Here is a 140,284-nt window from a genome sequence, read left to right on the forward strand (position 1 = left end):
CTTAACGTTACCTGTACCTTACTGTTATTATTGTAATTTTAGATTTTACTATATAACCCACTGGGAACAAAAGCAATGCCACTAATTATTGTGGGGGGAAAAAATCAACTTTTATATCAACATTTTGAAGTAATTGTTTTTAAGTATTTTGAGTGTGTTTCAAACATCTGGTGTACAAGATTACAAAGAGACACTTTTTCAACATTAACATAAAAACATATATGTGATTATACATAGATCACATCTGCGCTGAGAATACTATTTGAACTTTAATGCATTTATAAAAAGATGAATACTGATATGAACTGTCATTACCAATGACAAGTATTTTTTTTTTAATGGAGGACTTGTTTTTATTATGAAATAGCTTTCTTATTTACTGTTTTATTTACTGTTTTCTGAAAAATATGAAGTTTCTCAAAAAGGAGAATACAAGATGCTGTTTTCAAGTTTCTGCAATCCTTTTATTTTTTACAGCAAATGATTAAAAAAGAATAATAAATTACAAAAATATAATGATCTAATGCTCATTTTAGTTTTGTTTTTTTACATCATTACACCTTTCATTTTAATACTATAAATTACTTCATAGTCTGGTGAAAGACATAGTGACACTGTGTGATGAATATGTTTTTTATATCATGGCTAAAATACAGTAAAATAGATTATAGTTGTCCTGATTTTGCTCAAACGGTGTCACGAAACTGTGTGTTGTACTTCGGCTCTTCTAAAATGCTGGGCAAGGCAGCAAGAATTGATCAGAAATACAGTCTCGGTGGCACAGCACTGCCATCTGCTGATGCGCAAAGATTTTAAAAAAGATTGAAGCACCTTCTCTTCACGAGTCTTTATTATCTCATCTGCCTCAGTTAAGTCTCTTTTCCCGCTAATGGTCTTGTCTGTCTACTGTAAAGCTCATCGTAACAATGTCCTCGATCCCAGCCTGCAGCTCATCGTGCTCCTGCACGGCGGAGACTCCTTTAGGGGTCCCGGTCAGGATGAGATCCCCTTCCTCCAAGGTGATGAAGTCGCTGATGTAGCTGATGAGATATGGGACGGAGAAGATCATCTGAGAGGTGCAGCCGCTCTGTCGAAGCTGATTATTTACTTTCAGCCACAGGCTGACCTTCGCCGGGTCAGGGATGCGCTCTTTGGGGATGAACTCGCTGACAGGACAGGAGGTGTTGAAAGCCTTGGCCATGGTCCAGGGCAGACCTTTGGACTTGCACTCGTCCTGGATGTCTCGGGCTGTCATGTCCAAGCACAGAGCATAACCCGCAACATGCTCCATAGCGGCGGACTGCGGGATGGCCGTGCCCCCTTTCCCGATCACCACCCCCAGCTCCACTTCATGGTGCAGATTAGTGGTGTAAAGGGGCACCAAGATAGGCGAGCCCTCTCTCACATATGCAGTAGGAGGCTTCAGGAACAAGACAGGCTCCTTAGGAATCGCGTTTTTCAGCTCTTTGGCGTGATCCGCATAGTTTCTCCCAACGCAAATGATCTTCCTCCCCCATTCCCAGAACCGGGAAATATTCCGTGCTGTCATCGTGGAGAACCGTGAGCTGTTTCGGCTGCCTTGATGCAGTCAGCACGAGTGTAACTAAACTTTGACCGACACCGTTTTGACCGCTCCGGAACATCAACCTACGGCAAGCCTGAAGGGACATGCGCAGAGCACAAACGTCGAATCAATGCTATCTTATTTGAGATAATTACTGGGACTAAAATGTAAAACAAAACCACTTACTAACTTTATTAAACTACTCTTGTGCAGAATTACGTAAACAAGTTAGACAGTCACGTGTAACTTGTTTACGTAAATAAATACGTCTATAGATCATTCCCGATCTATATACCCGAGACTTGATTGGCGGAGCCTTGGAGGGCAAAGGTCAAAGGGAGCGGAGGCGGAACTGAACCAAAACCAAACTTTTCTGGTTTGCACAAACGTGATAAGACTTTAGCTACTGTTGTTATGTTATTCAAGTCACTAGTAGGGAGTGCCTGCACTCTATTAGGAGCTGCGACAGCCTTAAAATTCGGTACGTCCACACGGTTTTCTCTCATTTTCAGCCCGCGAAGGTTTAGCGTAGTTTTCGCTTGCTTCGCTGCCGTTAGGTGGGTAGATGGCGTTTGTTCGTTTGTTTATGTTTTGTCGTCTTAAAATGGGGGGAGCTGTCACATGAGCACAGCCGGCCTGTCTGAGCGCATACCTGTTTCCTCTTATATAACCTCCTCTATGACAGTCATATCGGTGTAATTAATTAGCGTGCCCACAAAAAATCCAACACCGAAGCGTGTTAACGTGTGGCGTTCACTTGTCCAGCGGGGCGGTGAGGTGTGTTAAGTTTCTCGCGTTTGTGGCATTAAACGAATGTAAGGCAAGGAGTATGTGAATATATTACAGAGGTACAGGGGACTAGAAGTTAAACTGTCCCGATTTCTGTCTGATGTGGCTCGGTGTTAAATATCGGCTTTTATCCCCTCATGAAGCTCCGGTGGAAGTCAAGGCCCAGGCAGCCGCCCTCCTTCACAGTGTGGTCAGGAAATCTAATCTGGTGGAGCAAGCAAACATGAAGATTGAACTGCTCCCTGCGCTGTCTGACAACTACATGTACCTACTGATCGATGTGGACTCCAGAGAAGCAGCTGTTGTAGACCCCGTGGAGCCAATAAAGGTCTGTTCAGTCACTGTATCATATCAAGTAATGTTATATAAACCAGTTGACAACACTTTAACACCAATGCAGAAAGTCTACCTACAAGTGATTGTGTTAATCTTTACACACTATTCAAGTCAAAATTGTGTCCTTTTACAAATATTTGATAGCAACATAGTTTTCTTTTTGTTTTGTCTTTTATTTATTTTTTATTTTGAGCCTGAAAGTATTAATATTATCATTATTATTGTTGTTGTTGTTGTTACTATTATCATTATTATTATAATTATTACATGATATGGTATCTGAGGAAGTGTCTAGTTACAGGACAGTTTGCAGTTCGTTCAAGGTGCAATTGTACCTGCTGCCAGTTCACCTGAGGTTAGTGTGTGTGTGAGGAATAACCAAGTTAAATTAAGTATTTACTACACAGAGTACTGTAGTAGTTGCTTCATTTAAATGAGAGAAAGTGTGTGAAATAGTTTAGACACTTTTTTTGTTTAGTTTTTGTGTTTCTGACTGACTTTATGACTATACCTAAAATGATCCAAAATCTTATACTGTTGTACAGGTGCTACAATCTTTTGTAAACTGAGGCTGTTTGTGATGAAATGTGATTTTTAGATCTACCAGTGTGGGTCAAATAAAAAAAATGTGGTTTTAGGGAATCTTGTGTGCAAGTCATGCCTATGTGGGTTTTTTCCTTCTTTACTTTTTATTGGACAGACGTGACAGACGTCAAGGGGGACCTTGACACTGTCACGTAGACTGTCTGCGTCCTCACTATATTTGCCCAGGTTCCCACAGAGACCGGTACCAGCTGGTCTGTGAGATGGAGTGATCTCCAAACAGTGCACAAGAGGTTACATAGATGTCAGTGAGTGCCTTTAGGGATGGTGCCTTGACACAGACATGAGATTTGAAATGACTCAGCATGATGGTGCAATGGTTAGAAGTATTAGAATTGTTGCCTTTCAGCAAGATTATAAAGATACCTGAACTGGCATTTAGGTGAGTGTGGGAAACACTTGCGCAAGTTCCACACATGCAAGGTGTCCTACCACTGCCCTGAATAAACACATTAGTTTGCAATGAACAAGTTATTGAATTATTATAGATATTGTTATAGGCTGCAGTTACAAGCAGTTTTTTTGTGACATATCAAGGGGCAGTGTTTAACAGTTGTAATAGTTTTGCATTGTTATATAATAAATCCCAAAAGTTGAGGTCATTAACATTTTCACTTTGAGTAGAATATAATTAAATCATCATTTTTCTCCTGCTTTCAAGTATTAGATTTTTTTTTTTTTTCACTAAAAATGAATCTTGTAAATCTCAAAAAAACACTATCTGGTCTCTGAAACATTAATTAAGCATTAATCATCCAATTTTTTTAGATATGCTATTTATGCATATTCTATTTATATAATCTGTAGTTCAAAATGTTGTATAAACATTTATACCAGTTCTTAGCATGGGTCAAAACTGACCCCAACCATATTCTGAAGGCTTGAAATGCGAACAGTTTATAAGGGTTAAAATAGTCATTCATCAATGAGAATACATATAGTGTTCAGCATCATAACTCTGAGAGAATCCACTCTGCGTTTTGCTGGTGATATTGTGGACTTAAGAAAAATATATTATTGTTGTTGTTATTATTATTATTATTATTGTTGTTGTTGTTGTTGGGTGTAGGTCAAAACATAACCCTAGACTATTGAAAACACTACGTAATTCTATCCAAGCGTGATAGATTTCTTCTTATTTATGTATTTATTTATTTTACTATTTTTATTTCATTATTTTTGTATGGGAGGTGCCTACTTTCAGGACAGTTTGCAGAAAGGTGCAGAGTACCTTATATCAGTTTGAGGTTAGTGTGTATGTGAGAAAAGGTTAAGTATGTACTGGATAGAATACTGTAACTGTTGCAGGAAAATGCATCCAATCTTTTTATTCAGAGAATACTGAGAATGAAATTTGATATGGTGTGCATTTTTATCTGCCCGACCTTTGTTTGGGCTTTATAATGATATGTAGTGAAGGACAGACACAACTTTCCAACTACGCAGTAGTCCTTAGTTTGGAAGAAGACCAATCTCCTTTCAACTATATACAGAATCTGCATAGTTTGAAAGTCTACTATCAAGTCAAAGGTATTTATAATATTAGAAAATATCAAGTATTTGGTCATTGCTACATTTAAAACTAGCGTGTGAGTAAGAAATACCAATTTGATGTTTTCAGCAAGTTTTCAGCAAGTCCAAAATCCAAGAACCCTGACTGGCCCTAATAAATTAGTAGTAGGGCCCAAATCTGTGAATTCTCCATAGAAAAAGCTGTAACTAACAGCTTTTTCTCTCCTATTCTTCATTAAGACCTTTAATAACTAATTGTTGTTGGATACTTATTGATAAATTAAGTAGTTATATTGGCATGGCTCCACTCAGCATTTTTTTTTGTGTGTGTGCTTTGAACAGGTTGTTGAAGCTGTCCGAAAGCATGGTGTAAAACTCACCACAGTTCTAACCACCCATCACCACTGGTAAGCTGCTGCTTATTTTATAACATTGATGAATTTATTTATTTTTTTCCAAGATTATTTCTCCATAATAAGTAAGCTAAAAAAAATACTTATTGTACCTGTTAAGGCAAAAGATACATTTTATATTCATCACCATTACCATTAATATAACCACGTTCACATCCAACGTGCTGTGTGAACAAAGTATTAGGTCCACTCTGATCATGGAAGGCTGTGACTGCAAAGTAACCTACCTACTGTACTGTACTCACTCAAAATTTGTAAAGTCTTTTTTAGGACAAGGTATGCTTATATATTTCTCCACCAGTTTCTCACGCAGGGCTGCAGTAGGAGTCAAGTGATTTTGTTTGCTTTGATTTACTTTCTTTTAATTTTCTCATGCTGATGTGCATCTTACTACCTGGTCACATGCTGCATTTAGCAGCAGCATTCTCCAGTCTAACAAAGTGCTTCTAGGAAAAGCTTGTGGCAGACATTGTGTTTAGCTTGATGCTGGCTGACAACACAGACCACAAACTACCTGCATCATTATACTAGCATTACTATAGTAATGGTGCAAATAGCCTGCAAGAGAAGGAATGATGGCCTAAAAGGTGTTGCTGTGCAAACATGATCCCAAAACATCAGATGCTGAAGTCAGAAGATGCTCCTACTACTTAAGACGTCATCACCCCACCCATTTCCTGTCATTATGTTTCCCAGAAATCGGCAAATTGTCTTGATTGTTTTGCTGTGAATACCATTTACTGGTATTAAACGCTACTGCCCACTAAATGCACGCTTTATAAATAAACATTTCCTTTGGCTTCTTATGCTAAGAACCTGCTAAACCTGTATTGGACAAAAGAGTAATACCAACACACTAATTTTCTGTTTTAGGGATCATGCCGGTGGAAATGAGAAGATGTTGAAACTAATGCCAGGTCTGAAGGTCTATGGAGGGGATGACAGAGTTGATGCCATTACAAAGAAAGTTTCTCATTCCAACGCTTTCAAAGTGAGACGAGCAAACTCTCTGCTCTGTGGTCCAACTATAAGCTTCAAATGAATGATTGCTCACTTATGTTTTTCTCTCCTCAGGTTGGCTCACTCCATGTTAAATGCCTTTCTACTCCTTGTCACACGACTGGTCACATTTGTTACTACGTGACCAAAGAAAACAGCACTGAACCACCAGCTGTCTTTACAGGTGTGGTTACTTAAGTTAAACATTTATATGAGATAAACTGCGAGTGTAAATAAAGACATGTTTTGTGTGAACTTAAAGGCCCTAAGAACTCCTGTTTTTCCCATGTAGGGGATACTCTGTTTGTGGCTGGCTGTGGGAAATTTTTTGAGGGTACAGCAGAACAGATGCACAAAGCCTTGATAGAAATTCTGGGTCGCCTTCCTCCTGAAACGGTAACTGCAAACGTAGGCGTTAATTTTACAGATTTTTAGGATGGAAAAGGAAAGACTTAAATTCTTCAGTAGTTGATGAGTTAACTTTGCTGTATGTTTAAGGTGTGTGACTAACTTTAGCGTGTTTGTGTTTAAGCGTGTCTATTGTGGTCATGAGTACACCGTCAACAATCTGAAATTTGCACGTCATGTGGAACCGCACAATGAAGTAATTCAGAAGAAGTTGGCCTGGGCAAAGGTACGTGATTCATACAGTAACCACTTCAAATCAGTTATCCTTAATTAATTAAAACAACTTTGCAATTTTTGTGTATTTATCTGTCTGTAGGAGAAGTGCAGCAACGGAGAACCAACTATTCCGTCCACTCTGGCAGATGAATTCACATTTAACCCCTTTATGAGAGTAAAGTATGTATAACTTCATTAAAAACAGCCTTGTGAAAAAGAGTTTTCACAGGACTTAATGTAGTCTTGTAAAAAACTAAGTACAGCAATACTACTTCTATAGGAATTTAGAGAATAAGCAGTAGCCAGATGCTGCTAATGAATTGGACTTAATTAACTGATTATCAGCGAGTGTGGACTTGTAGAAAAGCTGACATTTGGGCAGCTTGCTGGTCTGGCGCATTTAGGGGTCTGTTAATATAACTAAGGTAATACAAGTCTTCCCAGGAGTAGATGTCCCGGCACAATCATCTAACAGTCAGACTGTAATGCTCAGAGAAAGTGAAAAAAAGAGAGCTCCATCTTAAACTTGACAGGCATAATTTAGCATGTTAAATGTAAAAGTTTGTGACATTACAATTAGAAAAATGCTGAACAAGTAGGGCTGGTTTGGAAGGGTTGACAGGAGAAAGCCTCTTCTCTCTACAAAGAACATGGCAGCATGACTTAAACTTTGTAAAGTTGGATCAAACCACAATTGCCTTTGGACAGACGACACAGGAGTGGAGATGTTTGGCCATAATGTACAGCGCTAACACAGCATATTTGAGGTGTTATTGGGGTGATGATTTGGGCTTGTTTTGATCCACACGACCTTGGACATGTTGTCCAAAAGAATTTTAGAATCAAATGTGAGGTTATCTGTCCAGAACTTAAACCTTGGCCCAAATTGGATCATGCAACAGGATGACGCACAGGAGCAAATCTATACCAGCATTGCTGAAACCAAAAAGAGTGGAGGTGTTGCAATGGCGCAGACAAAGTCCAGACCTTAATCCTGATTAAAATGCTGTGGTGGGACCTTAAGAGTGCTGTGCAAAAACAAATGCCCACAACTATCAATGAACTGAAGCAACTTCATGTAGAGGAGAGTATGTCGAAGTTCCTCTGCAATGATGTGAGAGACTGCGAGTCATACAGGAAATCATTACTTATTGCTGCTAGAGCTGGTCTACAAGCTACTGAACCTGGGGTGCACTTACTTAGTACAGGGCCCTGTGAAATTTCTCTTTTTCACATCACTGTAGTAGTAATTACAGATGATTATAATTTGTTTTGAGGTACCTACAGTGAGAGTGCTGCCTGACTACATTTGTTTCTCCCCCCCCCCCAATGTGTAATTTAGAGAGCCGTCCGTTCAAGAGCATGTGAAGCAGACAGACCCTATCGAGACCATGAGAAGTCTTCGGAAGGAAAAAGATAATTTCCGAGTGCCCAAGGAGTGAAAGTGCACCAGAGTTGGCATTTCAACTGATTACAACACTGCAAGCTGTCAATTATATACTCAAAGAAATACCTGCAACTAATCTGTAAACCGACTGAAAAACAGCACATCCATTGCATTGACTTTAACTCAAGGTCCATTTTTTTCTATCACAGTGTTCAGCATAACATATTAGACTATAAATCTATAAATAAATCATTCTTTTAGATATATTTGAGTTTTTTGGGTTGGCAGTTTTAAGGAATAAATGGCCATTATTTGAATGTTTTAAAATGAGAAAAATGTAGTTATTCTGTAAATGTATCAGAAAAGTTATTTAGTCTTATGCTTTAATATATTGATGTTCAAACTACTGTTTCACTCAGCGTTTAAACATTTAACAAGACGAGGACCACATGAGTAACAAATGTTGGCGTATGTGGACACTTTCCGTGAGTTGGTTTAATAATAGGTAATCATTTCTTCGCCTACAAAACTTTGTATCAATGTTTCTTCATGTCATTTATTTTCACGCTTGCTTAAAAGATGCTAGTTTGGTTGTTTATGTGCAAAATACAGCATAGCTGCCTTTACATATAAGTAATCAAAGTGATCTGTGAGCTCAGCCTTGTCTACCTCTTGTGTCAGCATTGTTAGAAACCCCAAATCATATTTTGCTCGTAAAGTAAAATCTTTCAAGGACTATTGCATGAAGCAATTTGGAAAAAGCAATAAAGCACATTTGTTTCAGTAGGTTTACACAAAAGTTTGTGTCAATAAATTGTGTCATAAGCAAAATATATTCCTGATGCAGAATAAGGCCATTAAAACTGTTATATTCTCATATACATCTCATATTATTGGATTATTACAGTAGTAGAAGTTTGCCTTTGGCGAACGCTTTCATCGGTGTTATCTAACTTTTCCAGTTACATTTTGGGAGATGCTTTGGGTTATAATTGCTAAATCTTGTCTATTAGCAAACCATGGAATTAAGCTTCTCTCATGTCTAAATATGATGAAAGTATTAAGAAGCAGGTCCGGTAGCATTTTTTTAAAATAATTATTATTTTGTTTCATTTAGTAGGTGATTGATGTGGACACATTATTATTATTATTATTATTATTATTATTATTATTATTATTATTAGGACTGTGTGCACACAGTCCTAATAATGCAATTGAGGGGAAAAAAACATATGTGTAAGCACATTATGGATATGTAGCCATACTTAATCTGTGGGCTACTCAGAAACAATAGTTGTGGGCCTTTCAAAGAAGCCCGGAAAAGGGAACCACAGTTTATAAAATGTGTTTTTTCACCCACAAACTGTATATCTATTTTTTTCTAAATCCATACAGGACATATCTTTTACCCATTGCACATACGAGGGGGGAGAAGAGTCTTTCCACTTAAGTAAAATAGCTCATCTGGCCAGCAGTAATGAAAAGTTTAATGTTGGGGTTGGGCAACTTCAGGTTCTGGCCCGCACCAAACATAGCACAGAGTGACTCTGGTTTAATTTGATGCTGCATGACTTCAGACATTATATAGAAAGCAGAGGTCCAAAAGTTGGCCAACGAAGGACAGGATCAGTGCATATGAAGTAATCTACCAGGGGCACCCCCACACCTTCTACAGGTTGGGTCTGCCTCTGGCACCAACTTAGCCCTTAAATTCAATCTTAAATTGAATGAGTGTGTGTCGAGCACACAATGATATAATGTGAACTTGGCCAAGGATAGAGTCCCACAGTTCTTTTGTCAAATGAGAGTTAAGGTCCTGTTCCCATTTAGATTTGATGGCAGCTACTGAAGAACATTTTAAATTGGAAATTGAATTGTACAAGGCTGATATTATGCCCCTAGAGGCTGGATTGACTATTAAAAAACCATACTTTATCCATTGTTTAGTAATTTGAACTATATAAATGCACCACATTCATGTTTGCTTCTATATAAAAACTCTTTGCAAAATAATGATTAGCCATCCTAAAAGGCGTCAGATAATGTCTGAAAATGCCTATTCATGCTTTACTAATAGTTAATTACTATTATAAAATAATTATAGTCTTTAACAATGTAAAAATGTGAATAATTATTTGAAATTTTAGATGTTAATAATTTAACTGGTTTTTATTTTTAACCAAGGCTTGTACATTTCCAGGGGCAGAGAAGCATGAATCAAGAAAAAACACATTGATAAATAAGCCCCTACGACACACACACACACACGTATATATTTGTAACAAATTTAAAGGCGTTTGACTGTTTCCAGCTCGATTAAAAGGTCTTAGTTTTGACCCTTTGATTCCACGATGTCGCGATAACTTCTTCGTCTGACAGAAATGTGAGTTAATAATTTGAAGATGGGCACCGTCCAGCTGCAATAAACGACCTGATCGGATACACTTAAAGAGAGGTAGCTCTTCTCTGATTTTTTTAAAACTATTTTTAGATTTTAGAGTCATGTGACATCATCAGGAAGTACTCGGCTACATGACACTGTAGTTTACGGGCTGGCGCAGCTTACACCGGCCAGCATGCTTATATCGACTACCTGTTTATGCTTGACGAAGTATTTAACATCTCGTGCAGAAGACAGGTGCGTTCAAGTAAATGATTCATACGTTGACTAATCAAACCTCTTCTTGAAGCGTCGCTCACTGTGGTGCGCATGCGTGTGCGGGTACCATGAAGGTAAAGGTGATCTCCATCCTGGAAGACAACTACATGTACCTGGTGATAGAGGAGCAGAGCAAACAGGCGATAGCTGTGGACCCGGCTGTGCCACACCGGGTGAGAGACATTGTTGTGCCTGTGATTTAAAAATGGCGTCATACTTCAGAAAAGACTCCAACTTATTTTTTTGATCATCTATGTATCTAACAAAACAAGGAAACAGTTTAAAAATTGATTCAGTGAAAAATCGAAAACTGGTTTGTTAAAAATAAGGACATTTTAAAAAGCAATAAGCAATATTCATAGATACTGTAGAGAAAGTGCACTACAGATACCATACTTGCTTTGAGAGTGTTTATGGAGAGGTCAGAGGTATACAGAGGTCAAAAGGAATTGCACTGTCTCCAGAGAAGGCATGATAGGGTGCAAAGAGACACACTCTGGAAGTCAGTATGAGGAAGTGAGGAGTGACAGAGAAGTAGGGTGATGCAGGACCTGTATGAGGACAGCGAGATGGTGGTGAGGTGTGTTTGCTATGATGAGGCAGGAGTCAGGCAGGAGTCTCTGTGGGGACTATCATGTTTGCAGCAGACACTGTGATTTGTAGTGAGAGTGAAGCAAAACAGAATACATGTGTGTGAATGAGAGGGCGACAGGTGTGCCTCTGCAAGGGGCAAAAGAAGGGAAGGTGGATCAGTTTAATTATGAGCCAACAAAAGAAGAAGAATTTTAAGGGCTGCAATAAATGTTTGCTTTCCTCATCATTTAATGCACCTTGTACATTCTCCTACTATTACACTTTTCTGAAGCTAAAACAATCATAGGACAAAGAAGCTGCACCTGAGGACTGTTTGGCTGTTTTGCTTTAAAAGTGACTGGATGATTTTTTTCCCCCCACAGCTGCTAGAAATAGTGAAACGAGAAGGCGTCTCCTTGATAGCTGTTCTCACCACACACCATCACTGGTAAGAGGAGCGTTTCGTGTCAGGTAACAACACTGCAAAGCATCTCAGTCAAATTGAGGCTAATGGAGTAATTTGGTGCCTCTGCTTACTAGGGACCACGCTCGTGGGAATGAGGCTCTGGTGAAGGAGGTCCCTGGCCTGAGGGTGTACGGGGGAGACGATCGAATCGGGGGTCTGACGGATAAAGTGACAAATGCACAGGAACTGAAGGTGTCCACAAAGCACCTACAGGAGCTCGATGAAGATGCCGTTTAGCTGCGTTTTGAAATTTTACAAACCTGTTGTCTTTTTCAGTTCTGATTTTTTTTTGCCTCGTTGTCCTTTTCTTCATCTGCAGTTTAGCTCCATCAATGTGAGGTGCCTGTTTACTCCCTGCCATACCTCTGGTCACATGTGCTACTTTGTTTGGGAGGATGAGTGCACTGACGCCCCTGCTGTGTTCACAGGTCTTTTTCTGTACACATAAAGAATCAGTGCACCGGTTGAAATCCAAGACACTAGTAGATTTCGCCATACTGCTTCTGACTGTACAGTAAAGGCAAAAAAAATGACTCACTTCATGTTGCAACTGTTGTGTCTTCAGGCAAATAATCTTAATAACTGATTTCTGAGTGGCTAGAGATATGAATACTATAAGTTGTCCATGTTGTGTGCGATGACAAAAACTGACCACTGCCTCCTGTGACATCCCCTTGTCCTTTCTTTGGGTTGCTAGGGGATACGTTGTTTATTGGTGGATGTGGACGGTTCCTTGAGGGTACAGCAGAGCAGATGTACCACAACCTCACCCAGGTGCTTGGTTCCCTACCTCAAGACACGGTTAGTGGAAACAAGAAATACTAACTGTTTGCGTATGCATGTGTGTACGACCTCTACAGGGTTAACAACAGCTAGCATGACCTCAGATAAGTCTAAATCACTATAGTGAATCATCACTCCACAACAATCAGTGAATTGAGGGCAGGACTGGCTCTCTTTTCACCCTTCATAGTACAAACTGTCTTAAAAATGGCACAAAGCCCAGAATGAGTAAAGATACTGAAGCTGTGCTGTGAGCTAATCCCTACTTTAAATGAGGCTTTGTTCATCTTTTAGAAGGTGTTTTGTGGGCACGAGTACACCATAAAGAACTTGAAGTTTGCCATGCTGGTGGAGCCAGAAAATGAAAAGGTTAAGGAGATGCTGAGCTGGGCCAGGGTGAGCATGATACAGGAAGCTGCTACAAGAATAAGGCTTGCAGTTTTCTCTGGTGTTAGCCTGTCTCCTGATACGCAAATATATACAGATTACATAGTAGGTGATCCACAACTATTTCCAGTGTGTTAAAGGCATTTCAGTTAGATCATTGTTGTTGTTGTTTTTAAATATCTTGGACAACAATGGTGGTCTGTTGCACAGATAAGTAATCCTTTACAGGCTTTTGCTGCACAGAGAATAGTCCAAGCCTTAATCTTTAAATACATTTAAATATGTTTATACCAGGTTTCTTAAAGTGTTTGCTGTCTCTGCAGGCAAGAGATGATGATGACAAACCCACAGTGCCATCTACACTGATGGAAGAATTCGAATACAACCCTTTTCTTCGTGTCTCGTGAGTCTGGATGTTTATGTATAGCATATATAGAGTGATGGGTCAGGTGAAACACAATTACTTTAAAATCAAGTTAGTCACTATAAGCAACCTTTAATTCCTGTTCCAGAAACAAAAACTCCCTTTGTGGGAAACCCTTTGGGTCATTTCCAGCTCTGTGCTTTACCAGCTTTGCATCATTCACAGTTTAAAATAACCCTTGTTTATGTTATAATGGCTCTTGGAACTGCCTCCTACTAACTAAGTAACTAACTTTCTTGTGATTGGCTACCCCTCACAAACAGATTAGATACATTTTCTAGTCACGATTCATCTTTGTTTATATTTTGCTCAGAAAATGGGAAATGGGTGGAGGGATTCATTGAAACAGCTACAAACATATACATCAAATAAAAGTATATAAGACAAAAACATATTCTGTACAATCCTAACAAGCTTTAAAGTTAATATTTGATATGACCACCTTTATTCTTTAATACAGCCTGAACTCTCTTAGAGAAGCTTTCTCATCATTTCTTTAAGTAGTCTTCAGGAAAAGTCTTCCAGACTTCTTGAATTAGCTTCAAAGCTCTTTTTTTGGATCATGGCTGCTTTTTGTTCTGTTTTCTGTCCAGATGATCCCACACTGCTTCAAAAATGTTGCAGTCCAGCCTCTGGGGAGGCCAGTCCATGACTAATAGTGTTTCACTGTTTGTTTTTCTATCCAAGTGTGCTTTTACTGCATTGACAGTGTCGTTTCCACATTGCACTGATCTTCAGTGCAGTTCTTGTGTAATTTGGCATACCTCAGCTTTGCCTCCCTGTCCTTAAAAATTGCTTCTTAACAGCCACCCTTCCACTTCCTGCGGCTGAACAGATTTTCCTATTTGTTAATGGCATGACTTTCAGATGGTGTTCATCTGCTATCAATATATATATATATTTTTAGGCGTGCCACTTCTTCTTTTGTCTTCCACTTGTCCAGTTTCCTCTCTTTCTTCTTGTTTTTTTTTAAGGACACTGTACACCAAGCTTTCAGCGAATAGTTTTTTAAGCTACTATTTTGTGTCAGTCAAACTGTATTATCTTTGGTATTTTTCATAGATGTAACTGTAACAAATTATGTGTTTTTGTTACAGGCTGCTAGAAACAAAGTGCCTAAAGATACTGTTTAAAATAGGTTCTTTGCTAATTTGTCACAACACCGGTTCATCACTTGAGTTGGATTCGTTGTTTATGCTCGAATGATTCATAGGTCAGTGTTAAGTGGCTGAGTAAATAATAACAATAAAAAAACATTCCTTTGAAAATGATTCACACTATTTTGCTCAAGACCACTTTAAAACGTTACAAGATAGTTTGATTCCTTGGAAGCAAAAGGGTGACTCAAGACTTGCACAACACTTCACGTACGACTGAAAAACAGGAAACGCTCAGTAACCGTGTGTTATTCTCTATGCTCGAATCAGTTTGTGGTCAACTGTTTTTAAAACCTGGACTGAACTAGAGGGAAGCTCTTAGTTTTCTCAAATATTTTTATTTTGTACTATAGTGTAGTGTAGTGGTGCATCAGTTGTGTTTCTTCCTTTTCAAATCTTTTTTTACTGCAGGGAGGAAGCAGTGCAGAAGTTCACGGGGAAGACTGACCCCATAGAGGTGCTGAGGGTCCTGCGAAAAGAGAAGGACAAATTCAAGAAGCCCAAGGAGAGACTTCCTCCTCACGCCATGCTGGCTCTGGAATGGGGGCTCCTCAGACCTTGAAGTCCACATTCACAGGCATCAGCAGTAGTATGTAAATCAGTTAACCAGAGCTAACAGAATGAGGATGAGGGTGAAAAACTGAATGCAGCGAGACACAAGACCTGTAGAGTGCATTGTTTTGTTGCTTTAAAACAAAGTCTGAACAATACACCCCTGAGTGCTGGTTAACCATCAAGTGGAATCCCCTCTTTGCATTTAAAATGCAGTACAAAGCTGCTGTCATTAAATATTCCTCAGAAACAAATTAATTTAGAGGCCGGTCTCCCAGTCTCTTACACACCAACTGCACCAGTTAACGTCTGTTAATACCAATTTTCAGTAAAACTGTCGAGATTACATTTTGTGTATTTATTGATTCAAATAACTGGTTTTGGAAGAAATGTAACCTTCAGTTCATTATTATTTGTATGCATGTGAAACTTTCATTGCTTTGATATTTACTTTTTTTTTTATAGACATTTTTCTGTCTGGTAACATTGCTACAGTTCTCTCATTTAACTTTTTTGGTCAGTTTAGAGATGATGTATATGTGTATATATATATTTCCCAGTGTCTTTGTCCTCTTAATTCTGGAAGTGAAAGCTTCAGATCTAATTTACCTTAATTTAAGTGAATTTGTTTGTCATTTAGACTCTACCTTGTGCTCACTATTTTGGGACAGGTATCGAATATGTTAAAGTGTATTACAAGGGTAGAAAAATACATGCAGTGAACATCACTATGAATGTAAATTGATGATTTTCATCCCAAAGATTACATGCACAAAATACAAGAGCCTAAAAGCTGTATATGGGAGTCAAAAGATTATTTAATAAAACATCGGTCTCAATCCATATTCAGGACACAGTGTTCTTTTTTCAGTAACTTATAAAACACACAGCTATAATTAATGTTTATTTTCAAAATGTGTACACACATGTAACGATCAAATCAATGAATACATTTTGCTTACATTTTAACAGGTTTTCACATATTTACTAAGAATACATGAGCTTGTTGGCTGTGTCAACTTTATACCAAAGTTTTCAGCAGCACAAAGGTGGCCCAGTGGCTAAATCACTGCGATGACTTTTGCTGAACCTGTTCAAAGCAGGTTAAATGGCACATTTTCATCTTTAAATGCAATACAGATTCTCTGCTGGTGGAATACCTTACATATGTGCACGTTATTAAGCCGTATCTTAGTAACATCACAAATGAAGCTCAGCTGTAAAGCATCATCTCTGATTAGAATTGGATGACACTCATAGGGATCATTTTGTGTGCAAGAGTCGTCGTGTGATGTGTGAAATGCTCATTTTTTAATGTGAGTGTACATAGAACCTGAAGCAGAAATGCCAGTTTAACAGAGAAACTTGATAACCACCTCCATTATCGCCGACTCTGGTTTTAGGTTTTGTCAAGGCAGCTAAGGAAGAGACAGCCTGACTGTGTTGGTCTTCCTTCATTGTATACCCCTCTGCCATAAAGCTTTTAGGTGAGGAAAGTGTTTTACAAAGAGGTATTAGCAAACAAATATTATATATTTGGACGATCTGTAGACACAGCCTGTCCAAAATTTGTGCAAAATAAAACTCTGCAGAAACACTCTGCTGGACAACAAAAAACATGTATCACCACTTCATAGCGAGACCATTGGTCATTTTTTCCACAGTGTGGTATTGTGTGTGTAACAGCTCTTTGGCTCTTTCATCTCCTACACTGTTGAGCCAGGACTGGTACAATTCAGCTACGCGAGCGTCATCTTCTGGCAACAGGGGGCGCTCTGCTTTGTAGAGATCCTCAACTTTCTGGAGCAACTCCTTTTGGTTTTGGCCAGTCGAGGGCTTCACCTGCCCGCCGCCATTCAGGCATCCTGAACAAGAGGTAAAGACAAACATAGATAAACATTAAATAACAAACGGCAAGCTGATGTGACTATTGTGGAGTTTGTTTGTTGGTTATTCCCCTGACGATGTAATGCATGCATGTTGTACTATTCACTTCACAGATGTGACTAAATGCTGCATCTTATAATTTCATGTCCATTTGTATGTAGCAATGCCATTTTTAAAACATTCGGACCAGCTTATCGCTTAGCGTGGCTAATTTGCATGTAAAAATGATAGTGCTGAGGTAACAATTCAGTCCCTTATGTGGGTAACCTCCTATTCTAATAGGTCAAAAGTTCAATGGCTCACATGAAAAAAAAAAAAAAAAAAAAAAAAAAAAAAAAGGTATCTGGAAAGTTGAACATCTGCATTTTTCACCTCACCTGATGGGCAGGCCATAACTTCAACAAAGTGGTAAGGCGATTTTCCCCTCTTGAGTTTTTGCACCAGGTTCTGAATGTTGCGGAAGCCGTAGGCTGAGGCAAAGCACAGCAGGACAACGCCATCTTTCTCTAGACTTACCTCCTGGAAGTCTTTATTCCTGTGGCAAAGAGTGATTGTGTCGGGTTCTTGCATCATATAAATCAACAGAAACTGAACATTCCCCTGACATGGTGGAGTGGCATAATCAGTCTCATGAGTAGTGTTACTTTGAGATGATCTAGCTACTGTGAATGTGCATCACGAGCACAGAATGTGTCCTCATTTATATTTGGTTTCGAGCTTGGCTGTTCCAGGACACATCACACCACCGTGAAGCGCTTCTGCTGCTTTAAGAAGAGGCGACATGCTCACCTGAGGGTCTTGTAGGTAAGATTCTTCACCTCCTCTCCGAAAAGGTGCTTGGCAGCATGTGTAAAAACGTGATGCAGGTAACCTCCTGATCCACTCCCAGCATGACTCAGGAACTCATCTCCACAGAAACTGCTGAACCTGTGATAAAAAAAATAAATGAATAGGGAATGAGTCTAGCTATGCAGGTGGAATTGTATAATTACTTTATGTGAGTGAATTAACAAATGTAAAAAAAATGCAAAATGAAAAAGAACGTACATTGTATCTGGGGCAGCAGACTCCAGATCATTAAGGGACACATTTTCCTCCTCCAGCATTTTCAGAACCTCCCCTTTAATAGATAGGAAAAATAAGACCGACGATAATGCGAGTCCATACGCACAAAGACCACTATAGGAGTAATCACTGTACCAGACGTGATGACACAATCCACTTCACGGGTCTCAGCGTTGGGCATGTAGAAGTCTGACCGTGAAGCCTCAAGTTTCTTGTCAAAGCAAGGCATTACTGCCACATGGTAGATCTGCTGTGGACTCAGCTTCTAAAAATACATGGAACACACATTTCAGCAGCCTCTCTTTTTGAGACTTTTGAACTGTGTATATTTACACCACTCCTCAACAAATACAAAGCTCACCTGTCGTTCAGCAAAATAGCTTTTGACCAAAGATCCCATCATCTGCTGGGGGGAGCGAGTGGTACTAATAAATGGAAGAATATACTCCCCGTGAGTCTTCTCTGCATAACAGATCCACCCTGAACCAAAGAGAGACACTTGCCTAAGACAGTCCAGGCTGGGTTGAAGAATAAAGTTGGTCAGACTAATTATTGACTTTCAAGCTTGTTAGAACTGTACAAACTCTGTGTACCCATTATCTACTCTATTTCAGTTTCATTTTGCACATTTCAATAAATCACTCCATCTATTTCCACCATTTTTCTAGCAAAATATAAAGAAATGAAGGGTGGCCCAAGACTTCTACACAGTATTATGTCAGTTATGTGGCCCATCACTGTTAACTAACCCAACTGCATACTGGATTACTAGATATTATTTGACACTGGAGGACTGACTTCTGTTAATTTAACCTTTGATCAAATCAATAAATATACCAAGTACCTAATAAAATTTTAAACATTCTATCTTTCTTTGTGAGAGTGGAACATTTTTTTTTTTTTTTTTTTTTTTTTTTACACACAAGGACAGTAAACGATTAAAGACAAACAAGGATGACGTGAAAAAGGCAGGACCCTCCAACATCACTAATTTTACTTTGTGCTCCTGAGTGTTTCTGGTGGAATACCTGGACAGGCTGACGTTAGCATGGGCAGGGCCTTACTATCCTGTTCCTTCCTTTGGAAACGCTCCACAAACTCTCTCTGACTTTCCAGCAGACTAAAGGTCCGACTGAAGCTGGTATCAAACACATGATGAACTCCTGCAACAACAGTAACAACAACAATTTTCAGAGGTGACTATGTCAACCTAAATAAGCCCATTGTTTGAATGCATATTTACACTCACCAAGGTCTTTGAAGAACGAGGTAAGCCTCCTGCCTGCCTCACTACTGCTCAGGTTATAATGTGCTGCCAGGGAGGCTCTGGCCTGTGGTGACACTGACACCACCACAATCTTTTGCTCTGTCTCATTGGCCTGAAGTTGAAATGATTCACAGGTGAAAATGATGCCAGGCTAAATTATTAGTCTCATGTAAGTAGCATTCAGACGACGTAACTCTACCTTGTTCCTACGGAGCACTTTGAAGAGCTCTTCATGGCTTTGCTGTGTGATGAGGACACTCTCAGCTGAGGTGATACAGCCACTGCAGGCCAAACAGTCGTTCAGTGTGATCTTTGCTTTCTCCAACTTCTGCTTCCCACCATCCTAAAAACACATTTGATGAACTCAAAATATGGGGCGGTGCAATACCTGAAATTCAACAACTCAAACTCAAGCCTTTAAACCCACCTTGTTGACTTGTACATAACTGCCATCATCTTCTATCTGTATTTTGGCCACAGATTTACCTTGTTTCTTCTCTACTTTGACAGGCTTAACACACTCCTGCAGAAAAAAGTCAACAAGAAAAAAGAAATTAGCAATTTTTTAAATGCTAAATCCACATACAATGTTCTTTTAATTCTTTTATTGTTCTCAATTTTGGGGTTTGCCACGGTGGATCATCTTCCACCACCTGGCCCTAGTATCCCCTCCTGTCACACCAACTCTCTGCATGTCCTTTTTCACTACATCCATGAATCTCACTAAGGTCTACCTCTTTTCCCCATTCCTGCTTTCTCTGGTTCCACAAAGACACAGTGCAACACCTTCAGACCTTCTCTATCAACACTCTCAAAGCAAACATTGCTCCTTCTCGGAGCAACATACTGAAACACATACTGCTGCTCACTGATTGGTCACCTTCACCTTAGGTCTTCTTAACCTAACTTCCACACCTTTTTTCTCATATCTTCATGGTGTGGCTCATCAGCTTAATCTGGTTAAAAGGTTCACTAGGCATTTCATTCCTCCATAGGTATGTCATCTCGATCAACCGCCTTTCCATTCATGTACAATAGAAAACAATTTATGACAACGCCCAGAGGCACCAAAGAAAACTAAAACAACACAGGAAAAAGTATATGATAGGACATAAAACACAAAACCATTGCTAGCGAGCGCGATAAGCTCTTTTTAAAAGACTTGTTTCCAGCAGTTCGTCATACTTGCGTCATGATCGCTATAACTAGCAGTAAGCTAACTGCGCAACATCCGTCTCGTCACTTTAAAGTTCACGGATTTTACAAACTGAGACAAAATTACTCCAATTTATAAATATCGTAATATGGCGAACTTTGTTCGAAAACTACTCTATGTCAACTCACAACAGATAAGAACAGTTACGGTTAGATATGCTAGCGACTTGGGTAGGTTTTCTTCAATTAGTATTATTTTTTTATACATACACGTGAAGCTAATCACTCGTTAGCGATGTCCCACAAAAATACATATGATATTGTAAGATGTTACACGAGTGTTACAAAACCTGCCTGAGAAGGAGTTATAAAATCATCGAGGTCTGTCAGCTGCAGCACACCGCTGAAATGAGAAGCCATATTTACTGCCGTAAAGTTTACTCGTATGTCGCGAATAGCAGGGAGAAACACAGACACAAACCTTAGAAATGTCAACTGTATACCTATGTCAATAAATACATAAATTATATTGTTTTACGAAGCCAAAACACTGATACCCACAATTATCTTTTTTCTACGAATGTTTTCTTTAAAGCGTAAAACCACTTGACCCTTAAATGACCCCCCCCCCACTGCAAGGTCATTTAAGGGTAAAAGATCACCAGTACATTTGCCAAAGTCTTATTTTTGTACTGCTTAGTGTTGCCACTCATGACTCATAAAGGTCTCTGTGTAAATATGAAATGACTGTAACATAAGGCAACGAAGCATTGAAACAGGCGATGTGAAGCAGGGACAAGAGTTTGTTCCTTCTCCATTTAAATCAATACAAATGTAAGTTCATAAAATTAGACCTCTTGAAGAAGTCTCCCTTGCATTAAGTGCAATGCCATGGGCCATTATCAAGGTTCGATGTGAGCAACTACAGCCAGCATGAACCTAGACTACACACTTGTTACATGGATGTGGAAATTTATTTCTGCCACAGTAAAAAAAAAAAAAAGTAAGGCAGAGCTGGGTCGAAATCTTGAGTTATTATCTCAAACTTTCAAGTTACATATTTCCACTTACTAAGTATCTTAAAATTTCGAGTTATTTATGAAATTTCAAATTTTTCAATATATCTAAAGTTTGTCTTACAAATAGCAAAAAACAGTTTTCTTCAGCAGTGGGAGCAGTGCTGAAAATTTTTGTTTCCTGTCCATATGTTATGTATCATACATTTTCAAGATACTCAGTAAACTGACATTCTAACATAATAATCTGAAATTTTGAGAGGATGATTTAAAATGTCGATTTAGCTCTGGCATTAAAGAAGAAGAAGAAGAAGAAGAAGAAGATAAGTATTACAACTTAGAAGTGATTTAAAGTTACCTTTCACTCAGCAGTTAGCTCTAACCATACCAGGAAAAATACCAACTGGAGCATAACAGAAACCGTTGTTTTCCTCACTCCTTTAAGTTTAACTCATTTGGGATTAACTCGTTTAAGAGTGTGGGTGCAAAGGAGCACTCCTCACATGTATTATTGCCACCGGTTTGTGGGATTTCCCAGTGGTTTGTAAAGACATACATGTATACAGCGAGCGCCATTTATAGTTTGTTTTCTTCTAGAAATGTCTCTATATATTATTTACCCGTCACACGTCATTTCAACTGCGCATATATGAAGGAAAAATAGAAATAGAAATATTGTATATTCTTTCCTAATAAATCTTATATTAAATGTACTGAGCTGAATGAGAGCTGCCTGTATTATGTGTATGTAAACATGCATTTTCAACATAATGAATTTTCGCCTTTCTGTCCGCGAGAAGACATACGCACGCGCTCTTTGTTGTTATGACTACGGGGTCGTAAATCCGCCATGTTTTCCTCCCTTTTGCAGCGTTGCGACAGAGACGGAGGATTGAAACGACATGAGTGTGGAAAATAATCATACGGCAGAAAGTGAGCGGGAGCAAACGAAGAACGGCAATGAGACGATCACCATTCAAACCACGCTGGGAGACGAAGGTGAGTCCTCATAGCAGCTAAAGCAGATCTGAACTGTTTATTGATTATTGTGTTTGGGCCTAACTTCCTTCATCTTCAAATGTTGCTAACTGCCGTTAGCAAGATTAGCTTGTTTGCGACCTCGCCTCAGCGTTGTCCACGTTAGAAGTCCAGCCAGTATTTGGGAAAACTTTACAGCAGACAGGTGATGGCTTACTGCAAAAACAGGTGAGGTTGCCGCACATCGTAAGGGCTTGTTTCTGTGCTTTTTAGATGAAGATGTACACAAGTGCGGACGCTGTCAGTCCGAGTTTTCCACATTGGAGGCTTTCATCCAGCACAAGTTACACCACTGCAAACGTGTGGAGGCACGGGACGCCAGCAGCCTCGATGGCAGCCCAGAGGTATAAGATGTGATGTGTGTTTTCGGGGAACACTCTAAAATCGGAGGGTTTTTACTGAGTCACATCAGGTTGAATGCTGTAAAATTTTCACAGGTTGCTGCGGTCAATGGAATTTCTTCTTCAGAGGCGAAAACGGCTGAAGGAGCATCTTCAGCAGAGGCAGTGAAGACTACCGACGGTGAGTCAAGCAGCAAAATCTATTCCCCTGTTAGCCGTTTAGCTAATGCAATGATAGACCTCATAATACAAATTTTAAAAATGGATCCTTTGTAAATATAAATAAACAGAATTTAATGATTTTCAAACCTCTTAAACCCATATTTTATGAAAAAGCATTAATGATGCCTTTCCAGATGCCCAAGCTTGTAATTACATAAATATTAGTGCACACTCATAACATCAGAGATGCAGGCTTTTGACCTTAGCGCAGACGACAATCCCATGGTCTCTCTGTCTTTAATCCAGAGGACACTGCATCCATCTTTTCCAAAAAGAATTTCAGATTTTGACTTTATTTGACCGCAGATCTGTTTTTCACTTTGCCTCAAATCCATTTTAAATGAGCTTTGGCCCCGAGAAGCCGTGATACAGTAATTTTGATGAGATAATCGTGCCTGGTATCAGTTTAAACATTTAATGTTTTTTTTGTGTTCTATTGTGAATAAATTAAGGGTTTATGAGATTTAGAAATGGATTCTGTTTATATTTACAGTTTACACAATGACCCATCTTTTTGAATTTGGCTTGTATTTACCTGCATTTCCCACATTGTATTTTTCTCAATGTGTGTTTAATCCCAGCATTAATCTAAATCCTAAGAGGCTGAGATGAGACAATGTTCAGTATGTTAGTGACAAGTCTCTTCAGCTCAAGTTAACATTGTTTTAAGCTTTTTATTAGATTTCAGATTGAATTATTACTTTGGCTTTTTTTTCTTTTTCCTCCTCACAGATGTAAGCGACACTCAGTTAGGTCGAGGGCGCAGGAAGAAAACTGCTTCCCTTAAAGTGTCTGACCAGTCAGATGAAACAGAAGGAGTCGTATCTGACAGTGGTGACAGTGACAAGCTCATGTATAAAGTCAACACAGAGGGACGTTACATTTGCCACCTTTGTAAAAAAACATTTAAAACTGTGAGTTTGCATTTATTTTAATTGGAAAATGTAAACACAATGGTTATTAGGAGTTTATGTTGCTAATTTGGCCTGTGTGATTTATTCATTTTTTCTTCTTCTCAGACTAATATCTTGAGAACGCACATGAAAACTCACAGTGACCAGAAAAACTTCTCATGTGACCTATGTGGGACGTCGTTTCGAACAAAAGGTTCCCTGATTCGTCACAACCGTCGCCACACCGGTACGACGAGAAAACCGACGTCACACGAGACCTATTTATTTAATCCGACGTCATCTCGTGAAAATGACCTAACTACATTTTAAATGACATCTTTTCTCTTGCAGATGAGCGGCCGTATCGATGTACCCTGTGTGGCCAGGCCTTCAGAGAATCCGGTGCTCTCACCAGACACCTCAAAGCTCTCACACCATGCACAGAAAAGATCCGCTTTGTTCAGTACAAGGAAATCCTGGTCAGCAAGGATGGAGTGCAGAAAGGTTGGATTTAGCTCCTGTCTTTGTGTATTTGTTCTTAAGAAACTAGCTAAAAACTAACAAGTCGTCTTTATGGATGTATAGTCAGTTTAATTTATAGTGTATTATGCCTCAGTTTGAAGATTTGCTGATTCTTTGCGATTTGTTCAGGAATCGACGCTGATCAAGCTGCAGTGGCTGCCCAGCAAGAGGTTGTAGTTGTGGAGGAGCAGCAGCCGGTGGAGCAGGAAATGGTGGAGGCTGAGACCGCTGTGGTCAGTGTGGTAGAGTCTGGTTCCCAAGAGGTTCTCCATCAGGTCCACTTTACAATGGAGGTTGATGGAACTACACAGGAGCAACAGGTTAGGATGAAGATTCAAACACTATTTTTAAACTCTTGCTAAAATGCACACATAAGACATACTGAATCCTCTCCTTTAAAGTTATTTGGTGCATTTTTGCACGAGATTCTTTTGAGGCAGTTTAAAGTAGAGTTACACAGAATTTTTTTTTTTTTTCTTCAAATCTGCAAAGAGATGATTGCCAGCATTCATAATTTCTGGAACTTTTCTTTGATGTAGTTTTCTATTTGTTCAAATGTAACATTTCTCACAGTGCTCCAGCTTACTACAGAGAGCTTTCCTGTAAAAATGAAATCAGTTTATCCCACTTATATCTAACATGCTTTTCAATATCTGCACCCCTCTGTAATTACACTGCAGATACACTAGTTGGCAGTGGTGGTACTATTGAGGTTTTGCAGATGTGTGACTGGTAACCATGTGACATTAACTGGGATGTAACAAGCAAGGTGAAAATGTAGGATTAAGTGAATAAGGCCTGAGTCACACAGGTCAGTGACCATCTGGCAACCGCAGGTCATGAGGGGAAAAATAAGTTCACTGACCGGTTGCATGTGGTGGCTGCAGCTTGATGACAATTGCTGGGAAAATCATTGCTAAAGCCCCAGTCACACAAGCCTAGAGACCAGTCAGTGACACTGGTTTTCTCATAGCGACTCATCTCTCCCTGGGGAAAACATTGTGTATTCCTCGATCAGTTGGCAGAAACCTCTTTGTGATTATTTGGTTGCTAGCATATCGCTGCCATCGCCTTTAGTTTGCATGTAAGAGACAGACTTGTCTACAAAATGCTCACCAGCTACTCTCCGGGCTGCAGTGACTGGTGAGAGGCAACAGTCAGCTGCAGGATAGTCTAATGAAATTAGCACAGATTGTGTTATGACTCATGCTCTCTAGTTTAAAGCCTGTCATTCTTTCCTTGTCTGTGCTGTCGGTCTCTCTCATGTCAGGTGGTGGTGGAGCAGTCTCAGGCAGAAGCTCTGGCGGCTGCTGCAGCAGCAGGTGACAATCTCATCTGTCAGGCCATCATCAACTCTGGCATTGCACTGGGGACAGAGGAGACTGTAGTTGAAGAGACAGAGACCCCACATGCAACTGAGGAGATAAATAAAGTTGTTTCGGAGCACCCTGAAGCCGACGGAGGCGTCATTGAGATCCAAGTTAAAGAGGAGTTTGTGGAGATGGAGGAGGTAAGTACTGGGAGTGTGAATTGACACAGCATATACATTCACCAGACCAGGAAATGGTACGCTTCGTTATTTTGTTAAAAGTCAAGGTTTTTCATCACGAGACACTGTTGTATTTTCTTTCTGGTGCATTTTAAGTTTTCTGTGGTTTTTGTTTTGTAGGAAACGGGTGACAGTGGTGATCGGACATCATCAAAACTGCACACTTGTCCACACTGTAACCGCTCCTTCAAGGGATTGAATTATTTCCGCTTTCATGTTAAGGGCCATTTAGGTAAGTCTCTACCCAGCACTGCGACTTCATCAATTAATGGTTGTATGGAGGCTGTGTCAGAGTAAACTGGTATGAAACCACTTGACTACAGGAATCACATTCTTCATGGGCGTGTGGATGTTAAACAGCAAGGACTGAAGGTTGCTGACTCTAGCACTGCTAACGTTAGCTAAAAATACGACTTCATTATTAAAGATTGTTTGTCACTTTCCAGTGGCTCTTAAATATATGCTGAATATTCTTGCTACATTTAACCACACCCATTATACTGGTGCCAGGATTTTGTTTAAAAAAATATAGATAAATAAGTAATTTATTTATGTTTTAATTATTAGGCCTTTATTTTCACAGGGCAGTAGAGTAGATGGGGAAAGTGAGGAGAGCAAAATGTTGCGAATGACTTGGAGTCCACTCTGTCATTCACACATCTTTTGGTTGCTTGCTCAACTTTGTTAGCTATACTTTCGTAATTTTATTTAACCTGTAATTTTTTTTATTAGGGTTAATGAGATTTTTTAGTCACCAGAGACCTCCCTCGTCCTTGTCATGTTTTTTTGTTTGTTTGTTTGTTTTTTTGTTTTGAAATTAACTCTCATCGTGTGACTCGGTCTTACCAACTTCCAACATAGTTGTTCCTGTTGCCAAATACAGAGAAATACAGAAAGTCGCCGCTGATTTCTCTATCGTTATTTACACTCTACAAAGTCATGCCAAGTGTGCTGGATTCAGTCTTTTGTTGTCTCAGTTCTGACCTTCTTGCTTTATAGGTGCCACTTGTGGTAAAAGATGTTTTGTTCTTGTGTTTCCCTTCCTCTTTATGCAGGTTATAAGCCCTTCAAGTGTACACTGTGCCATAAAGAGTTTCTAACTGGTTACCTGCTGAAGAAACACATGGAAGTCCATGTCAACGAGAGGAGATACAAGTGCGGCGAGTGTGGCAAGCTCTACAAAACCATCGGCCATGTACGGGAACACATGAGGGCACACTCAGATGACAGACCTTACCACTGTACCAGATGCAACAAGGCATACAAAACCAAGGTAATTCATTAAAAAAAATTCTTGAACTAATGGCATGGGGGGTTTCACTCCAGTCTAACAGATTTTCTTCTCTTTCTCAGAATGCCTTGCAAGTGCACCAGCGGACTCATGGTGATGTAAGACCGTATGTGTGTCAGTTTTGCTCGAGGGGCTTCAGAGAGAAAGGCTCTCTGGTACGACACATCCGCCATCACACCGGCGAGAAGCCTTTCAAGTGCCCAAAGTGTGCACGGGGCTTTGCTGAGCACGGGACTCTCAATCGGCACATGCGCGCTAAAGGTCAGGACGACACACAAAGCCTAACTGACTTATGTACTGGCAGCACAGATGCAAACAGCCCAGTTAACACAACCTGTATTTATACCAGGCGGCTGCCATAAGGATGACGCCTGTGAGCAGCAGGTTGTTTTAACAGAAGGACAGACAACACTGGACAGTCCCGATGCAACAGCCATCATCTCAGACGATCCTAACGCTGTGTTGGTGGAGTTCTCCTCAGTGGTGGCAGACACACAAGAGTATATAATCAAGGTTAGCACTACAGGTTAACAGAAAACATAGTCTTTGCATAACAGTTATTAGATGGGCAGAAAAAAACAAAGCTGTTAAACAGTTGCTGTGAGGGGGGGTTCAAAGTTTGGAGCATGTTGCCAAATCTGTCCAGAGTTCAGTCACAGCAGGTGCTATTCTCTCTTTTTAGATCAGCGACTAAAGTGCAAGCTGAAGTGTGTAATTTCACTCTTCAAGTTGTACTAAATGATTATATCTGCAGGGAACTGATTGGGTCGCTGATTACAGCCAAACAATTTCCTTTGCCAAGTTTAGGGCCTAGATTACGAGATTTCCGAACCACAGCAAAATGTTGTATGTGATATTTCATTAGTTTTAAAGAGAAGTGTTACTGCAGAATGACTGGAATGGGGTTGAAATACTTGAAGAGCAATTTTGTATTCAGTGGAAAGTCAGAACTAAGGCAGTTTTGTAAAGGTCTGAATTTCAAAAGGAAAACTCCTTTTATCTTTTTAAACAAAAAATCAAAAGTTTTTTTTAAACCAAATTAGTACTTTGAGCATTTTCCATTCATACCAGAGAAATTTAGTTTGAAAACCAGCAAAAACAAATATGGCTTTTGTCGAGCACTGTTTGAAGCATTTTTTTTTTCTGTACAAGCTGCCTTAAGGCTGTGAAGCATTTGTAAGAATTCATGAACGCATATATTTGGCCTATGATTTTGTGGACTTGGGGACCTCCTGTTCTTGTGTCCATATGTGGGAAGATTGAAATAGGGAGAGCAGGAACTGGAAGTACATAATAAAATGTGCAACAGATATGACTTTGTCAGGAATTGTAATGTAGGTGGATTTCAAAGCAGCCAGTAGATTAAAAGCAACTGTGTGCACTCTAAATCAGGGCCAATTAGACTTGTACTCTGGAGAAGGACGTTGTGTGGTCCTGTTAGATACCTTAAGTCCATTTGCAGTCCACTCAAAGGATTTGTTTGCATGCATCCACAGTGTCTAAATAAACACAAAAATCCTGATTATTAATTTGCTTTGTTGTTTTCCATCATTCAGACACAAACGGAGGAGGAAGTGCAGCAAGAAGTGACGGTCATTGAAGACAGCCAAAATGAGGTTGGTTCACAAGGATTATATGAACGTGTGTTGGAGCATTTTGCAGAATATGTGAATCTCATTATTTGCTAAAATTCAAGTTGAACCCATATAGTGTTTTAAAAAAACAAAATGAAACAAAAAAGCCATCAAACTCTGTCCCTCCCAGATGGGAAACCACATCGTGAAGGTGGTGCAGAGACTCGTCAGCCAATCGCAGAGTGCGGGTGGCGCAAGCAGCCACCAGATCATTGTGCGAAATGTGGCCGAGAACGAGGAAGGCCTGTCCATCTCTGACTGCGGCGATACCATCACCATCGCCACGCCCGAGAGCCTCACCGAGCAGGTGGCCATGACGCTGGCCTCCGCCATCAGTGATGGCAGACTGCTGGCCAGGGCAGGTACAGCGGAGGGAACTGTTACTATGGTTACCACGGAGGAAACATTGGAAGAAGGAGTACAAGTGGTGCAGCAGCAAGAGGAATATGTCATCACCTCCCCAGACGAGGTGGAGTTTCAAACAGTCGTTGTATGATCAAAGCGGATGCTAACTACAGACTGTTGTGGCTTTGATTATGACTTTGTAGCCAGTAACTGTACAGTTTATTTGCACTTCAAGTGAAAAAAACCCAAACTAAGGCCAAAGTGTTTTTGATTCATGCGGTACACAAGTGTGCCACAGGACTACTGCTTCATCACACAGCTCATTTTTGTTGGTCGATCTACTAACATTATTCTCTTCATTAAATGTTTTGTCTAATTTGGGAACTTTTGGATCTTAAAATGATAGGCATGCACAAATGCATGTTTGTTTTTTGATGAAATAAATGAAACATGCCATTTGTCGTTGCCTAGTTTTTGGCAGTTTTTGTACGGCAAATAAAAATAGCTGTTTTTTACATAAAATGACATCATTTAATTTCAGTTTTTCCTTCCTTCATGTCTCGGTCAGGTGTGAAAAACACTGTGGCTGTTCTGAGCTGGTCAGTCACAATGAATCTCTAAGTTTGATAGATGTAAAAATATCAGATTAGCTAGAGTTTGCATCAAATAAATGCTATTTTCTTACATAGTTCAGTTTTTTGGGGGTTTTTTTCCAGTCATGTTTTCTCTGAGTGGAAAAACTCCTGATGCTTCTACTTTGTGTCTTTGCTGCTTGACTAAAATAATGTGTTGTTGGTCATTTTACTTTATGGTCTTAAATTAGTTCTTATTTCTTTGTTGTAGAAGTGTATATGTGGCTGTAGAGCAGGGGTCGGCAACCCTAGGCACGCATTCCGCGGCAGGCACGCGAAGGGTTAACCGACGGTGATATTCCGTTTTTATGGGCCGATGGTTTATTTTATTTATTTTGTAACGGTATAAACAATGAAAGATGGTGGATTGGCCAGATGCTGGCCGGTGTATAAAAATAACTCAGTAGTTTGGTGGTGGCTATGGCGGAGCTTCCTCAGATTCAGTAACATTAGCAAGTGGTAGAGGCCAGCAGGTGGATGAAGGAAAGGGGAGGCAAGAGGAGAGCCCCTAGGCGGCCGCCGGTCCGAGTGTGAACTGAACTTCAGGTAAGAAGTTATGACCTGCAGTCTATCTGGGTCAGATATAAACCAAGTTTAAGTGGAGTTTATTTTCGTTATGCTGACTTTTTACAGTCAGTTACAACAACTGGTACTGCAGCTGGGTGGGTGCTATGATGTTACTGATAGTGAACTTTATTTTATTCATAAGGTTAGTAGAGTTGCCAATCGTCCTGTAAAAAGACGGAATGTCCCGTATTCAGAGAAAATATTACGCGTTTCGTATTGAGGTGAAAAGGAACACAGTTTGCCCCGTGACTGACTCTTCTCTCATTCTCTCCCCCTCCTGTTGCTACTTCAATCATGAAACTGATCAATGATCAGCTGATTGGCTTTTCTCTCTTGTTTGTTTATCGCTCACTTTGCGCCAGAAAGAGGAAACCAGTGGATGTCGCGCTAAACAACAGCAGCATGTTTAAGCTTGATCAGCTGTTGTTAGAATTGATTTAATATTAATTTCCAGTATCAGCTGATGTTTGCTGGAGCCACAGCTGTAAAAGCTGCTGGTCATGATGTCTGTTTGGATATGTGTTGAGAGGGAAACATGAAAATGAAACCAGGAGATGTCCTTACTGAATCATCAGAGCTGAACAGGTGATGGAGAAACAGGTTTACCCTTTAGGTGACATTAATGAGTTGAAGGGAAGTTATAAGGGAAGGAAGAAATACACGGATATATCCGTAGACTCCAGACACAATGCATTTTTGCGACTTTCAGGTGTATGGACCAATGTTTTATTTTCTGATCAAACCAGAAATCTTTAATGAGCAGCTAGACTTCTCTCGCATTAACTGGCTGAGTTAATGCCAGTTAATGCAACATTGAAGCAGCTGGAATCCATAGCTGTGTGTGTTCATGGAGCTTGCATTTTTACCTGCTGGGCATCACTACCTGACAAGTTTAACTGTCTTCAGAACATTGCAGAGGCCTTATTGACAGTACTTGGCTCTACATATCTGTGTGAGCAGATTTTCTCTCACATGAGTGTCTGAATGCTGGACACTCAGAGACCTGTGTCTCTGAGTGGGAGACCAGAGATCAGAGTGTATTAACAGACATGCCATATTGGCTCAGTTTATTTTTCTTATCATTGTTGTGAGGAGACCATAAATAGCATTTGTATTTTCTGTTGTACAGTTCATTTGCTGTTATGGATAAAAAGTCGTTTTTTGTTTCAAAATAGCTGATAACTATTTGCTGATAGCTGCGAACAAATATAATTCTATAAAGTGGTTCTATATAGTGTGTAACGATTAATATAGAGCGCTATTAAATTTATTGCTAATGCAATCATATGGCACACTGACTTCTGAGGAAATTTTAGATGGCACTCGTCATCAGAAAGGTTGCCTACCACTGCTGTAGAGTGAACACCACCTGCCGTCTTGGGAATCCTACCTGTTTTGAAAGCATACACACCTGGCAGGTAAAGCACAGCATCCACTGCTGTGGCTCCTTTGTAGGAACATGAAAGCACTGCTGTTCTGTCATAATTCCTACAGAGACAAACTGGATCTATTGATCCATTAGCCCTGTGGTCTTGTGGCAAATTCACTGTGGATGATTGGCTTAGCCAAAAAAAAAAAAACCCTCCACAAAACCACTGTTGTATTTGATGTGTGTATAACCTTGAGCCTATCTGTAGGCTCCATCTCTGTAACCAGTGCTCCAGTAGCAAGGTTAGCACAGATGCTATAATCAGAGACGTGTCCCTGGCTCATACTCTACAGTTTCTGGGTCATCCCTCAGCCCTCTGAGAGGGCCTCATGCACATGAGCTACAGAGGGAGACAGAGAGAGGCTGGGAGTGAGAGAGAGAAAGGTATTTATAGAAAAATGGGGCTTCGCTGTACCTTTTCTCGCAAAGAACCATTTCAGGACCAAGTGTGCATGTCCCAGTTTCCTGATCGTCAGCCACAGGGTTTGGACTGAGGCTGCTTCACCCAGGATGGAGAACCTGACTTTCAGACACTCTCCCTTCTCCTCCAGCCTCCACCACCACTGCCTCAGATTGCTACTTCTCTGAGAACAGGGGGAGGCACTGGCCTACGTAATCTCCAAATGTGACCTCTCAGGTACACTTGATTTACTTACGTGGGTAGAAGCCTTTGGAGGTAGTGAGCTCAGGTGAGGAGCAGCGTGAGGGTGTCCTGGGACACTCTTTGGCTGCATCGGCCCCCAAGCTGGGGGTGAAGATAGGCTGGCTGGAACGTGCCCTGCCGCAAGCCGGGCAAGGATGAGGCGTTTCCTGAGCAGAAAGGGCCGCTTCTCCCTGCGCCAGAGCAAGTCGGGAACTCGGAGTGCCTCCAAAGATTTCTGTAAGTCTATTTCTCAGAATGATAATTATTTTTATGCTATTCCCGAGGTGTTTCATCTAGTGGAAGTCAGATAAAGAGGGAAGCTTTAAAAGGACCTGGAGCTCAGATGTGTATCTGTGTCACAAGCCGGAGAGAAGAGGACAAGAAAGTCTCGATAGTGCCGCTTATGTTCTTGCAGGGAGAGAAGATTACGATTCACATCTCAGTAGTAGCGATTTTCCAGTCTGTTTTAAAGCCTTAATCAGCTACTGTTTGTTTCTGAGATCAAACTCTGTGGGTTTTTGAGTCTGTATATATGTATTGTATTCACCGCCCTGAATATTCATCCCTGTGCTCTGGTAAGATCTGTTTTTTTATGTCTTGTTTTGAAGTAGAGTCTGACATTTTCAGATTACTTTACAAAGGCTTGCAGAGAATTTGAGCTTTTTAATTAGTCTTTTTTCTTTCTTTCTTTCTTTTCTTTTCTGTGTCTTTACAAGACGAATCATTTGCAAGAAGAAAAACAATTCTTTGGTGCTGGTTGTTGCGATTGGTAAATATTTTTTAATGTGTTTTCCTTTCCGGTTTTCTGCCTTGGGATCATGATGTCATAATTTATATTTTTCATGGAGTAGCGGCACTGGCTTGACTTGTTTGATCAAATAACTTGCATCTAAGTTTTCAATCTTGGCCACATACATGACAACTATGTACAAATTAGCTGGTTCTAATAAGCAACACTGTAATACAAATACAAATATGGATGCTGCAAAAGACAAGAACATAGACAGAGATTTTGGAACAAAATAAAAGCATCTACACGTAAAGTCAAAGTGCACTAAACAGTCCCAATAATGTCCTACATATATCTTCGATGCATTCGGATGGCTGTGGAAGACGAGTGATTCTACTGGGAGACCTACAGCAGCTTAATGAGGCCAGTGACCAGGGGAAGGCCGCTGGTTTGACATGTGGGCTAGATAGCAGCAGGCATAAATAACCTCCTTTGGTTTATTAAAAGTCAATCTTTCTAAAACAGAGAGAGTGCCTTGAAATTTTGCAGTTTCATTAAATAGACCAGTGCACCTGCTGCTACAGCTACAAGCAGCTCCATATCTCAGTTGGCCCATTTAAACAGTCGGTTTGACCTCTATTCTACAGCTCGCAACCACCTCCACTGTATTAGGAGCTTTGGACCAGATTAGCAATGCTCTTTTTATGCTTTCAGAACATGCGATAAGCAGCAAAGCAGAGATGGTTTCACCCCTTCGTAAAGTGCCTATTGATATAACCATCTTTGAGTCTGAGGCTTTGCTCTGTTAATACCTAATTCCGCCCAAGAAATGTATAAATGAGCTATTTCTTTGCGTCTCTCCAAGTTTTATTTCTCTCTCTGTTATCCAGACCTCGGCCTCCCAGCCACCAATCAGAACTGGCCAGAGGCATTTGGCTTCCGACTTGGAGGCACTGGGCCCAGCTATATCCTGTCTGTTGTAGAAGGCAGTAGTGCCTACCTGGCTGGCCTACAGCCCGGTGACCAGGTGGTGGACATAGAGGGCCAGGATGTGACCAACCTCAGCACACCGGCGCTGATCGCTTTGGCTCAGACCCTCAAGACGGTCCCACCGAGCATCGGGGTGGTGTCACGGATTGAACAGGTCAGCTGAAAGTCAATAACCCACATTCAGCTCTACAATGGTGAAGACGGTGCAAAGGTGGCAAACTTTATTCATTTTTTGCCCTCTCAGATCGACATCAACCCTGGCCCAGATGGCCGTTTTGGCTTCACCATTGTGGGAGACAGCCCCCTAATGGTTGAGGACTGCATGCCTAATGGTCCAGCTGGCCGCAGTGGCCTCAAGGCAGGGGACTATGTCATGGAGGTCAACGGCATTCCAGTGAAGCACCACGAAACAGCAGCCGCCATGATAAAAGCAGCTCAGGGACGACCTCTGCGTTTGGGTGTGCTCAGCATGGCTCGTCGACCCAAGCGGCTGAGCAGCAGCATGAGGGTGCTGTCACAGAGCGGTGATAGCGTCAGGGAGAGCCGGGCCCACAAGGCCATGGAGTTCAATAAAAAAGTAATTTTCTATCATTTTTCTGCATGTTTTGAATTGAAACTTAACATATTTAATGATGCCTTTTTTTCTTTCTCTGTCAGGTGGAGGAAGTGTTAGGAGAGGAGCCAGATGTGAAGGAACAGCTGTTTGAGGTGCTAAAGCAGTACGCTGCTGAGAGGGATGTGGAGAGCCTGGCTGAGGCCCTGCCTGATATTCTGATCACCGAGGAGCATCAGCAACTGATTGACAGTGTCAGGTAGCTATTCATTCACCCAGATATGCAATCAGAGAGAGACTTGGGGGTAAAACAAGCCTGACTAAATGCCATGTGCATCTTTCAAGAAGATTGGCTTCAATGATTTACTTCTTCTTATGCAGTGATTAACAACACTTTCTCAGAAAAACGGGAGTTTCTTAAAACTGTTCCTCCCGTACTTAGATGTCCCTGGAATACCAATGAGGGGGAGACTCACAGTGCAACACAGTTCTGATCATTTTTACATCTGGTTTCAGACCAAAGCCAAACCTGATATGATATTTAGTATTTAGACTTGGATTATAATCATCTCTTTCACTACTCCAAGCTGTATAAAATGCAAGCTCACGTACTCACATTTTATAGTCTTTACATTGGTTCCAATATGTTTCAGGAAATTCTTGTATTTACATACAGAGCACTAAACAGCCAGTTTTTTTTTTCTTATCTCAGCTTCTTACAAAATACACTGCTGCTCGCTGTCTTCACAGGCTCAGAATTTGTTAGTTGTTCCCCAGTTTACGGGGAATTTTATTGAATCATTATTATTCAGTTATTTTTAAAAGACCTGTTTATTTCATCGTGTCTTACGGTGCCTTTTTATTGGCTATTATGGCACTTCATTTTCTTATTTATTTTATTGTTATTGTGAACAGTGCTGTGTGACTGCTGTACCCTGCCTCTTGCTTGCTCATTCAGCATTTTACTGTGTCAGGGGCACGTCAAAACCACACATAAATAAGTTTCTTTTATGTCTAACACTGCTCTTGGGTGCTTGAATGTCACTCTTCTGTTTCCCCCCCACCTCAGGTATAGTATGCAAAAAGCGTATGATTAGAAGTGTGACCGCCGAATATTGCGTTTCTTCCTTCTCAGCAATCATTGGAAAATCAAAACCCAAACCACAACACAGCTGCACACGCTTGCATTTCCGCTCTCTCTGTCTTTTCTGCTCACTTCACTCTCACTCTGGTTTTTTCTCGCTTGGTCTCTTTCTTTCCCACATCTCCCTGTCAGCTGTGATGCACTCTTTGATACACGCACCGGTTTTTTGTGTGGATCACATTACTGGATGCTCTTTATTCCCTCCTCTGCATACAGCTCTTAGCTGCTACAGCCAGTTTGCTGCCGGTGGATGAGATTTTGCACACATAGTAACACACAGTGAAACATGCAGATGCTCAATCTCCATCCACACAGTCGTGGCTTTGAAGTTCCATACTGGGAGACATTATGAGTTGCTGTCTCAGGTGAGTACCGAACAATTTGTCACGATTAATTTTCAGAGCGTTTTCAGCATGTAACTGGTCATTGAGTTTGCCTTCTTTGGCATCTGTCGTGTGTGGTCATTTCTGATTGGTCATCAAGTAAACTGCACTGCTGTTAAAGCACTCTGTAACAAGTCGGCTGTCATAATCAATTAGTGATGAGTTTTCCCTGTGCCTCTTTTTTTTTTTTTTGGTGACGAATCTGTTCTACCTGCAGCTAAAAAAACAAAGCTGCTGTCCAGCCGTCTCAGTTTCATTTGAACACAGATGTCTGTCTCACAGCACTGATGGCTCATTTCCATCCTTAGAAAGCTGCCTGGGAAAAACAAATGGTTTGCAATGTTTGTTGTCCACAGGAGAGCCATCAATTATGCATTAGCTGCACCCATAGAGGACTGAGGACTGTTGAGCTGTTTTTCTCACTTTCAGCAATAACTCTAACAATAATTGTTTGAGTCTGTCTTTAAAAAAATCAACTCTACCTTCTTTTACCCACAATTCCATACTGTGGTGCTGAATCAGGAATGCTATAACCTTGAAAGGATTTGATGTACATGTGCTACGTTCCACGCTTTTGTCTTTGTGTCTGCCTGTTATGTTGCCTACAGCTAAAAAAAAGATTTGGAAGGGTTTTTTTGAGTTTGTAGTCTCAAGAAAGGCTAAAAATAAACTTTATATTCCACATTTAGAAGAAAGGTCTTTATGTTTCAGCTGAATCTTTAGTTTGTCTGTGGTGGGAGCCGTATGGAGTTGTGCTTCCAGGAGCTGTGCCTCAGGCGTTGTGTTGGTCGATGTAAACAGTTTCTGTGGACAATGAAATTTGTAATATGAATGCAATGTCTTCTTAGCTAATTTTGCTCAGACTTTCATGGTTCCCCATGAAAAAGCCCTCTGACTGCAGTTTATAGGCTTGACTTTCCAGTGAGCATCTTTTATTAAAACCATGAGGTTTACATTACTCGTTTTGAGTGAAAAATCTCCAGATTAGAACAAGGTCCACAAAATTGAGTGCATGATCCCCTCACAATGAATTGTCATAATTTCAGCTATTTGCTTGTGACCTTTCTTAAAACTTCAGATGCATTTTGGTGCTAACTAGTAAACTGTGTTCCCCATTTATTGCATTTAACTTATCAGCATGACGGAGCTATTCAGAGCTGTTACCCTAGCCTGAATTTGCTGATACTGAATGCCTTTTTTGTCTCATTAAGTATACTGATTGTGCTATAACTCCTAATCGCAGTGATCTGAAAAGCTGTACTGGGAATCCAAGCCGCTGACTAAGGAATTAAGATGCCCGACAGCAAGATATACGATTATTAGTGTGCTCCGTCATGAGCCTGGTGCCTGTGTCGTCGTTCTGAGCGCGGAGAATCAAGTGTTTGCTCTCCTTCTGCCACCCAATCTGCCGGTCTGTGTCCCTCAATCACTGTTACTTACTACGACAGCCCTCACACACTCATGCACATGCATTTACACACGAATGTGAGAACACTCCACCCACCCTCTGATAATGAGGGGTCTGTGTAAGAGGATCTGAGGTGTGCTTAACAGCTCATGAAACTATTTCTTTTGTCCGCCTTGTGAAAACTTGACCAGCTGGGCCACACGCTGCTCAGTCTGCCTCTGTCCCCATCGCTGATTCGCCTCCCCTCCTCCCAAAGGATGTGTTCTATTTTTAAGCAGCCTACTTCTTTTAATAAAGTCTCTCTTAGGTTTCTGGCGCACTTGCCGGTGTCAATTCTTAAATGCTGTAAAGCCCAGGGGTCAGCAAGTGCTTAACAATTGAAATTAGCGACAAGCTGGGAGTACCTATTAGCTCTTTTGTTCATGTGGCTGTGCAGTGTTTTGATAACTTGTGAGTATAGTGAAGTGTCAGCCTTTGTCTGACACTGCATCCATATATAGACTTCAAAGGTGTGAATTAATTAGACTTTCACATCCTTTTGTGTTTGAGTGCCAAAATGTTTTCAGCTTCTGCTTTATGAATCAGTCTTTTCTGGTAGTTTTTGCACCAGTTTGGATACATTTCCTACCTAGCATACATGTAATGAATAGGGATGAATCACACAGTCACAACTGCCAAACTTCCTGCATGTTCACTTATGCACATTACAGTTTCATTGTGCTGACCTGCCTATGAAATTCCACTGGGGCTCCACACTCTTCTCCACTTCTCTCCTCTCTCCCTCCTCACTTACTCCTCTGTTCTTGTCATTCTTTCTTTCCTCCACTGAGGGAAGAGAAGATTTGTCACTCACTACCTCTCACTGCTGAATGATGGACAAGTCAATACTGAGGATTATCCTTTAACCGAGACCAAGAAGACAACCTTGTGTTGACCTCGAGCCTTTGCTTCTGTCTTTTGGTGCCTGTGGAGGACGAGGATAAAGGATGGGAAGGCACAAAGAGTGCTCCCCCAAACATGAAGTTGGAGAAGAGCTAATGATGCTGCCTGAGGATGTTTTGGAGGTGTGGAAGGATTTAAACCACAGCCACTCTTATAGATTGCTCCCTCCCTCTCTTTCATTTGGTCTCGTTCTTCATCTGGCTGCTTTCCGAGCCTGCAGCAGGCACCTTTGAGATCCAGGACACCTTTGCGTTTCTCATCTTTCTCTCCTTTCTCCTTTGTCCGGGAGAGTTGTTTGTTCAAAACTAGATGGGGACTAACTGAGACAGAGGGAAGGCATTTGCATTGCTTAACTGAGCTCAGACACTTCCTCAAAGCCCTGAAGAGCCATGGGAAGGGATAGGAGCCTTTCCAGACACTTTCGGTATGGCACTTTTTGTTTGATCTCAGAACAGTGTTCACTGTGCTTTGTGTTGTTGTGCTGAGCTGTATGTGAAGTTGCTGGAGCGCTGCTGCGCAACTATATCTGGTGGGCTTGTTATCAAGGTGTGTAATGATGATCAATTTTACACTTTGTGTTAGCATGTGAAAATGTCAAAACTAGAAATATCAGATTCCAGCTGGGATGAGAAAACCTCTAGATTTTAGCAAAACTCAGTTTGACATCTCCCAACAACCACTTTTGCATTTTCTTTTGGAGGCTTTTTAATTTCACTCTTTATTTTAACTTCACCGTGTCACATAGTGTGATTCCTATTTGCAGATTCATACTTGGCCCAGCTGTTAAATTAGCTGATCAGAAGTGGGTCTGATGATGATGATAATAATGGTTTTCTTGCACTGAGTTTCCCAGCTGATTGCAATTGTCACTCATCCCTCTGTGCATCATGTCCTTGATCCACCCCTCCCTCAGACCTAATTATAGATTTATCTCGCCCTCCTTATAATTGAGGGCATCCCAAGGCCTACATCCAGCTTCACTGGAGAGAAGCTTTGAAGTTTCTGCTCACTTGTTTTGGCTAAGCTAAACTTTTTTTCTTTTTTTTTACAAGTAGAAGTTTCTTTGACGTAGGTCGGATTGTTTCAGCGGAGTTACAGTACAGGGATGTAGAGAGGGAGTACAGGCGATGACAGCAAAAGAAACCAATAACTGACAGAATGAAATGTGATAAACGTGTAAAAACTGGCCCCATTCTGTTTTGTATTTCCCCCCAACTCCGTTTGTCCGGGGAACCATGGTGATGTATGACTGTTTTTCAGGAAAGTTGAATGGCCTACATAGGGTGTAAGCGCAGAACATACAACTTCATTCCCAATAGTTATATGACCCTGGCCTAGAAAGAGCTCTAGTTTTCTGCCTTCTTTCTTTCCTAGTCTCATGACACTATCAGATTTTACAGCTCATGTCTTCATATCAGTCTCTTTTCCGTTTTTTGCCGTTACTTCATCAGCTCCTGCTTGTCTGTCTTTCCTTTTCTTCCTACTTTTTCTTTCTTTGTCACTCACTCTGGCTTTCTGCTGGCTTGGATGGATACTGTTTTCTCTTATGTATTGCTGTTTATAACTGGAGCATGGTCCTTGGAATAGCAGTACCAAGCAATCTGGTGTTACAGAATAACACATTGCTGCCCTCCAGGGAAGAGTTGACTTTTTGCTGCATGAATACACAGTGCACTTAATCATTGTCACCCTCATACACACCTTTTTGGGTTCATAATTAACATGAATTTAGGTGGATGAAGCATTACCTATGGAAGAATTTTTGTCACTGATAACACTGAGGAGGTTGTCCCAACATGCTACAGAAAGCAGTAAAAGGGAAAGGGAAGGTTTAGAAGATGGTAGTGAGACCTGCTATGATGTATGGTTTGGAGGTGGTGGCACTAAAAGAAAACAGGTAGGGAGAGTTGAAGATGCTAGGAAATTTTATTGGGTCTGTCCAGGAGAGAACAGGAATAGAAATGAGTACATCAGAGGGACAGCTCAGGTAGTGTGACTTGGAGACAACGTTAAAGAAGCAAGGGTGAGATGGTTTGGACAAATACACAGGAGGGATAGTGAATATATTGGACAAATGATGTTGAATAGAGACCTGCCAGGCAGGAGGAAACAGGAAGACCTTATGGTTGTGGTGAAAGTGGACATGTATTTACTACAGTCTTTGAATCTTTTGTAAAGACTCTGTATTTCAGCTACATTTTCCAGATGAGCCTCAACACAAGTCTTCAACAATGTTCTGTTCATTAATAAACACTGTATCTGTGAAGTATGTGAAGAGAGCTTCTTTTGATAAAGTTAATGTGGGCCCGTGATTGCACCATGGGGAACGCCACTTGGCATACTACACTGTTTGGTTACATGAAAAACCAATTATCTGATAGTCACTGAAGCAACTTTACCACCTCAACTCACTCACTCACTCATGTTTCCATTTTTCCCTGATGATGGGTGTAACTGACAGTTATAAATCAGTTTTTGACATCAGTGAATAGAAAAAAAATGTACAGCATTGCTTTATCTAGTGTGTCTTTCTTCAGTGAAACAAAGAAGGTTTGCATAAGAGTGACTATAATTAAGTGCATTGTGTATTCATGGGTTTGGTCTTATGTCAGTGAGACTGCAAGCATCCAGACTGCTTTTCCATTATTCAAGTTAAGGGAAAATACCTGATGATGCTGCGAGTCTGTCCATGGCTGGGTTAGACCACGAGAGTCATTAAGTGTTAATGAGGTTGAAAAACATACAGCGAATCAGCAGTTAGTTCCCATATGTATTTGTGAGTGTGTTTGAGTCAAGGTGGAATAATTTCTGTACCAGGAGACACTGTGGAAAAGCAAACTGTAATTTTGCAGTGCTTCTGGCTTTGTGCTCTTTGAGTTATGCTTGTAATATACATACAAGTGTACTGCAGGTTTGTTCTTGTATAAATGTAATAAACCGTATGAAAGCTGCAGGTGCAACCAGTAAGCAAAATAAATGTCACAAGTCTTACCAACAGTACAAAAGTAGAGACTGTATTAAACTGAGTGTTTTGTTCTTGTGGATGATGAGCACTGGATGTTGGTAGTGGTTTAACATACAGCTTGGGAGTGCATGACCTCATTTATAGAAGTTTTAAAAGTCTCAGTCTGTATTTTTGGAACACCTGTGCATAGCTGGGTTTTGGATACCGATCAATGTGCAGTGTTCCAGGTTGGTTTTAATTAAAGCTATGGTCTGGTGTATATCAGTGTGCACTTGTAAAAACCTTTAAGTTTAAGTGAGTCATAACTTTGTGTTAATAATTCTCTAGAGAGTGAATATCTATATTCCCTCAGCTTTGCATCTTAAGATATTGGTATGAAGGCAACACACTACATAAGCAAGGATTTTTAAGAAACTACAAAACTGAGAATAATCTAATCTTTGCCTCCTAACGATATTCCCAAATGTACCTCTAAAATCACTGTGACAGCTTTGAAATCCAAAGTGCGCCGCTGAGCCTTATTGCGATTTAAATCAGAATTTATGCTGTGTACATGGAGCCACACTGGAACTGGTGCACTCTGAAAAAAACAAAGCACTCTTTCCTGCTCTGCAACAGTGGAAGCACCCAGGAGATTCACGGTGAAGTTAGAGAGATAGAGAGAGTTGTGTTGAGAATCGAGGGAGCATCATTTTGTAGGCAGGATGGGGAGGAAGATATGCAAAAGAGAAAAGGTGGCGGGGAGGTGCACGCGTATGTGTAACAGAGGAGCGCCCTATATTTAAAGAAGGAGCACACGATAGAACACTTTCCAAAACAGTTATTGGCAATATTTCTTCCATTTCTAAGTCACTTCTGTTGCTTTGTTATGCATTTTTCTTGTTCTTGCAGATAATTGGCCAAATATAAACCAGCAGACAGCACTAAGACTGCAAGAGAGTTTAATGGGACCAGACATTTCAAGCAATCTAAAAAGATCAGTGGCAAATGTCAGGTTTGGGTGTGAGTAGAAACCGTAAGAAAATGGTTCTTTATCAGTGTTTAAAGCTGATGCTAAAGATCTTAACCCTTCAAAGCCTGAACCATGAAATAATTGTGAGAAAATTCAAATCTTTGGAAAATAGGGTGTTCTTCTGACAAATTAAGAAAATAATTTCCATATATCATAAATATATTTGCTATATTTGGCTAATTTTTTTAGCAGTGTATTGCTTAAAAATGTATTGTGCAGTTTGGAAAAAATCAGGTTCATGATGTAGGCATTAAAGGGAGAAATTTGTATCAAATAAATAGCAGCAAGTTTTTTGATGCACGCAAAGCTTCTGAGAGGTTGTGCATCTGAAATACGAGCTCTCTTTGGCTTGATTCATTATTTGAAAAAGAAATTACAACTCTGTTTTGTTATTTTTAATCTCTGTGCATGAAACATACAAAAGATCGGGGGGAACTGGGTGCACTACCCTCATAACACACCCTTTAACACACTAAATTTAATGGCAACTTGATGTGAGGGTTTGCTTTTCCTTTAAGAAGAAAAAAACCCACATTTGGAGTAGATGATGGGAGGGCAAAATACCAGTAGTAGGGGGGGAATGAAGTGCTTTCTCCCAGAGGTGGCTCTGGCACTGAGCTTCCTCACATTTCGTATATTAGCAGTGAGCTGTCACTGATACTGAACACTTTTACCTGCAGCCGCTAATGTGACAGGATCACACAACAAAGCTCGTCTCTCTCTTTCATTCTCTCACTCACATGCAAACTCTCACGAAAATCACACACACACACACTCAGATGTTGGACCAGTTCTTTCTGCTTGCCTCGACACTCCCATGAGATGATACGGATTGAACTATTTTTAAGCCAATTAAGTGGATCCTGCTGTTGGAGCAATACGTAATCAGAGCAAGAATCCCTCTGCAGTTTTGATACCTCGGACAACAGATGTTTTGAGACATTAGTATAAAGAATATGATTTTTGTTTGGAAGGTATAGGGTGAAATACTGCTTGTTTTTATTATATATGATACTGATCTCTTGTACAAATGTAAAAAAAAAAAGATTGCTGGGTACTGACTGAACACAAGAGAAGCTGAACTGGAAACTGCTCCTCCTTTGCTGTAAAAGCTTATCCAGTCTCTCTGGGGTTTGTTCTGATCCCACAATGTTTGTCAGGATCTTCATTCCCAAGAAGCACCGGGAGCGTTTTGACGAAGTGGTTTCCCAAAGCCTGATGAGCCGGCTGAAGGGGCGCAGCTTTAGTGACCCCAGCCGCAGCCACCTTCGCCGTAGCCGAAGCGAAGATCACCCCGAACGCCTTCTTGTCTCCACCCGCGCCAGCTCAGTGCCACGCACCCACGCAGAGGAAGGTGTGGTACCCCCTGCCCGAGGCATGCGCAAGACCACGTCACTCATAGCTGGCCACTCCAGTGGCACCACCACAAACTGCAGGTCTGTGTTAAGTAACAATGATTTTGGTTTTCCTTAAAGTTTATTTAGAGCAAAAAGATAGAGGTGCACAAGTCCCACCTCTGCAAAAATAATGAGCAGTATAAGAAATTTGGATTTTTTTCTGCTAACATTTAATCAGTTCCAGAGTGTGCTGGCTTCAGCTACACAGTATATGTCATTTTTAGTCTTCAAGATGCCAGTTTCTTTAAATAACTGTCTATCCTCCTATGTTTGATCACTGCACCTTTCCAAAAAAATCCCCAAAACTGCCTGAACCGCCGTCTCTGTGTAAGCAGGGAATTTATTTAAACTGGAACATGTAGGATTTCAGTGAAAAATAGACCCTTAAGTGGTAAAACCAGTGGCGACATAAACCTATTAGGACAGTCACGCCTGCTCTCTTTTCCTGCAGTGATGCCGTTTTTCATCATGAATTGACGTCATTCGCTTTTCCACTCATATAAACTCATTTAAAGATTTAATGCTGAGAGGTTTTTGAAAAACACCTTTAAACATGATTTAAGCACCCTTTCACCTTCTGCTAAAGTTATGGGAGTAAACCGCCACAAGACACTCCTGATCTCCTCGTTATACAGCTCCCTGGGGACAGATTGTCCATATTTAAGTAGGCTTGTTCATGCAGGATGTGAATTTAAAGTAGTGTGCTGAATATGGAAGTCTGCTCAGCTTCTTTCAGAAAAGGCAGACGAACTATGTTTAACTATGTTATGTGACTCAAGGCTACATTCACTGAGCTTGACAATTAATGAACTTTACCCCATTTATTGTAACAGTTTCTGTCCACTGGATGTTATTTTAATGATGTTTAAAAGTTTAAGAGGGCTTTCTTGTAACCGGTTTTCTAATATTTACTACAGTCGTGCTGATTTAGCCCCTGAATGTGATAGATTATTTCAGGTGACCTGCTTTTCTTTTACAACAAAGGAGCTCTGAGTATGGTTGTTAACTGAAGCTTAAATTTGCTTCTTTAGGACAGTGAGAGTTTGCAAGGGCAACATGAGTTTTGGCTTCACTCTCAGAGGCCATGCTCCAGTGTGGATTGACTCCGTGATCCCTGGTAAGAATGAAGCAGATAATGGACTTCAATAAGAACTCCATATAGGTAAACTGTCTGTCATTCCTTCTCTGTTCTTCAGGAAGTCCTGCAGACAAAGCCGGTCTAAAACCAGGAGACCGCATCCTGTTTCTCAATGGACTGGACATGAGGTTGAACTGCATAAACTGCACATATTCTTTGCATGTTTTTGCATAAAACAGTGCAAATCCTAAAGCAATTTGCTTGTAAAGAAATAAAAAAGAAGAAAAGTGATAGGAAGTTAGCATAAACATGTTGTTATGGTCCCACTGTTAAAGATATTTTTTTCATTTGTAAAATTTGGAGCCTTTGAATATATTACAAGACTGAAGTAAGACAAAATATGACAAGAAAGTACCCCCCAAAGCAACTTTTCATTCATTGGTTACTGGTTATTTGGATGACATAAGTAGTAGTGACATCACTAAATATTAAGTTTTAGCTTTTCTACTAAATAACTGGTAGACTGGTAGAAATGCCTTTGACATCCTGGATACCATCTGTCCGCCTGCAGGACCTCCTCCCATGAAAAGGTAGTGTCCATGCTGCAGGGAAGCGGTGCCATGCCCACACTGGTAGTGGAGGATGGGCCGCCTACATTTACCCTTGCAGAGCAGGACCTTGCAGGAGGCGGCGTTCCTACAGAACGGGCCCGCTCTCCTGTGCTCAGCTCCCTCCAGTGGGTGGCAGAGATTCTGCCTCCCAGTATCAGGGTTCAGGGTCGCACCTTTGGGCAGCAGTTGGAGCACCTGCTGACCATTCAGGAGAGATACACAATCTGCAAAGCATTGGAGAACTTCTTCCAGCATAGGTAAGCAAAGCACAGGGAGAAAAGGAGAGTATGGATAGAGACTAGGGGTGCAACGATACACAAAATTCACGGTTCGGTTCGGTTTGATACTTTGGTGTCACGGTTCGATATTTTTTCGATACAAAAAAATGTTCATGCCTTTTTAATTTGTCATTTATTAAAATTATAAATATATATTTTAACTCAAAAGTACAGTTTTTAAATTTAATGTTGCTGAAACAAAAGTAATTTAAAAAATAAATATATCTCAGGGCTCTCAAAATTTCAAAATCCCTGGTAGCCCTTCGGGCAGGGACTCTTCAGTTTTTGGTAGCCCAAAGTAAATTTAAGTAGCCTGAATAAAAAAGAGAGCAATTTTTTGATTGATGTTTTGTTTCCTGTTTTGTTTCCTTTACAATATTATACATTAAAGTATAATATTGTAAAGGAAACAAAACATTAATCAAAAAATTGTTGAAAAACAAATTACAACATTGTATAAAAATTACAATCATCAACTCAAATACTTGGTTCTAATTGAACAGAAATTTCTATGAACTTGTAAGAACTGTGTAGGACTTGAATCAGTCTGTGTCAGATCCTGAATTTGAAATTTCCGCTGAAGTCACGGGTAAGAGGCAAGTGGAACCAAGATCTAGGACATTTGCTTTTTGAAGTTTGCAAAGACTGCTAAATTTTGCCAGTGGTAGTTCACTCTTTGCAACATAGTACGCTGTTCTAAACAGATTTTTCAGGTTTATTTTTAGTATGTTATTTGCAATTGGTGTTTGTTCTGGGAAAGATATTGCAGACTGAGCAATAATGCATTTCTTGCATTTCTCATGGGTTCTAATGGGGGCCTTTCTTAAAATGACTGGTCCCAGTAACAAAGGCGCTTGTCGACTCAGAAATCGAGAGAAAACCAACAACACACCCGGCAGAACATTATGTTATTTACACGGGTGCACATAAGTGGTCCGCATGTGCGCATTCGCTGTCAAAATAAAAGAGTGAAAGCAAAAAACAAGCGCAAATTCAAACGCGATTTCAATATGTCACATATTGACAGCTACATTTCTGAAAGAATGCAAAAGCATTGACATATATTTTTCCTTCCTACAATAGCCCAACGGGCAGGGCAGAGATAGATTTTGGTAGCCCGACGTCCCGGGGCTAGCGATTTTGCAAGCCCTGTATCTGATTGAGGAATCATTCATCTTTGAAAAAGAGAGTTTATTACAGAGAAATGGCTCTTTCCAAAATAAAAGCTATACTATACGCTTCTTCTGGGCTATATTCTCAGCAGCATATTGTAGCGGGTCAGGGCTGTTCAGGGTTCTGTTTGTACAGTTATGTTTTGTTTATGTTGCCATAGTGACGGGTGACGCCCTCTCGCTGCGACGGTGTGTCCTTCCGGGGTCAGAGGGCGCCCTGTGTGGTGTTGTTGTTGCTGCTGCTGTGGGGTTGCCGCGCTGAGCAGTTAGCTAGCGGCAGTGTTCTTCTGCAGATGTCGATAAACGGCTGTGCTCCCTGGCTAGCTCACGGGAAGCAAGACCAAACGACACCTCCGTCTCCACCTTGTCTGAGCTCGCCACATTGGTGTCAGAAGTGGGATGATGGTGGCACCCCATGTTCTGACCCGAGTGACTTTTCCCCCTCCGGTCGTGACCAGCCGGTGCGCCAAAAGAAGGCACCTGGACATTTGCAAAGTGAAAGCAAAAAACAAACGCAAATTCAAACGCGATTTCAATATGTCACATATTGACAGTGGCTCACTGATGCCAATGACATAATTACCCAGCTACATTTCCTAAAGAATGCAAAAGCATTGACATATATTTTTCTTCCTACAATAGCCCGACGGGCAGGGCAGAGATAGATTTTGGTAGCCCGACTGGAAAAATCGCTAGCCCCGGGACGTCGGGCTAGCGATTTTGCAAGCCCTGTGTTACAGGCATGGCCCTTTAAGGATGAAGCCTGATGGGAAATGTATTCGGGATGTGTGTAGCGGGACTGCCTGGTGTGTGTGTGAAGAGAGAGAGAGCGGAGAAGGGGAAAAGGTAACGGTTAGCTACAGAAGAGACGAAAAGAAAACAAATAAAAGGAATATAATAACTCCCTCAACAGCCAGAGTTGTGTCGGCGATGCTCGCGGTGAGTAAACTGTTTCAGCCCACTGTACGTGGTGTTCATGCCTTAGAGAAGAAATAAAGTTCGGTGAAGCAGTTTCCTACGCCTCCTTCGATCTTTTTGCTAGCGGAGTTGACCTGTATAGTAAGCTGTTGCCGGTGTTGTGCCAAAAAGTGATTGTCTGCCAAAAACTGATTTCCAGTGTTTCTGTGTATTTTTTATGTGTAATATCTTTACGTATGTTCGTAAATAGACTTCGGTGAACAGGGGATACAAAGGGGTTACATAAAGAATTAAAACATTATCTGTTTTTTAAGTATCTTTACAACTTGTACTTACATTATAACCAATCCGGTCCTTTATCCCCACTTAAAATATTTTTACAGAACTATTGTAATATTTGCTGCCATTTCTGCTGTCCTGTTGGGCAACTTACTCTTACAAAATACATTTTTAATGTTAATGAGATTTTTTTTACTGCATAAATAAAGGTTATATAAAAGTCGCTGCCAAAAACTGATTGCGGCTTGTATCTTGCTACACGAATGTTGTTTGTGGCTCAAGATGACTTTATGTCATCCATAAGGGATGCATTTGACATATGTTTAACATATTATAGCCCAACAAGTTACTTATAGCACTTTAAATATGAGCAATCGCTTTTTGGCAAATACCGGAAATCAGTTTTTGGCAGACAATCACTTTTTGGCACAACACCGGCTACGAGTCAGTTACGGAAACCTTCAAGTAACTGCCAGAGGTTTCCTTACTATGGTTCGGGGCCGCGGATCTGGCACGGTAACACCTGTATCTGATTGAGGAATCATTCATCTTTGGAAAAGAGAGTTTATTACAGAGAAATGGCTCTTTCCAAAATAAAAGCTATACTATACGCTTCTTCTGGGCTATATTCTCAGCAGCATATTGTAGCGGGTCAGGGCTGTTCGGGGTTCTGTTTGTACAGTTATGTTTTGTTTATGTTGCCATAGTGACGGGTGACGCCCTCTCGCTGCGACGGTGTGTCCTTCCGGGGTCAGAGGGCGCCCTGTGTGGTGTTGTTGTTGTTGCTGTGCGGTTGCCGCGCTGAGCAGTTAGCTAGCGGCAGTGTTCTTCTGCAGATGTCAATAAACGGCTGTGCTCCCTGGCTAGCTCACGGGAAGCAAGACCAAACGACACCTCCGTCTCCTCGTTGTCTGAGCTCGCCACATTGGTGTCAGAAGTGGGATGATGGTGGCACCCCATGTTCTGACCCAGTGACTTTTCCCCCGCCGGTCGTGACCAGCCGGTGCGCCAAAAGAAGGCACCTTGACATTTGCAGGACTTTGTGTGGGATAATGGGGTCGTCGGGGACGACTGACCCCTTAGGTGGGGGCTATGTAGCGGGTCAGGGCTGTTCGGGGTTCTGTTTGTACAGTTATGTTTTGTTTATGTTGCCATAGTGACGGGTGACGCCCTCTCGCTGCGACGGTGTGTCCTTCCGGGGTCAGAGGGCGCTCTGTGTGTTGTTGTTGCTGTGCGGTTGCGCTGAGCAGTTAGCTAGCGGCAGTGTTCTTCTGCAGATGTCAATAAACGGCTGTGCTCCCTGGAAGCAAGACCAAACGACACCTCCGTCTCCACCTTGTCTGAGCTCGCCACAATATTAAACATATCAGGTCCCCATAAGGAGAATCATGTGCTAACGGCTGTCTAAATGACTCGGGTAAAGTTTGTAGCATGCATGCTTGTTGTTTTTGTCTGCTTCCACTTGTCTTTGCACTAGGATGATGTCTGCGTAAATGTGCAGTCATATTCGTTGTGTTCCCACTAGTGCTGTCAGCGTTAATCTCGTTGAAATGACGTTAACGCCACAACATGGCAAATCTCCGTTAACGAGCTACCCCTGCATGGGGCTAGACAGCCAACACGTTAAGCTAACTGCGCTAACGCACTAGTTCCCACCCATGTAATTGAGCATTGCGTGGCACATCCAACATACTGTTTTACTTTAGTCCATGACTGGCTTACCTTCAGGGTCATACGTCACATGAAAACCAAAATAATTCCAAACGCCAGATCTGAATGAGGGTGGGGGAGGTTCAATTTGCCATGTTGCAAGGAGAGCTTAACTTCTGTCTCGCTAGCTTGCCCTGCGCTCTTCCTTCTAACGATCCTGTCTGTGTTGAACGCTTAGTGGATCTGCGCTCGACAGTGCAGCCTAGGCAGTAGTCGAACGCAGATTCACTGAGCGCTCAACACAGACAGCATCGTCAGAAGGAAAGTTGATAAAATAAATTACAAATGTTGTATTGTTCGATACATATGCGTACCGAACCGAAAGCACTGTATCAAACGGTTCAATATCGATACGAGTATCGTTGCACCCCTAATAGAGACCATAGATTGTGTACTGTATAAGGGGGAGACAGAGAAAGCTAGTGACTCAATAATATTGCTAGTAATATATTAATATGGTTGTATTTTGCTCAGCTAGAAGCAAATTAAGTTGTGGGTTTGGATTTCAGTTCAGTTCAATAACTTGGGCCAACTACATAGATGATGGCCATACACCTGAGTTCAAATTTTCCTGTTACCCTCTAATTCCTTTGACCTCTAACTGGACAGCCAGGTGATCTCTGTCCCGTTGCCTGTGCTTCAATGACAGGAATGTTGACACTCTGATCGTGGATGTGTTCCCAGTGCTGGACACTCCAGCAAAACAGGTGATCTGGCAGTTTGTTTACCAGCTGCTTACGTATGAAGAGCAAGAGCACTGCCAGAGCAAGATTTCACGTTTTCTTGGATACAAATCCCCAGGTAAGTGCACAAATTTGTTGTAGTTTACATTTTTATGACACTTGGTATTACATATGGATTATGAAAATGTGTTTGTGTGTGAGATGGAGACTCTTCTAATGAAACGGCAGTGTCCTTTGATGTGGTCTCACTTTTCACATAACTTCAAATGAAGCAGTGGAGACTGCCAGCAAGACCCATTGCAGCCAACCTTTGCATGGAGGAAGTGGAAAGTAAAGCTCTTGGCTCTTTCACAGAGACAGCACCTAGCCACTGGTACAGATACATCAGTGACACCTGGGTCAAAATCAAAACTCAAGAACACAAAGCCTTCACAAGTTCCCCAGGGAAGATGCAAAGTTAATACAAAGATAATAATTTAATGTTTCTGGCTGTGCTGTTGTATTACGGAGGATGGAAGCCTCAACATTGAAGTTTACTGGAAGCCCACACAGACCAGTACCTACTCTTTGACTCCCACCACCCTCTGGAACACAAACTTGGGGTGATCGGGACGAATCGGGCAGAAAAAGTTCCCTTGAAGCACAACATCCCAGTGCACTTTAGACCCAACCACACACTCAGACAAAAACTGGTTCATCCCAAGGACAAAACTCCCAAACACAAGCTAAACAATGTAGTGTATGCTGTGCAGTGCAGCGAGGAGTGCTCAGACCTCTACATTGGAGAACCCAAGCAGCCGCTCCATAAACACATCGCACAGCATAGAAGAGCCACCTCGACAGGACAAGATTCATCTGTACATCTGCACCTAAAGGACAAAGGTCACTCTTTTGAGGATGCCAGTGCTCACATTTTGGACCGAGAAGAGGAGTAAAAGAGGTCATCTATGTCCGCTGTGAATCACCATCTTTGAACAGAGGTGATGCTTACGACACCAACTGTCAGCCACCTACAATGCATTTTTGAGATTCCATCTAAGGCAGCTCAACCCCCATTCACATCTTGTGTCAGGTGATCTCAACAGGTCATATGATAGGAAGGCTGAGAATCGATACGCCACTCACTGTGGTTTCATTCGAAGGCTCTGGTAGCAATGACTCATGGCTTGGCTTGGCTCATGTTACGATGCATAATGACCACCTCCTCAGAGACAGTTTCCCAATTTTTCCAATTTGTGGGACTCACCATCTTTTGGTTTAAGAACCGAAGAAGCTTCTTGAACATCTCCAAACAACTTAAAGAAGTCAGTCGACTTCGTTTCAAGCTCTTAGGACTACTATGACCAGGATGACTGAGAATCTGCAGAGACGTATGTCCTGACGATAATCACGGGTCATTTTTGGGGATCTTAAATAGAATCGCTAGTTCGGTGAAATGCAATCAACCCAGGTGCTGCAGCCCCTTACACTCCTGCATTGCAAATACATGTGTGTGTGTTCCAGTTCCACCTCCACCACCACCACCTCCCCCTCCTCCGGAGCCCGAGGTTGTCCCTGAGCCCCACCGCCGTAGCAGTTCCATGAGGGTGACAGGGACCACGTACAGGAGCAGTGTGAGGGGACGTAGCTCTGATGACCTGGTCATTGGTACACACTTGGGCATGGGTACTGAACTTTACTGTCTCTGTCATCATCAGCAGCAACATTAACACCCCGACCACCTCGGCACGCTTGACTCCTATCATGATCATGACGCCATTAGCACTGATATTGTTATCATTGTGCCTGTCCACACGGTCCTGTTTAAATTCACTTATTGATCAGAATTAAATTTTCTTCAAGCTTCTTTTATATGAACAGTTTTGTTGAAATCACTACATGCTTTTACATTTGCATATTTAATGTATTATTTAATGTATTTAACATGATCCCATGCAGTCATGTAGTAACATCAGTCTAAATCCAGTATATCTCTTTGCTGATCTCACTCACTCTGCTCACTAACTCACAAGCCACCCAAAGCCCAAATACTAACAACACATGCAAAGCTGGAATCTATATTTGGGTCTATCTCACTCATAAGAGTCTAAGTTCTTCCAATGGTTGTGTTATCATAGGCCACCGTGCAGAGCCATTACTGGAGACGGGGATGAGGCTAGCTCCAGGAGAGAGACAGTCAGGGGATGGTACCTCTCTCCCTGAAACTCCCAACAACCTCACTAATGTACGTAGCCATGCCCATTTTAATGAGACAAGATGCATATAATAATGGCAATTAAAGAGTTAGGATAAGAATTCTCAAACCAGTATATATATATTTATATATTCGTTTGCACATTTTCACCATGTAAGCTGTCAGCAGTGTACGCTGAACTGGAGAACATGTATTCAGCCAAGAGGTCCAAGTCTCTGAAGAGTCGCCCGCCTCCTGCCCCTGAGAGTTTGCTGGATCTGGACCCTCCGTCACGCACGGCATCCCCTACGATACACCTTAACACAGGTAGCTGATTGTAGACGTTTGCATTTGGAGCTGGAGTGGAATCTTACTCTAATACACAAAATCTCCATCTGTCTGTACATCATGAAAACCTCCTATATGATCAGGAGCTGAGCACCCAAACCTGACACACAGGTACATCTTAGAGCCCTGAAATTTCTTATCGGTGTCACATATTATTGGGGCGTTGTCACGTTACCTAGCAACCACCTAGGTAACGTTTGTGTGTGTGTGTGTGTGTGTGTGTGTGTGTGTGAGGGAGAGAGATTTTAGGGAAAACATAGAAGTGAAGGGGAATGACAAAAAAGGGCTGCAGAAAAAGAAATATATACAAAAATCCTGGGTTAAACGAACAGATTTGTTTTCCTGCTGTACATAAATACACAGCAGAGCAGAGGTTTGAGACAAATACAAAATTTAATCTCCTCAAAAAATTATTTTCCCAAGGGCTAATTTATTTTTTTTTTATGACCCACGTGGGAAGGATCAGAGCAGTCCTCACAAATTAAATCTGGATCACACTGGGTTAGGCTCTGACGATTTAAAAATTTTACATCAGTAACAAAGTGCTGTCATCGAACACTGAGCTGCATACATATTTGGTGATGGTGGATGTGGAACTAGAAAACACACCATTAAGTACACCTGTCAGTCAAAAATTAGATTTCTCTGATAGTAATGTAATTACTGTATGTAATATGAACACGAGAATCATTACTTGTATTTGTTCTCATAATTCACTGACTGCAAGGTATCATTAAAGAGACATTTCTTTTAACTGCTACATTTCAACATAATTAAGAAAGCCAAGATTCTGTTGTCATCATTACAATATATCATTTCCTTGTCCTAGGTAGCCGCAAAGGCCCTTCATCCCATACATCCTGGCCGGAGCCTCTCCCCAGCCCCCCACAATCCCAGTTCTACCCATCAGGGTTAACAAGCCAGACCAGTGGGGAGTCCAACCCTTACATCAGCCTTGACAGTCCCCCTCCCTCACCTCCAGAACCCCCTGACTACCCGTCTAGCCCCCCTGCTCACCGCAGCAGCAAGCGCCGTTACACCTTCTCCAAACCGCCTCGCTCTGAAGACACGGACCGCTTTCTGGATGCACTGAGCGAGCAGCTGGGACAGAGGGTGGCAATTGTCGATGACTTCTTGACTCCTGAAAACGACTATGAAGAGGTAGAATCACATTAACACTGCACCAATTTTGCAAAGCACTGAAATGAAATTATCATCGAGTAACTGTTTAGCTACTGGGAAAACTAATGTTTAACTTTTCACAGTAATCAAAACTCCTTTAATTTCTACAAGGTGCTTTATGCAGTAAAAAATAAAATGCCTGTTAAATCCTTTGTGGCCACAAAGCACAGGACACACAAAGACATTGTTCTGTGTTTGTAATAAAAGATGCTGGGACATGTTTCCCCAGTTTGTTTAATATAAGATTTCAACAGTTTACCAGTTTAGTCTCTCTTGTTGTATAGGTCAATCTGTCTCATGCCTCTGGCTCCTATTTTGGAGTAGGTTATCTGCTTATATTTTTATTTTTGCAGTACAACATGTCATATTTGCTCAATCCAGCATGAAAGATGAATAAAAATTGTCTTTTCTTTATTTTTGTGACTAAGAATTGCATGTTTTAAAGGGTTCTATGTGCTTTATTTTAAAGTATTATGAAATTATCTTTGACCAGAATAGTCTGTTACCCTCAGTGAATTTCTGTTGTTTCTGTGACTTCAAACAACATCATAAAGCATCATTAAAATTTACTGCCAATCTTAAGGTTTTCTCATAGGTGGACTGCCTTGACCTTGGTGTTTTTAAAATCAAAGACAATTTATAGAATAATATGTGTCATAGAGAGAGGTTCACAAGCCTTTGTTGACCTGACAAATAAATCTTCAAATGAAAGAGCATGTAAAGGATTTAAAAACTTAACTGCAGCATTTGCATTGAAATACATTGAGGAGGTTGTAGAGAACCTGCTTACACATTTATGTATTTTATTTCTGGTTAACTCTTGTAGTTTGACAAATGTACCAAAAAAATCCACTTTGGCATTAGGTCTAATGAAGTGTAATTGGTGTTAATGCCAGGATGTTGTGCAGATGGGCTTCCCAGATGAAGAGGATGATGATAATGAAGACGATTTGGTGGTGGATGAAGAAGAAAGTGGAGGATTTGTCGCTCCAGAGCTCAGCAGCCCGAGTGATGTCCAGAGCAGCAGTGGAGAAGAAAATGCCTCATCTCTGACCTACTCATCTTCCTCTGATCACATTCCCCCACCCCCCATGACCCCTCCTCCACCCCCACCAGTCCAGTTCAATGATCCACCTCCGCCTCCTCCGCCCCCAGCACCTGCACAGAGTCAACCGCAGCACCAACAGCAGCAACAGCAGCAGCAACTAAGCTACACTCCCGAACACTCCCCAAGAACATACGTGCCCATCCGCCGGAAATCCGGCCCTCCTCCCCCACCTCCTCCCCGCAGTAATCCACCACCTAAACGCCACTCCTTGCATAAAGTCCTCCCTACAAGGGAAGACCTACAGGTGCATGCTACCATACAAGAGCTAAAAGCCTACCAAGAGCAACAAGCCTACCAGGAAAGGCAAGCCTATGAGGAGCAACAAGCGTATAAGGAGAGGCAGGCATATGAAGAGCAAAAAGCCTTTGAAGAACAACAACTCCTGCAAGAGCAGCAGGCCTTGCAGGAACAACAAGCTTATCAAGAGAAACTTTTCAAAGAGAGACAGGCTTATGAAGAGCAGAAGGCATTCGAGGAGCAAAAAGCTTTTGAAGAGCAACAGTTGTACCAAGAGCAACAGGCCTACCAAGAAAGACAAGCGTACGAGCAGCGTCAAGCCTACCAGGAGCAAAAAGCATATGAACAGCGTCAAGCCTACAAGGAACAAAAAGCATTCGAGGAGCTTCAAGCCTACAAGGAGCAAAAAGCATTCGAGGAGCTTCAAGCCTACCAGGAACAAAAGGCCTATGAGGAGCAAAAAGCCTATGAGGAGCGACAAGCCTATAAGGAGCAGCAAGCGTATCAAGAGCAACAGCTGCAGCAGATCTACCAGAGCCACCACTCGATGCCTGCCCAGCCAACGCAGCAGAAAGCCCATTCACCTCTTCCTCTTCAGTCCTTACCTCCTCTTCCCTCTCCAGACTCCGTCCATCACCACGCAAACCACCCTCTTTACATGATGCGCCAAGCACAGCAGCAGCAGGCCCACCAGACTCATCATCACCGACGTCTGTCCCGTTCTGCGCCTCCCCCACACCAGCCGTCACCCCAACCAACAGGCCATCCCAGCCAACAAGGTCAGTACGTAGAGGGCATCTACCAAAGTCATCAGAGTGTAAGACCCCAGCCCCACCACTCCTCAACTGAGATGCTCCACCAGATGCACCAAGCCCCGGCTCATCATTCCTCAGCTGAGGTGCTGCACCAGTTGCAGCAATCCCAGGCCCACCACTCATCTGCTGAGATGCTTCAACAGATGCAGCAAGTCCATGCCCACTACTCATCATCAGAAGTGCTCCACCAAATGCACAAATCCAAGGCCCATCATTCGTCAACAGAGCTCCTGCACCAGGCTCAACAGATGCAGCAAATACAGCCTCTCCACTCCTCCACCGAACTTCTCCACCAAGCCCACCAGATGCATCGAGGACAGCCCCACCATTCCTCAACTGAGCTGCTCCATCAAATTCATAAACCCCAGGCGCACCACTCCTCTACAGAGCTTCTTCATCAGGCTCATCAAATGCACCAACCCAAGCCCCATCACTCCTCCACAGAGCTTCTGCATCAAACCCAGCAAGAGCCTGCATCCCTCCCAGTTCAGCTAAATCGGGATGGCCACTCCCATCAGAGCAGGAGAAGTCTAAAGGGCCATCATCAAACTGAAGTGTCGGTGCAGGGGAGGCACCAAGAGCAGCAGATCCACCAAACCCACCACCCCCAGCCCACAAAACCCTCCCCCCAGAGACCCCACTCTATCCAGCAGACGCACCACCATTCCAGCACTCCTCAGATCCACCACATCCATCACATGACCCCACAGCCACCTCCTCAGGACTACCAGCACCAGATTCAGGTCATCCACCCTCCCCAGCAGCCTCACAGGCCCCAGCCCCTTCTCTCCACGTTTCAACCCCTGCAGCCACACCAACCCACCCTCTCCACTTTTCAGCCACTGCCTCAACACCCCCAGTCCTCCACCCAAACTGCCCGCCCACAGTCACAGCCCTCGCATCATTTGCTGCAATCTCAACACCAGTCACAATCCCACAGCCAGAGCCAGCCCCAGTCCCTCCCCCACTCTCTTTCTGACCCCACGGAGCACCTAGAGCCCCCACCACCTCCTCCTCTTCCCCCACCCTGCTCCCCTCCACCTCTACCAAGACCTAGTCTGTCCAGAATGGACTCCAACCATATGAGTGTAAAGAGGCTGCGCTGGGAGCAGGTGGAAAACTCAGAAGGGACAATATGGGGACAGGTGAGTTCTGATTGGAAGCCAAAGCTTCTCAAAGTGCCACCGAGTTTAGATTTAGAATTCTAAATGTAAAATATTTTGCAAAACTATAACATTTAGACCTTTTTTAAACTAAAAAAAATTGTGTTTCTAACAGTTGGGAGCAAATTCTGACTATGAAAAACTGCATGACATGGTGAAGTATCTGGATCTGGAGCTGCACTTTGGAACACAGAAGAGCGCCAGTGAGTATAAGGGGCTGTGTGCCTAACTGGAGTGCTTTTATCTGTGTGCACAGCTAAATATTCATAAGAGATAGGGAAGCCCAGTATAAAGAGTGAAAAATACTTTGATTAGTGATTCATTTGATGGGAAGACAACATTATACGTCAACATATCAGGTTTTCAGATGTCTTTAATCACAGTCCAAGGATACAGAGATTTTTAAACAAAGAACGAGGCAGCTTCCTCTTTGGGTTGAAGGACCTTGGCTTGATCTGTCATTGTACTCTATATAATTTGCCTCTAAGAAATCAATGTAAGCTATGTAAAAGGAAAATTTAGACTAAATCTGTTTGTCCAGTCTCTCTCACCTACCTTTCTAAATTTTGACATTTAACTTCCCCGGTCTAATTTTCAGTGCCTGCCCCAGAACCATCCCCTCAGCTAGAAACCTTCAAGAAGAAAGGTGTTATAGAAATTCTGTCCCATAAGAAAGCTTACAATGCCTGTGAGTATGACTGCCTTTAATAAAATTTTTCAAATGTCATTTGTAATTAAGATGTCAAGATGAAAGTTAGAAACCATAGTTGTAGCTCTGTGAATCAGAGTTAAGTACTTTGATGATGATTATCTTCTGCCTCTAGCCATCCTGATAGCCCACCTGAAGCTGTCTCCAGGGGAACTGCGTCAGATTTTGATGAACATGGCCACAGACAGGCTGGAGCCAGCCCACATTAAACAGCTGCTACTGTATGCCCCCGATGCAGAGGAGGTCAAAAAATATGAAGAGTATAGACAGGACCCCAGCAAACTGAGCGAGCCAGATCAGTTTGTGCTGCAGGTACAGTTCTGGTTTACCGTTACCGGGCTACTTTTGAGTTTCATTGATCTTGCATTTATCTTGATCTGCCTGTTGTGCATATATCAGATGTTATCAGTACCGGAGTACCAGACCCGCCTCCAGTGCCTCCTCTTCAAGTGTTCTCTTCAGGAGAAGACAGAGGAGCTGAAAGGAGCATATGACTGTATTTACAATGCCTCCATGGAGCTGAAGACCAGCAAGAAGCTAGCTAAAATACTAGAGGTAGCCCTTATGTTCAGAAAGGTTATGTCACTGTAGATTAGAAACACATGAAAATACCACATACTTTTTTGACTAGTCTGTGAGATACTGATAAGAGACAGAGTCACTGTAGAAGCAAAGAAGGACATTCGCTAAATTATGTCTTTTTTGTGTGAAAGAAGAAGAAAAGAAGAAAAATTAAATTACTGGAGCAAAAAAATTACACTCATAAACTAGGGGTGAAAATTAACGATCAAGATAAATTACTGTTGATACAATAACAGATCTGCTTACTAATTTGTGCCCTGTTTAGTTTGTGTTGGCGATGGGGAACTACTTGAATAACAGCCAGCCTAAAACCAACAAAACTACAGGCTTTAAGATCAACTTCCTTACAGAGGTACACCGAATGATATTTAACATATTATGGAGTATTTATGTATGGGCTTGCATGTGTATTTTATGACTCCACAATATCGCGTGCAGCTGAGCACAACTAAAACAGTGGACGGGAAGTCAACATTTCTGCATATCCTGGTTAAATCGCTATGTCAACATTTCCCGGATGTGTTGGATTTTTCCAAAGATCTTACGATGGTTCCACTTGCAGCAAAAGGTAGATACATACATTTGCCTTTTAACATTCGTTGAGAGTGCCAAAAATGTACTGGCACGATTGTCAAATTTAAGTGGTTGTTTTCATTTTGGCTAGATCTGCTTTTTGTCTCTGAGCATCTTTTTCCTCTTGCCTCTGGTTTCCTATGTTGCACGCACACCTGCTTTTAGTAAACCAGAGGAACATCACCTCCGATCTGAATGACCTTCATACCACAATCCAGGACATTCGCTCAGCTTGTCAGAAGATGCCTGCGACCTCTGACGACCGCTTTGCTGTTGTCATGAGTGTATCCTTAAAACCCCCTCACTGGGGTCAGGGGACAAAGAAAACACTATGTAGTAAATAAGATTAAACATTTTTGTGCCTTAACTCTGTGGTGTTAAGAATTTCCTGGAAAACAGTCATCCTGCAATCCAGTCTCTGGAGTCTCTCCAACAGAGAGCCATGGAAGAATTCAGCAAGACTGCCTCCTACTTTGGAGAAGACGGCAAAGCCACAAATACCGAGGCCTTCTTTGGTATCTTTGCCGAATTCATAAACAAGTTTGAGGTGAGCAGGAAATATTGAGCCATTCTTCATTCAAATGATTATCTTTGTTGTGTCTGCAGCATATTTCCTTTGTAGTTCCCTCCCAGCCGTCTCAGTAGCTTTTGCTCAACCGCTTGTGATGCATAACCTAAAAGGTTGCAGATAAACAGTTGCACTGTGTTATCATCTGATGACTGCCTCATTACTTGCTATATTTTCTGCTTTGCCAGTGTTTTTATTTTTAGAGAGGGCCGTGCATTGTGTTTAGTAATGAGCACTGTCTGCATTAAATCAAAAAAGCACTCTGCTAGGTTACAGCACTGATAATGAGCTTCATGATGTAAACTAGCAGGGCCACTTTGTAAACACTCAGCATTCATTAACGTGTTCCAGCCCGCCAGACGTTTGATATTGGAGGTTTTAGATACTATACTTTAAATTTTAAAAAAGCAGAGTTTTGAAAAATGTAACACTGTTTTGCATATTTCTGTCATTTGCATTTAGTGTTCAGTATGTTAAGTGCAGCAGCTCTTTGCTTTTCCTTTTTCCTCTGCTGCTTTTTCTTTTTGAACTTTGCTGTGCTTGTGGTTTTCAAACTTATCAAACTTTTATTATTTTTTTGTTTTTTTACACCTGTTTATTAACATTTCTATGTAGTGAGTAGACCACATGAATAAAAGTACAGGGCTACACCTCTTTGTCTATGATTTCAGGTGTATAAAATCAAGTACCTGCCCGTACCTTCTGGTTTTTATAAACATCACTGGGATAAGTCAGTTCATGAAGTTTCTCACCTCCCAGATATTCCACAATCAACTCTAAAAGGTGTTATTGAAAAGTGGAGGTGTTTAAGAACCACAGCAGCTCAGCTACAAAGGGGCAGAGTCAACCAGTGCAACCTACATCATTAACATCAGCGCAAAAACTGTGCACCTGGAGCTTCATGGCATAGGTTTCCATGGCTGAGCACCTCCTGCAGGTGTACTGTACACGTGGCCCAGTACTTTTGTCCATATAAGGCACGCACAACGACTGTCACAAAAAATACAAATATATATCTAGAAATATTACATATTTCAATAAGCAGGATGCATGCAACAAAGCAGTTGGTTAGAAAAACTAAAAATAATACTACATGGAAAAACAAAGGATGTATATAAAAGTAAATTAAAAGAAAATCCTGCATCATCTTTTTTCTGCATTTCTTTGCCACAGAGAGCTCTGAGTGATCAGCAAGTTGCTGAAATCCCAAAAAGCCCCAGGAGTCCACGAATGGCCTCCCCGCTGGCCTGGTAACACACATGCACATGTGGAGATTACAACATGCAGTTGTTCATACAGAACAAAGTATACCCAAGTACACAAACATCCTATATACATATACCAGTATATAAATACACTAACATACAAGCACATAAACCACACATCACAATACCAAGCAAAAAAAACAAGTTAGATGAAGGGAAAAGCAGAAACATTGGCATCAAAGACAGATAATGTAGCTTTAGACCAGTGTTGTACTATATTATATGTATCTTCAATGATGAAGACCAGTCAGTAGACTGCAACCTTGTTTAACCTTCAGGATAACTCTGCTGTTTGATAGTCGCTCAGTAACATCGCATAGTTTAAGTAATATTTCTCTAAGCCCTCTAAGTTTAGGTCATTGAGCACCTGCATAGTGCGGTACGACAATGATTTAATAAAATCTTTGTGGCATAACCACGATTAAGACATAGATCCAAAAATAGATATTTAATTTAAATATATTCACACTCGTTGGTTCAGATGAAAGTACAAAAAGCAGTTTTTGAATTAGTTTGACCTTTTTAAGGTGCCCACCGCACTGAATGTAACCTAAATTCTTTACTAAGTGATGCTTGTTTTCTTAAGTAAGTCCTCAGCTTAGGATGCTTTCTTTGCAGCACTCCTTTAGTTTCAGTGGAATTTTCCATTTTCTACCATGCCAGCTGTGGTGGTAAGATTTTTTTTTTGTATTGCTGTTGTATAATGCTTAACTCCTGACCCTACCAACTTGTGTATATTAATCATTGGCTCAAAGTCACTGTTGGTGGAATTTTCCATCTCAAACCGTGCCAATATACCAGTAGGATTTATTTATTTTTTGGATTGTTCATTTTGTTTCTGCATTGCTCCTATATAATGCTTTACTTCTTATCCTACCAACATGTACGTATATAAAGGTGACACTGGCTCCAGTCTCGAAGACACTGATAACAGATTGCCGAAGTGGGATTATGTGGATCTTACAGCGGGCACTGTGCAATAAATGAATGTTTAACTGTAGTCCACTGTTTGGTGTTATATCTATTAAAGTGTAAATAGGGATTATATTGTGCGTGTGGACTGTACAGAATAAGCCAGAATATGAAGAAAACATACGCTACAATTTATAAAGCACTTTGTTACTTTAATGTATTACCCAAGTATTTCTTTTACTGAATGTGTGATATGATGGGACCATAGAGTTATACCACTGAGAGGGCGAAATATCATATCGTGTAGCAGCATTTGATATCATTTTCACACACAACTAATAACGCAGTATACCAGCTGTTCAGATATTCCAGTGCTTTGTAAAAACTGAAGCTTATAGCTAATATTTTTTTGAAATCATAAGACAAATTATTACGGTAACAGTTATGTGTGCAGTCAGTAAAACCTTTGTTTTCTAATGGTATAAGTTGTAATGTTCTGGCTAAAGTACAGAATGTAAACCTCTAAGGCACTGGCGTTCATTTAAGGCCTACTAAGTGTTAAGTCTGTGTTTTGTATTGTAATCTAAATCTGACAAATATAAAGAGCTGTGTGAGATCCACATTTGGGTGAATGTCTTCTTCAGAATTTAAGCTGTCTTTATACAGGAATGCTGAATGGACTGTATTTATGCCAGGGCAAAATCAAACACCTCATATACCCGTGTCCTTACAACCTGATTACTGCTCCACATGGCATTGCTGCAACCAGTTAATCTCTGCTACTGAGGTGCAGTGTTAATGAGCCTTTGTCTTTGTAAGATAAGCCTGTATCTGCATTTTTCTCTCCTGGACGTGAACACACACACAATCTCAATGTTACTTTGATAGCATACTATCACTGCCCACATCTTTAGTGTATTTTACATGCATTTAACACATTCAGAAATCACAGTTATTTTACTGGCAACGGGACTCTGTTGTGAAAAGACTTCCCTGTGTGGAGTAATAAATCTCTTACATTTTAACTACACCGTGTTGTGGACGAGGTAAAAGTGGAGTTTGATCTTTTGGAATGGAAGAAGCTTTGATTCCCAAGTCATTCATGACACATTTGTGAATCGGTTGGCTTGCACGAGTTGACTTGCAGAGAGCCCAGCTGGAATGATACAAAGTGTGACGGTGTACTGAAAGGTAAGCTTGTTTTATTCAATTAATATCCAACAGAAAGCCTAAGAGGGTAAAATGGCGAGCTGCAGTTGTTGCCGTTATCTCAGATATAGCTGTTTTGTCATTTTTAATTCTACTATATTGGAGGAACTTTGACTAAGTCTTAAACAAGCCAGCAGATGTGTTTAAGAGTGAAGTACTTTTGGTGCTGTATAAAGCAGTCTGTCTGACATGGTGGTCAACTCAACTGCACACGCGTACATATACTCATTGGCCACTTTATTAGGTACACATTGGGTTGCACAACTGCTCATGAAGGCAAATCTTTAATCATCTAATCACATGGCAGCAACTGTGCCAACTCAAGAGGACATGCTGAAGTTCTAACCAAGCATTGGAATGGAGGAGGTTTTTTTTATTAAGGTTGTTTGTGCAAGATGAGCTCGTCTAAATATTTCAGAAATTTTTGATCTGCTGGGATTTTCCCACACAACCAGGGTTTCAGAGAATAGTCCAAGAAAAGAGAGGATATCTAGTGAGCAGCAGTTCTCTGGGAGAAAATGCCTCAGACTAGAATGGCCAAACTGCTTCAAGCTGACAAGAAGGCAAATACCCACTTGTTGCAACTAAGGTATGCAGAGGAGCTTCTCTGAACACACAACATGTCAAACGTTTAAAGTAGACATGCTACAGTAGCAGAAGACCACACCGAATACCACTGCTGTCAGCTAAGAACAGGATACAGTTCACATGGATTCACCAACGTTGGACAAAAGGAGACTGTAAAAATGTTGCCTGGATGATGAGTCTTGATTTCTGCTGCACATTTGGATAGTAGAGTCAAGGTCAAGGTAACTTTATTTATACCCATAGGCAAGGTAAATTTGCTTTACAGAAAAATTATAGCATTTGGCATCCCTTCAAAAAAATAAAATAAAAAAAAGATTTGGTGTAAACAACATGAAAGCATGGATCCGCTCTGTCAACAGTTCAGACTGTGGTGGCACAGGAGATTCCTGTCACATACGGTCAGCTGAGAAATCTGCAGCAACCGTGTGATGCTTTTGTGTCGATCTGGATCAAAATCTCTGAGAAACGTTTGCTAAACTAACTGAATTTATGCCATGAAGAAAAAAGCCAGTCCAACCCAGTTCTAGCAATGTGTAAAAAAAAAAAAAAGTCTGGTAATTGGATTTTATGTCTGTGTTTAAGGTGAAAAGAATTTTCTACTTCATTCATTGTTGGCTCCTGAGACTGACTTTAAATTCTTGGATTCCAGATGACCTTTGACCTTCCAGTAGAACGCCAGGGGACCAGCGTGCCCCCATCCACATCGCCATCTCCAGGGCATGGCAGTACGCTTGACACCGTGGATATAGTGGTGCTGGTAATCTATTTTCTACTGGTGCTGGGAGTCGGCCTATGGGTAAGCACAGAAAATGATACCAACATTTTTACATGGCAATCTGTATTCTTTGTCATACAAACTAAAACGAATTCAGATCTAATGCCTTTAAATATAAAACATATTGTGAAGACCTCTGTATAGTATCTGTATCAGTGCTTTTTTCTTACTTAATCTTTGCAATCGGCAAATGTCCTTCAATGAGAGCAGAGTGATCTGTATCAAGCTTTATCAGAATTTACATTCCACTTTTTTATATTGCCCCTTTTCTTGCCCTTCTCCTATAATTAACTTCCTTTGATAACCTGGATGCTCACAAATGGAGATTAAAGATCATATTACTGTCCAGCGACAGTAAGAATGCAGTGTTTTTTTGTTGATAACAACAAAGAAAACACCTCTAAATGTAAAAAGGTGGATTTGAGGTACCTGTGTTGACACATGAAGGCACATGAAGCTACAGAGTTCACCTACATGGGTGGATTTTGTAGCTCTACAAGCTAAAATAAGTGAGCCGGTGGGTCTGAAAGCCAGCCGGGATCTTTAGAAGCAGACGCATTGTGATCATTTATACACAGAAGATACGAGGGATGTTTAGATTTGGGATTGGGCAGCGAAATTTGGGTTTTGTGGTCCCTGAGATATGTTGTCTTAGAAGTTTTAGAAGCCTTTTAACTTAATCTCTATCTTACAAATAGATTCCATCTCAGCATTATGAATAAATAGGTCTTCTGTTACTGTTACCTTTAAGAGGTTCTATAACATTTCCCATGTTTTTTCCAGTCCATGTGGAGGACAAAGCGCAGCACGGTGGATGGATACTTCTTAGCCGGGAAGAACATGACCTGGTGGCCGGTGAGTTGTGCAGAAACTCTATCTAGAGCACACTTTAAAAGTCAGATGGAGGCAAAATGTTCTGATTCGGACTCTCATCTATATTTAGGTGGGTGCTTCGCTGTTCGCCAGTAACATTGGCAGTGGACATTTCATCGGCCTGGCAGGGTCAGGAGCCGCAGCGGGAATTGGTGCCATTGCATACGAGTGGAATGTAAGAAAATAATCTGTCAAAAATAACTTTGATATGAAATATTAATAGGTTTAAATTCTTGATGGTGCTGATATTTGTTAACTGACAGGGTATGATGATGGTACTGCTGCTGGGATGGCTCTTCCTGCCCATTTATATTGCCTCTGGTGTGAGTTTTCTACACACACTCTGAACAAAAGAAACAATAAGTTGTTGCATGCATGATTTTGGTCATTTATTCCCCCGTGATCTCATAGGGCTTGACCTTATTTCTTCTACAGGTGACAACGATGCCAGAGTATCTGCAGAGGCGGTTTGGTGGTAGAAGAACTCAGTTGTTTATAGCCATCCTTTCCTTATTTATTTACATCTTTACAAAAATATCGGTAGGCTATAATCCACAATAGTGATTTATTTTGTGAAGCTTTATCTGGGTTAATTTCTTTCTAGTTTCTTAGCATAAACCTATGTGTGTTTTTGGCCAGGTGGACATGTATGCAGGTGCCCTGTTCATTCAGCTTGCCTTACAATGGAACATCTACCTGGCTGTGGTGCTGCTGCTGTTAGTCACTGCTATCTATACTGTAGCAGGTGAGCTACAGTCCCGCTCATGTTGGCTGTTCTGTATTTTACCAGCTTCTAGAAGTGCATAATGTGCTGTTTGCTGTTCACAGGTGGTCTGGCTGCAGTTATCTATACAGATGCAGCTCAGACTGCTATCATGCTGGCAGGAGCTCTGACCCTCATGGGCTTCAGTAAGTGAGGATATGAGTGAAAATCACAGCTTCCAGTTTCCAACCCTTTATGATCCAGCTGATCTGACTATTTTGTCTCTATGTGTAGGTTTTGTGGAGGTTGGAGGCTGGAATGCTTTCATGGAGGGTTACGGCAAAGCCATCCCATCAATTCGTGTACCCAACTCGACCTGTGGCATCCCCCGAGAAGATGCTTTCCACATATTCAGAGATCCAGTGACTTCTGACCTCCCCTGGCCTGGTGTTATTGTCGGCATGTCCATCCCCTCCATGTGGTACTGGTGCTCTGATCAGGTCAGTGATTTTCAAAGCTAAAGTTATGAAAGTTAAAGTTATGAAAGGAAGCTTTCCCCTCAGAGAGTGTTTAATCGGTAGAGTTCAAATCAAAGGCTTCATAGGCAAACCTCGTTTCTACAGTGAAGGCAGTTCAGAGCTCGTGAGCCCTGATTTACCAACATGAGCATTAAAAATGAATTTAAGATGTAAGATGTCAAGAGATCTTTCATCTATAAAATATAAAAGTACAACTTAGAGCTTTTACATCTTGTTGACGCCGATTAAAAATTTTCTCTGGAGTACTCAGAGAGTTTTAATCTGAAAATCCTCATCTTGAGAATTACTCCGTAAAGAAGCTGGCATGTTTCAAAGGTCCAACTGAAGTGAGATAAGAAAAAGCACGGTTAGTTTTAATTAGCATTTACAGTCTTTCCAGATACACAGCAGCATCTGTTTAGCCCCTGATATCTTACAAATTCCTGAGTGATAGCAGTAAGCTTTGTGGTTCCATTCTGCCTTACATTACACAGATATGTAGTTACCTGCTTTACATATATATATTTATATATATATTTATTGGTCAGCTTTTAATTCGGGACTCTCTGCAGGTCATTGTGCAGCGCTCTCTGGCTGCCAAGACCCTGACCCATGCAAAAGGAGGCTCCCTGCTGGCTGCGTACCTCAAAGTTCTGCCCTTCTTTGCCATCATGATCCCCGGCATGATCAGCAGGATACTTTACACAGGTACAGTGAGAACTGTAGGCTGCAGCTGGAATACTGTGTTTGACCTTACTGCATATTATAACATTAGCCTCCATAATGGTGCTGAAAGTGTGTGAGGTATTTAGGTAACACTAAACAAAAATATTGTGGATATTTGAGTTTGACTGACGCGGGTGTGTTTCTACTGTGCATAGACGAAGTGGCTTGTGCAGAACCTGAGGTGTGCAGAGAGATTTGTGGCAATCCAGTGGGGTGTTCAGACATCGCTTATGCCAAACTGGTCATGGAGCTTCTTCCTGCAGGTGAGAGACTCTTTCTGCTGCACCTCGTTTCCTGCTTCATGCTTTACGTGACGAGTCTTTTATGGTAACTGTGCGTCTTTCCTCCCAGGACTGCGGGGCTTGATGATGGCTGTGATGATTGCTGCTCTCATGTCTTCGCTGACCTCCATCTTTAACAGTGCCAGCACCATTTTTACCATGGACCTGTGGAAGAGTTTCAGATCCCGTGCTTCTGAATGGGAGCTCATGATTGTGGGCAGGTATGTGACCGCGTCAGGGCATTCTGATATAAAACATGCAGCATGTATATCGTATGCTGAGCCTGAAGTTTGAGCAGAAAAGCATTTCTGCACTTTATTCTCACTTAGAGCATCTACATTTGGAAAACTGAGCATAGTATTAGTTCAGTAAGTCGATCTTGTTAATGCCAACCTGCGTAAACTTTTATGATTCAATCAACAAATCTCACACAGGGGACACTGTTTAAGTTGCTGCTGCTGCCTCTGCAAGCTATTTTGAATCCCACCCCCACCTCAGCTCCTTCTTTTTATGTTGTCTGACTTAATGAATGTAATGTTTGTGGTCTTTGATGCCTGCTCTGTTCTGTAAGAGGCGTTTTGATGCTGCTCTCCCCGCCTCCAGCTTTGCATGCATGCAAAATGAAAGAGTGGGGTGATCCCATAAGAGAGCTCATATATGAATTACTGCAGATGGAAATAACAACCTACTTTAATTAAAGTGGTCCTGTCTGAGAAAGCTTTGTATAAGGCCCTTTATGTGAGCTCATCCACCAAACTTTACTCAATAATGGCTAAATGCATTGTGTCGTTTAGATTCCAGCGCCTTTAGTTTTCTGCTCTTTGTCAAATCTGTGCATTGCAGAACCTCATTATTATTGCATAACGCCCGTTTTATGGTTTGATGTGTGTGCTGCAGAGTGTTTGTGCTTGTGTTGGTTGTGGTGTCCGTTTTGTGGATTCCAGTCGTCCAGGCCAGTCAGGGTGGCCAGCTCTTCATCTACATCCAGTCCATCAGCACTTACCTCCAGCCCCCCGTCTCCATCATCTTCCTCATGGGCTGCTTTTGGAAGAGGACCAATGAGAAGGCAAGATGTTTTTTCTTCTTCTTCAGAATGTTCTTGCGATTGATCAAGTAATTCATGGAAAATACACCCGCTGGTCACTTTATTAGGCACACCTGTTCAACTTCTCGCTACTGCAAATATCTAAACAGCCATTCACATGGCAACAACTAAATGCTGCCATGTGACTGACAGACGTGTTCAAAACGACTTGCTGAACTTGAATGTGACAATAAGGAAATTTAAGTGACTTGGCACAGTTGCTGTTTGGTGTGGCATGCTTCCAGCAACTTGTTGAATCTATGCCCTAAAGAAGTTAAGTTCTGAAGGCAAAAAGCAGGTCCAACCCAGCATTAGTGAGGTGTAGCTAATAAAGTGGCCGTTGAGTGTATATTCATGTTCCATTACACTGTGTATAATGCTGATGTTTGACTCCCTCCCTGGTGCAGGGTGCTTTCTGGGGCCTGGCTATTGGCCTTGTGGTCGGGTGTATTCGTATGTTACTGGACTTCATCTACCCTGCTCCACTGTGCTATGAAGAGGACGACAGACCTGCAGTGTTAAAATATGTTCATTACCTCTACTTCTCCATGTTGCTGTCCTTCATTACCCTCGTTGTGGTGGTTGTAGTGAGCTTGGCTACAGAGGAACCAAAACCAGAGCAGGTGAAGCCACTGTTAACTTTCAAGAAAATGCCGACTGTCTTTAAACACACTTTTGCTAAGACATGAGCAATGGATGGATGGAAACATTACAAGGATCAGCTCATAACATCACTCTGTAGCACCACTAGGTGTCAATAATACCACAGGGTACATTTATAATGAGACTGTCTTGTTAATTACCTTTTAAAGTCTGAAGAGAACATTTCAACATATGTAGTGTAAGTCGCACCTCTCTACAATACATAGATTTCTTTAACTCTCAGAAAGTTTGACTGTCACTTTTGTTTCTTTAAAAAAACAAAAAAAAAACAAAAAAAAAAAAACAGATTAGTCGACTCACATGGTTCACAAGACTCGACCCAGTGAAGCCTCGAGAGCAGGTGTTTGCATCAGAGCAAAGCAGCACAACATTAGATGTAATTGCTATTCAGACTGATGATGTGGGAGCCACTGGGAGAGAGGTGGGAAGCAGCAATGGAAACGCGTGTCATCACAGGAAAGGTAGGTCTCTGTCCTGCTCTCTTTTCCATTTGGCAACTCTTCAGCTCAACGCATCTATGAGACAATTCCAAGTTATTTTTCCCCTCCCTCTCTCCTTTTAACCCTTTAGATTCAGCATCGTCTGCCAGCAGTGTACGCAGTCAGTCCAAGCTGATGTCTGCCCTCTACTGGCTGTGTGGGATGGAGAGACGGAACAAGGAAGATGATCCCGCTCCGCTTCCTGCACCTGAACAAACGATCTGTTCTCTGGAGGAAAAGCCCCGTCTACAACTCATTGTTAATGCAAACCTCATCATTTGCCTCTCTGTAACCGCCTTTATCATTGGTTACTGGGCTTGATGGGCAGTAAATGGACAAAGAATGGGCTGCATGAAAGACTGTAGAGATTTGAATGTTTTATTTTTTCACTCTTTGTAAAGTTTTATCTTAAAAATTATAAAAATGTGGTTGACTTTTTGTAATACGAATCATATAAAAATGTCATGTCAATTGTTGCTTAAAAAACAACAACAAAAAACCCCTCAAGTAATGGACAGAGTGCAGGCAACTTGTTTTTTTCTTTTCCCAAAGAAGAGACCATTTATGAGCAATAATATTTGGCATAAAAAAAAATCATTCAAGATAAAAACTGTTGAACAATCTTTATTTAGATCAAAAACGCATTGCGCAGTGCATTTTGTGCAGAAGAACCACCATAAAAATGCTTAAACAACCAAAACAAGAAAAGAAAAAAAAAAAGCTGAAAATAAGGCAAAGCTAATGAGCCATAGTAAAAAAAAATTCTACAAATTTTAATCACATGCTGGAGTTTGGTCATAGCTTTTGAGTGTGATAGAAAAATCAGTTATATTTTTGTCAGCTTTGTGAATCAGGTCCATGGAAATCAAAGAAAATTCAAACTGAAAACTGCCCTGAATAACTAATAAATGGCAGTGTGTGCACGCTGGGATGGGACAGCAGTGGAAGAGAAACTGTTATATTGCACTCACACTAAAATATTTGGTCATTAGCAACCATAACAATGGCTCAACATTTGAACTCAGTTTGCTTTGACTAACAGTCATTTCCTTTGGTCCTTCATAGTATTGCTGTGGACATGAGGGAATTATTTACTCACTGAAAATTTTTCTTTATTTGGGTTTATGTGGTAAAACCAGATTCACATTTTAAAGAAGTGTTTGCATAATTGAAGATTTAATAGTAATAGTTTTAAAAAAAATAAAAAGATTAACTTTACCAGCATTCTGAAGCCAGCTGCGATATTCAGCTGCGATATTGCTGAGGTTTTATGTTAAAGCCCCGCTAGCCTTGTTCCTCACAAGGCCCTGCAGTCCAATCAGAGAATACCCAAGCAGTATGTGGAGCAAACCGTTTAATGTGCAGTCTAATGTGGAAAGTGATAGCTGGACAGGGCCCTTGTGGTCTGAACGACTAACTTAAGATGAGGTTTCTGGTGTGAGTCAGTATAGCAGAGGAAAAGGCAGCCATTCGTTTCCAGCGACACTCTGACATCATGTGAGCGGTACTTGAAGAGCCGGAGTGATTTCATTTTGAGTTACCCCGTCTTATGTTTGATCATAAACAGTCAAGCCCAGACTTTAAAAAGCGGTGCTCTCTGTCTGGATGCTGGGGTCTGGGTTCAGGGCTGGGGGGGTGTTAGTGGTAGTAGTGGCGGTGGCAGGCTCTTGACCAGCAGAGCTTTCCCGTTCTTCGTCCTCAATCACCTCAGGAATGATGGCTCTTCCAATCCCCTTTAGAACCAGGCCTCCTTCTGGAAAGGATGTTGAAGGGAACCAATCAGCAAACAAATCAATAAACCAAACCATATATAGACACACAGTTTTAGACCGGGGAGCTCACACTCACACATACAAACACGCACACACAGCAAGACACCAAGGATTGCTCTCATAAATAAATCTATTCTAACCAGCACTACTTGAGTAACTCTTTTTAGTTGGTGTGGCAGTCATGAGAGTTTCCTTGGTGTGTTAATCTTTAAATGCAATGCAAATTATTTAAAAAAAAAAAAAAAAAAAAAAAAAAAAATCTGTTCACACACACACACACACACACTCTCTCTCTGTGTGTGTTAGTAACCACAAATACAAAAAATTGCAAGCATGTTAGTGTTGTTGCAAAGCATAGCTAAAGCCTAGGACAAAAGCACCAAGCCTACATATAAATGTATATGTGCACGCCCACACACGCCACTTTTCTCTCCCCCAGACAGATGCACATGCAGTAGACACAGACCGAGGTTAATGCATCAGCCAATCAGATCCTTACCATTACCTGCCTTACAAAGCTCATCTTACAGGCAGGCCCGCAGCTCAGACATCTGCAATATTTACACATATGCCGTCATGCATCAGATCACCACAGCTCTTTTGTAAGTGTGTGAGCCAAAAATGAGACAGTGAAACCAAAAGCCACTGAGCTAAATATAGCACTGCTCCGAGAAGAAGCTGAAATCACTCAATAACAGAAGTGAATATAGTACCAGCAGACGGCCAGCAAGTGAGTGAGTTCAATAATGGGAATGTCTGCACAAAGAAAATCATTTAAACAAAACCCACACCAAAGAAAGCTTCTATTCTTCAGTAGATCTGGTAACTTCCTTCAAAAACTTGTCTGAATAAACAACAATTGCCTTTTATCTATATTGTTTTCAAAGGTGGAGTGTAACCATGGTGGAAGTGGTCAGATGTTAAGTTAAAATGATACTTCACCATTACTCGGAGGTCATTTTAGCAGATATACATTTCAATATTTGTACTGCACTGTAGTTTTACTTCCCACTTTCACACCATTATAATTCATGATCCCATTGAAATCCATTTTACAACTGCATTACAGTTATTTACATGATCATTTCAGATTAATGATTTATTATGTGGTTTATTATCTGGGGTCGCATCAAATTTATCACCGTACTGTTATTTAATTTGCATATTCTTCTGTACTCTTGTATTTTTTTCTTGGTAGCTCTTCGAATGCACGACCCTTAAGTAGAGTTTTTAAAGTTAACAAAAAATAAATTAATAAATTTAAAAAAATATATATAAAAAAAAAAAAAAAAAATCACATCTTTGCAACCACTGCACTGCAAAAGTGGCCAAATCAACGATTACTCTGTTTAGAGGTTAAAGCTTTGTATGTACACATACAACTTATTTTAGCAATGTTTTTGTTGCAGTAGTTGATTTCTGCCACACTGTATTGCTGACACCATTTAAGTCGATGATGCAAACCTTTGTATTTGTATTTTAGTATAAAATATTTTTAGTATAGTATATTAATTTTATACAAAAAAAAGAAACTGAGACACAGACTGGTTTACCTGTTATGATCTTTGAGGCCGAGTTGCACATGCCATTGCCGCTGTCATTTGCTGCCGGTTGCGGAGGCGGTGGCATGCTGGGACGGGGTTTCGGTTTTGGAGCTGGCCTCGAGGGTCGAGGGAGAGATCCGGAGTGGAAGAGCGGCGGAGTGTCAGGAGGGGTGGGACTGCTAGGGGGAGAGTGCTCTGACTCTCCCTGGGCTTGTTGGGGTGTAGGCGGCTGTGGGGGTGGATGGCTCGGAGCTTGGATTAGGGCATCTTTGCTGTGGACACGACGGGGCGTGATGGGTGGGTGCTGCGGGGAACCGGGTGCTTGGGTGTTACTGAGCTGAGAGGCGAACGGGCTGGCCTGTTTGGGTGGGGCTGGGGCTTGCTTCTTGGTGCCTTCAGAGGAAAACGTACTTATTAAATCTCATTTGCTATATTAAACCACTAAAATAACAGATTTAGATTTCCTCACCTCTGCGGACCATGTGTGGACTAGGCCCTTTGGAGCTTCCCTGAGGGTGTGGGGTTCCTACAGCAAGATGGACCGCTGAACCATTCCTCTGCGGAGGCGGGGTGGACATGTGCTCACGGGCCGGGCTGTGAAAACACCACAGTTCCAATTATTAATCCATTTCCGTGTCATACACCCTTAACATTCAAGGATCAAGTGCGGCACCAGTGCTCATGCATAAAACCAACTGCACACCTTTCCATTCAAAGAATAATTATACTTGATTAGGTTATTACAGAAAGAATGACTCAAAAGGATCGATAAACACACGAAGAAAGCACGGGATGCAAAAATCATGAAAGAAGTCCATTCAGCGGACGGAACAAGTGTTCAGTAATGAGACACATGCATAAAAACAAAGTCTTCAAAGCTTCAAAGTTGTTAAACCACCAAACAGACGAGCAGACAGGAAGGAAAGACAGCTTCTCTTTATAAACAGAAACCGAGAGTTCTGTTGATCATCACAAACAGAGGGCAGGGGGAAAGTTGTGCAAAGCATAACAGTGTTTTTCATTTATTTACATTATTAATTAATGAAGCAGATTTAATACTTGCAGACATTATAGACATTTTTATGCTCATGATTTTTTTGTGACGTCCAGTAAATCAAATTAATCAAATACATGGCAAACAAAGGGTGGCGAGCTCCGGATCGGATGATTGGCTGCAGTGGAGTACCGGTGCTACCTCAGCTCACTCCTTACCTGCTCTCCTCTGTGCTGAGCTGGGTTACAACCTGATGTTGCACTGTGGCTACCTGGACCCCACCAACCAGACCACCACCACCACCACCACCACTGCCAGCAACACTCAAGCCAGGCTGCTCAGCCTCTGAAGGAGGAGGAGGAGGATGGGGTTCGAGCTGTGTAGGAGTCCCGGCTTCCAGAGGGGGTAATGGGGGTTGGAAGGTGGGTGAGGTTAGTGGTGACTGCTTTCTATTTAAGACGCTGGTTCTGCGAGGAGCGGGCTCCGGCTGTTTGTTAACAGGGCTAGGGAGGGGGGGAGAGGGGAGAGTTCAGGAGGGCAAACCACAGGCCATCAGACAAGAGTGAAGGAGCAAGAGACTCAGAGACAGAAGTAAACAAAAACGACAAACAAAAACCCCCTTGAAAGAACCCAGCGAGAGCAGTGAGAGATGTTGTGATGTCGAGACAGAAAGAGACGCCACTTCCTGAGTGGAACGAAACCGGTTCAGAAAGAAGAACCCAAAGAGGACATAAAACCACATGAGTGACCTTTAAAATAGAACAACTTTGAACTGCAACATTAATGCGGCGACAGGTGAAATAGAGGAAAAAAAAAAAAATAGATGACAAAAATGCAAGCCCACGCAAAACATAAAACCAGCAACCTACAGTGCAACCTAAGCTTTAATTGGAAATTAAGGAGATAACACAAGAGTACACAACAGTAACACAAGAGAAATAAAAACTTGAGACATAAATGGATTCCCAAACATTATTAAAAAGGCTTTGTGTTTCATAAATGTTATGGTCATGTTACGGACGAATCTCAGCAAAATATAACTGATTAGCTTAAAACACAACAAATGTAGTGCACAAATCACACAAAGCATCATTTCCCTTATTTCACTTATTAGTAACTGGATTCGTGGGATCTACGTTAGACTGCGGCACAGCCTTGAAGTCTGGACTGGGCAGATCTTCAGTGGGCGTTTCAGTGACCGTGATGGACTCGTTGGCCACGACATAAAGGGCCGACACCGCTGGGCCCCTCGACTCCTGCCTGCTCAGTGTCTTGGGACGGGACGGCAGGGTGAGGGGCAGGCTGAGGCTGAGGTTGGGACGAGACAGGTACCTGTCTTTACGAGGGGTGTGACTGTCCCCGTCCTGCCCCATGCTGCCGGGGCGTTTCCTGTCCAGGATAGGTTCGGGGTCCGGGGTGGGTGGATGGCTGGGCAAGGAGAACATGCCTGACACGTTGAAGTCCACCTCTGGAGGACAGAAGCAAATTAAGCAAATTAAAAATGACCTACAGCTTGCAAGAAGACTGTATACAAAAGATGCACAAAGCCTCTGTGACATCACTCACTGGCCACTTGGAGCCATGATATTTTCAAGAGACGGTAGAGTGTGCTATAATTAGCTGACTCTAGGAGACCGTACAGGTGTATAACTTATACACCTACCAGCTAATAAGTGCCAACCAACACACAAACAGAATACTACAATTTCCCTCACTGAAACTAGAGTAACACACAATAAGCCTTTTTTCTCCAGATGATTTAATTAAAAATACTCAAAACTAGAGTCAAAAGGTCCAGATTAGTCACTCAAGTTAGCAAAATTGAGGACTAGCAGATACCTACAGACTCTGCATCCTTTTCTTTAAGGCTCAGTAAAGTTATTTTAAAAATGCACCCTCTGCTCAGCTGTTACAGAGTAAATTCATTATAGAAACCACAACTGAATAATAGTTGTGGATTTCATCATCATAACAACTTAAAGCTGAGCTTTGATAGTGAACTGGGTAAAATTATCATCGCAAAATCAGCACAAGCATGCTAATTTTAGAATTTGGTTAACAATGTGCTCTGAGCTTCAGCCACATCCTACAGAGCCACTAGCATGGCTACAGACTCTTAGCCTTGCTGGCTAATGTGGAGAGAAACCGTTTCAGCTACTATTCATCAATTTAATGAGCTTCAACATTTTTCAAAGTACCCACTGTCAACCCACAGAGGATGAGCCTGCGCGTTAACATTGTTGCATGAAAACTAAGTGCTGGCAAACTCCACAAATCAACAATGGAAATTTATGCAAATGTTATCTTTTGCAGCAGCACTCAACGGACGCATTACCACACGCTGCAAAGGTTCAGGTAGATTATATCATCGAGAATAAGCACGCCAAACAGCAGACAACAGACAGAGAGAAGGAGAATTATTGCAAATACAACAACAGTGTTTCACCTTCAGGGAAGAACCAGTCAGCGTGTTGGATAATAGGCTCAATGATGGCAAGTACATGCACAGATGTAGCTGCTGCCATCTCTGCCAGCGTCCTGAGTACGAGCACAGAGACGGAGATAAGAACGGGAGGAAGGTCAGTCAGCCTAAGAGAACGACGCGCTTTGCATTTCAGAATGATGACATAAAAGTGAGGTGAACCGTCCACGACATGCTCACCCTTCGGTCTTCGACCACAGCAGGTTAGGCCCCAGGACTATTGCGATGTTGCTGGGAGTCATTTTATTAACATCACTGTCCTGAGCCAGTTTAGCCAAGAACTTCACCAGATACCTGCAACGGAGACACAAACTGCCTTAAAAAAACAAAAATATCTCCAAAATATTTTTCCCACCTTTAATCATACACTGTCCCCAACCTAGTGGGTTTCTGACTCCTCGAGAAAGTTACGGCCTTGCTGTGAATGTGGCCTGAGAGGCTCAACCAGTAAACTGGTTTACTAGAGCATCAAAGTAACATCTGGTACAGTGGTGAAATACGCACCTATTTTTCCATCTACAGTGCTGTGCAAAAGTCTTGAGCCAACCCTCATTTCTAAGTATTTTGCTCTCAAGGAGCCAGATGTTCTTGTCATTTTTTAAATTAATGTTGCGATTTTTTCCACTCATTTTTTTGTTAAGCGTATTAAACCACTTAACTCTGACTCCTGAACCAGCCTGACATAGAAAAAAGGGGAAATAAAGAAGGTGTTTAACTCACAGAAACAACCACTTTTGTGTTTGCACCTAACAAAGAAGCTGTAACTGTAGAGCCAATTTGTTACCAGCAGCCTTTTGAAAAGGCAATTTATTCCCATTGTTTAACCAAAAAGATGATTCTCAAAGAGCTATTTACTTAAAAAAAAAAATCCAGCAGAGTTTTTAGACCTGATGCAGCATCTGAGTGATGCATCTGTCCCATTCATTTGATTCACCTTCTGTCCATTAAAGTCTCATCAGAAATGGTCTCAGTGGAAGTGGGGTGGGTTTCAAGAAGCTTAAAGAAGGCAAACTGGAGGAATATGTGGAGGTATGCCAAATTATACAAGAAATTCACTTAAAAATCCACTGCAAAATCTGTTGTGGTTTGGGGCCCCGCATTTTAGCCTGTGGTGTTTGAGATCTTGCCAAAATTGAATTATGAATACAAAAAAAAAAAAAAAAAAAAAAAAAAAAAGCAAGCACTGTCAGATTTGATCCAACATGCAATACCATCTGAAAAGTGCCCAAATGCCAACGGCTTCATTTTTCCGTATAACAATCATCTCAAACCTGCTGCCAATGCAGGAAAACCACACCTGGATAGAACAAACACAGTGTAACTATGGACTGATCTCTCCAGAGCCTGGACCTCAACACAGACATCATGTTGACAGAACAGAACAAAAGGCAGCCAGCATCAAAAGAAGAGCTTTGAATGTCCTTCAAGAAGTATTCCTGAAGACTACTTAATGGCAAAAAAAAGAATTCTCAGAGAGCACAGACTGAACTGTTCAAGAATAATGATGATATCTTTATCTTTTGCTAATTACAGCTCCAATTTTCCATTTTTCTGGCAATATATAAAGAAATGAGGGATGGCTCAAAATCTGGTGAATTCCTCACATGAATAAACATGTACAAAAAAGGTTACATTTAAAAAACAAACCAAAAAAAACAGCGTTATTTTAAAAAAGAAAAATAATAAGGCTGGCATAAATGATAGTAATTAAAAGAGAGTAATATAGAGTACCTGAAGTTGGCTTTGTGGGCCTTTGGCAAATGGTCACATGTCACCCACAAGGCCTGAAGTCTTTTGTCAGAGTCTAAGGTACTGAAACATTAACAACATTTACTGCAAACATACTTCACATGTATCTAAAGTTTATTAGTGCTGCACAAGTGTTTTACAGGACATTACAGGAGTCGTGTCTTTGTGTGCAGTGTCTTACTTGGAGGCCTGTATCCACTCATCATAAAGGCTAAATGTCATTAGAGGTTCAGGAAGTTCCCTGAGGTAGGACTTGAGAGCTCCTGTGTATCAAAAACAAAATATATGCCATGAGACAAAAACCTGGAGCTGATGTTTTTACTTTCTGTGGATTTGTAGAAGTAGTACCAGCCACGGCATGGGGATCAGAGTAGAAGCCCTCGAGCTGTGAGGTGGAGCAGTCCAGCGCTGCTTTCAACTTTTTCAATTTTGAAGCTCCAGCAGCAATTCTAAATAGACCCTGAAAAGAAAATAAGGGAGAGCAAGGTCACAGCAGTGCCTGGTTACAGGAGGCTGTTTCTCTCCTAAAATTAAAGAAGTGAGTCTGGGTTGGTAACACAAAAGAAGAAGTAATGCAATCGAGTACTGAATGTCTGCAAAAGTAAAGAGAAATGCTTTTGCTACCAACAGAGATGTGACTCTTTCAGGATGAGCACCAGACGGATGCACAGCAAGAAGAGGTTTGTTTCCATTTAGAAATGTCTTGAATCGTACTTCATGGGGAGTCTAGTGATACCGTTTCATTTCAAGAGTGCAACAGCGATCATACTAATGGGTAACAGATGCCTGTGTGTGCGCACACACAGAGGTTTTATTCCCACAGGACAAAGACTGGCTAACCTCAAGTTGGCTGCAGATGTTTCCAGACTTTACATGCCATCATTTTTAAAACGCAGTCCACATGACCCACATGTCCTTCCAGTTCAAACACACAGGAGGTTTATGGGTACAAATTTAATCCAAATTCTGGTCAATTAACCCTCAACTTTGCCCTACTTTAGCAAAGTCTCCAATTTTCTTCTTCCATCTCTCCATCCGTACCTCCTCCTTCATGCCGGTCTCAAGCAGCATCATGACGCAGGCCTCAATCGGCAGAGCGATCTCACGGTTGGTCCTTTTCAGATGCTCCTCCAGCGCCGTGCCAAATGCCGGCTTCTCTATCCAGGAATCTAGGTGAGACAAGCATCGGCAATGTTCTGCGTTGGCACTCGTTTCACTAACTGTCTGCAGTTAACTTCATGGCTTTCAACAACTTTTATATAGTTCTACAGCTGACAACAGAAATACCACATTCTTTATTTAGACTTTTAAAAGAAGTCTTTGCAGGTATGTTTGTGTGATACGATTGCTCTTTTGTCATGTGCATGAAAACATGTAAAAAGCCAACTTGAAATCCAGTTATCCTGGCTTTCATCTGGATAAATCTGGGCCAAACAAATAAATCTATAATCAGATTACATCAGAAAGCTGATTCTAAGGTTCATATAAACACACTTAAAAAAACAACCCCAAAAAACCCTCTAATGTGACGATGTAATTGTAGTGAGTCGTTTCACTATGTTGCAATAAGCAGTGCACTTCGCAAATGAGATAAAAGCTTCTTGTCATAAACGCACACACACACACACACACACACACACACACACCCCCCCCCCCCCCCCCGTCTGTGATATATACCAGCCAATAAGACAGAAAACCTGCAAAATTTATAACAGCACACCCTGCTAAGGGACCACAAAATAAACAATTATAATGTGAAGTCCTTTGTGAGAACTGTTAAGCAGGATGACAAGCCACTCTTTATTTCTCTAACCCTAAACCAGCAGATCAGCAACAAAAAGAAGAAGCAAAGTTTAAGTGTTTATGTTATTTACATGTTTAATAATATGTTTTGTGTCTTATTGTTCACCTTGCTGTGTCTGGATGGTGGGTATAACTACTTCCAGAGCTGCCAGAGACCTCCTGTGGTACTCTGCCTGGGTCTCTAATAACTGTTATACAGAAACACACACACAAAATCACATACACCAAATCTAATGTGAACATAGTACTTGGTTATCACACATCGCCTAGTAACTGTTACAGTGGAACGTTCCATATTTGCATTTCCATTACCAGTAAACTGAGGTGCACTCACCATCACATAATAGCGTGCATAGTCTCCCTCTTTAGAAGCAAAGTTGTACAAGTCTGCAGAGAGCTGGTCCTGCATGAAATGACAAAAGAATGACGTGTATGGTAAACAATGAGAAACTGTTCACGAAGACATGGATATGACAAAGCTATGAGCTTTAATTACTCGGTCCAAAAATGTGCATAGCATCAGTGTCCTGATTTAGTCCCCCTTATAAAGCCTTCTTTGTTCAGCCAGTTCATCAAATATGATCCTAACCTTATGCAGCAAGGCTCATGGGAAAGAGTCGACATGAAATCTACCTTGCATATTTCTACTTTATTGAGTGCCTCATCCATCTCGTCTTTGAGCGAGTCAACTTTAGCTGCCATGGCTGGATTGGTGGACTTGGTCGCCTGTAACCACCTGCAGAACAAAGGATTATTTAAGTAACCATGTTAGTGGAAACATTTGAAAGATTGGAGCCATACAAAGACTATTAATTAAAAAACAATTTTAAAAAATTGTTATCAGGCTGTGTGGAAATGTACCGTGTTTTAGCAGAGTCATAATCGAGAACCAGCTTAGCAAGCTGCTTTCTCTGTTTCAGTATGTTGGGAATCTCTACCTGTGAGAGAAACAAGAGGAACCATGAGAACGACATGACTACACATGCACTGCAAAAGGTATAATGAGCACTTTTGAGCAATTTTCCTGTGAGAACCTTGTGTCAATTTTAAAGATACAGAATAGCAATGAACCCAAAACAGTGCTAAAGGCATCGTTGAATTTGGTACAAACACAAAGTTCAGCTTGATGTCTCTGCTGCTGGGTCTTTGTTTTTAAAATATAGTGCATGATTTTAAAGGGATTAAAAGGAAGAAGCCAATCAATGGTTGTATGCATGAGCTTTTACCTCTGCCAGCTGGTTGAGAGGATCCAGAATGTCTTTCTCCATCTGCATTTCATGCTGCAGCAGCTCAAAAGCCAACTTGCCCTCGGCTTCGCCACACACATCCATCATCTTGCTGTTCACGTGCACAGAGACATATATGCAAATATCCCAGTTATCACTACTTTTCCTCACAGCGAGTAAAACATATGTAAAGAGCTTCAGCTAGATCCCACATCCCATTTTTATTTAAATACTTTTACACTGATCTTGATAAACACTTACTTGTTCACCAATTTTTCCCATTTAAAGGTGATATTTTCAACTTAAACGATGCTGAAACTGGTCTTTCGATGGAAACTCACCCAATCATACTCTCTTCTCCAAGCTGACTGCCGCCCTCCTGCATGGTCTGGGACAGCCCGGTCAAGGGCAGCTTTTTCTGAATGAATGAATGAATGAAAGAATGAATGAATGAAAGAATGAATGAATGAATGAATGAATGAAAGAATGAAAGAAAGCAGCTCAGTCTACTTAATAACGTTCACTTCATTGACATGTTTTCTTTTCTGATTTGGATCAGACTCAAATTAGTTGCACAAACACCAAAATACCAAATACGTCATATATTTAACTTAAATATGAATTTGCGAAAAGGGGGATATAAAGGCAGGTCTTACAGCATCAAGGAAACATGTAGACAACCCCCTCCCCAATTCAGCTTAGCTTCAGCTCATTTTTTTTCTCCCCTTCATTATCTATACCCTGCCTGCTGTGGCTCTACCCAACAGTTTAAGGACAACTGATCCAACCACGTTGGCTTATCTGTTAATTTCACTTTGCCTGCAGGAGTGCCAAACACTGCACCATCAAGATGACTTAATTTAGAAAAGTAATCAAAGTATGACAACGTAACAGGGATTCCTTCAGAGTTGCGTCAGTTTTATTGGCCTTTGGGCTGGGTCTGCTAAATGGTGATAGTGAAGCTGGAAGGAGAGTCTCTGTCATATCTATGTGTTACATAAGAAAAACACATGATAGCAGGGCCCTAGTTCAGAATGGCTGTCACAGTGATTCATCCTAATTATGCTCTTGTAAATGAAGCCATATCCAAAGTGTGGCATGTTGCTAACATGATGGGATGAAAAAGTGAAAATGAAAAAGCTAAATGATGGAATGAATCTGACAGAGAAAAAAAAAAGAAAAGGTGCCTCTTACATGTCTCTTCTCTGTGTCTGTGCCCAGCTGACCTTGCAGACAGGAAACCAGCCTCTTGTGCGTGTTGTGAGACACCAAACGAACCAGCTCCAGCCGCCTCTCGATCTGTGGGCACACACAAAAAAAAGAAGAAAAAAAAACAAAAAACAAAAGATAAAATGCAGTGTTATCAAATTAGAACAAGCAAAACAGGTCTACCGTGGAAGAGATCAGCTAACTGATTTAAACAAGGATGAAGGAAATAAGTGTAATGGACCGTTTAACCTTCCTGTTCAGCAGAAACAACACAGGTGAGGGCTACAAATCAAAATACAGATGCTGCACATGCACACATTCATCTCGCATATTTCCCACCCTGCTAGTGTTTTTGAAATATGACGGCAGTTGTAGGTTGTTTGTCCAATTCTGTTACATGGCGTGCAGCTCTGACAGCCAGATGGAAGGAATCAGAGTCAAGAGCAAGTCTTTACCGACAACAGGAAGCGAGAGATGCTATCAAAGAAAGCAGATGCATCAGTCTAACTGCAGGCCTGAGCTACTGGTAATGGAGGGCATCAAGCACACTTTCCCAGTGGTTTTCGATGTCTTTGTTTCTCTTTCACTCACATTTCCATGACCCCCTATAGCATGCTATACGTTTTGTAGCTTGACAAAACGGTTTAATTTTAAGAGGCTTGAAGCCAGCAACAACAATTCCACATTCTGCCCTCGTTTGCTGTCTGCTCCCAACTGATTTGACTAATTTTCTCTACGGTGGCCCTGAGTGCACAGGACACAAGTGAGCCAAGAAAAACACAATCACCAAATACGACAGCATGTGCAACATTTGGATAAAAATGCTGAAAATTAAGACAACAGTGATCTGCAACTACAAAGAACATAGCAGGATAACCAACACATATTTACACTTTGAGTTGACAGTAATCTTGTATTTTATTGCTTCATTTTTCCAGCACCAGGGTGGGACTGTGGCCTTTGGTAACTGAGTCACCAAGAAAAAACTATCATGTCCCACAAATCAGGTTGAGAGTTCCTCTGTAGCCAGACACTTTATATCGATGGGCTGATGGAGACTGTGGTTTGTGGGTATCGAGGCTGTCAGGTCACTTGGTGAAGACCTTACAAAAAAAATACACTTTTGAAGTTGTATTTGGGCGTGGCAAGACCCAAATATGATACGCTAGATTTTCTTATGCTGTATATTTTCTTATGCTGTATATTTTCTTGTGCCTTTTTCCTATTAGTATTTGGTTTTGGTCTTGTCAGCGTTACTGAGCGATGACCTCGAGTCTAAAAATGGGGCGGCCTGTGATCGAGTGTGAACCAGATGGGATGCAAATTAGCGCCTCCAAGTCTGTTGGTTCTCAGCTGGCAAAGGATAGAGTGATCGCTCCAAGTGGAGGAGTTTATTTATCTTGGGGTCTTGTTAAGACTTGTTCAGTTGCAGTGATACAGATGCCGTACCTGTCTGTTGTGGTGAAGAGAGAGTCCCAGCTGATTTATTGATCGATCAATGTTCACACCTTCACCTATTGTCACATACTCTGGGAAATGACCAAGAATCTTACTTGATTGTGGATACAAGTGGCGGAAATGAGTTTCCACTGAAGGGTGGCCGGGCTCACTCCAACTTGCGAATTATATTTCTGCGCCAGATCTATGTCGAAACTTACACCACAACCAGAACCCCATTTTAGCCCTACGCCACAACCTTCTAAGTAACCTTATGTGCCCATCCCGAGAACTGTGACTACGCATCGGCTCGACACACTCCACAAAACACTTGGGTTGCGTGGAATGTTGCCGTGTGGGGATAAAAGGAGTTTTTTGTTACTACACAAGTTAGGATGCAAATTTCCCACAGAAGTCTAAATAAAGCTTTATAGATGAGGTGAGAAGTTCAGAGTAGAAAAGGAGACAGCTAAAGTAGTTCAGGCATCTGACCAGGATGTCTCCTGGGTGAGGTGTTCCAGGCATGTCCCACTGGGAAGAACCAGGACACAGCGGAGAGATTACATCTCTCAGTTGGCTTGGGAACGCCTTGGTATCCCCCGTGTAGAGGTTAGGACGTAAATCTCCCACAGACAAATACACATTTGCCTTCAATACATTTTCTGGAAAATCTGCTTAGAAACTTGTAGTGGATACAATTTTATTATTACAGTTACTATTACAATTACTATTATTAGTGATTAACAAACATAAAAGGAGAACTTTACAAATCTTGGTATAGATAACTGGCCCAATAACTCTCTACTGTCAGACTGTCCTCAAATGCACCACCAGTGCAGAGTTTCAGGTACCTATAGTGACGTTGTGAGAATTACTGTGCTCTGCTGAGTTTTTAGTTCCTGACTCTTCCAGATGTGGGTTTGAAAAGTCTGCTAAAGATGGCAATTATAGAGAGAATTTACTCTGTAAATGATCAGCAGTTATGTGAAGTAAAAAAAAATAATCTGCTGAAGCTTGCATAATCACCAACATGGTCTGCCATAAGTATCCACTTCCTCTTCCTGTTTCAGTATAAACATTTAACTGCAGCGCTAGATCTGAGAGCTGCTCATTTGCTGTCTGATCCCATCTTCTTCCTTCGTTTTCATCCTCCCAAATTCACTGATCTCCTTGCCCTGTTTGAGTCTCTCCCATACACTCGTACAGCTTTACTCCACCCTCCCTTTACTCTGCTCCTCCTTTCCTGCAGCTGTTGCAGCATGCCAAACCACATCTGGACTTGGCTTCCTTGCCTGGATCCAATTGATTCACTCACTATTCAGCTGATTCCAGTTCAATTGCATCCAGACTTCCAACACTTTTGGCCAGAAAGGAAGAAAAAGACCTGAGTGACTGCAAAGTGGGCGGTATTGTGGACTGAAAAGACTGGATAATCACAGTACTAGTGTTATTAGAGCATTTGGTTCTATTTATTGACTTCTTTTTTGTGAGAGCACACCAAAATAAACTGGGGACAGACTTCAAGATATTCTACAAGCTTGTCTATAAAATACTTTGTCATAAACTGCAAAGTGTTTTTTCACAAAAACCCCACAAACTTTTCTTTTGCTTGATCAGAACTAGAGATGGCAGAATACCACTTTTTTTTTTATGTCCGATACCGATATGAATCCGATATAGTGTGTTTTTTAATCACTAAAACTGTGTTTTTTAATATCTTGCTGCTTTTTGTATAAGTTCATACTCAAGTTAAACAAAACCCCCAAAAAACACTAAAGCTATTCTGTTATACCTGTATGCAAAAAATACACTGCACCCAAAATATTTCATAGTTCAGCAATACTGATCAATCTAATAAACTTAAACCTACTCAATCCTTCCTATTCTGGTATTTTAAAGAGTAAGCAACCTAACCAATAGGGTTCTAAAACTCCTAGCAAAGAAAAAAATAAAATAAAATAATAATATAGGGAACCACCCACCCTCCACCTCATGTTGCTTAATTGACGTAATCAACTTTAATTTGATGCAGGTTGGGGGGGAAAATGCACAGAAATTAATTATTTTTCAAGAATAATTAAATAGATTCAATATCTTTCTTCAACAGAATTGCAGACTGCACAGATCGTACCTTCCCAAAGGATAAAGTACTATAGCTTACTAGGGTATATTAGACTTAATAGTTACTATATACAGTAATGGACTTCTATACATTTTACATCAGATTAAAACTTTGGGTGTAAGATTCGGCTAAACTTTGCTAGATCCGCCCCTGCACAGTTACCAGCCGTGAGCTACGTAGGAAAGGATCCTGCTGTAGAAAGTAATATTAAATAAATTCTAACAAGGTTATCAAGGTTAAACGTGCTGATGTTGTTAAGCCGCTGGTTTCCTTTTTCTGGCGCGAAGTGGGCGATAAACAAACAAGAGAGACGGACTCGCGACAGAAAAGCCGATCAGCTGATCATTGATCAGTTTCATGATTGAAGTAGCAGCAGGAGAGGGAGGGAGAAGAGGCACTCCTCCATATATCGGTTGTTAAGCTTAACGTGGGAATGCTTTACAAACATTCAGAGATGAACTTACACACTTGCTTTACTTCTCTCTGGGATAACTTCCTCGGAGATGAAATGCCGCATTGCTAGAGAGGCTACAAATACACACAGCCGCTCTATCACGTGACGCATACTGCTGCAACGTGCTACGGTTATGAGCCGAGTTATGCCATGTCGCAAGTTTTGTGAGGTGCTTTTTGATATTTAATGGATTGGATTACATTTTTTATTTCTCTCCGATATCCGATCCAGTAATTTACGTCAGTATCGGACCGATACGTAATATTGGATTGGTCCATCTCTAATCAGAACTGAGAGAATATGAGAGGAAGTTGCTAAGATTCCCTACAGCACAGAAAAGGCATCAAGGACAGCAGATATGGGATTTATTAATTCAGATATGATGGTGGTGGGTTGCAAATTGACTTACACAGTATATTGGAATTAAATGGAGGTTTCAGTAGCATGCCTAAGTCATCAAGTGGTAAAGTTGGAATTGTTGGAATTACAAAGGGGGACAAAGTGTTTTCATACAGCCCTCTGAAGTCTTTTTATAAATAAATGAGATGTGCATATCTTTAACTCTTTATAGTGGTAATACAGCAGAGACAAGCTATGTGCGGGCTGGAACCGTATTAAAATAATAAATGGTGTGGTAACAAAATCTAATAAGTTTGTCTCAGGGTTTAAACTTGTAGGATCATCAGGAAGAGCCACCATTAAGGAAACAGAGAGATTCCAAGTATAAGAGTTGGGAAAAAAAGAAAAAAAAAAAAAAGATAGGAACACTCCCTGATCATAGGCAGAAACAAGACCACACACAGACAATTAACACAACAGAAATGAGCACTTCCACTCTCCAGTTACTTGCTGTCCAAAGGTTTACAGTCCTACAGTCTACTTGCCAACTTTTCCCCCCTAAACAGCAATGAAATCAGAATAGAGAGAGCTGACAACCTCTGACCTTCCATAACAAAAAAAATAAAATAAAACATGGAACATTTAGTGAGTCACACAGGATGCAGTCATGTTTTCTGGATTGGACTGAATGGCTGGTTAACTGCCGGCTGGCAGGTGACGCTGTGGCTGACCTTGTTGGCAGGCCGGTTTACTATTCGACGGGCCGATGACTGAGCCGAATTGAGACTTTAATGCAAAAACAAAACAAAGTGTCATGTTTGACTGAAAGGAGTAGTCTCACAAGTTATGTGAGAAAAACGTGTCTGTCCTTTAAATGTGTCTGTAAGTAACTGGTTTTGTTTACATTAGACTGGAAATATGACAAAGTGATAAGACAGTTTTCCTCCAGCATTTAGCTTGTGATGAAATAGTAAAGGAGTTGTTTAAAATTTAGTTGTTTTTTTTTTATCCCAAGATAAGACAACCGGCTGGAGAACTCTCTACAGAGACTCCTGAGTTTTGTTTTTCCTCACCAGCCGTTTCACTGGTAGCCACTTGCTTGTTACACATTATCAATTATCAGTCCATCATGCCCTCATATCAATTTGGTACTTAGGCATGGGTCCAGCTCTAGCCTTGCTCACTAGTGTGAGATCAGGCAGCAGAGATACAATCCAGTCTGACAGCCGCCTCAACTCCCCCTCTGAAGCAGGACGTGTCCAAACAAGATGAATGCCTTAGCCAATGCAAACGACTATGGAAAAATGGAAAAGACTAGAAGTCATATAGAGTCAAATTTCAATTTGAACTTCTCAGGGAAGGCAATTGTGGAAGAGTGTGGGGAGGGGGAAAGGAAAACTTATTCTCTCTCTGTTCATGTTTGGAAAGAGGGGAAAAAAATAAAACTTTTCCAGGCAGTGTGATTAAATTACAATGGCGATACTGATTCACTGCTATGTGAATCAGTAGTGCAGCAGCTACACACTGTATGGAGATGACTAAACAGGCAGCAAATCTGAAAACAGATTCTTTGCGTGTATACGAGGTCTTCGTTATTTGCAAAAAAGAACAGATTCTGACATGAGTTTTCCACTATGCTCGTCGTTTGCCAATTACATTCCTTACTGAGAGCCGGAGCTTAAGGAATTCCCAACGCAGCAGAAAGCTCCTGTCACTCTGTTATTTGATGTCTTTGCCAATCATGGTTTATCCATAACAAAAACACCATCTTCCATCATAAGTGAGTTCTATGAGTGCACAGGGCACCCTAGGTCGCAGGTTGATGATCAATCAGAAATGCGTCTTATGCACTACTTTGTGTGAATGGGGTTCAGCGGTCAGCTGCTATCATAGAACTATGACTTCCTTGACTGAATGGGGGTTGGTGAGTCTTTTCCCCCATCAAGCCTTCATCTTTACCTTCTTCCACAAAAGTTGCTTTCTTCCCTGAACATGATTTATTCCTCTCAGTTTGTCATATTTATTCACACCATTTTCCCAACAGTGATCTCACAGTTTCACTAGCCAGAGCTTCCCCATCCCCCTCCGCCACACAGCGCTACAGTGGACATCAAGTATAATTTCAAGATAACAGAGAATCGCCAGAGCTTGCCTTGAGTGGAAAACCATAAGGCGCTTCTGCTGTGCCAAACCCTTGAGCTGGCTAGGCAATGCTGAATGAAAGACTAGCCAGTAAAGTTTTAATGGCAGCAGTTATACTCCGAGATTGCATACAGATTTGGCATCAACAAGGCGCAAAGGCACGATTGCTTTAACAGAACTTTTGCGAGGAGCTTGTAAGTCTTCTGATAACTTCCGTATTTTACTCTACCAGAAAATTATATCTAAACAAGCCAGTTTTACATGCAGACATAAAATAAGCTATGGTTAGGCAGTGAACAGGACATCTTTCATAGGTGGCAGATACCCAGTCCCAGTGTAAACATATTTTATCGTGTGCTGTGGGAAAAACCTGAACTGTTATAGGGGTTCAACAATAAAGTCCAGTGAGGCCCTGGAGTTTACTGGACTAACAGATTTGAGGAAAATTAAATGTGAAGTCATATTAAGAAACTGCCTTCAGAATGACATTTATTCTTCATGGTATACGTTTAACTAGGGGCTGGAAACATTTCTGAGAGATTTTGTTCCATATTTACATGATAGCATCACACAGTTTTGTCACATGTAAATCAATGATGCGAATCTCCTGTTTCACCACATCCCAAAGGTGCTTTATTGAATTGAGATCTGGTGACTGCATAATTCATTGTCATGTATAAGAAACTAGATGATTTAAGCTTTGTGACACAGCTATCCTGCTGTTATCCTGCTGGAAGCAGCCAACAGGACATGGATACGCTATGGTGTTACGCATATGGACTCAAAGCGTGCCAAGAAAATATCCTCCACACCATTACACCATCACCAGGAGCCTGAACTGTTAATACAAGGCAGGATGGATAGAGCCTCAGTTTCAGTTAGCTCATAGGAGGAGCGGCACACAAGTGTGGTTTGCTGCTGTAGCCCATTTGTTTCAAGGTTTGACGTTTTGTGTGTTGAGATGATTTTCTGCATAGCTTGGGCGTAATGAGTGGTTGAGTTAATGTTGCCTATGAAACATCATGCAGACAAATTCACTGCATTTAAGCACTGTTACATTTTTTCTAAATAAAGAAGGTTGCATTGACTTTCAGGTAGGCTTGGCAGCAAGGTTACTATAGTTACATATAACTAAACTAAAAATTTAAACTAGATGTGAAAACATAATCATTTAGACTCTGGATGTTTACAGTACTATAGCACATTATGGATCAACACTAAAACTAATAAAAATTAAAGTAAAACTAAACATTTTCAAACTGATGAAAATGAAAACTAGAAAAAAAACTAATAAGAAAATACAAAACTATTATAACTCTGCTTGGTAGCCATTTAACTGATGGACTAAAAAAAAGCATTCAGTCGTGTCACATCCTGAAGGTGTTTTTGTACATGTGCATAAACTTGAGTTTGCTGAAATAAGCAGCTGCACCAGTATATAGGTCTCTTAAACCACAGATGTGAGAAAACTTTCTATGACATTTAGACTTTGTATTTATTATTCTTCTACCCGGTTACCACCATTAAAAACAGCATTGTTCACATTTGAGGATAAATGCTTATCACCTGCCCACCCCTCATTAGACTGCCAAATGGAATTTTTTAAAGATAATAAAAACTATTGGACGTAAAGTCCCTTTAAATAAGAGAAGATAAGATTTACCTGCAGGAGGTCATCGCTCAGGACCTCAGTTTTTTCAGCCCTGTGAAGAGAAACAAAGGCCAGTGGTCAAAGACTGAGGACATACAGAACACACCCGTGTCCTACAGCAATACAGGTGAGACACGAAAAGCTTGCACAAGAGAGTTATTATTGCATTTTACGACTATCCGGCATTGCCTTCATTTTTTCCTCAGGCTTCACTGTAGTAAAAACAGGTGTACCTCCTTCACGCAGTGTCATTGCAGGCATGTTAACCTGACTGGCCTGTTATCAGCTGAGCTTGGGTTTTTCCTCTCCTTTTTCTCCTGGTGGTTTTGGTGAAATATGAGACTAGTGATGCTGACATTATATGCACTTGTACTTATTTATGTATAGTGCATTTATTGCTTTTTGTGTACAGCTCTCTATTGCTAAATAAACTCTGGGACTCTACAGACCACCAAAGTTGAGCACAATCTCCAGCACAACCAGTCTGCAGTTTGCACTCTGTGCTGTATGCCTGCAGTAAGTGAACAGAATAAGCTGAAATCTACAATCAGTTGTTATAATGATATACTTATTTGCTACTATTGGTACCCCCAGGCAGTGGATGGCAGCCCCTCCCCGAGCCTGGTTCTGCTGGAGGTTTCTTCTAGTTAAAAGAGAGTTCTTCCTTCCCACTGTCACCAAGAGTTTGTTCATAGAAGGTTGTGTGATTGTAGGGTCTTTACGTTGCACTATAAAACCACCTTGACTGGATTGTTTTTGTAAATTAGCACTATACAAATTAAAACTGAACTGGATTTGTACAACCATGTTGAACATCGATGCATAAATGTAATGCTGATCCCCCTCCTGGTCTAAAAAACACACTTCCCCAGGTGTCATCTGCACCGTGTTTGTTATGGCAACACGTAAAGGTGTGCCTTTTTCTATGAAGTGAGGAGGAAGTTGCCAGGTGGCCTGTTGATTTCTGAAACACACCAAATACATGCTGAACTGTCGTAGAGTCTGTGGAAAATATTATGGCACAACAGCTCTCCCACATTTCTAGGAAATGCTGACAAAAAGCCAAACCCTTTAAACATCAGCAACTGTTCTTTAGCCATTTGATTTACATCTCGCTCAGCTGGTGAGATTGTCAAAGGAGTGATTGGTTTCCCCGTCAATAAATCCATCAACACATACACAGATGTTGTGTATTTATGCACAAATCTCTGAAGGCCTGTCCCCACCCTCTAACAGCACCAGCCAAGAAACACACAGTAGATTTACACCTTGCAGGGGATAAAATAATCCGCTCACATGCAAGAATTATTACCCAATACTGACGTGGGACACAAAAATAAGATTTTCACATTACACTCTCAAAATGCAGTACAAGCTTACCTCACTCATGCCTGAAATACTCTCACTGTTTAGCGAAACTGCTTGTGGTGGCTGTCTGCTGTCTCGAGCTCAGATCACAAATAAGACCAATTCACATTGGTAAAACTTTGCAAAGCATAAAATGAATAAGTAATTTTTTGAATGATTCTGAAGACAACTTTTACTCTGAGCTGCTAATTATGCTGTTCAGTACTCCATATGCAGTCTCTCAGATATTAGTGCGAGAGTCTGTGGAAGATTAAAATGTGAGGCATTACAGTGGATCACAGCAGAAGAGTCCTGAGTTCAAACCCGAGTAAGCCCTTCTTGTGAGAAGTTTGCACGTTCTCCCTGTGCTTGTGTAGGAAGATTAGTCTATGGTAATGCCCAGGACCGTCTTGCAAAGCAGTGACTCTAGAATGAAGCTGTGTGAGTGAATGTGCTCAATAAGACCAGAAAAAGTACCTGATATATGCCTCTCCATTTTCCATTTAATTAAATATCTCTAGGGTCTGGATGATGGGACACACCTCAACGTGTACTTGTCAAAGCATCCTAATGAGGACCAGTCTGAGATTTAAAACCAATGCAGTCAGGACATTTTGAAAAAGTGGGGACCTTTTGGTTAGTCCTTACATCTCATCTCTTTAAAGGCCTGCTTGAGGGTGAAGAACTGGTTTTAATGTTATATTTATGTTACGATTAGCGTGAGGGTCAGTCAGTGTCTTCACAAAGATATTTACGCAAATGTGTGCATTTTTCTTGCCAATTTATTCCACATAGTCAGCATCAGATGTCCTAGCTACAAAATGGTTTTACCCAAACAAAGAAGAAACTGATTTAAAATAGAATATAGACAAATGGATACAAGTCACTGACTCCAATGTATTAAGTAAACAGAAACTGAAGACAAGCCATTTATTAACATAATGCAGCTAGAATACCTCCACATGGATCCATATGACGTCATTAAACATTAGGCTTTACAGGCTTGTCTCTGAAGGAAAAAGCTGCATGAGCAATCTTTAGATTCCTATCAACACGGAATTAGAATCGATTGAACTGGAGTGGAGTGCAGCTTGGCTCTAGCCAGAAGCTACTGTTCTTAAAAAAACCGACAGCTGGAGCCGGACCTTGGAAAAAAAAAAAAAAAAAAGGTGAAGGACAACTGTAACTGTAAAACATGCACCTGTAGGAAAACTGACCAAAACAAACACACAAAATCTTAAAAGCTGCTCGCAAAGATGGATCATATCATGTTTCACTGACTCAGTTTTGGTAAAGGACACTGTGTAAGCATGTCCTATAAAAACACGCTACCCTGCCATCTTCTACCGCAATGCAACTACATCTAAATTGAATCGCTTCCTCTTATTATTCACATGCAAATGAAATCTGGCTTCCTCTTTTATAAAAAACGACTTTGTGGCTGCATGGCGGCCCGAACCCTGCCATGCCTCTGCTGTCAACAGCTACATAAATGCTTACTCCACAAAAACTAAAAACCTGTGTGTGTGTGTGTGTCCAGCCTTTCCTGGGCCAAACAGAAAACCACAAATCATCACAAACTCTCACGCGGGTGGACACAGATTCACTGGTTTATGATCTAGATCTTCACAGCCAGCTTAATTTCAATTCTGTCAAATTGTATTTGGAGCATTTATTAGCAGGAAAACCTTTTTTTGTTTTACCCCCGAGCTCGAGACAGAGATCTAATCTAGACCTTTATAACTTCACTTGATGGATTATGATGTGTGATCATGTGTAGCATAAAGACTGGGGGGGGGGGGGGGGGGGGGGTGTAACATTTAACCTTAATTTAACTTGAGTGCTTTCTGTGATTTTTTTTTTTTTTTTTTTGTTTATTTTCTAGCTCCCACCCACTCTTACTTAAGCTGTGGTATTAATGGCACCCGAGGATTTCTTGCATGTTAAACTCGCCCAGCAGTAATCCAGAGTGGGTGTGGGCAAGCAAACTATTTTGCCTTTCAGTATGCAAGCTGTCATCCTGCCTTCTCAGTTGAGTTTTACTGCTCTTACACAACAACATGTGGAGTCATGTATGCAAGGAATCCAAGGCCAGCACCTGCAGGGTATCACTTGGAAACTAATCGACAGCAGTCTGGTTAATTAATACAGCAACAAATGGAGACACTGAATCAGAGACACAGGAAGAAGGATGGTATACGTAGTTTGCCCTATCAACACCCATCAGGTAACATGCGTGTGAGCACATCCTACCCTGTAACTGAACATATACCTGCACATGTGAGTACATAGTGCAGTAAAAGGTGGGGTCATTCTTGGGTCCACAGAAGGGCAAGGGGGACTGTTGACAGACTTAATTAAATAGGTGTTGATGACAAAAGTGAATTCAGAATCGAGGCCTTCTTCAAGTACACTAAAAGAGTGCAATATAGAGAGCAAATAGAAATATTTGTATTTATCTGTTTAGCATATATTTAAGTCTCTCCATCCCTTACAGTGATGCCTCTTTATTAATATTTGCCACTGTTGTTTTATTGTTTGCGGTTTGTATGTTTTGATAGTATCACATGCATCCTAAGCAGGGCTTCTCTATTTAAAATAAGACATACTTTCATTGCCTCCATTTGAGCCATTAATTTATTAAAGGCAATAGCTGTGATAGTACATGAACTGTTACAGCAGATTAGATGAGAGCCGTTTGTTCTCATCTAAAATTGGTTTTATGTTCAATAGATTATACAGTCTAAAAGAACATTTGATTATAAGGTTATTAATAAGGATTTTAAAAAAATCTGTTGTAGCCATTTATCCATTGAATCCACTTACTTAATGCTAGTAAATTTAAATGTTTTCCCAAAGTTACAGCCACATACTTTTAAACCAAATCTGGAAAATCTACTTTTCAAACTTCTTGTATTTTTTGAAACAAACAAACAAACAAACAAACAAACAAACAAACAAAACATTGTTCTGGTATCTGGACAAGCTTTGTGTGCTTCTGACACAATTTCACTGCAATCTAAACCTTTAGAAATTCTCCAGATTTTTTTAATCACACAAAATCGTGGTCAGCCCCTCCGACACCGCCCACAATAAAAATCAGCCAGATGACAACAGGGAGACATAAATTAGAAGCGCTGGCCTAACACAATAATGTATGACATCACGTTGCAACAATGTTATGTAGCCTACCTTCCAACAGTCTGGTTGGCAAGTTGCTTCATACGATTAAACTGCTTCTTCATGTTGCAAGTCTCGTGAGCTTCTTCCTACAAGTCCGTAAAAAGTTTGCGGCACCAACGAACGCTGTCGATCATCCACCAAAAAAAAAAGAAAAAAAAAGTTGCGCTACGTCGCAGCCATTGTGCTACCAAGACCTGACTTCCGACCGCTTTTAGTCACAAAAACTGAACAGTTTTCCTGGTTGAACCCGGTGACATCGGCCGTTACCGTTAAGACGCGCAGGGAAGTGAGCAGAAACAGCGGCGGACGACCTTCAGGGTCCCCATTGCCAAGAATGTCAGCGCTCCTGTTAGACTGGCTGATTTCTCTACTACAGCTGTGATAGGAAGGAGGAAGTGCTTTTACTTCCCGCACTGGAAGCCGCATGGGCCCCGTGGTGACATGTGATACCTTAACATGAAAAAAAAAAAAGACTTTGGTCATTGCAAAGTCACATGTTTTAACGTGGGGATGAATTCTTCAGAATAAATATCAGAGTTTTAAATCGGGGGTGATTGTCAAGTAATGACAAATCAGAGAAACGTGACAGAAACTCATAAATGCAGTAGTATGTATTGTAGTGTGGTGCCAAAATATATTTTTTTAAAAACGTGGTTGTGATGCACGTGAAAGCCATTAAGAATTAATTAACAATAGCAGAAACCTATACAACTTTAACCGCTGCTTCTGGATCAGTCCGGGTCACTGCTCACCCGGATTGTGACTAACTGTCTGATTTCAGATCAGTTCGTCACCAACCAGCACAGAGTTTTCCGGAGTGATCTGCCGCCACCTTGTGCCTGTCACGCAAAGGCTTTGTTCAGCAGTTCTTCACCGATCAGTTTCATTATTAGACTCATATGGGCACGACTGCCTGTCTGGGTGTTGGGGGATTAATGTGAATGAATGGTAGTCAAGGCGGTTGTAATTCTCCCAGGTATAACCTTGTTAAAGAGCTCATAACTCTCTTAGCACCACCCCACCTTGATTATATTAGAAGGGCTGTTGATGGTCATTCCTGCTTGAGGAGCAATCATTTTACGGGAACTGTAGACCCTGTTTGTCACAGCAATGACTGGTAGGGACTATATGATCCCAATAAATTACAGCAAGCACGCAATCATTCCTGTGTGCCCTGAGCTGAAAACTTGTCAAACTCTGTTAAAGGTACTTTAAATGTGGTCATCTGCTGTTAAAGAACAACTAGTGCCATAAATAGTTTCTATGTATAAACTGTGATGTACTGCTGTGGGGAAAATGACCTTTTTTAAAATCAGTTACTGGACTAAATTATCTTTAATTAATTATTCTGTGGGGTTTATTCTTGTAAACCTGCCCTTTCACTTTTGCTACTATCCTTCTACCACAATTCATCCTCACAAATCATCACCATCCTACCTGCACTCTTTTCTTCTGTCTTTGCTTTGGATGGTTGATTCCAGGTATTTAAACTCATTTACCTTCACTGTCTGCCTTTCACGCACACACACACACACGCACACATGTATTCTTTCCATCTCACTTTTGCTGACATGCAGGCTGACACCTATCCTATAAATACAAATAGTTCTAATAATTGTAATAAACTATAAGAAACCTTAAGAAACTGCAAACTACTCAGCATTACTGTTTGAGTTGCTTTTCCTGTTGCCATGTGCACGATAGCTTCAGTTCTCCTCTGTGACACAGGAACTTTTTCATCTTAATGAATGACTGAGCTGTGCCGTGTCATGAAATTTAAGTGAACTTAAGTGATCCAAGGTAAACACTGTGCTCTGAGAAGACACGTAAGAAATTTGACCTTCAGGGGGAAAGAAAAACAGACAAGTCTGAACTTTTCATTTTCAGGTAATACGTCATCTCTGCATTCAGTGCCCTTACATCCTGCTTTGTCCTAATCTTCCCCTGTCATGAAAAAAAGGTAATAAAGAAACCTAATCAGCAAATACATTACACATTTACCTTAGCGAGTGCTCTCTCGCAATGTCAGGGCATGTTGTAAATATGCCTTCTTGCCGACATATTTATAGAAAAAAAAGTCAGTTAAGCATCATTGCCAGATAATCTGACAAAGACAAAAGGAAAAGAACAAAAAAGGACACAAGAAAAAAAAGTAGAAAGTTCATTATGAGTAAAAAAAAAAGCCAAACAAGTAACACTGGTAGTTTTATGACTAACACTAAATGTGATGACAGAGACTGGGCAAAACAACTTTTCTTTCCTATACAATAAAATTAGACGTTTTTCACATTAGTAAAGGTGTGTGTGTTTGTGTAAAGTTTTTGCATTCTCTCACTGGCAGTGTTGGAGACAAAACAGTACAACGCTTCACACTGCAGTAGGTTTAATTTCAAATCAGAGTTACAGCTGATGATGGAACTCAGTTCACCAGCCTCTTCTTCAAATACAAAGAAAAACATGTTGTTTATCTGGAGATTAGGTTGGTATTTGTGTGTTAGACTGTATCTGCAATTTTATTTCAGCTTCAAATTACCAAGAGCGCGATAGAAAGTAATGTTCAACCAGATGCTGGAATGATGGCAATAAGACACAACTTTATAAAAGCTCTCAGACTGATGCCCTTTGTATTTTTTTTATTAAAGCTTTGGTCAGAATTTGATTATTTCAAACACAAATGCTGCCCATTTTCAAAAGGAGACCAAATAGCGATCTTTTCAGAGCGAAGAAACATCTCTGCTTCAGCTTTGTGTTGCTGCTACCCATGTCCCAGGTCTCTATAGCGGGAGCGGTGAATGCCTGCTCGGCATTGGAGGGTATCATGCTGTTTCCATATTGTACCCCTGGGCCTCCCCACAGCAGTGGCCCACATGGGAAAGCAGACCAGGCGGTGGGATAAACCAATTACCCCCCAGTCTGGGTGGACTCCTGCCGGCGCACCATGCAGCAGCTCCGGGCCGAGCCCTCCTAGGCTCGATCCCCATGAGAGCCTGCTGGAATTCCCAGATATGAGAATAGTGTGGTCTCAAAGGCCTGCAGAGAGACTATATTTTGCTTGGAAATTTGACATGGTGGCCTCCTGGGACAAAGCTGAAGGAGGAGACTTCAAACTGTGCTTCCGTAGGATTAAAAAAAAACATTTGTGGAAGCCTTCATTTTTGTGGACCATTCATCAACATTAGGCACTTTTAGACCTTTATCCACTTCTTATACTCACAGATATCTCTGCAGAGACACATGCGAAGAAAATGGGCTTTTTTCTAAAACTCTGATCTCCAGAAATATTACCCATCTGCTAGAACTATAATAAAATATGCACATAACAAATTATATTTTCTACAGGTAATTACAAATTAACTTTTACTAAATGAGCACATTTTGGGTCTATATGCTGCTGTGCCTTGGCAGAAGCAAATATGAATACTAACAGGAATGATGGAGAAAAATCTAAACTAGAATATGAAACTAAATGTGCAAGAAGAGAAAATATTTATGGAGTTAAAGAAAACAGAGGGCTCTCCTCTCCTCTGACTTCTTGCATTCATGAGCCCTGATGGTTTCTAGATGACAGCAGCCGTGACAATGGTCATTATGTCTGCCAGAGGCCTAGTCGCCGCAGGGCCATTGTGTGTGCCCCATTCACCACACAGTCATTTACACTTTCATTGGCAGCTATTTAGTCCTCATAAAACGTTCAACACACCAATTTGTGAGCCCTGCTCAGCCAAGGAGAAGTGTGGAATAGGCTCAGAAAGCAGTTGCTTTAAAAGTCAATTAATTGTTCCCTTCTCCTGGGAGGGGCTGAAGGGGAGGATCCCCGGGCTTCAGGGGGCCTCACATCTGTCTATTCATCTTCTTGGGCCATGATGCACAGGCCACACGGCTCAAAAGAAACGCCCGATTCAGTCTGCTCAGAGTTGTGGCCAGCTAAGATTCTGTAATTCACTTCGAGGAAGGGTTATCCTATTATCATAAGAATCTGATTCCTGGGCGAAAAGATGTATTAAAGAGTGAAAGAAAACAAAAATGAGCTTGAAGGGAAGTTTGGCACTAAATCCTCTTCTGTGCAGACAGATATAAAAAAAAACAACACAGATTATGCTGCATGCAATGAGAAAGTGGGTGGGAAGTCATTTAAGTCATCACAAAGGCACCTTTTAAGAGGCCAAAGCATATTCTGTCTAAACAGAGGGCCTCATGAAATGTCTGTTTTATTCATTGATCATGAGCTCATTGCACTTCTCAACACTTCATCAGACACAGTTATGAGCTGACCACAACATCTGTGCAAACTGTTTAAAAGAGTGTGTAAAAAAAAAAACCATCTGTGGATTGATTGTGTAAATAATGAAATGTTGATTTATCTGTTACAAAAAAACATTCTTCTGAATAACATTATTTATGTTATTTATTTTAAAATGGCAAAATGAGCACATGAGAGCGACGGAGACGTGTAGACATATTTGATTTATTTAAAGCTCAGCAATCCGGAGTCTCAGTTGTTTCTAGATTTCATCCACTCTCCAACCGAAAAAAAAGAAAGGAAATAAAGTAAAATATCTACGGCAAACATCTCCAGCTGCAAGAAAAAAGATCACTGCACTGCGATCCTGAATCAGAAAGAAAAGAACTGCCTCGTGCAGGATCCAACAGACAGGAGTAAACACAAAACAGATGATTTCACAATGCTGTAAGTGATAAAACGTCGTATATATGTACACTCCTATTCAGTAAAACAAACTGGCAATAATAAATGGCTGTGCACCCTCCTGCCTCAGTTCATAGGGCAATTGTCACAGAGAGGCAGCAAAATGAACAACAGTTAATGCAGGGAGAGGCACAAAAAGAGAGCAGCAACTCAACCCCTCCTTATTCTCCCAGGACTGAGGGCATTGATGGAAGAGAGACAAAGGCCGGCCCTCTCTGAGCTGCAGTGCAGGAGGCCCTGCTGGTTAACTCTATTCTCCTCCTCCAAATTAGTTTTTATCACCAGCATTTCAGCGGCTTTTCGCTGCTGGTGCCACCTTGGTGGAACGTGACAGCAAGGATCTGAAGTGCGCCAGTGCAGAGGTGGTTAGACTTCTCAGCTCAGTATTGCTAAGATGACTCGCGCACACACACCCCTCCTCAGTCTAAAGGAAAGTCGCAGGAATTCTGGCGTGCCGTTCGGGCATTGTGGTAGACAGACAGGAAGTCTTTGTATCGCGGGGCACACCCTAACCAAGCTTCCCCAAAGTGTTCCGACCCAGTGAAAAGAAACTCTCCGTCTCCGGGCTTGACGTGGCACTGCAGGAGTGTGTGGATGTGTCCACGCCAGGACTGACATGACACCAGTGGATCCAGATGTTGCTCAAACACTCCACTGCGCTGCCAGTACACCCTCGGCGCTGATACCTCCACTGAGGACATTTGACGCCGAGAGTCATGGGTGACCTTTTTGATGTAGCCTCGAACAACTTAAAAAGACAGGAAAGCAGAACCACGTGTTTACGCCGCATCCAGTGGATGTTTCAGATAAAGTGGTCACTTAATTAGGGGAAAAAGCTGGCTTGATGGGGGCTAAACAAAGGTTAAGTGTAACAAGACAGAGGACTATTTTTGAACTGGGACATATGAAGAACTACTCAAGCAGAGTTTAGTCTCCCTTTAAAATGAACAAACAAAAGCACAGACAAAAAATGTCACAGCCTCACTCAGCAGATCATCAACATCTGTTTGAGTTTGTCTGCACTGCTGTTGTCCCATTATGCAGCCTAACATGAGATGGGTTTTGAAGTGTTGCCAGGTGGAGAGTGCATTCAGCTGTAATTCAATTAAATTTTGTTTATATAGAGCCAAATCACAACAACAACAGTCACATAAAGGCATTTTATATTGTAAGATAATGACCCTATAATAATAGAGAGAAAAAGCTCAGCAATTCCCTAGAAAGCATTGGTGACAATAGGAAGGAAAAACTCCCTTTTAACAGGAAGAAACCTCCAGCAGAACCAGGTTCAGGGAAAGGCAGCCATCTGCCTCGACCAGTTCAGGATGAGGGAGTCAGGAGAAAGGAGATCCTTTAGACAGTGGTGTGATGTACAAGATTATATTTCAAGGAAAATCTTACTGTTGCTGAGTCATTAAGATAAATTCAATGATGCAGCTGCAGGAAAAGCCAGAGGGAACAAGAACAATAGCAAGAGACGTGTCATCTTGTCATCTCGCTGAGTAAGATACCCACCAAAGTCGCTGCTGCAGATAGCCATGAGAAGTTCTGTGTCATTGCAGGGTCGACAGGATGCTGTGGGTGGAGAAAATCATTTCACAAAATTAGAAATGTGCTCTTTGCTGGGCAGCTTTGTGACTATCGAGTCATCTGCATCGAGTAATCTTCCGCTTGTTCTGCTATGTTGTTTCTCGCCTTACCCACTTCTCTCTGTCAATCACGTCCTCGCTCGGCCTGCTTAGCTCTCTTTTCTCTCCTAACCGTCATGATTCAAAGCTCTATAGCTGACAGTGACTGACAGAAAGGTGTCACTTCTCCTCGCCAACACTTCACTGACCTAAAATCTGACCCACATACCGGCTCCATTCATCCCCCTTCTCACATCACACACTGAAGAAACCATGGCTTGGCCAGAGGAATGCTGCTTCTAGCCTCTGCCCATCGCACCACCAGATCAAAAACCCACGCTAGTCTCGACCCCACGTTTGACTCCTTTTGTATCTGCCTAATTGACTGACCCCGTGCCAATGCAGGAGCCTGCAGGAGTCAAACACTCCACCAGACTGGCAATACGGAAAAGATAAACCTGCAGCTGTCTATTATCGGCACAGAATGACATCACCACACTGAAACCAGCCTGCACACATGGATAAATGCTAATAAACAGACAAGCACAATGATAAGGCATTTGTGGAATCTGCAAAGTATTTGCAGTCTCAATTCAGGCCCTTGGCCCGGTGCCCTCCAGCCACTATGCAGTCTGCTCGGTCCCATCTGCTTTGTCCCTTGATGGAAACCAGACAACTAGACTGACCAGCAGCTGCATGCTGCAGTCCACAAGGCAAGACTATAATTCAATAACCACTTTTTTTTTTCAAATTGGGAATTATGACTGGTAGGCAAGTCTCCCTCGAAGATCCAAATCTGCCTTTTAAAGTCACTATAGCAGTACATACCTCTGAAACCATGAGAAATATATATATATATATATATATATATATACACACACGTATATATATATGTATATATATGTATATATATATACGTGCAAACGTGACTTTAAAGCAGAGCCTTTACATTAATACTGCGATATTGACTGAAATGATTTTGCTTTAGCAAATAAGAAATATTAATACGTTCATAATGGTGCTTTATCGGGACCTAAAGCCAAATTTTGATTTAGGTTCAATGTCCTCGAACCAAAAGATTACTACTCACTCTCCAGCCCGCTGGGGCCGAGGTTTGGCGCAGCACTCCTGTTGGTGAGCAGCTCGTATTTGAAGCCCACCGTGCGTCTGTTCCGCGGTCCATCACTCTGAGGGCTGGCCTGGAGGTAGATTACGGGCTTGTGAGGTCCGTCTGCCCGGAAGCAGAACACCTGATACTCCGGCCGCCCGCTGTCCGTCACCAGCAGCTCCAGCTGCCCGGCACGCTCAATGAACACGCTGGCTCCGCCGAAGGAGGGAGACGGTTTGATGCAGATGGAGGTGTGCCGGGCGGAGGACAGATTGGGCTCGAGGACCACTCTGAGGGCCTGACCCGGGTAGACCCACCTCACCGAGCCCTTTGTACAGCGTAATCGCACCTGGAGTACAATCCTGGAATCCACGCCAGCTGCAAAACCGCTGGATTCGGGGGGGAAATGCCAAATCAAATACTGCATGGATGTCATCACTACTAATAAAAACTAAATGGTTCGATCCTTAATAAATTATTCAACCATATTAATCTAACAAAAAACTCAAATGGACCAGATTCCAACTTATTTGTTTATCCCTTCTGCATTAAATTTAAAAAGTCTGTTCATAAATTCCGACCATCAGATCCGCAGATTTAAATATGAATTATTCATTAATGTTCTTTCATCTACCAAGCCTCCTGTTTTAATCCTCTTAACGGATTGTAAATGTTCTACAAAGCGAACGGTTTGAAAAAATATAAGTTACATAAGAAAAGTATCAAAGCTTCTCCCCAATCTTTACCCGAGGAGCAACATTGCACTCAGTATTTTCAAAAAATCGTTTAAAGAAAAGAAAAATCCCATCTGAAATCAGAGTTCTTACCTTCCAGTCCAGTTACACAAATCAGCTGCACAGCGGAGAGCCAGAAAACACGTCAAAATAATCAGATTTGGCAACATCTCACCCACACAAAGATAAAAAACCCCAGAGAGGCTGGTAGCAGTGCATGGCTGGAGAGTTTGTCAGTGAATAAACAGAGTGAGGGCTTTCTGCTGCTGCTCTCTGGGGACTGGGGCGGGGGGGCATCGCTCCTGTGCTCTCTCTCTCTTTCTCTCCCTCTTTCTCTCTCGCTACACAGCAGTTAGCACACTCTCCCCTCTCTTTGTCAACCTCTAATTAGGAGCGATCCAGTTGTTGGGTACTGCCGGCCAGCTCTTTGTCTTTGCTCTATAAAGACACAATCGGTTTGAAGGCCCTCAGCCATCTGTTAACATCTTTGCGCTTTTCTGCACTGTAATTCATTCACTCCCGAAGTGTTCAGGGTGTATTATTAAGTTTTACTGGAGTTCTTAAGTTGTATTTTGTATCTGATTCATTCAACTTTCAAAAATGTTGCTTGCCATAAAATTGCTTTCATTTTCAAAAAAAAGTTACAGTTCCTGGGAGGGGAAAAACGTCTGATTTCAAATCCCCGACTGCGTTAAGAGAAGCCTGATCTCTGTATAGACATTCTTTTAGAGGCAGGCCATCTACAAACAGAAAGAGCAGGCAAAGGAGGAGGGAAACATGCATCCGAACTTGAGCTTCATCTAGTGGCGGGATGATGCACCGCAAGGTCTCCCCACATCTGGAAGGCAAAGTAAAGCCTGCTGCGGGCTTCTTCTGCAAAAGAGAGCGAGTGCAGGAGCAGGCTGCTCCCCTCCTGCCACTAATTCTGCAGCTGGGTACAGAGTGGAGTGAGTCACTGAGTTGTCATCAAAAATTCATCCACTGAGGAGCTCTTCTGAATTTTTAACCTGCGGGGTCTTTGTGTTTAAGTAGGTTGGCATCCCTTTAAAGTCCCGCTGGTAGCGACATCTCGTGGACGTGTGCGGAACGTAACAGTAACGTAACTGATCCGAGAGCTGGCGCTTCGTGTTTGTCGAAAACGCCCTGACAGGAGGGGATTTTGACAATGAGTAGAAGCAGTCACGGGGACAGTCCCCCCCATCAGATGTCGCCTCAGCTGCTTGTAAGCCGCAAATATGGAGGAATCAAATCATACCCGACATTACAAGTGTGAAAATAGGCTTGGTAGTTTTTAGTCCCTGTTTACTATACGCCTTTTTAAAATCGTGAAGTTCTTTTTCTGTTATTTTAAATACGATTATAGAAGTGTTCGCCGCACTTCCGTTTCCCATTTAAATATGACCTTGTTTGCAGCTTCAGTTCAACATTAGAAAACGTTAAAGAGGTTAAAAATAAACAAACAAATTTAAAAAAAGAAAAGAAAAGCAAGAGTCAATTTCCAGGATCGGCTCACAGAGAGACAAAGCTAACAAAAAAAAAAACAAAAACAAAAACAAAAATGAATGGAGGCTTTGTGTGTGAAGCGTGACCTCTTACAGTGTAGACTGGATCCGGAGGCCAAACGAACCAAGGTGCTGCATATCATTAATAATAATATAAAAACTACAATATCTACACGATCAATCCATCGCTTTAAATTCGTGCATTTTGTATTTTTTTTATTTAACTTTTAATGAAATGTATTCATCGCTCATGTGCATTCGGGGCACGGGGTCACGGTGTCTGTGGTCATGTCTGCAGGCTTTATGTCCAAACCACAAATCACTCAAACTAATTACAGATGTGTGTCATTTACTGCGTTTATTTCTTTATTTATTTGACTAAATAAATTCAAACTGTTAACGCTAACACTCAATGCCTGACTGACAGTGGCGTTAAGGCCTCTCTGTGTCCATAACGTAAACGCGATCTCATCTACTGAGATAATTAATTACAAAAAAGAAAGAAACAGATTCAAAGATTATAACTTTGATTTTTTTTTTAAATTTATTTTATTTTTTCGGTCTTAGGTTTTAAAGCTCCACAGTTCATTTTTTACTCTCGAGTTAAAACCCTTTTCTATTTTTTTTCTATTGAATTAAATGTAAAAACTAATGATGAAGTTCATGATTTCTTCGGCGTGACCTCAGGCCTTCACAGTATGAAGTGAAGTTCTTGGGAACGTAAGCTCCACCGTTTGGCTGCCTTGACAAAATTTCCAATCAAAATGTTTATTTTTAAACGATAAAAAGATTTTATCTGCTAACAACATTTTCCATGCCCACACAGGTCAGTGCTTACAAAGACTTTGTCAGCTTTCACATGTTTAAATAAGCGTTTTAAGGTCAGGACTTGACGCAAAATATAAAGTCGCGATAAACAATTTTCTGGAGACACTTCTAAATATGAATCTGTGCATTTCCTCTTTGTCAGGAATGATAAAACATTACACATTATATTTACATTATTTTTGGATAATAATACACTCCCACGAATTAATATGAGCAAATTAATAAAAAAAACCCCAATTACAATAACCTCTGATCTTAATTAAAATCGCGGTGTTTTGTTGAACGCAGGATGGTGCAAACCTAAAGCTAGAAATTGGGCTGAATCACGTACAAAACTTCATCACAATTCAACCAAAGCCACCTGTCAGCCAGCGAGAAATCGTATTTGGCATCGCTGTCAAAGAATGTTCCAACTGAATGAATTTTAGCCAGCAAAGATTGTTCCACAAAGACCGCGATCAGATAACTCTACAGAAACTCTGCAAGTATAAACAAACAGTGCAAAAAGAAATAGTGAGAGCGGGTGGACAGTCAAAGAGCAACAACAGCAACAACAACACTCCTTAAACTTCAGTTTGATTTTAATTTCATCAGCAGCGTATTAAATATCGGTATGTACACGTTTGAAAGTTACATAGAAAAAATATAGTATTACAGTAGGCCTGTTTGTTAGTAGCTTGTTACACAGTTACCTCCTTGGCAGGTATTGGCCTCCTCTGAACTACATGAAATACTCATCTTTTATCTTTGAAGAAGCCTTTGTCCGTGCTGCTCTCTCTGACGGTGACTGTCAGGAAGTTCAAGGTGACATCGGTTACGGTCACAGTGTCCAGGTGAGCGAAACAGGGGGTCCAGGATGAGGCTGGATGCTCGGAGGATTCGTGGATGGAATCGGTGTGTGAAGGTGAAGCTTGTTCCCGGGGCAGAGAGTTCTCGTTCGCTGCAGGCCGCTTCATGCTCAAACAGTGAATCCTGTGCCTCCCCTGCTCGCTTTTGCGCAAATCCGAAGCTAATGCGCACGGGTAAGAGAAGCCCGCGCCCCCCAAATGTCTCTGCTCGCTGTGGGATTTGGGTGTTATCGTGGTTTCCTCCTGAAACCTCTTGGTCAACTGCATGAGGCAGTGATCTGACGTCTCCCCGTGATGATGCGGGCGTCGGCTGTGGTGAGACGTGGGCTCATTCGTGAACTTGCTACGTTTGGCGTCTGGCTCTGCTGAGCTGCTGCCGTCGTCTTTATCATAATGCATGTGCATTTTGGGTTTGCGTCCTCTCTTTTTGGGGAACTGCTGAGCAGCTGCTGGAGTTGTTCTGGGTCTTCTCTCCAACTCTGGTGGGCGAATGTGGACACTTTCCCCTCTGTTGACCGCGCTGGGCGGGAAGATTGTGGGAACCACGGTGCGCAAACCCTCCCTGGCCCTCGGTGTTATGATAGGCTCGGGGATGGGATAGGAAACCTGGATCCCTCTGTGAGCCTCTCTTCTAAATTCATACGTCTTTTCTTTGGCTTTGGCTTTGGCCTGAGGAAGCAAAAAAAAAAGAGAAGAAAAAAAAACCCAATTACATTTATGACGAAAAGTTTCCCAGAATTGAAAATCTTAAGTCTCTTGAGCAAATGTAAAGTTTTAGAGGCCTTGACCTAAAGTTTCTGTGATTTAAAGGGAATGAAAGGCTGTAAGAATGAAAATACTGTTAATATTCACATGTAAAGTCATGTAAAGTTCTTTGTCCAACATTACATGACCAGAAACCTTTGAGAAAAGAGATCTTTGGAGACATTTTTTCAAACTTACAATTGTTTTCAAAAAACTGAAACCACAGCACAGTGGCATCAAAGTTTATAGGAGTGCACACATCACTGAAATGGTTCAGCCTGTGCACATGAAGCCACGCCTCGGAAAGACAAGCGAATAAAACGGAATACCCAGAAATAAATACAAACACTCACCTTTAAAAGAAATGTCTCAGGCTTGGGTCCCCTCTTTTTCGGCCCGAACATCTCCCTTTCTCGCTCCCTGAAGAATTTTTATAAATCGTTAAAAGAGTCCGCACGACACAATAAACAATTATTTTTCATTAAGTCAATGATTAAATTGGAACATCTCATTTTACTGGACTATGGGCTGAAATTCAACCCGCTTCCATCAGCTTTCACTTGTAAGCTAAATACAAATCGAATAAAGCGAAATATATATGCATCTGTTTGGGATTTATTTATTTATTTTAAATGGGCGACATCACATCTTGCAGCTACTTAAAGTGGCTCTGCTGACACTTTCCTGTCAGGAATGGGGATGTGGGGCTCATAGATTTAAACCCAGACTAAATGTTTTATTTAAAGTGACACTTTTGCAAAATGCGCGGTGCCAACTCGATTCTGCAGGGAGAGGGAGAGAGAGGCCTACTTGTTTCACTGTCAAACCCTCACCTCTCTTCGAAGGCAGAGAAGAGACGTGCATCCAGAATGTTTTCCTCCGGCTCCCAAGTGCTGTACCTACGTCACAACAACCGAGAGGAGAGGTGTTTGGCGACACACAGACACACACTGAGAAACGCTCATTTGTCAATGCGCAAAAACACGCGCTCCTGACACTTTTATCAAAGCAATCTCGCTTTGCTCGCTCTGCAATTACAGACTACGTAGCAGGACAGTGACGCATGGTGAACTCAGCCATTGCTAAAGCTAGTGTAGACTTCAACACATCTCAGCGGGCTGAAAGCGAGATGTGTTCAAACACCTGCCAGGTGCACACGAGCCAGCAGGCGCACGGCACACGGCACCGCCGTACACCGAGTGCATGAAATGCATTTTATTTTTTTTTAAAAACAAACCACACATCCACAAAGCTGAGTAACGCCACACTGTGTGATGGTGCAGTTGTGCAAGCGGCCAGGATGGAGCGCTGTCCTTCACAGCTTCGGTTATTATACTCACTTCTGAGACCAACCCTTCCATTTCACGAGATATTCCCAACGACCCTGCAAAAACAGACCCACAACAGAGTCAGGTTATCAGATGTCTACGTGTCGACACTGCAAACGCACATGTTTGCGTTAGAGACGCAGAGACACAGCCTGCGGGTGGAGGAAAAAAAACAGCGAATACCCGTCTGATTCGCCGTTTAATGATGGACTCGGCTGCGAAGACGCTCTCACCGACAGCCGAGAGCTCCATGGTTCACCATGCACCTCGTTTATTTCTGTGTTTTTTATTATTTTTGGCTTCCCCTCGTCCTCTTCGGGTTGTTTAATTCCGCACATCCCATAATACGCACAACAGGACGTCATCACGTCTTTTTCTGTTGCCAGGCGCCGCGGTCGGTAGGACGGATCGTGGCGGAGCGCATTGGCTCAGTTGTTGCTACGTGCTCCGGATTTCTGAGTGAATGGGGCGGAGTCTTGTGCTGTGGCTGCTGTACAGGAATGTCTGGCACAGTGGACTAAGCAAAGTCAGAGGGTCTCGGAGCGGGTCTACTGACCCCCCCAGAGGTCCATGAGGGGGTACAAAGAGCCCTCCCCTACACGGCGAGAAGAAAACGCTGAATTCCACTAGAATAAAAAAGAAACGCGAACAAAGATGGAAGACTAACTCCTTTATTTAATGAAAGATTGTATACTTAAAAAGCTCAAATAAAGGTGTAAAAAATCCACAAAATATAAGTCTATAAAAAGCAGAAGCATGAACTACTCAGCGCTAAAATAACAGGCTAATAATTATTATGATAATAATGACATGCAGATGCAAATGTATTAAATGAAACCGTATCAAGCTTGTACTGAGTAACCCCGGGTTACTGTTTTAACTGATCTACAGATCTAAATAATTTTTTTAATGACCTGTTTATTATAAAAACATAATTTAATGTTAGATGTAAGCAGTGTCGTGTTCACACGCCGAGTCTCTAAAGAAGGTTGTTCCCACTTGTTCCCATTGCTCCGTCCTTGAAACACTTTCACTGTCTGTGTCCATAATTCAGCCAGCATGGCTCAAATTACATAATAGATAATAGAAATATTATTTAAAAATACGAATTTTAAAATTGTCTGTTTTTAGCGGCAATTCCGGGACCTACTGGTGTAAATCTTTATGGCAGAAGAGAAATCTCTGGCACATAAAACAAAGTCGGTTTGTTTTAATTTGCTATTTCAATGGCAACAGTTATGGAAACGATTGTTACAAGAAGATCTAAAGAGTATGAAGAGCAAATTTACGATTTAATTTTAAGTTCTGCAAATTAACGCACAAGCAGCAGCATCCTGTCAGAGTTTATCCTGGGAAGATGTGAGAGGAAACAACATGTCAGGGACTTTGAAACTTTGAGGAGAAAAAACTGTCCAAGTGAAATTTCCAATCAAAATTGTAAAATTTAAAGGATAATCAGATTTTATCTGCTAACATTTTCCACGCCCATACAGATCAGTGCTTACAAAGACTTTGTCAGCTTTCACATGTTTAAATAAGCGTTTTAAGATCAGGACTTGACGCAAAATATAAAGTCGCGATAAACAATTTTCTGGAGACACTTCTAAATATGAATCTGTGCATTTCCTATTTGTCAGGAATGATAAAACATTACACATTAGATTTACATTATTTTTGGATAAAAATACACTCCCACCAATTAGTATAGAATAGAATCGAAAAATCCTTTAATTGTCCCACAAGGGGAAATCTGGTTGTAACAGCAACCAGAAAGACACATATACAAACAAACAGTACACAGGACACAGAGCAGAAACATACACAATGTTTTTCTTACATATTTACATCAAGGACAATGGTTACTATAAACAGAGTAATGTATGGGCAAACTAATTAAAAAAAACCCCAATTACAATAACCTCTGATCTTAATTAAAATCGCGGTGTTTTGTTGAACGCAGGATGGTGCAAACCTAAAGCTAGAAATTGGGCTGAATCACGTACAAAACTTCATCACAATTCAACCAAAACCACCTGTCAGCCAGCGAGAAATCGTATTTGGCATCGCTGTCAAAGAATGTTCCAACTGAATGAATTTTAGCCAGCAAAGATTGTTCCACAAAGATCGCGATCAGATAACTCTACAGAAACTCTACAAGTATAAACAAACAGTGCAAAAAGAAATAGTGAGAGCTGACAGTCAAAGAGCAACAACAACAGCAACAACAACACTCCTTAAACTTCAGTTTGATTTTAATTTCATCAGCAGCGTATTAAATATCGGTATGTACACGTTTGAAAGTTACATAGAAAAAATATAGTATTACAGTAGGCCTGTTTGTTAGTAGCTTGTTACACAGTTACCTCCTTGGCAGGTATTGGCCTCCTCTGAACTACATGAAATACTCATTTTTTGTCTTTGAAGAAGCCTTTGTCCGTGCTGCTCTCTCTGACGGTGACTGTCAGGAAGTTCAAGGTGACATCGGTTACGGTCACAGTGTCCAGGTGAGCGAAACAGGGGGTCCAGGATGAGGCTGGATGCTCGGAGGCTTCGTGGATGGAATCGGTGTGTGAAGGTGAAGCTTGTTCCCGGGGTAGAGAGTTCTCGTTCGCTGCAGGCCGCTTCATGCTCAAACAGTGAGTCATGTGCCTCCCCTGCTCGCTTTTGCGCAAATCCGAAGCTAATGCGCACGGGTAAGAGAAGCCCGCGCCCCCCAAATGTCTCTGCTCGCTGTGGGATTTGGGTGTTATCGTGGTTTCCTCCTGAAACCTCTTGGTCAGCTGCATGCGGCAGTGATCTGATGTCTGCCCGTGATGATGCGGGCGTCGGCTGTGGTGAGACGTGGGCTCCCTCATGAGCTTGCTATGTTTGGCGTCTGGCTCTGCTGAGCTGCTGCCGTCGTCTTTATCATAATGCATGTGCATATTGGGTTTGCGTCCTCTCTTTCTTTCTAGAACTGCTGGGACACTTGGAACGTCAGAGCAGCTGCTGGAGTTGTGTTGGGTCCTCTCTCTCTCCCCCTCTGTTGACCGCGCTGGGCGGGCAGATTGCTGGATCCACTGTGCGCAATCCAGCAATCTGGCCCTTTTCTTTGGCTTTGCCTAAGGAAGCAAAAAAAAAAAGGCCTTCTTGTGCTTTTTATTAACAAAAACGGTGCAAAAATAAAGCTTCACGTCGACTTTATGTGTAGTGTTCAAGTAGAAAAGGATTTTTCTTCCGAAGTGCAGAGTAGCTGAAATACATTTGTGACGAAAAGTTTCCCAGAAATGAAAATTTTTCCCCTCCTGTCTGGAGGGGAGAGGGAAGGGAAACAGGAGATCAAAGGAGGGAGGAACAACTAAGCTGCAGTGCCTCTGCACCTCACTGTACAATACCTTGTGCAATACTTTTTGTAAATAGTCAACAGTGCAATAGACTCAATACTTGAAATGTGCAATTCACTTGTATTTTTATTTTTTATTCCTATTTATTCTATTTATCCCCTTTGTATATTTTATTTATATTTGTCTCTGTATTTATATATGTGTGTGTGTGTGTGTGTGTGTGTGTGTGTGTGTGTGTGTGTGTGTGTGTGTGTGTGTGTGTGTGTGTGTGTATATATATATATATATATAACAGTTCTGTAACTGTAACTTCGGTCGTTGCTGTGCTTTTTTTGGAAGTCGAATTTCCCAGAGGAACCCACCCGAGGGATTAATAAAGTTCTATCTTATCTTATCTTATCTAAATCTTAAGTCTCTTGAGCAAATGTAAAGTTTTAGAGGCCTTGACCTAAAGTTTCTGTGATTTAAAGGGAATGAAAGGCTGTAAGAATGAAAATACTGTTAATATTCACATGTAAAGTCATGTAAAGTTCTTTGTCCAACATTACATGACCAGAAACCCTTGAGAAAAGAGATCTTTGGAGACATTTTTTTAAACTTACAATTGTTTTCAAAAAAGTGAAACCACAACACAGTGGCATCAAAGTTTATAGGAGTGCACACATCACTGAAATGGTTCAGCCTGTGCACATGAAGCCACGCCTCGGAAAGACAAGCGAATAAAACGGAATACCCAGAAATAAATACAAACACTCACCTTTAAAAGAAATGTCTCAGGCTTGGGTCCCCTCTTTTTCGGCCCGAACATCTCCCTTTCTCCCTGAAGAATTTTTATAAATCGTTAAAAGAGTCCGCACGACACAATAAACAATTATTTTTCATTAAGTCAATGATTAAATTGGAACATCTCATTTTACTGGACTATGGGCTGAAATTCAACCAGCTTTCATCAGCTTTCACTTGTAAGCTAAATAAAAATCGAATAAAGCGAAATATATATGCATCTGTTTGGGATTTATTTATTTATTTTAAATGGGCGACATCACATCTTGCAGCACAGCATCCTATCAGAGTTTATCCTGGGAAGATATGAGAGAAAACAACATGTCAGGAACTTTGAAACTTTGAGTTGCTATAGAGTTATTTAAAATAATGCACACAAACGCTTACATACTCTGTCTATAATAATAATAACAATAATATTAATAATGAAATATTTTTTTAAATGGCTTTCTTTCTGCTTGGACAGATCAGCCATTTATTTATTCATTTATTTAATTTTAAATAATTACTTATTGAGAACATAAAATCATTTCCAGTTATTAAAGAAATTATCAGAAAAAAATGCAGAAATTGTTGGCTTCATCATCATCATTATTATTATTATTATTATTATTATTATTATTATTATTATTATTATTATTAGTATTACATTTTCTGGAATATCTTTGATATTTTTTAATGCGATTGTAACATTTATTCTGAGTATTGATTACTGGGGCAGGACTGTGCCTTCCAGTTGTATTTTCTGTGGGGCTCATGTTCGTTAAAATAATGCATGAAAATAAAATTAGATAAAAATAATATTAATAATAATGCATTTGGGCTTCTCTTGAACTAGTGGGTTTTTATTCTTAAACAGTCCTTATCACAGTGAATTGTTAGGCCATCCACGCGTGTCTTTCTGATGTCAGTCAGAAAGGTTTCCAGGTTTGAAATGTATTCCGCGCAGTTTATTTCACGTTGCTCTGAACAGCAAAAACACGAGGACGGTGCTTGAAATGCGCAATTTTCGTTCCAAGATTCTGCGACTTTTTTCCTCCTAAAGTTTATCTATTGACATGACAAACAGGCAAAGCTGCACGACCAGCTCAGAGTACGAGAGTGTATCAGTTGAATAAGTAAAGCAAGTCTCTGCACGGATTATTTGACATTAAACCTTCATGCTGATGTTGCGTTTGGCTGTGTGCGCGCTGCTGATCTGTTTTGATTGATAGTTTTTGGTCCATTGGCAATTTGTTTTGTCTTAAAGACTCTGCTTCGTCCACAGATGGATTGATCATGAAATTTTAAGATGATTAAAAATATTATCTGTAGAGGCAAAATCTCTCTCTATATATATGTATATGTATGTGTATTTGTGTATATATTTCGCCCCTGATCTCTGATCTTGAATTTTCACATGAGCACCTCAAACAACACCTCAAGTGAAACTCTTGGAAACAGGAGGACAGAGGCGGACAGATGCTGAATGTAATTGAATTTATGTGAATCACTTAAACGTTTAATCTCATGTTTGGGACCTACTGAATGAAATTACCCCCCCCCCCCCCCCCCCCCCCCCCCCTCTAAAAAAAGAAATCAGGAAGGAGGCACTCAGTCTGCTCTGAGGAGAGGTGCAGCACCAATTTGTCCGTCTTTACTCTCGATCGTCTGAGAGATCGTGGATAATTGGCTGATAAACTTGTGCTGCTGTCTGTTTTTTCTCTTCTTCTTTTTTTAAATTTCCCAGCAGTGGAGCAGACAAAGGCGGGAGCGCAGCGGACAAAAGATGCGTGGTGGCTGCCGTCGAAATATGAACCACCATTTTGATAGTCATAGCCTGTAGACCGACATTTCCTGTCGGTACTAGAATGGCTGTACAGCCTACACTGCTTCTGCAGAGGCAGAGAGCGGACTGGTGCGTGCTGACAGGAGGCAGCCGCACATACAGACACGTTGCTGCTTCTGCGGCTCTCCATATTTGGCTGCGAGTCGGTGAAAAGTGGGTCTGCAGGAGCCGCAATGGCGACAGCCGTACATGAATAAACAGAGCTGGCTCTGTGAGAACATTATTGGCTCTCTGGTTTCTGGGCAACTGCTGCGCACAGCTCGCTGTCCTACTTACCGGGCGACATTTTCTGCTCAATGTGGCTGCTCAGATGTTTTAAAAACAACAACAAAAAAACCCACAAGCGAGAAGATGTGAAGCCGTGTGGCTTTGACCTGCAGCCTGAATCAGACATGAGCGCATGATTTGAATTAGAAAGCATTATCTACAACAGCAAACGCAACCGCAGCTCCATGTCTAATTTCTCACCAGAACCTCTTTCAGGTTTCTTTAAGGCGCGGGGGGGCTATATGTGTTTTAATTGCTCTTTTGAAAGGAATGAGCTCCATTAAAAATAAAAAAAAAGATGCTTAAGGAAATTTTTAAAAAGGGAGAAAATGAAGAGCCTTCGCTTCTATTTTGAATCCCTTCATATTTCTGTCGTTTCTGGGGTGTCGCAGGCCTCCAGCGGTCCACGCGCAGGGATTTAAATTAGAGAAGTGATCCCTGCTGCTCGCGCACTCCTGCGAGGCTGCACTGCTGAGATGAAACCGACACTGTGTGCAGGCTGCTGCTGGGTACGATGATAAAGGGGGTATGTGAAACATCACACTTGGTCTATAAATATGTTCCCCTGTTAAAACATGTTTCGGTTTCCTATAGCTGCTGATGCATGACTGGCTCACAGGTTCAAAGCCACGGAAGGCCTGTAGAGAGAGCCTCACGCATAGAGAGAGCGAGAGAGATTTCAAAAGCCAGGGTGGAAAAAAGCTGCATGAAATATATAAGATATAGGAAAATATCGACTAAGCTTCACCACTCTGAAAACAGAGTATGAGTTTATTTGCCAGTTTCAGTCGACCGCACACCTTCCGGTGGGCCTGTTAGGATTCATCGAGCATTTGAGACTTCAGCAGGTCACCTCAGCTCCCCAAAATGGCCACAAATACATTTCCAGTTCATCCACAAATAAATGATTCCTGGATAAATAAATAGTAACTCATAATCTATTGCCCGCTTTAGCTGAAAGTCTGGTTAATTAAGTCTATATTACAAGATTATTAAGGGGCCATTTCCAAAACGAAATCTCAGAGAAAGAGGGGGAATGGCCTGAAATGTTCGATAAAGGTTTATGTGAGAGTGTCATTTAGACCGGAAGTGAGCTCATTCTTGTAAAAATGCCAGCAGATTACCTCCTCATTATATGCGTCACCTATTGTGCCTGCAGTCTTCCACCTACGTAGGTGGAAAAATGCATTTGTTTATCAAAGAGGTTGATTTTTTTCCTCTCTGAAAATCAAGAAACTGATATAGTTGGTCTCCTAAAAACTAACTCTAAGTTGGCATTAATGTCAAGATTACAGGGCAGCTAGTTCGCCCCCCCACGCCCCCACCCAAAAAATAATAATAAAAAAAAAATAGAAGAAAGCGACGTTAAATGGTTCACTTTGCTCCGGGATCACTTTTAATTAAACCTGGCAATAATATATTAATTATTAAAGTAATTAAAGTACTTCACATGACTCGTTCTGTAACGATAGAGCACCATTGTGGCCCTCTTTTGTAGGTTTTCATTTCCTTATATGGTTGTTTGATTTTGATCAGTCAGCTGTCACTGACAGACAATGACTTGACTAAAGAAACAACCAAAATACACCTCACACATTTCTCCGGGCCTTTCTGTTTGTCACACCATGCAAATGTTATGCCTCTAATCAGTTTGTAATCCTCTTATAACAGAGTAGATTGTTTCTCCGTACAGTTTCAGACCTGGCTCCAGGCTCCCCGGGCCTTCATAAAGTCTGGAAGAGGCCCACAGAGTTTGAAGGTGTCAAGAAAGGTCAGTGTTTAGAGATGATTCACAAAAAGTCGTGCACTCGAGTATCAGCCCTTTCTGTATGATGACAGTGCAGAAAAACTTGCTGTGTCATTGTGCCGCAGGCCACACAGACCTGTTTTACAGCAAGCTGGAAACACAATAAAGCCTCCTACACTCTAATAAATAAAACATTGGTTCAAATAAAAAAAACATGTTAACGTTTTCCACTAGAATTTTTGAGTTAAGCCAACTTCTGGCAGAATAGCATTAATTCAAAGCAATATTTTTGAGTATGGTGAAGTAGCTTTTTTGGCCACAAGTAAAAACATTCTTAAGTAAAATTAACTTAATAATTTTCGACTAGAACACAAAAATTTAAGTTGATCCAACGTGAATTTTACGTATAGTGAAGTTACTTTTTGGCCACAAAAAAAAAACACATTCTGAGTAACATGAACTTAATAATTGTCAACAAATACACAGGAATTTAAGTTGATCCAAGATTATATTTATGTATGGTGAAGTAGCTTTTTGATCAAAATAAAACACATTTATAATTAAAATGAACTTAACTGTCGGCATAAATAGTATTTATGTTGGTCAAATATGATATTTTGGTTACAGTGTAGTAATTTTTTGGTCCCACAGGAGATTCTATAAGGGCATTTACCTGTTTCCCAGCAGGCTAAGTCGCTCCAAAATACAACCTTGATCAAAAGCTGTGTCTTATAACCATGACTACCGCGTGGGCAGGCTCATGCATGGTGGTGCCTGCCCACAAAGAAGTCAAGGTTCTAAGACCTTAGAAACTTGTCGATCACTTTTTTCCCCAAACGAAGGTCAGCCTTAACATGCGCTGTGTGTGCTCTTGTGTCATGACCTTCAGAAAAAGAAATGGATGTTGTGTGTATTTGTTTGAATGCGGCAGATGTGATGCCAAATACCTGGACATCAGCTAAGGGACTCGTACCTGGTGCTCAGAAAGAATAGAAATTCAGAAAGATGTATTCAAATGAGTTAGACCCATTTAATTACAATAACAAACATCACAATTCTTTAACGTGCGCGTGAAGTGCAAGATTTGTGGGCTTCAGTTTCCTAGAACACAAGTTGCCTGCTGAAACTTAATGAGCTGTGTATTAAAATTGTAATACAACCTACTACTTGAATCCTCTTTTTTTTAACTTTAACATGTGACAGTGAATCAAAACAATAGATGACAGGCTGCTATACATTAAATGCACTAATTTAAACATAAAATGAGCAAAGCTTCTTTCATTCAACTTTGTCAGCACTCTTACAAAGTATTCTTGATTCTCTTCTATATTTGACTTTTCACCCTCAAGATTAAGGCCAGCTAAAGAGGGCATTACACAAACTTTAAAACACACCAATACCCTCAGAACACAGGTCATGGGAGAAATTAAACGCATTCCTTAAAAATGTGCAAATAACAGCATTTAAGGCACGGCAAAACATTAACTCAGAAGACTTAAGAACAGCGCTTTAAAATTTAGTAAAACACATTGAAGTAGTGCCAGAAATGCAGGAATAAGGTTTTTGTGAAACTCACTCACGAATGGTCTATCAAGTCTGCTCTAGAAAATACCAAACTTAAGATTCATTACTTTAGAGCTGGCTTTTTGTCCATCAAGCTCAAGGCATAGCTTTTGAAATACCTCAAAGGTAAATTTCAGCTGCTTGGGATAGGTAAGGTTCAGAGCGTAGATTACTCCCATCATCAAAGCACAGGATCTGGCAACATCAATCCTCTCCAGGATCTTGGATCCCTCAACGATGATGGTTGCAGGCCCATCACCAATGATAGCAATCTTCATGATTTGCATTGCAAGGTCTGCGTTGAGCTCCTCCTCATCCCTGTAGGAGAAATTAAATGTTAGGATGTATAAAATACATAGCTCAAGCACTTCAGGATGACGTGCATAAGGGAATGAACTACTACAGGTAGGAAAATAAGCTAAAACAGGTTGTCTTTTGTGTTTTTCAGTGATTTTACTTTGTCATTCTGTAATTTTTAAAAGCTAAATTAAACCATAATCCAACGTTTAAAATAAAAAATGTCTTGTTTTTCACAGTTTTGTTTTTCCACTTTGAAAAGAAAATCTAATAAATCATTTTTAAGGGTTATTCCACTTCTAAGTGAAATTTTATCTATTGCCATATTGTCACAGTTAGAAAGTGAGAAACAAGCCTTTTGTAAACAGCACACTAATTCTCCGGAAGCAATCCATTTGCTTTAGCAGAGCATAAACAATGTAAGTGAATAGCAGGTGCTAGCATGTTGTGTGCAAAAGTGATTAAAATGACTCAGTAATGAAAACAAATATTTCTTGGGAGCTTAGTAATCATGTTCACGGCAAATGAAAAGTGCAAAAGTAACACGGAAGATTTGCAGAAGCTGATTTAGACTTGAGACTACATTGCAGTTACAACAAACACCGCTGTAAACATCCACTGTATGGTGCATGGATATAACGCAACAGTTGAAAAAGCCTCCAGCTTCCATAAACAAACACACACAGCCACTACTATACAAGCATAGTAAGCTGCAGTAACAATGGATGGATCTTTGATTTGTTGAAGAAATATTGCACAAATAGCATGTTGGTTTATAGACACTGGTCGGCAGTGGCTTCAACTGCTGTGTTATAACCATGTGGAGGCTTACAGCAGTGCTTTGTCGTAATGTAGTCCCAAGTCCAAATCGGCTTCTGAAAATCCTTCATGTCAATTCATACTTTTCATTTGCAGTCAGCATGATTCATGATTCTGAATTACTCAATTCAAGCTTACTTGTTAAGAAGGTCCCTTGGTACCAGGAGAAGATGATGGTTTGAGCCTTTGTCCTGGCAAGAAACACAGCAAAGTAACTGAATATTTCGGTGAGATTCCCACTTTCTTTAGAAGGCTGACCACGTCTTAACTGGAACCCCTAGATCTGCAACGCCAGGACAGTGTATAACACCAGAAAGTTGTGCCTGCACAAAAATACAAAAGATGGTATTTTCAACTTCACCTGTGAGTCTTCAATACAGTGAATAAGTTTCACCTGTCAAAGCTGTGTGAGCTAGAACCAAACATTCAAAACTACATAGACCTGAATACACTGGGTGCTGGAAAGCCTAACGTGGCTTTCCATAGATCAAATATACATAGAGGTGACATGGACTGGGCCAGTCTGTTGGAGCGTGTATCCCCACCGATCGCGATCTTGGAGGGGTCTCCACTCGCCCCCAGTGCATGTATTTCTACTGAGGAATGTGTTAACTCAAAAAACAAACAAACAAAAAAAAAAACTAAAATATATATATATATATATATATATATATATATATATATATATATATTTTAGTTGTTTTTTATCAACAAAAGCAAACATAAGGTGTGGCATGACAGGACAGAATCATTTCTGACAGTAAATACAAAAAAAACCCCAAACTTTTTATACACAAGCTACAATGTCAATAATCCCACTTGATCTGTTTTCATTTCATTCTCCAAAACCAAATTGGAATCAATGCTGAGTCAGCAGCTATGGTCATTTTTGTGCACCCTAGTGTTGCAAAAACTGGCATACTACTGAAACCATATGTGGGATTATTGACCTTTCTTGCCTTATCCGTTTGGAAAAATATTTAAACATTTTCCTTATTTACCATGGGTGAATACATTCCTCAGTAGAAAAAATGCACTGGCGGCGAATGGGGACCCAACCAAGATGGTGTCTGGTCTTTTACCTGTGAAAATAGGCCGAGCAGACGGTGAAGAACCGCTCTTAGCGGTCAACAGACACACCGGACTAATGGGGTTGAACTTCACCGTCACCGTTACGAAAATTTAGAAGCGTTTCTTATCAATTACTAACATAAAATGCTTCCCTTCAAAAAATAAATTTCACATTTCAAAAATAAAATCACAGTGAACACAACTTAGCTTGGCTAGCTACGTTAGCATAGTAGTTAGCGCCGGGGCTAACAACGTCCGCTATCTTTTAATAATTATAAGACAATTACAGTGGTCTGCATTAGAGTAACGTCAGTGTTAAATTTTCCAAAAAGAGCCCAACAATTTATGCTATCGTGGAATTAGCTGCTGTGTGTATATTGAAACACACAAACGCGGGGGCAAGCTAAGATGTATGTTATGTATGTTACGTCGTTGTTTTAAAGTAAACTAACAAAATCCAGAGCGACTGCAAATATGTGTAATTTCGCATAAAATTACTCACCGTTCGCGACGAACACAGCTAAAGACAGCTATGATAAACCTTGAACACGTGCTGTTGAATATGTCCGCTTGAGTAGAAGAAGGGAACTGTGAGCTGTTTACACGTCATCAAGTTGTATTTTACATCGACAGAACTTAAAATTATATTGTTTTTTGATTAATAGAAGATTTTAAATTCAGACAAATCACGATTATATATTGAGTAAAGAGGCATAATTTATGTGTCACCCGAACTCAATAAAATAAAATTTTTAATTAGGAAGTCTAACAGTATTTATGAACTTGATTTTTCATTTCACAACAACATATATATGTAAGTAATGACTAAAGGTCACATTAATTACTTTTTAGAGTGTAGCAGACTGGGTTTTTTTTCAAACCTCTTATTGTTGACGTCCTTTCCTTTCTGCATTGTGCTGGACGGCACAATGCAAAACAGCATCAGGCCAAACACCCTCCATGAAGACTTTCTTCTTGATAAAATCTAAGAATTACACAACCTCCTTCCTTCAGCAGATTTTAGATTCCTGCTCTGGATCAAGCTGCTATAGAAAAATAATTCTTGGGTAAGGTTTTAATAATACAAGTGACCGGTGCAGTTGTGCAATACAGAGCGCTCTTTGTGCGGGGTCATTAGTGATTATGCAACATGATCTGTTTTCCTATTTTGTTTTTGCTTAACAGCCAAGTTAATGTTTCTAAAGTTTAACGCTTCATTCTGTCCAAGCGTGAGCCAGGAGGCTTCAGACAAACTGCAGGGTGAGAGCATTGATACGCACGGCGGTTTTTACTGGAACTCTAAAGGGCGGCCGTGAAACGTTAGCCCATAAAAGGAAGCCAGTTCAAATTATAAACTGACAGCGCTCCCAGTTTGCCCCCAGCAGATATCAGTGCCACACATCAGAGGTCAAATCTCTTTCTTTATTGTGAAACATACCAGTCAGTAAGCTGCGCCAACAGCTGTAAGTCAGCCAACTCCGGGTATAACATACTTTATAACAATCATTTTGACTTTTGAAATGAGTGCAAGAAGGAATGAACAGAGTAAGGTGAAAGGAGGGGACGGGAAGAAGTAGCAAACAGACTCAAAATCATCCGAGAGGGCGAAACTCTTCAGTGGATTCACGCAACTTCTGATGCAGCAGACATCTGGGAAATGCTTCTCGAACGACATGCTCAGTGTCAATAAATATGCACTCTTCATTTTTAACATTATAGCATTTTTAGCATTCTCACTGGCTTTAAATGTGCATAAGACAGCCGTTTAGACTCAAATGTAGGGTACATCCAACAGCTTTGACATTTGAATTCTCAGCAGCATAGTCGAAACAGCTCGCACTCATCGGATTGCATGTAACAGTATACAAAGTCAGTCTCGTAACTCACATTTAATCTCTGTAGCATACTCATTTATGACCCTGGCAGCTTCCTTTTTTCCTTGTACAACAAATAGTCCTCACTTGTACTCCTCAGATCATAGGATGAGCTTTGAAAGAAAAATGAGATGAATGTTGTAAAGCAGTGTGACGTTAAGCCTTCTAACAAGACTAGCAGTGTTTTAAACTCCAGCAATATATCAGCAGTATGGTAATAAACCCCAATCTAATCAAGGGAGGGGGTGATCTTGACGGGAAGACACGTTTGATAAATGACACCATCTTCTTCATGTGCAACGGGCCTTTAAAAGTCTACATGTTATTTATTTATTTTCCTAAAATGATTCTTAAGTGGGAGAATGTGCAATATATTAGCAGATTGTGCAGGTTGCATCGGCTGCTGACTGCTTTTGCAGCGTCCCAGTAAAAAGAAAAGGCTGGGAACGTCACTTAAAAGCCGTCGTTGCAGCTGAGTGTGTCCCACTGTTGCCACTGTGTTTACACAGTTTTCAGACGCACCTGCTTTCCAAATTTGCATTTCATGGGCAATCATAATCCTTAAACCAAGCTGCAAACAAAACAGGCCATTTCAGTGTCAGGGTATTTGTCTGGGATTTAAAACCCCCCCACAAAAAACAAAGAAAAATCAAAGAGACTAGCTGTTTCTCTGGTAGTAATGACACAAGTAAACGTGTGGAAAATGTAATTAAGTGCTTTCGAATTGATCTTTGATCAGCATATACTCAACAACGTCCTCTCTAGCTTCTATCAGGACCAAAATAAGAGATACCGTTAATACAAAAGACGTATAAACCTTCATACATCTCGGGTTATAAGTTTGGTACAGGTATGAAACAACAGCAAAAGTTTCCCATCAAGCTCCGTATGACAAATTAACAGATTTTAAACCAGAAATTATTTTCTTTTCTCGGTGAATATTTCCACCTGAATGTATTCGCTCAAATCCTCGAGGGCACTTTCTTGGCTATGACGTCACAGAGAGGAGTTACAGTATAAAACATTATAAGAAACATATTGAATTTTCATGATAAATTATAAATTTCCATATATACAAAATTCTGGTGTTTTTCTTCTTTTCTTTCTTTCTTCTTCTTTTTTTTTTTTAAACATATGCACATATGAACAGGATCGTCCAATTGGTAAACACTAGTCCCGTTTTATCAATAGTTTCTTAGAAAGAAACGTATTCCTTGAAGGTTACAGTGAGACTGTTTGTTGTGATGTCAGTGATGATGATATTTCCCATAAAAGGGGAGGTTTTTTTAACAGGCGCTTCTTTAGATGCCTCTGTGGATATCTGCGTGTCCTCTGTCACAGGAGGTGCATCTTTGACAGCAGGCTCTGGCTCCGGCGGCGTTTCTGCTGGAGCTTGCTTCTTAGTCTTTGGGCAGCTGAGGTCCATCGGCTCCTCTTGACTACCCAAATCCTCGTACGTACATACACCGCTCTGGCGTGGGCCGTTGCAGTGGAGGTCCATAGGTTTATCCTGAGGTGGCGTGACCACAGTGCTGGGCACGCTGAAGCTCCTCGAACTCAGGTAGATTTTGGATACACTCCTATCCTCCACGGGATCGGAGAGCTTTCTCTTGCGGTCAGCGGGAAAAGAAGGGATCCGGATCTGGTCGACAGCTGTTGGCGTTGGAATGTTGGTGTCAACAGCCCAAGAAGTCATAGGAGAGCTAGCGGTCAGCTGTAAGGGTAAATCGTCCGGTAAATCAGCTTGACCACGAGCCACTTCGGTGTTGTATTCCTCTGCTGTGCTTGGTGAAGGTTTGGAGAAATGCCTGTCCTTTGGGGAACACTTTATAGGATGCTCCGCTACAGAGAGGGAACTTCCATTACAAATCTCTTTGGGGATACCGTTCTCCAGGTGCTCCTCCAATTTGGTTGCATGTGCTGGGTTGTTTTCTGACGTCTTCATGTTTTGGGGTTTGTCTTCCCTTGATGATTCCCCGTGTTTACCCTTTGCACCGTGAACCTTGTTACTGTCCATATATTTGCTCATGACAATAACAATACGTCCATTCTTGTTTTTATTCTTGATTATCTTCATTTTGCTGCTAATAGCACTCGGCAGGGTTGCATCCTTGGGATTGGGCTTAAGGGCGTGCTCACTCTCCGCCTCTTTAACAGCCGGTTTCCTCACTTCCACGGCCAGCTCCTTGACTTTGCTCAGGCAGCCTGTGTCTTTGTCACGGATCCACTTCTGCTGCAGGGCCAGAGGTAAGTTCCAGCCTGGATTTGCAGGTTTACTCGCTGCCTCCTGAACTTTAACCACCTCTTTGAGCCTAGAGGCCTGCGTGTCGTACATATTTGGGTCGGGCTCATAGTGGTGGTGCTTCTTGCTGTTTAGCTGATAGATGAACTTCTTCTTGTTGCTGGCCAGCTGGTCACCGGGGACCTCCTGGCTGCTGGGCTGGTACTGATGGTGCTTCTTGCTGTTCAGCTGGTATTGCTGAGGCTGGGAGCGCTGCTGTGCCTGAATGGGATCAGACTTCAGGTTGCCTTCTGCATCCTGAGATGTTTCTTCAAAACCAGCAGGAATGCTTGATCTTCGGGCAAACGAGGGCACCTTCAATAAGAGATGAGACTCAATTCAGCAATTTACCCACATTTAGACAAAGCTTGCACTGTACTCCACAATACGGTAACAAAATAAAGAAAATGTGAGAAAACTGACTGAAATTCTGGGATTGTTTAAAGTAAAATTAAAGCTCTTAACCAGAGAAGGGTTAGGGTTAAGTAACATACCGACCTTATTATGGAATCTCTGCTTATTTGGCAACACTAAAGGGAAGTGCTTATAACAGCCAAAATGCTTGTGCAAGATTTGTTTTCAGAAGTAGTAGTTTTTCTAAACTGCTCCACCGAATTTGTCATGCATATTTTTTAAAACTGAAAACTGAACTGAGTACACTAAGATAGCTTCATTAAGACATTAGTCATAACAGAATTGTGTGGTCAGGCTTGACAAAGGGGTGACTGTACCTCAGGAGGTGCAGCAGGTCATCTAATAATAGGAAGGTTGGTGGTTTGAAGTATACTGAAACCCAAGTTACTCACCAATGCTTTCACTGGAGTATGAATGTGTGTGTGGAAGTACAGCAGCAAAGCGCTGCATAAGAACCAGTCCATTTACAAAGCCGTTTGTTCTTTTATGGGTTGGGCATAAAAAATAATAAACTAACATTTGTTGCTTGAAGACCTAATATAAAAAATTATAAAACCTATCAGCGATCGAATAAAACTATCCAACGAGCTCTCAGCTCGCCGCCACCCTCCCACCATGTTGCCCCCTCCTGCTTTACCAGTACAGGCCGACCACGCTGACGTCAGAGACGCGGTAGCCGAACGATTTGACTATGACCTCAGGTCAGTGAAGTGCCACCTGACGTGTCACGCTCCATCTCAGATTGTCGGCCACGTGTGACTCTGGCAGGATGGTATGCCTCTTAAGGAGTGACAGTCCATAACAATCAGCTCCGAGTCGCTCAAAATATATAATCACACTTGGCTCAGGTCATGTAAGCTCAGGCCTTTAAATGCCTGAGCTGAGGAAATTAAAGCGGAATGCTGCTTTGAACCATATATTTTCGTCTTGGGATAACAAATGGCAACATGAAAGAAAACATTTCCACTGGTACTGATTCACTTGGTTCAAAAAACAATGAAAAAAAAAAAAAACCCTCAGGCATAAGACCCAGTTTCAGAATGAGTGAGGAGTGAAATTCAGCTGCACCCCCCTCCCCCCCCCCTTAAAAAAACCAAAGAAAGAAAGCAACACACGATAACAAGACAGCAGCTCTAGCTCACCTGACAGTATCCCTCCTGTTTAAGCCTTTGACAGATTCAGTGGAAATGTTTCTACGGAAACCGTGTTGTGATGACTCATACAATACCTGGAGAAAAAGATGTTTTGGTTTCGGCCCACGTTTTCGATATCCCATCAGCTGCTCTTGCCTCTCTCTGTGAAAACAAAGAATAATGGCATTAAATCTCATGCAACATGCTCGTCTCCCATAAACATATAAAATGCTTCATTTCCCAGACATCTTTAGAAACCTACACGTCTGACGCTTGAATTATTCAAGGTCAAAAGTGGAATTTTGATTTAGAGGACTAATGAATGCCCGCATGTGACCCACTGCAAAGCATTATGGTCCTTATTTGCATAGCTCTCCATGGTAATCGGTCCATTCCTTATTCTCATTATACTGAAGAAATTCAATTAAGGCTAAAGCAGGGAGAATCTCAAACATCCTCCCTCCTACAGCACACCCTTCCCTCTTCTTACATTCAATCTCTAATTAGGGTCATGAGGTACAAATGAAAAGGGATAAATACTACATTGTGGAGTACATCTGGGATACACCCTAATGCCAGGCCTTGTGCAAGACAACGCCTACACTTTGAAAGTGCAGGGTGAAGAGTATCAGATTAATAACAAACATCTACTGGAGCTGTTTTTATTGAGGGAGGAGATGCAGACGTGTGTTTTTGTAGTTGCACTGGCTAGACCAGGCCCGGTCTTTGAAATATTGCTCCCTGATATAAACCTCTACTCATCACTTGGCTCATAAATAACAGCAGTGGGCGAAGGCCGGCTGTACACAGGCGTCACCAGGCGCGAGTAAAGCCAGCCTATTGTTGCTACAGATGTTCAAACTATCGGCGCTGCCAGAAGATTGCCACAATAAACAGTCGACGCTGTTATAATGTGTATGATTTCAAAAAGGCGACTAACGGGGTGACCCCTATTCACAGAAGATTTGGCAATTACAGACTCCCTCGTCGAATCCCATCCCCCATCCACTGGGAGCAGAGAGGAATCCACACACACACACACACAGTGCAGAGGCAGCACTCCATGACCATCAGCACACAGCCACACACACACAGAACCAGGCAGGCGGGCAAGCAGGCTGTGGGGGAATATGAGAGCGGTACACTGGAAACGTTGAAGAGCGCTTGCGTGTCAATTAGCCTTTTCAGAGAAGCAAATTCCTTTCCCCAGCCATCATGTCTTTACCCAGTCCCATGAGCTGCTGCCTCCTGGTCTACAGAGAGAGAAAAGATCTCAGGGGCTGCATGGGTCCAGCAACCCAGACAAGATGTAGTTGTTTGTGCGCTGTAGAGTTTGAATGAACTAACATCTCCACCTCTTAGGTAGACATTGACCCATTCTTGATTGTTTTACGGGCCTCTGGGTAAACCCAGATTGATAGCAGGCTGTCAACACAAGCATCCAAGGTCCAAAATGAAGATAATTTCATAGGATGTGTCAAAACTGAATGCTGAGCAGAAGCCAGCCTAGCCTTTTGGCAAACTAATAGTGAGGAGAATCCCATCAGGCAGCAGCGTGGCCCTCCTCACATCGAAACCCACAACAAACCTGCTGTGCTCATGTCCTGAACACTAGTCACACTCTCCACAGTGCAGCTTATCCTCTGGCTCCTGACTGCACAGCAAATTAACGCGTCAAACATTATCACGCACAGATTACACTGCCTTTTAACTGTCCTTCATGCATTTTGTGGCAAATGCACCTTCTCCTGTTTTCTCTGTTAGATTGGCCAATGGCCATCCTTGTAGCTCTCCAGGCCAAAAATAACAACAACAACAAAAAAAAAATCACATTTATTATGATAGATTTTTATAAAGAGAAAATGGAGGTCCTCGTGCAGATCCCTTCAGTCCATTAGCACATTGGGGAATTCTCAATATCATATCCCTAGAGTTTTTACACCAGGGAGAAAAGGAGGGGGGGGGGGGTTAGGGCTAGAGTTACTAGCGCGCCCCTCCTCCCATGCCCTTATATGGCCATGGCTGCACTGGAGGCTGAGCGGCCTCGTCCGAAGTCCACGTCTCTCTCACCTGTGTTGAAACGCGACGAGGAGGCGCGGGTCAAGGATGTTTTCCTCTGGCTCCCATGTGTTGTATCTACAGAGAGGAGCAAACAACTGTCAGAAAGCTGGCACGTGCAGCCTGGCTTTTCCACCCCCAGCTGACAGGCGCACAGGGCTTTGCCTATGACACACACACACACTCCCACGTCTTCACAACTAATGTGCAGTTAGAAAGGAAAGCTGTATCCAGATCTCCAGTGTAATGTAAAAACAAATGGTTCCTGCTTTGTTTTTTTTATTTTACTGTTATTAAATCAAGATGATCGAATCTGCAAGGAACCCCGCTAAGTCGCAGTGCCCGCAGCAGGTTACCAGTCATGGGGACATCCACTGGCAGAGGGGGGAAATGTCAAACAGAAAGCGTCTGTGTGAGCTCTCCAAACGCTTCTCCAGCACCAACATGCAGTCGGCCATTTTAGCACTCCTGTCTCGTAAAATTCGCTGGCAGAGCAGAAATAATTAAAACGGGATTACATGGCTGTGCCTAGCCCCCCCTTCCCTCGCATAAATTAGTGAAGGCATCCGCGGATACACTGAAACGCATACCGACCGCGCTCTTCCAGCTTCTACACACACTCACGTGCGCGCGTACAAGTCACTGTGCACGCTCGCCCTTCATGGTTTGCGTTTTTTTAAGTAACAACACTTGATCTTGTGACATAATATTGAAATGCATCGTTTCGATGCAGAATCGCTGGAAATGCATTAGAAAGCGTGCAGTAAGACTTACTTGGGAGACCAGCCTCGCCACTTGACCAGGTACTCTATCTTGCCCTGTGATGGTGGAGAAGGAGAACATTTTTTTAAACCCGACATTTTCATCGTCCGCGCTTTTTTTAACCCCCATTTCTTTCCTACAAAGACGCTTCGTGTCTCTTTACCTTTCGTATGCGCTTCTTTTCGATCCCCTCCACCGCAAAGACGTGCTCTCCAGCGGCAGGGAGCTCCATTCTCGGCTCAATCTGATCGAAAGCGGACGGGGAGTAGATGTACTGCTGGCTACGCACAGTCGATGTGCCGTCCGCTCGGTGCGTGCTGTGCGCGCTTGGTAGTTTTCCAGTTGTATCCGAATTCAACTGTATCCCCCCCACCCCACCGCTCTCCCTCTCTCTCCTTTGCACACTCCACGATCTTGGTACTGAGCGTACAGACATTCACAGTAGTGCGGCTGCGAGCAGCTCTGTTCGTGCAATAGCTTCAGCTCGCCGTGTGACGTCAGGAGGGGAGGGGGGCAGTGTGGATTGGGGGACCTTGCAGAAAGGTTTTTTTTTTATCCCGAGCGTACCGGACGGCGGGACGAATGTTTGGGAATTCAAATCAATCCCAACTTTATCGTCACGAGCACGAAACCCGCCCCTGTAATGGTGCTAATGTAATGCTTTGCTGTCAAACGTAAAAGTGGAGACGCTCGTGAACACCCCAGAAGCCACTGAAATCACTCTGAATGACTTTTATTCAACTACACTTCACGCACAGGTGTAGGTAAAAGGCAGACTCGTTTGCATCAGCCATGCAAATTAAAATGAGCGCGATACTCCAGCAGAAGTTAAGGTGATCTGTTTCCAGCAGTATCGGAGCAGTCGTGTAATACTGCGAGTGATTGGGGCTGAAATTCCGTTTAGTCACCTGTTTTCTGCTGTGGAGCAAACACTGGTTTATCAAGAGACCAGTCTATAAGCGCGGGAACAAAGGTGGGCCCCGACCTTTTACGCGAGAGCCCAGTGTCACCAAAGCTCGGGCCATCACCCCACATCAGACTAGCTGACTAAGTTATTTAAAAGTAGAAGTTCTCTTTTTGTTTGCTATCCCTCTCCGTGAATCAGCACAGTTGTAGATGTGCACAGTGGAGCTTTCTAACGGCGCTGTGCAAATATAGGTCACACACGCTGAGATAGTCAAACCAGTGCCATGTTCCCTGGGCTCGGTGCTGTTAATTTGACAAACGAGAAAGGGGTTGCTGTGCAGCTTTTACTCTACCTGTGACAACTTTAAAGCAGTCGAATCAGCTCCCACAGCCCCTGATTCGACCCCATCCCCCCAGAAATCACCACGATAGCCTTTTATAGCTTGAAATATTGGCCGTATCCACATAAAGACAATTTAAATCAAGCGGCATAAACCACATGAGCAGTGAGCATGTTTTCTGGGCTGTAAATGTCATCCACGTTTAGTCAGCTGATTTATATGGACTTTATTAGTGCACAAAAGTACAGTTTTTGTGCGTAAATTGTGATCGCAACAAACCGTAATCAGCAAAAACGGCAAATTTCGTTTGTGTGCGATGAGCCGATGCTGCCATAAAGAAACTAACAAGCCAAAAAAGCCCAAGCTTTTCTCGCTTCAAAAAAAAATTCAGCACCACAAGGGTTAAAACGAAGCCTCTAAGCAGAGCGGCAGCGGACAGCCTATTAAATACAGGCACGATATATCTCTGCCCTGCCATATAAGGTAATGGCGCAAAAGCGCCGAAATATCGCATTTTACACTCTTTAATTCCCGAGTTTGAGCCCTGAAATGTGTGCTGGAGGGGGTTAAGAGCCAACCCGTCACAAACAAGCTCGATTAAAGCCAACTATTTATGCGCTATTCCCGTTTTTTCTCCATGCCCTTCATCCGCGGCCAGGGAGCGTATACGCCCTGCTTCCCTAGCAACAGCACGAAAGGGGAGAGAGAGGCAGAGACACAGAGGGGGGGAGAGAGAGTGAGAATTTAAGTTTGTGACAAACAAACAAAGGTCGTGACAAGAAGAATACGTTGTTAATCTTTTCTGTCGAATCGAAAAGCGCCTTCAAAATCGTCGAGCTCCAAACTGCACAGACCAAAGGGGGAAAAAAAGCACAAATCTGGGAGCTGTACAGTCTTCACAGTCAGCTCTGTTTACTCAACAGAAACCCAAAATACAAATTATCTATCATTTTATGTTTGTACCGGCGGGAGGGACGCCTGATGTCTGCGTCAAGACAAAGACATTCATTTAGAAAATCCTCTGACTCTGCTTGTCGGGGAGATCTGATCACAGCGCAACATCATGTAACCTGAATATATTTCACAATGAGTCTGCAATCAGTGGGCTTCATCTCAGTGGGATTTAATAATCGCGCATTATTCTGAATTAAAACACTGTTGCCAACACCAGGAATGACACTTTTATTATTTTTACAGATGTGTGAGGATTCTTTTCTTTCTTTTAGATTTTTTCCCCTCCCACACGAGCTTGAGCTCACTTTATGTGGACCGGTGTGAATGTTTTATCACACCTGCGATTTCCATTTGTCCCGAAGCACCGTGGTAATTTTTCTGATCACTTTGGAAAGTCATCACATGTAGATCGAATCGTTTACAGCGCCACAGCTGCGTGTTCTTGTTTGGAAATGAGAAGGTTTCTGGTGTTCCACTCGCTCCCCGTGCCCTCTCAGGAATGCGCTCAGGTGAGCTCATGCCCTGTTGCACTTGTTCACCTGTGACTTTTCAGAACGAGATAAACGTCGCTCCGTGGAAATCGACCAGATTTCGAGGGCAGATTCGATTGCCGACAGTGAGAAAAAGAGAGAGACTCAGAGAGAGGGAGACTAAAAAACACACACACACAAAATACACAAAAAAGTGAGCGAGTATTTTATCAAAGGAAGGGCAATCAAAATCTACCGATGCCGATTCAGAGAAAAAAAATTACAGGTGGGATAAGTTTGTGTTGTGAGTCTTTGCATTTTATCCAGGAAAATGCGTCATAATAAACACCAAACGCGCCCAAGCAGACTGCACAGTCAACGCTGTTCTTATACATTTTTTATTAATTAAATAATTTCATTGTCAATAGTTCAAATTTTATGGACTTGTTTTTTCCTTTTTCTTTCCTTTTTTCTCCTTTCTTCTTATTTTCCCTAAGCACCAGAGTGTTTGCAGAAACCCCTCTCCACGTTTATTTTGTCCTTCCTGTGGCCCGTCAAGGTCAATCGAGCCGTTATCTAAAACACGAGGATAAACTCAGGGTCAACCAGTCTGTTTTTTATCTCCTGTTTGAAGGGACTCTTTTCAAACAACCTATGGCGTCATCCGCAACAAGGCTCTTCGTGCCACTGGTTCAGATTATTACTCAGCAGTGAGAGAAAAGAAACATTTTAGGAAACGTGTTTAGGTTGGCTACTTTTATATCAAAACTACAAACTTTTTTCTTTTTTTTAAATTAGAGGAGGTGTTGTGATAATCCTGAGTGGGAATTCTACAGAGGGGGGAAAACAGGCAAGATGCAGAAACTACATGGCTGTGTGTGTGTGTGTGTGTGTGTGTGTGTGTGTGTGTGTGTGTGTGTGTGTGTGTGTGTGTGTGTGTGGGCCAGGGTCAGGTAAAGTCGTGATCTATGATCTTTAGTCCAGCCTCAGCAGGAAGCATAGAAAGCTGAGTCTTCTGACCTTTTTTCTATTGCAACACCAATTCTTTCATCATTTTCCCTTTCCCCCCTCTTTCACACACACACACACACTCTGCATACACACAGCTGGCTCACTCGAGGTGCAATCCACAAAATGGTGGCTCTGGGTAAGCCAGGAGGCCTTCCCTCCTTGGCACCTGCCACCCGCTGCATCAGGGCTGCCAGCTGAGGGAATCGAGAGAAGCGAGAGGAGGGAAGGAGGTAGCTGGGAACTTGTGACTGTTGCAGTGTTCAGGAAAAAGGAAAAAAAACGTTGCAAAAAGATGGAGGATGGAGACAGCAGAGAGGGACGAAGAACCGTGGCCAAGCATCTGATTCATTCCTCCACAGAGGAAAAGAGAAAAGGGTTGACTGGTTTAAGGACAGAATACAAGGACAGAGTGGAGAGGAGGAGAAGGAGGATGAGGGGTGGGGGGTATTGCAAAAATGTTTAGAGGGCCCTGAGCCATTCTCAGAGTGCTCAGCAGGCAGTCATTAAGCTCCGCTATCAAACAGGCTGATGTGGCAAGGACATGCAGATGAAACAAGAATGGCGAAGACAGAAGAATCAGGGTCGCGCTGTTGCCGAAAACAGATTATGAAACCTCCGAATGACTGAAACAAAGGCTCTTTAATTGGCTACTGTAAATATGTGCTGTGATTCCCAAACGCGAGTCTGTTCGGGGATAATTACGCTGTTACAAAAGCTTTCTCCTTTCCAGTACCTGCATCCCCTTCTGCTTCAAGTGTTAACACAGAAATCTCTCCTTTCCTTTGTCTGCCCCTGACATATGTTTAATTATGATAATTGTAACAAATGAAAGCTATTAGGAAGTCATTCATCTTGCAGATTTTAATGCGCTATGAGGAACGGGTGGGGAGATTTGTGTGTGTGTGTGTCTGTGGTAGCTGGTGAAGGGTGGGGGGGCAACGGAAATTCCTCCTCCAGTGTCATTGTCACGGCCATTGTTGCGCCGAGGGGTGCTCCTCTGCCAGGGTGGCCCCACCACCACCAACACCCAGCGACCACCCTCCTTTCCTCCCTCCATCTCCATCACTTCTTTTCCTCTCTGCCCCCCCTCCACAAGCCTCCTTGCCTGCGAGGCTGCCGTCGTGTGGGGTTCACACCCTCCCCTCAACTCCACCGCCATACACTTTCCCCATTGATCCCCCGCCTCCTCCCTACCCAGGAGCCTGAGCAATAGGTGGGGGAAAGGGAGCCTGGGAGAGATAGGAAGGGGGGCATAGAGAGGAGTAGGCTTCCAGGGGGTTGGTAGGGGTGAGGGCCAAGGCCAGTGGAGGAGTAAGAAAACGAGGAGGAAGGGGGTGGTGCAGTGGAATTCTAGCAGACTGTAGCTGAATACAGGACTTGTCGATACTGTATTGAGCTGCAGCCATAGGCGAGGAGCGAGGACATCAGGCCGCTAACAGGGACGCATCTTTGTGTTCTAGCACATTGCCACAAATGTGCATTCAGAATGCTGCGGCATGCTGGAATCTCTTGTTCACTACCATCGGCGACAGATACTCTGCAGCTCCATGCAGCAAGACACAATAGTAAGCTTGTTCACGCAGCACAATAGTAAAGCACACAATAGCATGCTTTCAGACAACAATAGCTGAATAATCCACTGAGTAACTGCGTGGATTTTATTTTTTGTTTGATTTAAGGCAGAAATGAATCTTACTGGATGGGATGGTGCAGTTATTTTCACTGGTGCGAAGACCTCACAGTGGCAGGAACAGCTCTCTCCAAATGTGCCTTTGACCCAGTGTTCAGATTTAGCTCCCTTCACTCTAATGCCATGCTAATTATGAGTGACACAGGCCCTTATCCTGAGAGCTCCTTTTCCTCGCTTTTCCTCCTCTCCCCTCCCCTTCTTCCTCCCCCCAACCCATCTCCCGGGAACAGCTTATTTGCCTGTTTTTAATTGCGTTTTAATTTACATGTAAGCCTGCAAGCACCGTGATGAGAAGCTGGTTTTTTTCTTCTTTCTTTTTCCCCCCCTTCTTCTTCTGCTTCCCCATTTCTTTCCATCTCTCTCACCGCTGAGGAATCATTAACCGCAGCTTTAAAGAAGAGGAAGGGCAGGCACGATGGAGCAATAAGACTCTACACTGCACAAACGGGCACAACAAACCACGGCAAGGGAAAAGAAAAACAAAAAAAACAAGCGCAGGTTCCTCTTTATGGGGTCAACACCGGTTCAGGAACAATCAAGTGTCCAGGGCAGAGAGAAACATGGCAGAGAGCGAGAGATGGGAGGGGTAAATGGGAGGGGAAGGGTGGGGGGTGTTGCGAGCTGATGATGTAGATGAAGCGAGCATCTCTCCATCAAAATGCAATAAGAGGCAGAGTGGACAGAGAGCTCGCAGGTAGACAAGTTTAATGTGCTCGACTATCTATATGGAAATTCAGCCACACAGTGGGCTGTTCACTCTGCTGCTTCATTTTTCATAATTCACTTTGGCTTTTTTCTTTCCTTTTCTTTTTTTATTGGCTTCTCGGGGGGAGAGGAGCAGAGAGATAACGCAAGCTTTCTTTACTTGACAAAGAGCATGACAGGGATTTAAGATTTGTATAATATTTAGAGAGATAATCAAGCCGCCACGGAGCGTCTGCCATTTCTCACAATAAGGTAACTCACAAACTGCCGTCCACAGCAGTTCTAAAGTCACAGTATAAACAAAGACTTTGCTGCACAATGTTATCTATTGTTTTCATTCTTTGTATTTCACTCTCTGTTTTTTTTTATTTTACATTCTTGAGCTACACTTTCAGAACCTCAATTTAAAATCTCTCCAACTTGGAGCTGCGCATGCATCCTCTCTGTATTCACATTAGCATAAATCTGTTTTACATTATAGAAAACTTTTCCGACAATAAGCCGGAATACCCACACGGCTGTATAATCAACCCTCACACCCACTCTGATGGCCTAAGGCAAGCCTGTCAGGACTCATAAAAGCAGGGCTGGCAGTATGTGCGCCTGTCAGTCATCGCCCTGTCGCTCGAACTGCTGCACCAGACATCATACACTCAACACAGGAACCCGTTGTGTGTCACAGGTACTGCAGCTTACCACATCAGAACAGAAAGGCCTCTTCCTGAACACAACAGCACAGACAGCCTTTTGTCTGTTGCATGTCCTGTATTATCCCCCTCTGCTGTTCGTGAGGTCCTGTTGTCACTGCGACTTGTTGCAAATACGTCAATTCAGTGTAGCACATAGCACACCCATATGTACATAGCACGTGTGTCAGCTGAATCCCTTTAAAAACATTTTTTGTCTTGTTTCATGTTCTTCCGTGAGAAGAAAATAATCACTATTTGGGGGACTTTACTAATAATAATACAGTTATAGACAACGGGAAAACTGACCTGCACGACTGCCTGATGAAAGCTGAGGTCAATACACTTGGTTAATAAGAAAATTAGAAAAAGACGCCTATTTAAACTTGCTCATGCTGTTTGATTTGAGTTTATGACTTTTAATTCTTTTGTGTCTCTTTACTGTTATTTTATCTATGCTGTGGATTTGTTGCTTAATTGCTTCCAAGGTGTCATTGAGTGTTTTGAAAGGTGACTATAAATAAAATGTATTCTTCTTATTATTATTAACATTTCATTTCAGTGTGTTGGATCTTTGTTAGGTATGTAGAAACAATATTTCATAGATATAATACTAACCTTTCATGCGCATAGATCACTCCTTTCAATCAAAGACAGAAAATCAAGGCATAATTTAATGCTCTGTGGGATAAAACACATGGGTCTAGGATTAAACTAGGATTGCTGCACTGAAACTGCATCACTTCCAATGTAAGCGATGGAGGGAAAGAAAACCTGTAAAAAAATGCTTTACAGCTCAGCCAGAGTTAAGGTGATGCCTCCAAACCAGACGTGTTTTTAGTGCAGAAAGGTGCACCGGCGACCAAAAACTCCTCCACCGAATATGTCGCATAAAATAGACTTAAATAGTTATACAGACTCTAATGTTGCTGAAACAGTACTTGTATTGGACAAAGTATGTCACCGTGAACCAAATGTGAGCCACTCTGTTCTCCAGAAACAGAAAGCCTATATTCTTTTTGGCGTTTCTAAAGTCAGGAAGGAACCTTTGAGCGTGCCAACACTGTGATTCCTCTGTGATTTAAATACATTCAGATTTATTGGTGGAACTCAATGTCGAGAGAAATCCCTCGCAACAATAAGCGCCATCAGGCTCTCTAGTAACGCCTGAATCAGCAAAGCTTAAGATAATACACCAGCTTCTTCTTTGTTGGCCGTAAGATGCCGAGAAAATATTGCCTTGCTTACACTGGGCGTCCTGTGTGTTCCAATTCGATATGGTTTCTCCGTGATATATCTCTCTTGTCTTCTTGTGATGGTTATTTAAAGGGAGGCCCATGGATTTTCTCCCCCGCATAACATAATGGCAAATCAATAGCACAAGCCATACAGGGAAGAGTGGGCTTTTCATAGAGCAGCCTAAAGGATGGGAGGCTAAATTGAACTGGAGTTTTGGCAAAAAAAAGGGGGGAGGAGGGGTAGATGGATTTTAAAACTGCATTAAAAATAAATGTGTAATCATTCTTGTCTTTTGTGGGTCTGAATGAGAAATTTCTCCTCCTCATCATCATCATCATCATCATCATCGCTGTTAAGCTGCGTGATTGTTTCTGAAAGTTCAAATGTGCAACAATTTTAAATTTGGGGATTTTGTTAATGTGCAGGTCAGCTAGCGTGTCTGAACATGTGACAGGCGTGTGGAGGAGTGTGTTGTGCCTGAAAGGTCTCAGGTGTGTGTGTGTTTTTGTTGTGTTTGTGTGTGTGTGTGTGTATGTGTGCACACCTACTTATGCATGTTTTTCCCATGGTGAGGCCTGTCAGCCAGGAGATGTCTGACATCATCCACTGAGCGAGTAGGTTTTCCACTGCCTGAGTTATAATATATGTGTGTGTGTGTGTGTGGTGGGGCGGGTGTAGGAGGAGGAAGATGGTTGTTATCATGACTTATGGATTGGAAAGCAGTTCCTACTGAGCAGAGAGAACACAGGAGTGGTTACACAGAGGAATGCTGGGTTTTTTTCTTTCCTTTCTTCCCGTGGTCAGAGTGGAAGCGGTCAGGACAGAAGGATGAGGAGAAGACTGAAATCAAAGAAAAACAAGGAAATGAATCTCCGTGAACCACCAGTAGTGACGACAAACACCAGGGGAGAGAAGAGACAGCTGTCAAAATGCCTGGAGGTCTTCTTGTGTTTACACTTTCCATTTTGTCAGTCAGTGCCTCCTCCATAGTCTTTATCTCTGACACAGCTCGCAAGCCCTCCGTGACTCACTGTGCTCTGAAGTGCTGCGAACCTGTCTTTGCGGGAGGAGGAGGGAAGGGCTGAGGATCACCAGCAAATCCTGCTTAATCATTCCCGCCACCGCTGCTGCTGATAGCCTTTGGGTACGATTTAAGGATGGGGATAGTGGGGGTGGGAAATAAGGGAGTTGCACCACACATCCAGATATCATGACAGCTGAGGCAACAGTTTGTGACTGTTCAGCTTCACTCCCACACTGACCAAACTGAAGGTTGTCTTCTTTAATTGTGTGGCGAGTTGGAGCGCCCTCGTTGTGGTGAAGCTTGCCAAAATCTTGGTTCCTTAGTTGGAAATTTGTTGTAAAGAGCATTTATTGTCTTTTTCTTTTGGCTGAGAAGCGCTGATGACTAACAGGCTGTCAGGTTGATCCCACTTCTCTCCACGTGGGCGCAATCAGATCAAACACACTAAACTTCTAATTCATGCTTTCATTGGCAATGAAAGCATGAATTAAAAGTTTAGAAGTTTAGTGGCCAACACAAAGCATTTTAGGCAGTGTGCTGAAAAGAAATTTTTTTCTACCTAATGCACACAACACAGTAGATGATGAAGAGCTCTGGTGTAATTTTTTTTATAGATGATATTGTGTCACTTTATCATATCGCAGATCTTGGGGTGTGCCTCGCACCTTTGCAAAAACTCCATAAATAAACAGTGTGTGCCCTGTGCACGCTCAGAGGTTAGACTGATATTACTAAAAGTGGATTATGGGCAACATCACAGTTTCACAGGTTTTTCTTAAACACAAGGCTGGTGAGGTTTATTTACACGCACACACACATTTTCTGCATATACTGGATTGCCTGGTTTGAGTCTAGTCAGAGTAATAGAAGACAGAGCCAGGAGGAGAGCTGGGATGTGCAACATTAAACTAATGCTGAACTCTCACTTTTCCAACTTCCAGCTGAATCTGACTTATCGTGTGCATTATCTCGCTCACAGAGTCATGCATACGTGTAGAAATGTGCACACAGGGCTTGTTTGTCACCTTTTTCTTACTTCGGATGGCTTTGTTCTCAAACACTTGAAGCTAAAGAAGGCTGAATTGAATCTTCTAATTTCAGCAATAACAGATCATTTAGACAAAAATATACACCCTCAAAATTCTGCAGATTGCTCTGTCGAATGCAACTTACTGATTGGATAAAGTGCTATCTTGTGAAAGTACCCAACTCTCAAAGACAAACCCTTGTGGTCTAGGCAGAATCACACCACAATGTTCACACATCCTGCTAGAGGATGGATGCAGCTACAGAAACACAACCTAACAAGCTATGCAAAAAAACAACAACAAAAAAAGCTTTATGCTTGGTTGGACTCCTTCTCACACACACCGCAGACACTAACAAAATCTTTCTAGTTATCAATCATACATGTGAAAACACGCACAGCAGCCACTTGATCATCTGCTCTGTCCTATTTCTGCAAAACTGCCAAATCATGTTGTTTCTAGCAACGCGGCTCAGTGTGCATACCACAATGAGCACATGTTGCAAGGTGAAGAAAAGATCAAGTGCCACATTCACAAGTCCACTCATTTTCTCTACTGCAAAGGTTCTAAAATCAGGAAAACCAGAGGGACCTTCCACACTTAATTGCGTCTTGAGGACA

At 41.6% G+C, this 140,284-nt stretch overlaps 11 protein-coding genes across 22 annotated transcripts; 5 read left to right on the top strand and 6 right to left on the bottom strand.

Moving 5' to 3' along the window:
- Positions 1–442: 442 nt before the first annotated feature.
- fahd1 (fumarylacetoacetate hydrolase domain containing 1) lies at positions 443–1,761 on the bottom strand. The gene has a single exon (XM_004558352.6). The coding sequence runs from the start codon at positions 1,547–1,549 to the stop codon at positions 887–889; it is 663 nt and encodes a 220-aa protein (XP_004558409.1). The 5' UTR covers positions 1,550–1,761; the 3' UTR covers positions 443–886.
- Positions 1,762–1,883: 122 nt separating this feature from the next.
- Positions 1,884–9,104, top strand: LOC101471104 (hydroxyacylglutathione hydrolase, mitochondrial). 3 transcript variants are annotated; one of them, XM_004558350.4, is made up of 9 exons: positions 1,884–2,045; positions 2,497–2,681; positions 5,147–5,211; positions 6,091–6,208; positions 6,292–6,400; positions 6,509–6,612; positions 6,749–6,850; positions 6,941–7,020; positions 8,183–9,104. In XM_004558350.4, the coding sequence occupies exons 1-9, from the start codon at positions 1,979–1,981 to the stop codon at positions 8,280–8,282; spliced, it is 930 nt and encodes a 309-aa protein (XP_004558407.3). In that variant the 5' UTR covers positions 1,884–1,978; the 3' UTR covers positions 8,283–9,104. The 3 variants fall into 3 exon arrangements, with proteins under 3 accessions (XP_004558407.3, XP_076739251.1, XP_004558408.3); XM_076883136.1 differs by lacking the exon at positions 1,884–2,045 and adding an exon at positions 2,101–2,121; XM_004558351.6 differs by lacking the exon at positions 1,884–2,045 and adding an exon at positions 2,203–2,341.
- A 1,424-nt stretch (positions 9,105–10,528) lies between these two features.
- LOC101470330 (hydroxyacylglutathione hydrolase-like protein) lies at positions 10,529–16,071 on the top strand. 2 transcript variants are annotated; one of them, XM_004558348.4, is made up of 9 exons: positions 10,529–10,682; positions 10,918–11,059; positions 11,843–11,907; positions 12,000–12,117; positions 12,245–12,353; positions 12,623–12,726; positions 13,003–13,104; positions 13,419–13,498; positions 15,088–16,071. In XM_004558348.4, exons 2-9 carry the CDS (start codon positions 10,955–10,957, stop codon positions 15,236–15,238), a joined length of 834 nt encoding a protein of 277 aa, XP_004558405.1. In that variant the 5' UTR covers positions 10,529–10,682; positions 10,918–10,954; the 3' UTR covers positions 15,239–16,071. The 2 variants fall into 2 exon arrangements, with proteins under 2 accessions (XP_004558405.1, XP_004558404.1); XM_004558347.6 differs by lacking the exon at positions 10,529–10,682 and having other exon boundaries at positions 10,710–11,059.
- On the bottom strand, positions 16,029–21,068 carry narfl (nuclear prelamin A recognition factor-like). The gene is made up of 11 exons (XM_004558349.2): positions 20,957–21,068; positions 19,875–19,970; positions 19,647–19,790; positions 19,430–19,559; positions 19,209–19,343; positions 18,542–18,660; positions 18,316–18,445; positions 18,163–18,235; positions 17,905–18,042; positions 17,493–17,650; positions 16,029–17,093 (listed from the first exon to the last, which is right to left on the bottom strand). The coding sequence occupies exons 1-11, from the start codon at positions 21,020–21,022 to the stop codon at positions 16,852–16,854; spliced, it is 1,431 nt and encodes a 476-aa protein (XP_004558406.1). The 5' UTR covers positions 21,023–21,068; the 3' UTR covers positions 16,029–16,851.
- A 1,389-nt stretch (positions 21,069–22,457) lies between these two features.
- e4f1 (E4F transcription factor 1) lies at positions 22,458–30,137 on the top strand. Its single transcript, XM_004558346.3, has 14 exons — positions 22,458–22,617; positions 22,870–23,000; positions 23,094–23,178; positions 23,952–24,133; positions 24,239–24,359; positions 24,464–24,616; positions 24,764–24,954; positions 25,905–26,144; positions 26,304–26,415; positions 27,239–27,456; positions 27,537–27,735; positions 27,824–27,987; positions 29,031–29,090; positions 29,239–30,137. Exons 1-14 carry the CDS (start codon positions 22,521–22,523, stop codon positions 29,602–29,604), a joined length of 2,319 nt encoding a protein of 772 aa, XP_004558403.1. The 5' UTR covers positions 22,458–22,520; the 3' UTR covers positions 29,605–30,137.
- A 2,365-nt stretch (positions 30,138–32,502) lies between these two features.
- Positions 32,503–63,234, top strand: grid2ipa (glutamate receptor, ionotropic, delta 2 (Grid2) interacting protein, a). 4 transcript variants are annotated; one of them, XM_024802293.2, is made up of 23 exons: positions 32,503–32,961; positions 34,345–34,598; positions 34,689–35,021; positions 35,102–35,256; positions 44,012–44,287; positions 45,280–45,365; positions 45,445–45,514; positions 45,898–46,194; positions 50,944–51,095; positions 52,481–52,642; positions 53,095–53,201; positions 53,330–53,477; positions 54,328–54,659; positions 55,577–57,985; positions 58,119–58,206; positions 58,602–58,691; positions 58,828–59,024; positions 59,112–59,267; positions 59,560–59,646; positions 59,733–59,862; positions 60,033–60,151; positions 60,250–60,414; positions 61,609–63,234. In XM_024802293.2, exons 1-23 carry the CDS (start codon positions 32,880–32,882, stop codon positions 61,687–61,689), a joined length of 5,976 nt encoding a protein of 1,991 aa, XP_024658061.2. In that variant the 5' UTR covers positions 32,503–32,879; the 3' UTR covers positions 61,690–63,234. The 4 variants fall into 4 exon arrangements, with proteins under 4 accessions (XP_024658061.2, XP_024658062.2, XP_024658064.2 ...); XM_024802294.2 differs by having other exon boundaries at positions 55,589–57,985; XM_024802296.2 differs by lacking the exons at positions 32,503–32,961; positions 34,345–34,598; positions 34,689–35,021; positions 35,102–35,256 and adding an exon at positions 38,669–39,298.
- A 120-nt stretch (positions 63,235–63,354) lies between these two features.
- Positions 63,355–71,007, top strand: slc5a11 (solute carrier family 5 member 11). Its single transcript, XM_004558339.4, has 16 exons — positions 63,355–63,803; positions 65,059–65,205; positions 65,968–66,039; positions 66,128–66,232; positions 66,321–66,380; positions 66,493–66,597; positions 66,697–66,802; positions 66,886–66,966; positions 67,055–67,260; positions 67,851–67,986; positions 68,160–68,267; positions 68,356–68,506; positions 69,183–69,351; positions 69,777–69,992; positions 70,319–70,493; positions 70,603–71,007. The coding sequence occupies exons 2-16, from the start codon at positions 65,059–65,061 to the stop codon at positions 70,830–70,832; spliced, it is 2,067 nt and encodes a 688-aa protein (XP_004558396.3). The 5' UTR covers positions 63,355–63,803; the 3' UTR covers positions 70,833–71,007.
- Positions 71,008–71,119: 112 nt separating this feature from the next.
- On the bottom strand, positions 71,120–96,386 carry arhgap17b (Rho GTPase activating protein 17b). Of its 6 annotated transcripts, none has more exons than XM_004558341.5 (21): positions 96,233–96,385; positions 95,975–96,088; positions 91,448–91,487; positions 83,276–83,380; positions 82,423–82,499; positions 82,082–82,193; positions 81,717–81,793; positions 81,489–81,591; positions 81,190–81,258; positions 80,962–81,043; positions 80,094–80,221; positions 79,401–79,512; positions 79,234–79,315; positions 79,035–79,115; positions 77,484–77,597; positions 77,268–77,359; positions 76,154–76,289; positions 75,040–75,324; positions 74,297–74,421; positions 73,837–74,220; positions 71,120–72,264 (listed from the first exon to the last, which is right to left on the bottom strand). In XM_004558341.5, the coding sequence occupies exons 2-21, from the start codon at positions 96,025–96,027 to the stop codon at positions 72,092–72,094; spliced, it is 2,430 nt and encodes an 809-aa protein (XP_004558398.3). In that variant the 5' UTR covers positions 96,028–96,088; positions 96,233–96,385; the 3' UTR covers positions 71,120–72,091. The 6 variants fall into 6 exon arrangements, with proteins under 6 accessions (XP_004558398.3, XP_076739253.1, XP_004558402.1 ...); XM_004558343.5 differs by adding an exon at positions 72,783–72,834 and having other exon boundaries at positions 72,125–72,264; positions 95,975–96,386; XM_004558344.5 differs by adding an exon at positions 72,789–72,834 and having other exon boundaries at positions 72,131–72,264; positions 95,975–96,386.
- A 4,024-nt stretch (positions 96,387–100,410) lies between these two features.
- On the bottom strand, positions 100,411–106,934 carry LOC101468220 (meteorin-like protein). The gene is made up of 4 exons (XM_004558338.3): positions 104,234–106,934; positions 103,389–103,795; positions 102,186–102,245; positions 100,411–101,418 (listed from the first exon to the last, which is right to left on the bottom strand). The coding sequence occupies exons 1-4, from the start codon at positions 104,308–104,310 to the stop codon at positions 101,090–101,092; spliced, it is 873 nt and encodes a 290-aa protein (XP_004558395.1). The 5' UTR covers positions 104,311–106,934; the 3' UTR covers positions 100,411–101,089.
- Positions 106,935–107,033: 99 nt separating this feature from the next.
- On the bottom strand, positions 107,034–109,795 carry cbx8a (chromobox homolog 8a (Pc class homolog, Drosophila)). Its single transcript, XM_004558337.6, has 5 exons — positions 109,574–109,795; positions 109,403–109,446; positions 108,896–108,961; positions 108,416–108,482; positions 107,034–107,987 (listed from the first exon to the last, which is right to left on the bottom strand). Exons 1-5 carry the CDS (start codon positions 109,640–109,642, stop codon positions 107,205–107,207), a joined length of 1,029 nt encoding a protein of 342 aa, XP_004558394.2. The 5' UTR covers positions 109,643–109,795; the 3' UTR covers positions 107,034–107,204.
- A 12,694-nt stretch (positions 109,796–122,489) lies between these two features.
- On the bottom strand, positions 122,490–130,136 carry cbx4 (chromobox homolog 4 (Pc class homolog, Drosophila)). Its single transcript, XM_004558336.6, has 5 exons — positions 129,774–130,136; positions 129,623–129,666; positions 128,861–128,926; positions 126,886–126,952; positions 122,490–125,558 (listed from the first exon to the last, which is right to left on the bottom strand). The coding sequence occupies exons 1-5, from the start codon at positions 130,044–130,046 to the stop codon at positions 124,158–124,160; spliced, it is 1,851 nt and encodes a 616-aa protein (XP_004558393.3). The 5' UTR covers positions 130,047–130,136; the 3' UTR covers positions 122,490–124,157.
- Positions 130,137–140,284: the final 10,148 nt, after the last annotated feature.

The sequence above is a fragment of the Maylandia zebra genome, linkage group LG4, assembly GCF_041146795.1.
Source record: "Maylandia zebra isolate NMK-2024a linkage group LG4, Mzebra_GT3a, whole genome shotgun sequence".
Classification (NCBI taxonomy): domain Eukaryota; kingdom Metazoa; phylum Chordata; class Actinopteri; order Cichliformes; family Cichlidae; genus Maylandia; species Maylandia zebra.

Bases quoted from the DNA above. Each gene is read 5' to 3' on its own strand.
- fahd1 (XM_004558352.6), bottom strand. From the start codon at position 1,549: ATGACAGCACGGAATATTTCCCGGTTCTGGGAATGGGGGAGGAAGATC.
- LOC101471104 (XM_004558350.4), top strand. From the start codon at position 1,979: ATGTTATTCAAGTCACTAGTAGGGAGTGCCTGCACTCTATTAGGAGCT. The intron at 6,851-6,940 runs GTACGTGATTCA...ATCTGTCTGTAG, and splicing joins AGAAGTTGGCCTGGGCAAAG to GAGAAGTGCAGCAACGGAGA. The intron at 7,021-8,182 runs GTATGTATAACT...TGTGTAATTTAG, and splicing joins AACCCCTTTATGAGAGTAAA to AGAGCCGTCCGTTCAAGAGC.
- LOC101470330 (XM_004558348.4), top strand. From the start codon at position 10,955: ATGAAGGTAAAGGTGATCTCCATCCTGGAAGACAACTACATGTACCTG. The intron at 11,908-11,999 runs GTAAGAGGAGCG...TCTGCTTACTAG, and splicing joins CTCACCACACACCATCACTG to GGACCACGCTCGTGGGAATG. The intron at 12,354-12,622 runs GTCTTTTTCTGT...TTGGGTTGCTAG, and splicing joins CGCCCCTGCTGTGTTCACAG to GGGATACGTTGTTTATTGGT.
- narfl (XM_004558349.2), bottom strand. From the start codon at position 21,022: ATGGCTTCTCATTTCAGCGGTGTGCTGCAGCTGACAGACCTCGATGAT. The intron at 19,560-19,646 runs GTAGAGTTACGT...TTTCAACTTCAG, and splicing joins AAGTGCTCCGTAGGAACAAG to GCCAATGAGACAGAGCAAAA. The intron at 17,094-17,492 runs GTGAGGTGAAAA...CCTCTTGTTCAG, and splicing joins AGTTATGGCCTGCCCATCAG to GATGCCTGAATGGCGGCGGG.
- e4f1 (XM_004558346.3), top strand. From the start codon at position 22,521: ATGAGTGTGGAAAATAATCATACGGCAGAAAGTGAGCGGGAGCAAACG. The intron at 24,134-24,238 runs GTGAGTTTGCAT...TCTTCTTCTCAG, and splicing joins GTAAAAAAACATTTAAAACT to ACTAATATCTTGAGAACGCA. The intron at 27,988-29,030 runs GTTAGCACTACA...TCCATCATTCAG, and splicing joins CACAAGAGTATATAATCAAG to ACACAAACGGAGGAGGAAGT.
- grid2ipa (XM_024802293.2), top strand. From the start codon at position 32,880: ATGAGGCGTTTCCTGAGCAGAAAGGGCCGCTTCTCCCTGCGCCAGAGC. The intron at 51,096-52,480 runs GTAAGTGCACAA...TGTGTGTTCCAG, and splicing joins TCTTGGATACAAATCCCCAG to TTCCACCTCCACCACCACCA. The intron at 54,660-55,576 runs GTAGAATCACAT...TGTTAATGCCAG, and splicing joins CTGAAAACGACTATGAAGAG to GATGTTGTGCAGATGGGCTT.
- slc5a11 (XM_004558339.4), top strand. From the start codon at position 65,059: ATGACCTTTGACCTTCCAGTAGAACGCCAGGGGACCAGCGTGCCCCCA. The intron at 66,598-66,696 runs GTAGGCTATAAT...GTTTTTGGCCAG, and splicing joins ACATCTTTACAAAAATATCG to GTGGACATGTATGCAGGTGC. The intron at 66,967-67,054 runs GTAAGTGAGGAT...CTCTATGTGTAG, and splicing joins TCTGACCCTCATGGGCTTCA to GTTTTGTGGAGGTTGGAGGC.
- arhgap17b (XM_004558341.5), bottom strand. From the start codon at position 96,027: ATGAAGAAGCAGTTTAATCGTATGAAGCAACTTGCCAACCAGACTGTT. The intron at 80,222-80,961 runs GTGAACAATAAG...TGTCTCACCTAG, and splicing joins CACCATCCAGACACAGCAAG to ATTCCTGGATAGAGAAGCCG. The intron at 75,325-76,153 runs GTACCTGTCTCG...CCCCCTCCCTAG, and splicing joins CACACCCCTCGTAAAGACAG to CCCTGTTAACAAACAGCCGG.
- LOC101468220 (XM_004558338.3), bottom strand. From the start codon at position 104,310: ATGTTGCCAAATCTGATTATTTTGACGTGTTTTCTGGCTCTCCGCTGT. The intron at 103,796-104,233 runs GTAAGAACTCTG...CCCCGAATCCAG, and splicing joins TTGTGTAACTGGACTGGAAG to CGGTTTTGCAGCTGGCGTGG. The intron at 101,419-102,185 runs GTGGGTATCTTA...TGTCTTTTTAAG, and splicing joins TATCTGCAGCAGCGACTTTG to TTGTTCGAGGCTACATCAAA.
- cbx8a (XM_004558337.6), bottom strand. From the start codon at position 109,642: ATGGAGCTCTCGGCTGTCGGTGAGAGCGTCTTCGCAGCCGAGTCCATC. The intron at 108,483-108,895 runs GTGAGGGTTTGA...AAAATTCTTCAG, and splicing joins TTCTCTGCCTTCGAAGAGAG to GGAGCGAGAAAGGGAGATGT. The intron at 107,988-108,415 runs GTGAGTGTTTGT...TTGCTTCCTCAG, and splicing joins CTGAGACATTTCTTTTAAAG to GCCAAAGCCAAAGCCAAAGA.
- cbx4 (XM_004558336.6), bottom strand. From the start codon at position 130,046: ATGTCTGTACGCTCAGTACCAAGATCGTGGAGTGTGCAAAGGAGAGAG. The intron at 128,927-129,622 runs GTAAGTCTTACT...TCCTCTCTGTAG, and splicing joins TGGCGAGGCTGGTCTCCCAA to ATACAACACATGGGAGCCAG. The intron at 125,559-126,885 runs GTATTGTATGAG...CTCTTATTGAAG, and splicing joins CAAAACATCTTTTTCTCCAG to GTGCCCTCGTTTGCCCGAAG.